The sequence below is a fragment of the Sitophilus oryzae genome, unplaced genomic scaffold, assembly GCF_002938485.1.
Source record: "Sitophilus oryzae breed Bouriz unplaced genomic scaffold, Soryzae_2.0 scaffold_1396_pilon_pilon, whole genome shotgun sequence".
Classification (NCBI taxonomy): Eukaryota; Metazoa; Arthropoda; class Insecta; order Coleoptera; family Curculionidae; genus Sitophilus; species Sitophilus oryzae.
Window position 1 is genome coordinate 14,613,495 of NW_022146055.1, and position 138,282 is coordinate 14,751,776.

A 138,282-nucleotide genomic window follows, 5' to 3' on the forward strand; every position below is an offset into this window, starting at 1 on the left:
TTTTCTTATATGATAGGTCTTTCATCCTAACCAGAGAAATAGAAGGGATAGAGAATGAGCGTCAACATGCGCAGAAGGTCTAATCAAGTTGGGCGCCATATTCCAGGTCTTCCTGTCATTTTGTATATAGGTGGTAATCTATAAGTAATCAAATATCAATTTGCTGTTTTCAACCATACGGGGGGCAATTTAAATTTAGTGAAATTCTTCAAGTGGCTGAAAAATATGTTCTAGATGTAAACTGTTGTGCATTTTTTACACTTCTGTTGCATAGTTATGCAGGGTGTCTCAGAAATAAGCGCAAGTATTTTAAATGGTAGTATAATAGTTCGACCCTAGAAACACCCACCCCACATGTTGAAAATTTTATATTTTTCTTGCCATTTTCCGGAAAATCTTGAAAAACTTTTGGGTGCCACTGTTCATTCTCCGTAAACAAAGCCGGCGGTCCTCAAAATGTTGCCATTTTTTTAGTTTTCAAAGTTACACTGTTATTTTCAATTTATTTCAAAAATGGTAAAGAGAAAATCCTATACCCCCTTACCAACCCCCCACCCCCACCAAAAACTAATGGCCAGATTCTCGGGTGCCTACAGTATTTTTGTGCCAAATTTGGTTAAAATCGGTTCAGCGGTTTTTGAGTTATCGTGTTACAGACGGCAGACAGACAGACAGACAGACAGACACCACGAAAATATTTTGTATTTAGGTCATTTATGACCCAAATAACTCATTTTGAGTGAAATTAAAAAAGCTTTTTTTTGCCGATCCTAATAGCCTACCATATCTATTGGTATGGTCGGCTAATAAAATTTACATTTTGAAGTAAAATGACAAACATATGGCGCTATTATACTTTCTTTCATTGTACAGACTTATTTGGGCAAATAAAAATAAATAATCAAAATAATAATTTTAAAACCATTTAATTGTATACGGTTATTCTACACGATATTACAAGGTTCTATAATAATTTAGGTTTTAGACGAAATATCCGTTTTACCTAAAATCTAAGTACGGTTCTAGACGTTCAAAATAGTATATTCAAAAACAGTCTACTAGTTATACATACAATTAAATCAGATTAACTTATATGGGCTATACTTAAACCACATTTATACTTATTATTTACGTTATTATGAATACATATTTACAAGTATATATATTTAAAAATGTCTATTTACATATATACAAAGTGAGGTACGAGTTAAAACTTAAGACTAAAAATAATATAAAATATAACAAAAATACAACCACAATTATACATACATAAATCAAAATTAACAAGTAACAATAAAAAACACACAAACAGTATTTTCGATAAAAAAGAATAATAAGAGTCTATAAAGTTATGTAGAGGAACTTGTAAAGTTAAAAAAGTCTGTAAAAAATACAGTCACAAGGAAAGTAAAGTCAGTCCATTATTTGTTACCACATTCTTTAGGATTCATTCTTGCTAGTAGCCTTTTCAACGTCCTACCCTTGACTTTTTCTTTCAAAGTCATCCAGTTGACTTTTGTCCAAGGACATTTTGACCGAGTCATCTATTGTTATTGAACTATTAATTAATATTATTAAAACACTGGGATGCTTATCACTTGAATTTTTACTACTTCAATCATCCAAAATATTAGCCTGAATAAAAACTCATTAAGTGATTATTTGAACTGTTTTTTTGGCAACACCATTCTACTTATTTACATATTAAAATAAGACTATTTATACCCATGAAAAAAATACACTTTTAATTATGAGTATTTCAAAGTCTACTAATGCCTTAAGGATATATAATATGTTATATAGAACTGTATTGCACTAAAATTCCTAAAGAACTAGGTAATACAGAACCACTAAATAAGTAGTATCAAACTTTCAGACCTGCATAAAACTGATATCATAAGTTTATGTTGTTTTTTCTCTAAGAGGTAACCATAAATTTTGTGCAATAAAACAAAGTTTTCAGCAATCTAAAAATCTGAGACTTGCAACTTAACAGACCTGAGTAATGTTTCCCCTGACTATTGCTAGGCAGAAAAAAATTAAAATAGTTTGAACAATCAAATTATAGGTTATTAAATAATAACATTTATTTATACATTCAGTCGCGGTCACCTTTCTTAACTACAATGTCTAAAAATATATTTAAAATTTATAATTATCACATATTTTTCAATATTTACAGAGAATTGGAGAAGATATCCGACTCCTACGCGGGTATTTCCTTCTTTTCGATAATGCGTTGGTCCATAATAGCCGGTTTAATGTTTGGAGTTTCTTTTGGCACCGGGCTATTATTAGAGCTCGAACTTACCGTCTGAGTTTGCGGTTTCTGAGGTACGTCTTTCTTTTCTGTACTGTCAGTAGACGTAACATTCTGATTGGCGCTTAATCTATTCTGATTCAATAAGCTAGGATTGATAATAGTTCTGATGTTTTTATTCGGATTAGGCCTCAGACTTCGGATCTGAGTGTTCATAGGCCTGAATTTTTGGATTTCGTTTAAATTTGGCGGCATTCGACTGACACCCGGGTTTCTAATGCCAGCCGAGGATTGTTGTATAAGAGTTTTGTTAATAGTTTGCAAATTGGGTACTTGCGGCCTATTAGGTTTGGACATAGTCGAACTAACTTTGCTAATCGAGGATTGTTCGGTGGCAACTTTAGATAGCATTTGCAAGTTTGATAGTTGTATGTTCTTTGTTTCTGGAGTATTTCGACCTGGAGAATTTCCAGGCCTCGCAATTCCGATCTGCCTATTGAGCCCATTAATGGGTTCAGTTTTGGGTGTGGACCGAGGCGAATTATACGTCGGTGGAGACTTGTTTGATTTGGACAAGTCCAAGACTCCGTTATTATCGCGCCTTTCCGGGATTTTTGATAGAATACTAACCCCAGACTTTAAATGCTCAGCATTTCTTATTTTCTCTAAAGGTATAGTTCCAGGTAGTGGCCTTTTAGCGACGGGTTTTGTTTCTGTTTTAGTTGGAGTCGTGGAAGTAGGTTGGATTAAAGTAATTTCTAAACTGGGACGTTTATCCGAAATTTCATTTTGCTCGGATTTTCGTTTAGCACCACTATCAATCTTTCGAACGGTAAAACTTGAGGGATATTGCGGTGATAATATTTTGGATTTCTCATTTACAAATGTAGCTTTCTTTTCAGATTTTCCATTATCAACGCGAATGTTATTTGCAACGGTATTTTTAGTTTCTATTGTACATCGTTCTTGTAAACTTGCAATTTTTCGGTCCAACGATTCATTATTAGTACTAATACTTCCGATAGGAAGTACTTTACTAGGTGTTATTGTAGAAGTAGTTTTTGCAATTTCATTCTTGTTCTGACCGACCTTCTGGTCGTGGGAGTATTTTTCGGTCGAAGTTGTAGCTGACTTAAGAAATGTCTTTTGAATATGGGAATCGGATTTCTCCATCTGCGTTGCAGTAACTTTTGAGGTCTTTTCTTTCTGAACAATTTTTGTTGATTCTGGTCTAGGAACAGGCCTAGCAATAGTAAGCGTGGGCCTAGAATTCACAGCATCGCTTATTTTAGATACGGGTTTAATGATCATCGGTTCAATCCTCTGTTTAATTTGAGATTCCTTATAATTGTTGTTTTCGATTGTTTTGTTAATTTTTTGAGATTCGTTATTCACTTTAGGATTTTCTCTTTTCTTTTTCGGCACCGGTTCTCCTAAAGAGTATTTATTGTTTTCCGAAACCACTTCCTTTTTATCCGTATACAATTTAGGTATTTTTATAATCGCTTTCATCGGTTGGAATTTCTCGTCTCCTGAACCCGATAGGTGTTTGTGTCGTACTTGCCTCATCTGAAGTAATTTCTCCTTGTTGCTGATCTGAGACTTGTCATTGCTTTCGATTTTATGATGTTTGTGCTTATGGCCGTTTGTTGTGATTTTAACTTTCAGTTTGAGATCGGTTTTATCGTTGTTTGTGATCTCGGCGTGGATTTTGTCCCCGTGAACTTTTCTTCTTTTTTCTTTGTGGCCGTTCGATTCGTTTTTTGAATGCTTGCTCTTTTTTCGTTTCTTGCTCGAGTAGTAATCTTTAGAGTATACTTCTATTTCCGGCCTCGTCTCTTCTTCGAGTTTCTTTTGAAGCGCCCACTCTCTATCTCTCTTTTCGGCAAATCGTTTTATTTCTTCCTGATCGGGTTCTTCGTACTCAAACACGCATTCTTTAATAATCTTTTCAGCTGCTAATGCTTTTTTCAATTCAGCATTCTGCAAAGCTTTAGATTTACTTTGTAGTCGTAAATGCGCAAACAGTCTTTCCTTATCCTCTTGTTCGCTCGCAGTTTCTTTCGGTGGAGACATCGATTCGACTTTTTCTTCTGCTTTCTCAATTTTTGGAGATTTGGCGATGGCTGATGTCGTGTCTGCATTGACGTTATTGACGTTCACAACAGGAACAATTTGAAGTTGTTTTCCTCCAGTAGAAAGTGTAGTGTTCACTATTTTGATTGGTCTCACCTTCATCGGCGTGAAGATGCGGTAGAAGAACCTCATTGGATTTATCTGTAAATAAAAAAAAAGTTACATAAATATCTATTGATTTTTTTATTGTTTTTAATCATTTTTTAAGAGATTCTATTTATCAAGTACATACATAAAAAAATAATTAATTAGAAGAAAATGTGACAGCCGAAGGTGATTAATATCAAATAGTTAGATAGTTAATTAAGAGCTTCCTATGAAACCGTAGTTTCGACAACTAACACCTCTGGTAGATGATTAATTAATTTTTACTGAGGGGCAACTTGTGCCCTGCCTCGCTGGGATGTCAACGTGGTTGACGTATTAATTCCGTAGCAGGTAGAAACGTTTCCATTCATTCTTTTCTTTTACTATGCTACCATTTATGTAACTCTTAAATAATACGAACGTTTATGTTTTGATTTTATGCACTGAAAAAAAGACATATAAAAAAGAAAAACTACAACAATTAGGCTTAGATTTTTGTAAACATAATATGAAACCCAATTGTTGTGGTGGTTATTATTTTTCCCCAACTCAGTTTACAGTAGTGCCTAGTAACAGCAAACTGTGTCAAAAAATGTAGTTAGAACTAGAAGTGCTACAATTTGTAATAATGATTTTCATTTTTTATTTAAATTTTAATAACTACAATCTGAATCTTCTCCGATATTGTGAGAATTACCACCATTACATTATTACAAATTATTTTTTCCGTGTGGTTATCTTTAACCAGAAATGATTTGGATTTAAATTAGAGAAAATATCATTAAAAAGTTGTAGACTATCATTTTTTACATAAAAAATAAGTAAAATGCCTTTTCATCCCTAAATGTATGTATCTACAATAAAGTAAAAAACTTAATTTGATGTAATAAAGAAAAAATGCGGAATCGTATACATGGAGTAATGGCAAATAAACGCCAAACTAAGCAAAACTGTACGTTCAGTCCGACAATAGTGAAGCAAGTTTTAGTTCAACAACCTACGACTGACTATCTCTTCTCTGTTTACAGTCTGTCGGCACTTTGCATTAGAAATGGTTTGACGGTCGTTCTGTCGTTATTGTCTGTCTAGCTTTCTTTTTTTCTTTATATATTTGTTTCATTAGATACAGTTAAGAGTTTTTACTAGGTTTTTACTGTCCATCCCATGAAACATGGTCCTTAAGTAGGTATATGAAGAGGAGATCGTATTTATATTTCAATTTAGCTTTTCTTTACTTATCGATCGTTAAGCAAAATTTAATTGACAAATTATTATTTGACAAAGTATACAGGGTGGTCCGAACTGTATTCCGGAAACTTTAGCAGCATATTCTGCAGATAAAAATAAGTATAAAAGTTTGTATAAATGTATATGTCTTAAAATGCTTAGTTTCAGAGATACAGGGTGTATTATTTCGATTTTTTCCAAATAATTTATGAAGGAACGTCAATATTTGGATGAAAATTGGTTTCTGGGAGTTTTTGACATGAGAAATTTGATTTTGATGTCAATATGACTACTACTTGTAGAGGGCGCCACCTACATAGTTTTAGCTGGTTTGAAGAGTAATAACTTTTCGTCCGTACCTGTATAAAACCACTGAGTAAAAGATATATATTTACGACGTTTTCTTTTTACGTAAAAAAGATCTCCCGGTAAAAATCGCTACCAGTAATTATTTTCGAGATATTTGGAATGGAGATTATCAATAGATATCTGTCATCATTGACATTGACATAAATTAAACATGTTGACTAAATAGTTATTAGACTGAAATCATAAATTTGAAATGTTTTTGTGTCAAAAATTCAACAGGAACTGTTCTATCATAATTTATTCGCAGAAAAATTTATGATTAATTTAAAAGGATAAACATTTCCCAAATTTATTATTTCAGTCAAATAACTATCTATTCAACGTGTTAATTTTTTGTCAATAATAACATGTAGGTATTGACTAATTCCATTCTAAATATCTTGAAAACGGTTGCTCGTAACGATTTTTACCAAGAGGCATTTTTTACGTAAAATGTCACGAAAATGTATATTTTTTCACTCAGTAGTTTTTACAGGTATACGGACGAAAGTTATTACTCTTCAAAACTGTTAAAACACATGTAGGTGGCGCCCCCTACAAATAGGAGTCATATTGACATCTAAAACAAGTTTCTCATATCACAAAAATTCCCAGACACCAATTTTTATTCAAATATTGACGCTACTTCAGAAATTATTTGAAAAATATCGAAATAAAAATGAAACTTCTACACCCTGTATCTCCAAAACTAAGCATTTTAGGACACACATTTATATGAACTTTTTTACTTATTTTTATCTGCAGAATATGCTGCCGAAGTTTTCGGAATACAGTTCGGACCACCCTGTATATTAAAACACTTTTATTACTTATCAACTACAGAGAGTTAATATCTCTCAAAATAACAATTAAGCTTGGAACTTTTAATTTAAGTCCGAAATTATTTTTTTTTCTACCACATTCATAGTAATCAAAATTATTTAAAGTTAAATTGTCTTATTATAGCGTGCTTAGATAAGTTTTGCGCTATTCGTACCGTATGTATATCTACGAGTGCGAACTAATCTAAAAATAGTACGAAAAATGTCCGTATGTCGCGAACTTCTGAGGTCAGCCCGGCCTATTTCCAGAGGCGCGCGCGCTCAAAAAATGTGCCGATATTTTTAGACGTATACTTAGATTATAAAACATTTATGTATGACCAATAACTAAAGCTAGACTATCATCATGAACACACCTATAAAATAGTGCTATTTTTTTGTAATGGCACTGTCATTGAAAAGTCATTTATTACTGTTTGTTGGCAGTTAGGTACTCCAGCAAGGATGGTTTTAAGTCCAGAAGTTGATCTCTTGAAATGAAGCCTGCGAAGAATATATGTATTTAGGGGTAAAAATCGCATGCAAAGGGAGATGCGAAAAGAAAATCGAAGAACGGATTGGTAGAGGCAGAAAGGTGATAAAAGCGCTAAACTTGGTGCTTTGGTCTAGGGATATCTCGGATCACAGAACAAAACTTATCTATAACGCGATTCTGAATAGCGTAATGTTATATGGCTCTGAGGTATAACAGTTAAGCGAAAGACATAAAAAGAAGTTGTTGTCGACCGAAATGGACTTCTGGCGAAGCTCAGCTCGAATCTCCCGTTTAGACAGAATTAGGAACGAGAGAATACGTGAAAAAATGAAGGTACGGCCATGTACAACGAATGGCTGACGACAGAATACCAAAGCAAGTATTATAGTGGACACCTACAGACAGACATAAACGAGATCGACCTAAACTTTCATGGCATGTCGGAGTATACAGTACAATACAGTTGATCTCTATCTCTACCACCGTTGATTGAAAGAATTGGGAAGATACGCAACCTAATGGGCGAATTCGTGGCAAGGCTGATTTTATTTCCCCTTACGTCCCAAGTGCTGTACGGTGGAGACACCAATCGTTCTGCGGTCAACGCTTAAAACACTTATTTTCTCTAATTCGGCTAAATTTATGTATTGAAAATTTATTCGTGTTAAACATAGCATAAACAACAAAAATAAAAATTCTATAACAGACATTTTTTTACTCCAAAAACGGTTAATGTTAGGTTAAGAGTGTTTGATGTCAAAATTCATAAAATTTTACAGGGAATTTAAGTATGTAATAAAACAAGAAAGCTGGCTGTCAACTTCCGGTATTTCCGGAAGTGACGTCATATTGAAAAAATGGCGCCATATTGAAAATATGTCGCCGGCAACTACTCACTCTGTCGACTGAAAGCAGAACTACTGCAGTAAGGATAGGATATGTACAGTAATCCTTATCCGCTGCGCTCTGCGCTGTAAATGATTATCAGGGCGGCGCGGCGCAAAACTAAACTAAATCTCGGAATTTTCGGACAGGCTGACGGTAACGCCAGCTACATCTCGGACAGGTTTAGTACCACAAAATTACCCATAAGGCTGCGCAACTTCTTATTTTTTCAATCAACGCTGTCACGTTCAATTAAAGTTACAATAGCCGATACAATTTATGGACTTAAAACAATCTCTACTAGAATAACTATCAACAAGCAATAGTAATGTGACTTTAATAATAATTTTTATGACATTAAGATAAGTAAAAAATAAACTATCGAGAAAAGATACTTCTTCTTCGGGTTCCATCTCCTAATGGAGGTTTGAAATCATCATGGCAATTCTAACTTTGTTAACGGCTGCTCTGAATAACTGGTTTGAAGTCATTCCAAACCATTCTCTCAAATTTTTGAGCCATGATGTTCTTCTTCTTCCTTGGCTCCGTCTGCCCTTTATCTTTCCTTCTATTATGTTCTGCAGCAGGGCATAAATATGCCTCGGTCCTCTCACTATGTGTCCAAAGAGTCCAAAGTACTCAAGTTTTTTCTTTTTAAGGGTGTTAATCACCTCTTCGTCCTTCTGAATTCTGCGTCGCAGTTCTACATTTGTACCTTGTCAGTCCATGCAATCCTCAGCATACGCCGATAATACCATTTTTCGAATGCCTCAAGCTTCTCCATTTCGGCCTTTTTAAGTGTCCGAGCCTCTGAACCATAGAGTAGAGTTGCAAATATGTAACCCCTTAGCATTCTTAATTTAAGCTTTAAGTTGATGTCTCCACTGCAGATACATTTATTTGAGTTTTACAGGATGCTCTGGCTATTTCTATTCGAGATTTTATTTCTGCTGATTGATCCAAGTTTTCGGTCAACCAACTACCTAGAAAAGATTCTTCTTCTCGTCCGTTAACTCTCGAAAGAGTATGGTGACATCATGTCTCAATTGCTCGGATCGTTGTTCTCCATCCATCTCTATCTTGAGCGGCTATAGAAGCCTCTTGCCGGCCGTGACCAATAATTGTTTTGGTTTGGTCCACCCAGCGCGTCGGAGATCTTCCCCTTGGTCGTTTGCCATTAATCTTCCCTTCGATTATGATTTTTTCTAGTCCATCTGTTCTTCTCGAAATGTGCCCGAAGTACCTAAGGTATGAATGGTTTATTTTGGTTGAGTGTCTTGTGTTAACTTTCAACTGCCTTAGAATTGATACGTTGGTCCGATGTTCTGTGTATGAAATTCGCAGCATTCTTCTGTAGGCCCACATTTCGAAAGTATCTATTTTTCGTCTATTTGTAGTTTTCAGACTCCAGGTCTCTGATGCATAAGTAAAGATACACCAAGAAAAGATACACCTTGATGCAAAAACGGGTTTTAAGTTTATTTTGTTGTTAAACCCTTCAAACTTTTACCAAAACGTCAACATTTTGTTTTCCCTCGTATAATTGACAGATGAGAACTTTCATTTTTAATTTAGAAAGAGATACTAAAAAGTCAAATAATTCAATAAAATTACAAATTCTTTAAAAAATCATCAAAATCGGTTAGGTTAGGTTAGTTAGTTATCGTAAACATTTTTTAATGGACGGAGTTGTGTGTAAAACCCCTGTAAATAAATTTAATCGGCGTTTGCAGTCATAAATCTGACGTTTGGAAACGCCTCTAGAGGGTGATTTACTTTATTCGCAAAACACGAAATCCAATTACTTTGCTTTGAAACGCATATCATCGCAGTTATTATCCCTTCTCACTTCCGAAAGCGATACACTTCGGCGAGTCGAAATCCCTCACATAAATTTTTCATGCTACGAGGGATGCTTCTTTGTATTCTTTTGGTCGAATGTAATGGGCACAAAGGAAAATCAATCTTAACTAAAATCTTGAGTGCAAACAGAGCAAATATCTTCAGACAAATAACGCACACACACATAAATAGGTAAATGTTACTGATTAAAACGAAGGTACCAAGTACTTAAGAATCCATTTCACTATAGTCCGAAAAAGTAGCAAAATAAGCGTTCGGCATTTAACGTTTTATGTAAACCTGGCTAGGTATTTTTACTCAAATTAAGAAGGAAATTAAAGATAAAGGATTATACTATATCCGTATTGTAGCACATTTTTAGACATTTTTTTTATTTTTAATATTTTGATGGTCAAACATCATCAAAATATTCCTTATGTTCGGACTAAATTTTCTCGAAAATAAAGACATCATTTAAAATTCCGTTACAATACGGAAATAGATTGAAGTTTTGTTATTACAGTTATATATAATTTATATGGTTTTGTAACAAATTGCTCGCTATTTTATGGCAAATGCTGAAGCTCTGCAAACCTTAATCAAGCCTTAAACAAAGCACGTGTGTTTGCAATTTTGGGTGTGGTTCACGACAGGTTCGGGCTAAGCTTTAGGACCTGATTTCTGAAATATAATATATTTCCTTCGGCTACGCACCCGCTCTACCCGACTCATGAGGGCGACCCGAACAGTACAGCGTAATAGACTCTTGTTGTAGTTATTTAGAAGTTGCTACTGATTTATTCAAAAAAAAGTTAACAAAGATCATATACCGGTTTTTCAAAAGTGGCTCGTGCCAATAACTCTTTTTTTTCAGACCAAAAAACCGATTTGCCGCGGTAAAATTGCCGGTAATTTTGGTAATATTACGTAATATTACCCCAAGATCAGTAACATTGGAAATATTGCTTTTTTCCCGCTCTGCTCTCTTTCATTTGCCCAGTCTAAAATAAGTATGTTGGCAGTAGACATTTTAAATTTACCATCGTCAAAAGCCCCAACCGAATAAACCTTTAGTACTTATGGATTTGTTTATTACCCAAGAAGAAACAGACTTAGCGCGGATAGGGCCGGAAAACTTACTTATATTGCCCATAATTTTAATTTACTAAATGGAGAAAAAGATCCATAAATAAAATAGAGCAAGAGTTTAATACACCAGCCTCCGTTTCATCGACTTGACTAAAGCATTTAGCTATATCTGACGTTATAAACATATTGAAAGAGAAAAAAGTGCCTGATAATATTGTGAAAAACATCAGAAAGCTAAATATCGATAACGCAACTCAAGTAAAAGCAGGAAATAATCTAACACAAGACATACCAACACCAGGAGGCATTAGACAAGGAGACATCCTTCTTATTCAGTCTTTTAATGGACATCATCATAGAAAACGTGACCTCGATGAATATTGATTATCGAATGGGACACACTCGATGAATATCGGTTATCGAATGGGACACAACAGAGTTAGCATGGTGTGTTACGCTGATGATGTAGCCATTATCGCGGAGACAACGATATGCAGAGACAGCTTCATAAATTCTATCAAGTAAGCCCAGAATTAAATATGATTATCTCTACAGAAAAAACTAAATACTTAACTTAAAGAGCCGGTAAGATGCAAACTGGTAGTAGAAAACAAAATTATTGAGCAAGTATCACAGTTTAGGTACCTAGGAATAGATATATCGTACTAACCATGATTCAGAGAAAAATGCGAGAAGCCGAATAAACAGTGTGGACAAAGCCTTTCCCATGCGAATAGATAGCAAAATTAAAATTTATAAGATCTGCATCAGACACTATATTATACTAATTATGTCTATGTGCAGTTTCTGTAAATTTAACCCAGCTCTCTTAGCAAACACAATCTCCATTATAATTATTTGCATTTTAATTTTAGCGATTTTTTTGCATAGAAATCCGAAAGGAAACAAACAAAACCAAAAGCATGTTAAGAGCCGCTGAAATGAAGAAATAATGATAAGGAACCAACAACTAAGAACCATAATGGGGAAGACCATGCAGAAGAGACAGAATTAGAAACACAAATATCAGACAATGTGGAATACAGGACGTAGTGAGATGGGGTAGGCAAAGAAAAAGACAATGGTTCGCACACGTAAAACGCATGGAAGAAGACAGGCTACTACGCATAGCTCTTGAAAGGAAGCCCATGGGTAAGAGACAACCGAACTTAACCTAACCTCCAAAAAGATGATGACAGTCCAGCATCTCCCAAGAACTCATACAGAGACAACCTTAAAACTAACAGATCGACTAGATCTCAAATAAGTAGAAGAAGAGAAGAACATCCAAGAATTGTATAGAAGCTGAGAAAGAAATGGAAGAAGATATCAATTTCGAAGTAATAGAGTACAGACTCAATTAACGAAAGAGAAAGAAGAATCAGATGACGATATAATAAGCCACTCTGACTCTTCGTACACACGTTCTCGTTTTTTTTTGTAATGTTTTTACAGTTTCGAAATAAAATAATATTATTTATAAAGCCGTTTTTTTTTGTAAATTGCCAATGTTACCGTAATATTACGTAACAAAGTAACAATAGTATATTACATTTGTTGTTTATTAAGAGTCACTGGTAGAAAAAATATTCACTGGAAAAAAGTCGCCCTCGTATAACATACGTTTCTAACTCAACTCTAAAATCTTCCATCCCTAACATCCGTCTCTCTCTACACCGCGGTCCTCTATATCCCAGACCTACTCTTCTCTCTTTTCAACCTGTGGGATCGTCGCAAACGGCCGCACGGAATCATTTGTAAAGGCGATAATTGCCGACACGATCGCATTTGCATTTCAATGGACCACTCTATCTCCCTCTCTCTTTCTCTCTCTCTCTCTCTGCTTCCCTCTGTAAACTGCTTTGCGGGATAAGATTTACTCGGGTTTTATTTAACTTTACTGCCGGTTTAAGACCCTTTAATGTAGTCGATATGCAGAACGAAATCGCGATAACTACGAACGAACTTATTTCCTTCGTGTTTTTGGTTTTGTTCTTTTTTTGGTATATATTATTGGCAATAAAATGGTTTTTAGATAGATTTAGTTAATCTTATTTTGACCAGTGATGTAGCGAGGAAGTCGCAGGCCAGTGTTCAAAAAAATTTTGGGCTCCTTACCCTCTCAGTAAATAATTTTTTTAAATATTTTAATAAAAAGAGAAACATTTTTTTATATTATTGTATCTACTACTTTTTCGATCGTTACCACTTTTCGTGACGCGTGTCGTGGCGCTAGTTCGTGCGTCGCGGCCTTGAAATTTTACTCCCAGCGCGCGTAAAGAAGGTTCACTTCAAAAATAATGATCTGAGGGAGACATACATAAATTTAATAAATCAAAGATTAGTAAAAACGAATATTTCATTATTTAATATCTTTTTTTCCAAAGCAACTGTTAAAATTGCCTTATATCTATCAAAAATAGTAGATAAAATAGTACTTTAACCGCAAGGGTAGATTAAATGATACTTTAACAGCGAGGATAGGTTAAAAACTTTATTTCTTCTCGCACGTTTGTTAATTGGGATTTAAATGGAAGTAGATCACCAAAATACTCGTAATGAATTCCTTAAAATAATAATTTCTGAATATTTTATAAAACGTAACTCGCTATGGAAAAAAATATTGTTTTATACACGACGATAAAACTGCATTATCGTCTCCCGAAATTAATTCACTGGCGATTTCATCGCTCGTGAATTAATTCTTTCGGTCGACGATAAAATACCATTTTATCGTCTTGTATAAAAAATAATTATTATTAAAGATATACAGGGTGGTCCGAATTGTATTCCGGAAACTTCTGCAGCATATTCTGCAGACTAAAATAAGTAAAAAAGTTCGTATAAATGTATATCCTAAAATGCTTAGTTTCGGAGATACAGGGTGTAGAAATTTCATATTTATTTCGATTTTTTCCATATAATTTAGGAAGTAACGTCAATATTTCGATGAAAATTGGTGTTTGGCAGTTTTTGGATATGAGAAATTTGATTTTCATGTCAATATGAATCCTATTTGTAGAGGGCGCCACCTACATATGCTTTAACTGGTTTGAAGTGTAATAATTTTTCATCCATACCTGTATAAAACTACTGAGTAAAAAAATATACATTTACAACTTTTTTTACATAAAAAAGGTCTCTTGGTAAAAATCGCTACGAGTAATGGTTCTCGAGATTGAAACTGAAATTATCAATACCTGTCAACATTGACAAATTAAACATGTTGACCAAATAGTTATTAGACTGAAATCTTACATTTCAAATCTTTTTGTGCCAAAAGTTCAACAGAAACTGTTTAATCATCATTTTTTCGCAGAATAATTGATGATTAATTTAAAAAAATAAGCATTTATTATTTCAGTCAAATAACTCTATACAACGTGTGTTTATTTTTTGTCAATAATGACATGTATTGACTATTTCCATTTTAAATATCTTGAGAACGGTTACTCGTAGCGATTTTTACCCAAAGACATTTTTTACGTAAAAAGCCATGGAAATGTAAATTTTTTTAGTCAGTGGTTTTATACAGGTACCGTCGAAAAGTTATTAGTCTTCAAAACAGTCAAACGGATGTAGGTGGCGCCCCCTACAAATAGGAGTCATTTTGACATCAAAATCAAATTTCTCGTATCACAAAACTCCCAGACACCAATTTTCATCCAGATATTGACGTTACTTCAGAAATTATTTAGAAAAAATCGAAATAAAAATGAAACTTCTACACCCTGTATCTCCGAAACTAAACATTTTAAGACATACATTTATATGAACTTTTTTACTTATTTTTATCTGCAGAATATGGTGCCGAAGTTTCCGTAATACAGTTCGGACCACCCTGTATATTAAATAAAATTCATAGTACACAAATTATATTAATACACAGACATTACCAAGGACACTTGTGGTTTAAGTATTTAAAAATGTAATATTTCTACTTTTTAAAACAAACACATAAAAAGTAATAAATTAATAAAACTTATCTCGTTATAGTTAACATACTTATTGTTGTCAGAAAAGTGTGTCGGACAGAAAAGTTATTTATACAAATTTCGACTGCCGCAGAGTCAGTTGATGAATAATAAGTTGGGCTACATCTATTCAAAGAAAGCCTATCGGCACTAGACACCTTTGTATGCTAATTTTCGACTATGGAGAGAGCAAAGAAACTGAAAATAGATAGTTGTCCTATTGTACTATTTGACGTCATCGGAAACATTTCATGTATAGGGTGTCCCAAATACCAGGACGATCTTTGAGGTCTGGGAAACCATAAGAGCTGGATCAAAGCTGCCCAACTTTATGACTATTACAATACTCTTTTGCAAATTAAAAATATTCGAACAAAATTCCATGGGTATATTGATAAATGGGGTCTAAATTATAAGAAACTGCATTTTCTACGAAAACTTCAAAAGCTTTCAATCGAGCCAGGAAAACTTTTTCTTCTTCTTAAGGTGCCGACTTCTTGCGAAGGTTGGCGACCATCATGACTAATTTTATTTTGTTGACTGCTGCCCTGAACAGGTCGTTTGATGTACAGTTGAACCATTCTCTGAGATTTCGAAGCCACGACATCCGTCTTCTTCCTATGCTTCTCTTCCCTATTATTTTACCCTCGATAATTAGTTGTAGAAGCTTGATCTTGTACCTCTCATTACGTGGCCCATATATTGGAGTTTTCTGATTTTCACCTCTTGGGACAATTCTAGATCTTTTGAGACTCTTCGTAAGACTTCTTCATTGGTAATTCTGTCAACATATGATATCTGGAGTACCCTTCTGTAAAGCCACATCTCGAAGGCATCTATCTTTTTAAGCATTTATTTTGTTAGAGTGGCAGCTTCTATACCATAGAGCATTATTGTAAATATGTAGCATCTTAGCATTCGTATTTTAAGGTGGTTACTTAAAGTTTTGAAACAAAAGAATTGCTTCATTTTAATAAAGGTGTTACTTGCTATTTCAATTCTCGTTTTTAATTCTGATGAGTAATCATTGTTGTCGTTGATCAGGGTTCCTAGATATTTATATTTATAGACTCGCTCTATTATCTGATGGTTTACGATCAGTTGAGTATTTTGATTGGTGTTTTGGTAAATATCATGAATTTTGTTTTATTAAGGTTCATATTCAAGCCATAATGGATACTTGTTTCATACGCTTTCTGGACCATTCGTTGCAGGTCCTGTATACTTTCTGCTGGCAGTACGGTATCATCTGCGTATCGTATATTGTTTATAGGAACTCCGTTTACTACTACTCCAGCTGCTTCATTGTGTAATGCGTCCCTCATGATGACTTCCGAGTACATATTAAACAATACCGGGGAAAGTATACATCCCTGTCGTACACCACGTTTGATGTTGCTGTTTTCCGTGTATTTATCTGTCTATCTTGATGTTTGCTGTTTGGTCGTAATATAAGTTTTCAATAATTTTGGCATCTGTGGTATCTATTTGCTTTTCTCTCAGAATTTTGATAAGTTGTTCATGACGGACTCTGTCAAATGCTTTCTCATAGTCCACAAAGCAGGCGTACACATCCTTGTTAACATCCAAACAGCGCTGAGTCAACACTTTTATACTAAATAATGCTTCTCTCGTGCCAACTCCATTGCGGAAACCGAACTGTGTATCGCTGATGTCATTATCCAGTTTTTTATACACACGGTTGTGAATTATTTTTAAAAATAATTTGAGTGTATGGCTCATTAGGCTTATTGTCCTATGATCTTTACATAATCTTGCGTTGGCTTTCTTAGGAATCACAAAGAAAGTCGACACCAACCAGTCTTTTGGTATCGTTCCTGATCTGTAGATCGCATTGAAGAGCTCAGCAAGTGCATCCAAGCTATGTTCCTTAAGCAGTTTTATCATTTCAATGGGTAGTTCGTCTGGGCCAGTTTGGCCCGTTCTTCATGTTCTTCAGCGCATATTCTATTTCATCTGTTGTTATTTCTGGTCCGGTTTCTATATCATTTTCTGGGGGTAAAGGTCTATTTCTGTCATCTTCTAAAAGCGTTTCGATATATGTTTTCCATGTCTTAAGCTTTGATGTCAGCTCCATTACTATATTCCCATCATCATCCACCAGTATATTTGCGTTCTTCTTTTTATAATTTCCAGTGATCTCCTTAACCTTTTTATGTATATTAAAGGAGTCATGTACTTTTTGCAGTTGTTCAATTTCGGCACTTTTTTCATTCAACCAGTGTTCTTTCGTCTCTTTTACTTTCTTTTGTATTTCCCGATGTATACTTTTGTATCTGTTGTTTTCAGTGGTTTTAGCCTCTCTTCTTAATCTCATTAATTCTATAATTTCATCGGTCATCCATTCGTTTTTCTTTTTCTCATTCTTACAGCCCAACTCTTTGTTTCCTATTTCAAGAATTGTGTCTTTAATTTTCGCCCATTCGATGTTTATGTCTCCCTTATCTCTACTCTGTGATGTTTGCAACTCTTCTGTAAGTCGTTTTTCAACCCTTGATCTAGTTTCGCTGTTTCTTAATCTTGTGACGTCCATTTTGGTACTCTTCTTGGACTGCTTGATACGTTTTAAAGTTAGTTTGAATGTTGCAACTACAGGGTTATGATCCGATGCGATGTCTGCCCCTGGGTATGTCTTGGCTATGAGTATGCTATTTCTGTATCGTTTATTAATCATGACATAGTCAATCTGGTTTCTTACTATTTTATCTTTTGTGTCCTGTGGTGATCTCTACGTGTATAATCTTCTTGGTGGTAGTTTGAATAAGGTGTTTGTCACTACTATATCTTTCTCTTGGACAAATTCAACCAGCCTCTCTCCTCTCTCGTTACGCTGTCCTAGTTCGTGCTCTCCAATGACATCCACAACTCCTCCTCTACCGATTTTGGCATTGAAATCTCCCATTACAATTGTCACTTCGTGTTTCTTAATGTTCTTCCATAATTGTTCTATTTGTCCGTAAAATTCATCAATTTCTCTGTCTTCACTTTGTGCCGTTGGGGCGTACACTTGAATGATATTTGTTCGTATTTTTGATGTTTCTAACTGTATCATCATTACTCTCTCTGAGAGGGGTACAAAACCTGTAACGGATTTATTTGTTTCTTTGTCTACAAAAATTCCAACACCGTTTGGATGCTTTTGTTGAAAATGTTCCTCCATCAGTTATGCATTTGCCACTACCGGGCCATCGGACTTCACTAATTCCAAAGATATTAACTTACAGTCTCTTCATTTCTAGTGTTAAGTTGCCCATTTTGCCAGCCTGGAAAAGGCTTTTTATCGACTATTAAATTATGTTCATTAAAAATATAACGATTTAATAGATAAACAATTTTTGGTAGTGCTATATTTATTTCACTTAAAAGAAAAATGTAAACAAATACTTTAAAATTAAACACATTACCGCTATATACAACGAACGTATAGAAATTAAATGCGATTACTTAATAGCAAAAATGCACAATAACAAATTTGACCTTCTAAAATTGGCATGCCAGTAAATTATTATTTAAGTCGAATGAAAACGTAGTGGCAATTTTCAAGCTCATACTAGACACGTATAATAGGTTGTTAAACTGCAGAATAATAATAATATTATTCCAAGCCCACATTTAAAATTTCTAAAAATAAAGCCAATCGCGCATAAAAACGAGATCTCGGCAAATAGCTTTATTTTCTTAGAAATTTGATGGCTTTGTACAAGGTGGCTCAAGATTATATTCAAGTATGATAGATTAAATATAAATCTATCTAGACATGGAATTAGTTTTAAGAGTGGAATTAAAATTAATTACTGTTTTTTTATGACAGTGGAATGATACTATATTGTTTTATTAGGAGTAAAAATGACACTTTTTGTGGCGAAGCTGTACGTTTGACACAAGCGAGGCACAAAAAGTCATTTTACTCCAAATAGAACATGCTCTTTTTCTTCAAACGCCACAAATTATTTTTTAAACAATTTCAAACGTTCCAAATAATATAAAAAGATTTAAAAGTCATACCTTGTATGTAATTATAATATCGAGAAACTATGGTACGCTCGCTGAATTTGACACTTTATGTCAGTGGCCACTGGCAACGGCCTAGCTACGTTGAAACACCGGTTCCCATTAGACCACCGAAGTTAAGCGACGTAAGGCGATACTAGTGGATGGACGGGTGACCGGTTCGAAACTCTCTATCGTACTGTTGTCCAATAAAGGCAAAAGTGTAAAATCTACCTATACACACTGCTCATTCACGCCGCGCCGCACAATGGAACGGGTCCATGTTAAATGTTGGACATGGGGCTAAATTTTTTTTGGGAAAATGGAAAACTGAATATGGTAGTTTCAAAAACAAATGTCAGGCCTCTCTTAAAAACTAATTTTTAGAAAACAAAAATGTATTTTGTCGTTTTTACAAAGGTTTAAAATTAACTGTTTTCAAAAAGGTTAATTCATGTTGAAAATATTACCACAATTTGTTTTTTTTTATTGCCCAAGCTGTGGTAGGTTTTTTAAAAAATATTATTTTTTTAATTTAACTCGTTCTTTGTTCTTGAATTTTTGCCAAAATGTTGTACATAGATCTCATCAATCACCTACTATATATTTTTGAATTAAAAAGTTTTGAATTTTTATTACAGATCTAATCATCAAGAAATATGAAGTAAGTGCCGCAAGGTACCATAAAAAGAATAGCAGCATATAGTAGACCATAATACCCTTATTATAAACATATATAAAAGAGCTGCCCCAATTTGCCGTTTTTTGAAAAAACAAATTTTGAACTATATGATGGATACTATTTCCAGAGGGCTTTTAAGTAATTTACATAGGTTGAACAAGTCTGGCTTTAAAAATATATGGTTATTCCGATATTATTATTAGGTACTATCCTTCTTAACATTTATGTATAAATATCCAAATCATTGCACCCCCCTCCTTTTAGGATACATCTACGGTTTTTATTATTATAAGCACAACTATTAAAAAAATAATTCTCAAATATGACTTGTTCATGAGAAATTAGTGTTCTACCACTTTACTATAGTTATTTTCCTAACAAATGCGTAAAGTGATACTTTCCCGCACGCCTTATTTGACATTTACCCTGACATTAACAAATAACGCTAGTCGTTCAAATAATTTTCAAATATACAGTAATTTAATATGGTTATCACTTGGCTGAAATATTCAAAAACGAAACGAAAACATGCTAAACCATTATTTTTTAACATTATTTTGTCCAGAAAACATTAACTTTATCTAAAACCGCGTTTATTAAAATGCAATAATTATGCAATTTTCAAAGGCTCATTTTTGTTGACCACCCTATATAATAAATTATTAATCTATTAAAAATATTTTTTCTAATAAAACTCAAAGTTCCTCCTCTCCAAAAAATCTCAAAACGAAAAAAAAATTGATAACAATGAAGCAAAGTTATGGGCTTTAAAAAAATTGGTTTTGGTAAAACACACTATATTTTTGGAGCGCCCTATATATGGTTTAAGTTATGTAAGGCAACAATTTTTTGTTATAATGTAAGACGTCCCTCTTTACATAATATTAAACAGTATATGAAAATAATTTTAAGTTTTCCAGATTGAAAGTATCATGTAAAAAACCTCATGTCCAGCCGCTCCCATAAGCTCGTTCCACTGTGCGCCGCGCCGGTTCGAGGCTGGATGAGATCGGATATCTCGTGAGTAAGCGGCCCATACATTATCAAACAAATTGCGCAACACAGGCTGTTGCGCAACGAGTTGCCAATATATGATAGTGTTCGATGCGTTGCGCAATTGTTTGATAAGTTTCAAGAATGTTTGAATACTTTTGTGCAACAGACGAGGCGTTTGCGCAGCGCGTTGTGTATTGTATGTGTGTGTTGCGCTTCGTTGTGCAATATTTTAGTTCTTTCATCCAAATTCTTTGTTTTCTTTTTCGTTTTTTGGTATCATTGGCATGATCTAGGGTATATACGATAATAATTGACGGAATGGCAATTGAGGACATTCTCAAACAATGCACAACTTTTAAAATAAAAAGTTTGATCAAAATTTTAGTAAGTGAATGGGTGATGCTGTTGTGCAACGGAACGTTGCGCATCGCTTTGTTGCGCAACTTGTTTGATAGTGTATGGACCGCTGAATCAGTTGTGCAACGCAACGTTGCGCATCGCTTTGTTGCGCAATTTGTTTGATAATGTATGGGCCGCTTAAGAGTTGATTTAGATACTTGCCAAGTCGGTAGGCCATTGACCATGATGACCGCTGTTCGGATTTCGCGTAAACAAAGTAGGCCCCGTCCAGATTAGTCCTGGCAGCAAAAAGGAGACGTTAACTGAAATCTTTACTTTACTTTATGTCAGTTTAATAATATATTTTCGTACTTTTATGCTTAGGCGTAAAAGTGCTTTACTTTTATGCCTAGGCGTTAAAATTACTTTTTTATATTGTGAATCACGTCGCAAAAATTAATACTTTTTAAAAACACATTACTCATCAACAACTTTAAAAAACTGACAAAAAAAACAAAATTTAAATAAATAAAATCAATTCATTAGTATAGAATAGTTATACAGAAATGCAATTTTTAAATAAATTAGGTTTGTAAAGTAAATTTTTAGTTAACGTATCTTTTTTGGAGACAAACAAAGGAGACCCCGTTCAGTTTAGAACGGGGTCTCCTTTGTTTACGCGGAATCCGAACCGTGATCCTCGGCCATATCATGGTCAATGATCTACCGACTTCTATCGAATCTAAAATGTCAATATTCCATGGGTAAATGAGGCCTAAATTATAAGAAAATGCATTTTCTACGAAAACTTGAAGAGATGATATAATACAATTTGATAGAAAAATAAATTGTGCATCTGATTCTCGTAAAATATACAGGGTGTTCCATTTAAATTAAACAAGTTATTGCCGTTTAAATCTGATAATTATTTCATATAAATTTTTAGACACTCTGTATAAGGTAGTATTTTGTTTATTATTGCAACACAATATCTGATCAATAAGTAAACTTCAGTAAATAATTAGTATTAAAAACTTTGATACCCTTGGAGAAATGAAGCCTTAAAAGTTTTACTGCACTTTCATAAAATTGAAAATATTTCAAAAACAGTAAGATTTAAGTGTGATAAACCCTAATCAAATTTACCTTTATTTCAATCGTAGAATCTAAAAATGTAATAATATACAGGGTGTTTCATTTAAAAAAATACAACTATAATATTTTTTATTTATTTGGGACACTCTGTATCTTGTAAATATATTTTTAAATTGTAGCTCTAATAGTCCTTCAACGAACCCAAAACTTACAATTTGTAAAAATCTAATGGTTTAGCTACAATACTCCGTGTCGTACGTGGTGAACAACCCTGCGTTCTTCTGATCCACGTTATAACCGCAGCAATTTACATTAAAAAAAAACTTTTGAAAGATAATTACATTTTTCTATCTTTTATTCTTAAAATATGTTTGCTTTTGAAAAAATTTATAATCCAATAATATTGTCATTTGAAAAAAAAATTACGGGCAAGCTAATTTTTTTAGAGTTTGTCAGCGAGTGTCTTCTGAGTGTAAAATAAACAAAATCGGAAATTTTCCCCTTGCGGTTTTTGAGCAATAGGGGTGGTTTTTTTTAAACTGTACTACAACAAAATAATTAGACTCAAATTGTACATAAGAACATTCTCTATAAGTTCGCCTAATGAATTTTTTTAATAAGTTTTTATTTCCGGACTTAGCGGCCGTTTCATGAGTCCTTTGGGGTGGTTTTCAAAAAATTTGTTTTACAGCAAATTGACCCGTATGAACGTTGTTCATAGTAAATGAACAAGCAACTTTTCCTCATGATTTTTTTTGTAGCTTCATTTTTTTGGAGATAGCGTCCAGTTCATGAACAAATTGGGGTAGTTTCATAATTTTTGTTTAGTTCTACAAATTTACCAACTTAAAGGTGTTCATATTAAAATTACATGCAAACTTCCCGATGATATGTATTTATTTCCTCAAAACGAAACATGGAATTCATCAAGTGAATGAATAGTATGACAATATTATGATAATTTCCTGAAAAAAAAGACATTTAAAGCTACCACCACTTGTTCATGATCTGGGCGCTATCTCCAAAAATAGTCAAGTTACAAAAAAAGTTCATAAGGCAAAGGTATATGTACTCTTATTTTGAACGAGTTTCCTAGGGTGAATTTGCTGAAACAAGAGTAACATTGAAAACTACCCTAATTTGTTCATGAACTGGACGCTATCTCCAAAAATAATCAAGCTACAAAAAAAATTCATGAGGAAAAGTTGCTTGTCCATTTATTATGAACAACTTTCATACGGGTCAATTTGCTGTAAAACAAACTTTTTGAAAACCACCCCAAAGCGGCCGCTAAGTCCGGAAATAATAAACTTATAAAAAAAATTCCTTAGGCGAACTTATAGAGAATGTTCTTATGTAAAAAATTGTGTCTAATTATTTTGTTGTAGTACAGTTTAAAAAAAAACACCCCTATTGCTCAAAAACCGCAAAAGGAAAATTTCCGATTTTGTTAATTTTACACTCAGAAGACAGTCGCTGACAAACTCTGAAAAAATCAGCTTGCCCGTATTTTTTTTCGCTCTCTATACGGCGATACAATTTTTACTGGATTATTAATCAATAAACCCATCCATAGTTAATTTAAAAAAATATTAGAAACGTTTTTCTAGTGAAATAAATAGATTGGTATGACCGTCATCTGCCTTTTTTCTGTTATCTTCTATCGAAATCTTCCCCGAATCGTAAAGCAGATTATAGAAATTTTTAAAAGATCGTTGTATGTTTTATAAAAAACAAAAATCGAAATCTGTCCACCCTGTATATACATCAAGATATACTTTTTCCTATACTCACTTTTTCTAAGGGCGTTAAGTCGTAAACTTTGTCGGGTTTCTTTGGGCACACTTTCGTGGTACCGAAGTCTACCCACAAAGTAAACGTTAATATTTGATATAGCTTTTATGACTTAAGCAGCTGCAATGATCCTGAAATGTTACTGGATTAAATATTTGCTTAGCGATAGTTCGTACACTTACACAGGTTTAAAAATATACATATTCGGTTGTGATTGTAGACCTTGGTGAAAATTACATTTTATTTTATCAATATTTTCTATAGAATTGTTCCTATAGACCAAAAAAATTACTAAATTTTCGAAATTTAGCAAGTAAAATTTAATTGACACATATAAAGTTTTAATCTTTGCCATGGTAACGATTTTCTTTAAACGAAACAATTATAATAGAATTATTATCTTTTACTGGAGAAACCAGAAGGTTTAGATATAGGAACATGATATATCGTTGAGAAGCAATTTTATTTTTGTTGTGTCGATTTTTTAAATAATATGCATAGGCTTGAATTTAAAATAACAATGATTTGACGTATTTTATAACAAACGGAAGTAAATATTTTTTTTGATTTCCCTGTTTGATATCCAATCGATTGATTTTGGACAGATCGAACATGTCGACTTTCTTTAACCTATAAACCAAATTTCAGCTTTCAATATGCCGAATTTATGATTTAACATGTAACCCATGCTTATGACGGTGAATCACCCTTTATACTATCCTAGACACTTCAAATGCGTGGTCTTTAATTTAATGCATGCGCCAAAGAATATAGGGTCGCTTTTATGTATGGAAACGGTCGATTATTAGGTGAAATATAGAAGGTACCGCAAAAAGTTAAATACAAAAGTTATAGGATTTTTAAATATCTATTAGCGAGTAATAAATTTAAGTATAGGTCGGTCATAACGTCGTGGCACATAAAAATTTCATTTTTTTAAATAGAACCCCCTGTATATTATTGCATATTTCAATTCTTCCTTCAATTCTAAGCAAAAATCGAAATACACACAATGTACCTCAAACCAACCGTTTCCGAGTTATTGACTTTTGAAAATATCACTTAAACAATTTGATTTAATTAATTTCGATTCATTTAATGATGCCATTCTGCCGAAACTGGGATACTTGATATTAATTTTCAAGTTACCATTTATAGATGTATAAAATAAGATTATATTAAGTCAGGAAATTACAAAATTTTCGTTTAACATTTCAATTCTTCAATTTATGTACATTGTGTATTACGATTATTGCTTATAATTGAAGGAAGAATTGAAATATACAATAATATACAGAGGGTTTCATTTAAAACATAAAATTTGACGTGCCACAACTTTATGACCAACCCTGTATACTTAAAATTACTAGTAGCTAATAGGCTTTTAAAAATCCACTACAACAGTATCACAGTTTCGGCAGAATGGCATCATTAAATGAAATTGAACATATCGAAATGAATTAAATCAAATTGTTTAAGTGATATGTTCAAACGTCGCACATATAGGTATTTTAACATTCTAGGCTGGCTAAAATTATCAAATAGGGTTTATGGGTGTTAAACTTGATGCTAAATTAGGCTAATTTAAAGAAAAAGACTCCTTTATAAAGGGTTTTTGGTCGACAAAATCTAGGGGATGATGGCGTCGGATTTTGCCAAATCACATTTTGGTTCAAGTCACATATAAGCTTGACTGGTACAAAAGAACTTTGAAAGATATTACAGTCAGAATCTTCCTCGCAACTAAACTTTTGTTTAAATTGTGACTACTGGGATCCGTCACATCCCCATTTACATATCAAAACTAGATTTGTACATTCTTGTTCACTTAGCAATTCCAAAATGTCCTCAAGATAAAAGAGTAATCGTAAAACTGTATGATCCATTAGATCTTGTAATCTAATTTCAGCACAAGTTTCGGTTACCTTAAATGCACTTTTATTGGGGGAACAATCTTTCTTGGCGCGCTGCAAAAGACTATAACAGGGATAAAGCCTTTTGTTTGTACTTCTAATAATTTCATATTGACGTCTTGATAGATCTGCTTCCACCAGCATTGACAACGCATTTAAGTGAGAAATCGCCCTTTTTTGCTCTTTTCCAATTATAGCGTTTTTATACTCGGTGCCTTCGTTTTTATGGCCTTCCGATCTTAGCTGCATCTGAGTAGCATAGCCTATAATTTCCGGGCTAAATCTACCCCTCAACTCTTCGGTCTTTTGCCTGTCACTCAAGTGTGAAAAGACTTTTTCTGGTCTTCCTGAAGTGGCCCTCGGCTTAGGAATTCCGAAAACTCCTTGCAACCATAAGTTATTTTTTTCCAAAAATCTTTCTTCTATGTAATGAGCAGTCACCCATCGCCTTCTAAATTCAAATTTTTCATGAGAAAACTTTTGTTTTATAAAAAGCTTTTCTTCACCAGAAAATGATTCAACGGATGGAAGATAATTTTCTAAATAGTTCAATTTATCATTGAAAGTTAATTGGTAAGTTCTGTCTTCTCATTAAGTTATACAGCTTTAATCGGGTAAAAAGTTTTACATTAGAGCAACCTAAAGTAACAGAAAATCTATGTTGTAGACTAAAACAAATTATTTCTGAAAACAAAACTTTTGTAGTTTTTAATTTTTTTTTTAGTTAGTTAATTTTCTTATAAATTTCTTCGAAAAGGGGGAAATATGTGGAATAGTTTTTTTCACTGTCAGAAACTACAATCTTGTAGAATATTTTTGCCACAAAATTAATTCCATAATTGTACCCGGAAATAAACTAATTCTCTTAACGAAAAAAAATAGATGAAAATTTCAAGAGTGAACAAAGATCGGTTTAATGCATAAAAAATATTGAAAATATCTCCAGGATAAATAAAGCTGTGTTATGCTGATAGTCGTTTATCTGCTTCATCACCTTCCATTATTTCCTAGACAATTAATACACTATACGTAGCACTAAACCAATAATAAATTTTAAATTCAAATAAAAATCGCTAAATATACTCGACACAAAGACGAAGTTTAGGCTGATAAGGAGAAACTAAATTTATTTTAACATTAGCAAGTCATAAAACAGTGATCTCTGTTCATTTGTCGAAGCCGTCTGATAATTTTTTTTGGTACATTTTATACTTTTTATAATCGACTTTTGGTCAGCTAGAGTGGTAAAATACCCGTCTGTGCGTCGATAACTCGGAAACGGTTGGTTTGAGGTACATTATGTGTATTTCGATTTTTCCTTAAAAATGAAGGAATGAAAGAATTTCCAGGACGTTCTATTTAAAAAAATAAAACCTTGATGTGCCACGACTTTATGAACGACCCTGTATACATAAATTTATTACTCGCCAATAGACATTTAGAAACCCTATAATTTTTGTATTTAACTTTTTGGGGTACCTTGTATATTTACCTAACAATCGACCGTTTCCATACATAACAGCGACCCTGTATAAATGACCAGTTGATAGACAGAGAGACAAAATAACAAGCGGCACACAGTATTGCCGGTTTTTGAAAATGTATATGAAAATGTGTGTGTAGAAAAAATTAAACTATTTTAAAAACTTCCCAGATATATTTTTAACCGACCATACCAACAGGTATGGTAGGCTATTAAGATCGGCAAAAAATTTTTTTTTTAATTTCACTTAAAATGAGTTATTTGGGTCATAAATGACCTAAATACAAAATATTTTCATGGTGTCCAAGCTCTACAAAATGCTCTCCAACGAATTCCAAAGCACGAACGAATCATTTTGCTGGGTGACTTTAATGCTCGTGTCGGTAGACAACAGGAAATATGGCCTGACGTATTGGGAAAACATGGAATGGAAACCGTAAATAGCAATGGTGAACGCTTATTAACCCCATGCACAGAGTATAATCTATGCATCACCAACACGTGATTTATGTTGAAGGACAAGTTTAAAGGTACCTGGAAACATCCCAGATCAGGTCACTGGCATCAATTGGACCACGTAATCGTTCGAAGGACGCATCTAATAGATGTCAAACTCACAAAAGCCAGAATAGATGTCGAATGCGGCACTGACCACCGACTTTTAATTTCAAAAATGAAAATCCAGTTAAAACCCAAACGTTCACACTGTAAAAAGCAAAACAACATAACCAGATTAAACGTACGGGGTCTAGACACCAAAAATACTGCCGACGCCCTCCGGGAAGCCATCAAAGAATCACTTCCACCGCTAACTTGTCTCAATCTTGGAAGCTGAACAAGGCTGGACACAATTAAGGGATGCGATTCATAAAACTAGCGAAGCAGTATTGGGAAAGTCCACCAAAAAGAAACAACCAGACTCATATACAGACCTTGTTGGAACCAGTCTGTCTGTCTGTCTGTCCGTCTGTAACACAATAACTCAAAAACCGCTAAACCGATTTTAACCAAATTTGGCACAAAAATACTGTGGCACCCGAGAATCTGGCGATTAGTTTTTGGTGGGGGTGGGGTTTGATAAGGGGGATGGAAGGGGGTTAAAACTTTAAAAAAATCGTAACTCCAAAATTACAGTAGCTAGCGAAACGCGGTTTTCAATTTAAGATTAGGAATAATATTTGCAACAAAATTTGTAATAACATCAAAACAGTCAAAGTCGCAGTTTTTGAGATAATTGATTATTAACATATTTTAGTAACGTGCCTCCCGGTGCCAATTTTTTTAAATATATTATCTTCATTGAAAGGAAGATAATATATATATAAGCTAAATATGGTCTATTACAGTTGCAATAAAATGAGTAACTAACTGTGAAAAATAAAGTTCCAATCCTAGATGCAACATTTTTCATAAAAGCATACTTGTGCGATTTGAAATTTTGATGTAAAATCCGGCAATGTATAGAAGAAATGTACCAACCGAACTTTTATCTCTTTTTAATTCATTTGAATTTCCTTTAAGCTGTTTATATCACTGTCAAACACGTTAAATTCTAGATCAAGATAACCTTTATATTCAAAGATAAAAAGCCTCATTTAAAAAATAATTTGTTAAAAAATGTAAGATCAACGTCAAGTTGTAAATATTTATATTTTACCTCTTATCCTTTTCTAAAATTCTCGTTACTCTTGTCCCTTGTGATTCTAATATACTGCTAATTAATTATTATATTAAGATGTAAGTTGATCAGTACCTCACTTAAGACTATTTGAAGCAATGTGTGAGACCCTGACGGGAACATAATACAGTAATTACAAGTTTAATTAAATTAATGAACTAAATTCAATGTCAGTCATAATTCCAAATACAAAAAAGGAAATTATATCGCATTTCTTAAGCCCTTCTTCAAACAACCACAAAAGAAAATGTTCAGCTCAATTCACACGTCAGATGCACACATGCACAGCTAGTGAAAGCAAAGTGAAAAGCTCATCAGGATATTCCAGGTACAATTTTTAATCCAAAGTCTGAATAGTTGGCGGGCCCTAGGGAATGGTTTACATTCAAAGGTCGGTCATCTCTCCGTTCGGATAGTAGTCCAGTCAAAATAGACATTTTTAATTTTAAAAGATTAGCCTAGATTCTTAGAGGTGACTTTCGGCCTGATCCACTGCGACCTTCTCAGATCTATTGTAGTCCTCTTCTGATCCTTAGATTACATTCTCCAGTCCTATCCTTTTCACAAAGTTTAGCAACTTGGAGACTGAACCCTCCATGTAGCTCCCTGGCAATGGCCGATCATTGCCTATTACCGAGAACAGCACATTTGGCAGGCTGTCATACCGACATAAAATGTGTTCTGACGTTTCTTCTTCAGATTGGCAGAACCTTCAGATAGCTTCGTATGTCAGTCCCATCAGCTTTAGATGCCTATTTAGCTTACAATGCCCTGTTAGTAGACCTACTACAGCTTTGACTGTCTTTCTGTCCTTGCTTATCAAATCTACCGTGAATTTTGGCCAATGTTTGGTTTGGTTTGGTTTGGTTCTACAATGAACCTTTTCGCCTGTCTCTGGTCTGGTGAGTTTCTCCACCATTCTAGAGATTTGTTGGCCACCCAGCGTTCCGTGGCCATTCTCGTGACCGCCTTTGCAACCCCGCAGAAGGGTTCTGGGCCTACGACTGGCATTGATGAGCCTTGCTTGGCTCTTTCATCTGCCTTTTCGTTACCCTTGTGACCCTCGTGCCCTGGCACCCAGGCCAACGTAACAGTGTTACATTCGCCTAAAGTATTCAGAGCACGCACACAGTCCCTTAATCTCTTTAAGTCTTAATTTTAATAACTTGCATATTGGCCAAAAGTCCTAACTAATCCTAGGCCTGTCAAAAATTAAAATTTAAAAGACTAAATGTCAAAGTCTTACTTTGTGTGTAATACCTTGTTATCTTGTATGTAAATATATATCGAGAAACTATGGTTACGCTCTTTGAATTTGACACTTTATGTCAGTTTAATAATATATTTTCGTACTTTTATACTTAGGCGTAAAAGTGCTTCACTTTTATGCCTAGGCGTTAAAGTCTTAATATCTATTCGATTTTTTATAATTTTCTTCCAAGGACTTTTAGCGTTTCGAATGAAATTTTGAGGGTAAAAGTTACTATAAATGTAACATATTTTAAAGCTAAAAAAGTGTCGACATATTCACCAGGGACGTGCCTATGGGTTATCACTAGAATATTTTTCTTAAAAAAGCTGTACATTTTTTATTAATGCCGATTAAATGTTGTCTCTTGATATTTTGTCGATTTCGGCCTCCTTGATGAGACAAACGTAATTTTATTAATTTGCCTTGATCCAAGTCTAATAGCAACCTTTAAAAAATGTTAATATTATTAACTTGGGAAACTTTTAAATAAGTACTCATTGATTGCTCATCAAAAAATATGAAAAAAAGTTCCTATAAACATGGGTATGGAAATGCATAGTTTTAGAGTTACAGGATGTTAAAATTTTTAAAATTAGTTTTTTTGTAATTATCTTAATTACCATTATTTTTTTATTTGAAATTGCTGTAGGTTGGACTTAATAATAACTAGTAGTAATAATATTTAATAATAAATTAGGTAAAATATATAATTTATTAATTACATATTTTATTTTTATTTTAATTTTATTAATTGTGATTAATACAATTGCGTTTCTCTCATCAAGGAGGCCGAATTCGACAAAATATCAAGAGATAATTTTTAATTGGCATTAAACGGCCTACACAATTTTGATATCAAAAGAAAAAAAATCCAGTGGCGCACATGTTTTTTTTGAAAAATATTCCAGTGATAACCCATATGCATGTCCCTGGTGAATTTATCGACACTTCTTTAGCATTAAAATATGTAGCACTGATACTGATAGCAACTTTTACCGTAAAAAATTCATTCGAATCACTCAAAGTACTTGGAAGAAAATTATAATAAATCGAAATATTATTAAAACTTTAACACCCTGTAGCTACGAAACAAAGCAGAATCGGACCTATGTTGATATGAAAAATAAATCTTATTTTTTCGTGAACAATCTCCCCACCCTGTATATGGTTCACTAATTGAAATTTCTGATTGCATTAATGAAGGGCTGCTATAGGAAGTCTTCTTGCGTTGAAGGAGTCGGAAAGAGCACCTAAAATGTCTGGTTTAACGGTGAACTAAACACTTTTTAACTTTGTTTACTATTTTGACTGGACTATAGAGCGGATGAAAAAGGTTAGAGGGGTGCAGGAGGAGGACGGAAATGTTCCCAGAGCGAGACAGAGGAAGACGGAAAATGGGGTAACTTGGGACATGAATGGGTAAATTATCGAGCGGGTCGTTTCTCTTTGTTTACGGCTCGAATTGACTCTGTGAGTGGTCGGGATCGGACAAATTGCATGTATGGATCGGTTCGGTTTTTGTTTATGAAGGTAGGAGGCAGGGATAATTTAATGCTAATCTGTCTTTTGAGATACCTTATCTATCTAAAATTAAAATATAATACATATAGATAATACTAGTGACGTAGAGAGGAACTCGCGGGCCCGCGTTCAAACATTTTTTGGGCTCTTTGCTCCCGCATTAAATATATATTTTTTTAATATTTTAATAAAAAAAAACATTTTATATTATTATAATACATATTTTTCTAAAAGAAAAGCAATTGCTACGTTTCTAATATAAACATTGGCGTAACTACCGGGGTGCCCGGGGGTGACGCGCCCCCCCAGGTACTCCTGGGCACCCCCCAGAGAAATGTTGAATTATGACTCTTGGCTATGTATTAATTTTTATTTGCTTGTGATGTAGTAAAAATGACGTTTTCTAGTTTTGTTTAGTTAATATTATTTTGTTGTGTTCAAAAAATGTGTTGTTATTTTTTTAGAAAATTTGTAGGTATTTAAGTAATCTACGGGAAGACGATTTGATAACCAAGCCTATGAAATTTATTGATAGAGAAATTATTCATTGTAAACGTTATATTCAAAAAATGTGTTTTTTAAATTATTCTTCATTTTTTAATAAACAAAAGTCCTAGGCCCCCCTGGGTTCATCCCCCAGCCCCCCCCCCCCCAGGATGAATTGCTAGTTACGCTAATGAATATAAAACAAAAAATAGGTAAAAACAATAATTATTATTAAATATAAACATTATTTTGGAAATTTTTCTGATACCTATGTCTTCAAGATATTTATTCTGAATACGGAGGTTCCTGTGGGAAGTTCTAAAGCAGCTTTGCTTCCTATTCTGTGTATTCTGTTCTTCCTTTGCTGCAATTCTGTATCGACATAGTTGGAAAGTACAGATTTCTCTAAAATTTTAAAGGTACTTTTAAAGGTAATGTTTCACTCAGTTGAAGATTATCAGCTTTACTTTTCAATTGATCGAATTGATTTCAAAGGTTCGTGACGCTTTCAAGTGATGGTTTTTCAGACTTTTGGGAGAGATTTAAAATAGTACTTTCTAAAAATATAAAAAAATATTATTTTGTACATTTCTAATGTTTTTTAGTAGATTTGTCTTCATCTACTTTTGCTACGTGCCTAGATAACCAATGCGTAGGGTTTAATCTTTTTAATGTTCTTTATCTAGATCTAGGTTTTGGAATTCATCAAGCGATTTTTTAAATTTTAATCATATGATTTAAATAAAAAAATCAACTTTTTTAAAACTTTACAATAAATAATATAAAAAGTAATACCTTGTAAGTAATCGAGTAACAATTTGTACACTCGTTGAAATTGACGCTTAATATCAGTTTAATAATATATTTTTGTACTTTTGTGCTTAGGCGTAAAAGTACCTACTTTACTTTTATTCCTAGGGGTTGAAATGACAAAAATTAATACTCTTGTGCAGTTTAAAAAAAATTCTTTTGATCTGAAGCGAGCGACTTTTTTTGCGGAATATATTGATGACCGATGTGGGAAAATGACACGCGCCGTAGAATTGTTAATGTTATCAGTATAGGGCAGAGTTATGAAGGTTTAGCCATTTAGGAACAGCCAATCCATTTTGGATTAGCCAAACCAAATCCAACTCTACCTGAAAATATCCTAATAATAACATATAACCAAAAAAAAAACACGTCAGCGATGGCTATGAAATGAAGATCGCTGCCATTTTATATGTAAAATTATAAGGGGAATGTCATCGATCGTCATTTCCAAGCCAACTGGACGCCGTTTCTTTTTGATCATACGGTATGCAGAATGTACCGACTGCATAAAATAAATGGAAAATAAATAAAAATATTTTTTTGACGATTATCTTTAGTCTTTAGCCTACCAGTTATTAATGAAATCCCATTAGGAATTTTATAATTATGTACTATAGAATATTTGACATTCTCTAAATATCAGAGTAATGCCGTTTAGGATGAGGTTAATATGGAATGGGCACAGTATGACTGGAACAGACCGCAATTCAGGGATTATTCAAGCAAGGGGAAAATTCAGGGAGTCATTACCAGCAGGGGAGATTTAGTGGATAGTGGAATATTATAGCTTAGATTTTAAATTTTGCATTGGATAATGCATAAACTTTCATATCGCCATTATTCCAATATAACTACAAAATTCACTTTTATAAAATATATAACCCTGTTTTTGTTTACTGCGTAATTAATGCTAATTTAACTACACAAATATAACTCGTTCAATGATGTTAATGAATTCCATAAATTATTCGATATTTGTATGCAATGATAGTGAGTAGTGTTAATTGTAATATGATGTTTAGAATAGTAGACTGGCAGTAATTAACATTTGAAAATTAAAATACAAAAACTTAACAAAAAGTTTCTCTTAATTTATAAACTTCAAACATCAAACATTCAAACATTTTTTTATAAAATGGTAGTCGTTAGTACAATAAAAATAATAACAACCTTCTGTTTAAAAATGTAGCTATACTTGTCTTCCTTTCAACAACGCAAAGGAAATGCGTGTGTATCGCTAGTTATAGTCTTTCCACTCTAGTTACTTTTAGTGAAATAGAACGTACAGTTTCTTCTACTGTATTTATAAAAGTTTTGAAAAGAATTGTATGTAATTTAAAAATGCAAAACTATATAACAATAATAATCTTAACACTGGCTTATAAACGCCTAACGCCTAATAATTAAAAACATTACAATAGTGCATTGCACTTATTGCTACTAAATTTACATTTTGTTAATATTAACGTAAAAATTAATAAAACTATGACCCATAGGTCTGCTCAAGGGAAGATTTCGACAGACAAGGGCTAAATATGGACAGACAGTGTTATAACAAAATAAATAAACCTCCAATTAAGGATGTATTCCGTTGCTTACCTTGGTTATGGTTTCATGTTCCATTTCTATTGGTTTCCTGAAAGTTCTCTTATTACGGAACAGGGTTCCTGAAAAATTCGGTTATAACTGTCAGCAAACTAACCAGCGCGAGAAGGCTGTTTTTTTTCTGGTTTTGTTTGTCAATCAATGTCATTTATGCATAACTATATATGAAATTCTCATTTAATTTCTAAAATTTGTAATAATATTTTGTATTTACATCCAAAAGCAATGGAGGTAGGCAGTAAAGGTAAATAAATTTCATTACCTAAATAGAATGACTTTTTAGGACCATTTAAACTTATCATGCAGCGATTGTTTCTTAAAGCCAGGAACATTTAAAGAAAACATAAAAAACAAGACAACAAGTAATCGTGAATGTTTTGTATGTTAGAAAAAAAGATAACAGTTGCATATACGGTTTTCGGCTATTTTTGGACTATATAAGAAAATTTTTACATACTCACGTTCTATTGACCTTAGAGATTGTAAATATGCTGGGGGAGAAGAGAAATTGTTTCTTTAAGTATTTTTTCAACCAAACAAACTTACGGGACCGGGGAGCGAATAGGGGTGCTGGGCGGGGTAAAAGCGTACAAAATGGTAAAACATGACATACAAATATAGAAAAATCACATTTTCCATTTAAAAAAATTGAGAAAATATAGATTATGCACGGAATTTCAAAATATTTTAATTTAATATTTGACATATATTTGACGTTATGAGAATTTTAACACTTGATTTGACATGACACCGACAGAAGGGAAAGCAATGTTGCCAGTCCCACTGAATTTTCTTTAAAATTTTTATATCTGTAGCAAAAATCAAACATAAAGAGCTTGAGTTGACGAAAAATGTAATTTTGGTAAAATAAGACAAAATATTTTCTAACGTACGAAAAAAAAAACAAAAAATCAAACCAAACGAGACCAACCGAATCTAAACCAAACCAACCAAAACCAAACTAAGCAATTCTCTATACCGCTGGTGGCAATTTAAAAAATAAATAAAAACATTTTAAAACCTATGATGTCATTTTTCCCTTTGAAAAAAAAGGATGCATGAAATTCCGGACAATTTACTAGCTGATTTGGCAACTATGCATCAATTCACAATGTTTGTCAAAATTCAACCTTCACTACTGTCAGCATATACTTCAATGTAACCATGATGTAACCTGCCAATGATTTCTGAATAAAACAGTTCTTCATAGTTTTTTTGAAGAAATTTTACATAAAAAGCTTAATTAAAGAATTGTAAAATGGTTGTGTTATAAGTATCTTTAATCAGAATATTGATTTTACCCCGCCCAGCACCCCTATTCACTTCCCGATCCCGTAAGTTTGTTTGGTTGAAAAAATACTTAAAGAAACACAATTTCTCTTCTCCCCCAGCATATTTGCAATCTCTAAGGACAATAGAATGTGAGTATATAAATTTTTCTTATACAGGGTGGCGCACCTCATTCGCCTCGGTTGATTATAGGAAAACGGAAAGATGTAGAAACAAAATATTTTATGGATATATGTGGGGAGTCAATGTGCACAATTTAAAATTATTTTGAAATATACAGGGTGTCTCAGAACTAAGATCCATACCAAAGTTATATTTTTTCTTATGGAACACCCGGTATTTTATTTCATTTTTGGATTCTTGGGCTCAAAAAAAGATATTTATTATAAGGGTTAAATATGTTTAAACTCATTGGTTTATGAGATATTTAAAGATATTTAAATATGCATGCTACAAGAGAATTGATTATCAATACCCTGTGCATTACTTTTCAGAATTAATTCTTGAGCTGAGTTTAAAGGCAAAGAAATAAACTTGACTGAAAAATGTTATTGCTTCATTAAATTTATACAGGGGTACCAAAAATTAGTTATTTATTTTAAGGATTTATTTTACATAAAAACTTTGTTATTTCAAATGCAATACCCTGTATTTTTTTAAATAAATCGAAGCAGATTAAAATGCTCTTTCAAACTATATTAGGGTTTTCTATACCTATCTATCTCAGATTTTGAATAAAAAGCGATTTTTAAATAAAATGGCAATCAAGATGGCTGGTATCGCTATGGCAATTTTCTAGTGACAGTTAGTAACTATTTTCAAAATCGATATTAGTTTATAGACTTTATTTAAATCTATACCAGTTTACTTTTATTTAATTGACCTACAATATAGTTTTGATAAATAATATTTATTAATACGTATTTATTATTCTATCAAGAAAAAAGAAGAAGTAGTTCTTTGTTTTATTTTACGATAACTTGTAGATATATATGATTTTTTTATAAAAGAGCCAATTACGGCAAATTCAATTTCTTCAGTTCCAACGACAGGTTTCTGCCTAATAGGTTTTTTTATAAACTACACTACCAATTCTGCGAAATAGGAAATAGAACATGTAGTTTTTCAAAGGAACGCTTATCAAGAAGATTCCTATCTGGATATCTTTAAGCATTAGCTCTTGAGACCAATAAATAACCTCACAAAACAAAATCACTAGTAACATATCCATTCGTTCCACCAGCAGATATGGCTTTATTTTTCTTCATGAAATAAAGAATACTTACTTATTAAACTATTGTGGGTAAATTTTAATAAACTGTTTAAATAATAATGTCCACACACTAATGTCGATTTTGAAAATAGTTACTAACTGTGACTAGAAAACTGCCATGGCGATACCAGCCATCTTGATTGCCATTTTAATTAAAAATCGCTTTTTATTCAAAATCTGAGATAGATAGGTATAGGAAACCCTAATATAGTTTGAAAGAGCATTTTAATCTGCTTTGATTTATTTAAAAAAATACAGGGTGTTGCATTTGAAATAATAAAGATTTTTAGTAAAATATATCCGTAAAATAGATCACCACTTTTTGGTACCCCTGTATAAATTTAAGAAAACAATAACATTTTTCAGTAAAGTTTATTTCTTTACCTTTAAACTCAGCACAAGAATTAATTCTGTAAAGTAATGTACAGGGTGTTGATAATCAATTCTCTTGTAGCATGCATATTTAAATATCTTTAAATATCTCAAAAACCAATGATTTTAAACATATTTAACCCTTATAACAAATGGCATTTTTGGACCCAAGAATCCAAAAATGAAATTAAATACCGGGTATTCCATAAGAAAAAATATAACTTTGGTATGAATCTTAGTTCTGAGACACCCTGTATATTTCAAAATAATTTTAAATTGTGCAAATTGCCTCCCCACATATACCCATAAAATATTTTGTTTCTACATCTTTCCGCTTTCGTATAATCAACCGAGGCGAATGAGGTGCACCACCCTGTATATGTCGAAAAATAGCCGAAAACCGTATATATGCAACAATTACCTAAAAATATAAATATTGATTAGATTTGTTTATTTATTATTGATCTGTTTTAATATTGGACCTGAAATCTTCACTTGAGCTGTCTAACGAGCTTAACAGTTTATTAATAAAGTACTTTTCAATATTAAACTCTATTGAAAAGAAGAAGCAAACGTAAAAGCAGATAATAGGTACATTAAAATGCATAAAATATAAATTTTATAATAGAGGTATTGCAATTTAGAAAACGTCAATATTTGACATTTCCAGTATTTTACCAAATCGTTGCGCATCAAACCGATGTTTTTCAGGAACCGTAGTTTACCGGTCTGGTTCGCCTGGTTTTGCAACGGAATACAGCCTTAATAACCATAAAACTTGTGTGTGTGTGCGATTCTCTTACTCTTTATTAATAACATTTAGACATTGTTTACTTTGAGGTTAGCTAACAAAATATTCTTTAATTAGTGCAAAATATAAGATGTCCCGATGTTGTTTGTGCGATACAATCTAACTGCTAATTATGTATTTCAAATAATATACTAAATAGAGAAAAACTAAATATTACTAATTCATATCTCTAAGTTATTTACCATAATATTAATATCTATGTTTATTTTGTTTTTCGCACTATTTTTTAATTTGTAATTTTCTTCCATCCATTTTAGAATTTTAAATAAATATATTATTGTTTTGAGGATGTACCTTAATAAGTATTTTTGAGTTGAGTCTTTTTTGTTACTGCTGTATAAGGTTTGCTGGTTTATTTCCGTCACTGTCCATTATTTAGGATGTTATTTATAAAACCGTAGGTATGAGGCAATTAAATGTTAATGCATCGTATAACGTATACAGGAATGTAGTTGTAGTTATAATCTTTAAACCTGTTAATTATTTTCTAAAACAAAATATTTTGACGCTACAGATTAAAAAGTAAAATGACTACGTGTTTATCTAGAGTTAAAATCCTTCGTTCTTAACAACCTGAAAAACATAAAACGCCCCGTAAACGGAGCATAGTTAACTGAAATTAGAAGCAATAAAAGCTATAGTATTACTGGAGAAACGCGTTCATAAAATAATACATTAAACTGGTAAAAAAGCAAACAGCAACAGCGAAAAATACATTAAGTATATAGATATGTTATTCCGACCGATTAATGCGAGAACATCTATTTATTTCTGCAATTGGTACTTTTGAAACAAAACCACTTATAAACACAAATATTCAAAAATTTACTTGCAATGGAATTCGCAAACAAATAGAATTTTGTTGTCATCAAATAATCCTGAAAACAAGAAGACCATATTTGAATATTGTTTTCTTAGCATACATTTTATGCAATATTTGTTCATTGCCAGATTTTTATTTTTGCTCTAAACAATTTTATTGCAGTTTTTGTGCCGTCAGCGTTCCAACCAAACGATAACGCATGCAAACTTGAAGACGTTGCAGCTTTAATTCCTTTGAAACGTGAATGGAAAATGCATTAAAATGCACTAAAAGTGTATACAGGGTGGTCTGAACTGTATTCCGGAAACTTAAGCAGAATATTCTGCAGATAAAAATAAGTAAAATGTTCGTATAAAGGTATGTCCTAAATGCTTAGTTTTGGAGGTACAGGGTGTAGAAATTTCATTTTTATTTCCATTTTTTCCAAACAATTTCTGAAGTAACGTCAATATTTAGATGAAAATTGGTGTCTGTGAGTTTTTTGACATGAGAAATTTGATTTTGATATCAATATGACTCCTACTTGTAGAGGGCGCCACCTACATATTTTTAACTGATTTAAAGTGTAATAACTTTTCGTCGGTACCTGTATAAAATTACTAGGTAAAGAAATATACATTTACGACTTTTTTTACGTAAAAAAGGTCTCTTGGTAAAAATTGCTACGAATAATGGTTCTCGAGATATTTGGAATTGAAATTATCAATACCTATTAACATTGACATAAATTAAATATGTCGATAAATTTGAATTTTTTTGTACCAAAAGTTCCAAATTTATTATTTCAGTCAAATATAAATTATCTACTCAACGTGTTTATTTTTTGTCAATAATGACATGTATAGACTATTTTCATTTTAAATATCTGGAGAACGGTTGTTCGTAGGAGACATTTTTTACGTAGAAAGTCACGGAAATGTATATTTTTTCACCCAGTAGTTTTATACAGGTACGGACGAAAAGTTATTACTCTTCAAAATAGTTAAAACACATGTAGGTGACGCCCCTCCACAAATAGAAGTCATATTGACATCAAAATCATATTTATCATGTCAAAAAACTCCCAGACACCAATTTTCATCCAACTATTGACGTTACTTCAGAAATTATTTGGAAAAAATGGAAATAAAAATGAAACATCTACACCCTGTATCTCCGAAACTAAGCATTTTAGGACATACATTTATACGAACTTTTCATTATCTATACAACATTAGACACTACCTATATTATTATAATTTTTTTTATTTAGTTGAAATTTTGAATGCGCGTATAAGTAATTTAAAAAAAAATGAAGAAACACATTACTAAAAATTGTATTAATCAATAATAAATATCTAAAAAGTAAAAATAAATATGTAACAATATGTAAAAATTAAAAAAAAACGATTAAAAAAACGTCGCCTTGACTAGGATTCGAACCTGCCTTACTACGGCTCCAACGTCATAGCAGCGTAAAGTCCTAACGCTTTAACCACGCGGCCACCGAGGACTTGAAATATTCTATGTAATATTCTTACTTAAAAGATAATGTTTAGTGAAAGTACTTTTTTATTTATAAACATTTATTTAATTCTGTTTTTAGTATTTGTTCTTATAGCGGCAACATAGATACAATATCTGTGAAAATTTCACACTGTCTAGCTATAACGGTTCATGAGATAGACCTTTGTGACAGACGGACAGACGGACAGCGAAGTCTTAGTAGTAGGGTTCCCGTTTTTACCCTTTGGGTACGGAACCCTAAAAACGCAACTATTTTGCCGATAACGACTGCACTGTTTTCCAAACTAGACGGAACTCCCGTTTTCATCGATGTTTCTCGAAAAAAAAATAGACGACGCTTTTTTGGATAAGAAGATGCGTCCCGTCAATAAAAAATTCGACAAATTTGCAAGTAGGCAATGTAATGTGTAATGTAATGAGCGGGCGGAATGTATTTCGTGGTGACATACTCGCAAGTCCATGTGGACTCCCTGCCGCGTTTATACAGCAAGCTAAGTTTAGTGAAAAACTCTGAATCAATGTTACTGTAAATATAGAATTATCAGTACGTGACGCAATCCGCATTACAATATCTTTTATTGGAATTCCACGCGTAACCTTGATGAGGTGCATTATGAATGAACAACTCGGAATTATTGCCCGACCGGGTCAAAACATTATAGCATATCAATTGCTCCATTCATTTTATTTAATGCCGATATGCTTCCGTTTATAAATGAAATTTGTGCCGATTATGACATTATGAGATAATAATGGCTGTTGTGTATTACAATTATAATCCAGTAAAATTGTATCGCCGTATAGAGAGTGAAAATAAAAAAATTACGGGCAAGCTGGTCTTCTGAGTGTAAAATTACCAAAATCGGAAATTTTCCCCTTGCGGTTTTTGAGCAATAGGGGTGTTTTTTTTAAAACTATTACAACAAAATAATTAGACGCAAATTGTACATAAGAACATTCTCTATAAGTTTGCCTAATGAATTTTTTTTATAAGTTTATTATTTCCGGACTTAGCGGTCGTTTCATGAGCCCTTTCGGGTGGTTTTCAAAAAGTTTGTTTTACAGCAAATTGACCCGTATATGAAAGTTGTTCATAATAAATGGACAAGCAACTTTTCCTCGTGAATTTTTTTGTAGCTTGATTATTTTTGGAGATAGCGTCCAGTTCATGAACAAATTAGGGTAGTTTTAAATGTTACTCTTTTTTCAGCAAATTCACCCTAGGAAACTCGTTCAAAATAAGAGGTACATATATGTACACCTTTGACTTATGAACTATATTTTGACGACGATGACTTTACTTCATACGAAGCAACAAAAGAAACCAACAATAAATCTGAGGAGCCAACGCCAGGTCCATCACACAAAATAAGACGATACAAATAAAAAAAATAATAATATTCATTCACTTGATGAATTCCCTGTTTCGTTTTGAGGAAATAAATACATATCACAGAGAAATTAGCATGTAATTTTAATATGAACACCTTTAAGTTGGTAAATTTGTAGAACTAAACAAAAATTATAAAACTACCACAATTTGTTCATGCACTGGACGTTATCTCCAAAAATAATAAAGCTACAAAAAAATCATGAGGAAAAGTTGCTTGTCCATTTATTATGAACAACTTTCATACGGGTCAATTTGCTGTAAAACAAACTTTTTGAAAACCACCCCAAAAGGCTCATGAAACGGCCGCTAAGTGCGGAAATAATAAACTTATAAAAAATTCATTAGGCGAACTTATAGAGAATGTTCTTCTGTACAATTTGCGTCTAATTATTTTGTTGTAGTACAGTTAAAAAAAACACCCCTATTGCTCAAAAACCTCAAGGGGAAAATTTCCGATTTTGTTAATTTTACACTCAGAAGACAGTCGCTGACAAACTCTGAAAAAATCAGCTTGCCCGTAATTTTTTTATTTTCAAATGACAATTTTATTGAACTATTATTGGTTGTTTTCAATTATATTTACTATAGCGATTACGCATTAAAGTTATGAATAAATATTTAGAGCGCACGTTATAAATACAGGGTGCTACAAATTCGAGATACGCGCATTGGTGTCTCGGAAACCGTAATAGATACGAAGATGGTTAAATTGGGGCAAACTTGCTCCCTTTGGATGTTCACCAAGATGCTATCAAAAAAGTTTTAAAAATTTCAAGGACTGCTGAGTTTTTTGAAAAAAAAACGGATTTTTTTGAAAATCAATTTTATTTTTTCCTGCCGTTAGTGTTTAGAAAATCAAAAAACTAATTGCACATTCTCATAGCCACTTTATAAGGGATATCTGATAGATAGTATTTTTATATTTTCAAATTAGCTGATAATTTGTGAGGTACAGAAGCCAATATATTTTTCTTAAATACAAATCTGCATTTTTTATTTGAAGTTTTGAAAGAACTGGATCTCCCGAGTATAATGATATGCCACACTTTATACTTTTTTTGTTTTGGGTACCTTAATATGCATAGTATTAATCGTAGTTATTATAAATAAATCAACTTCTACAAACTAGTTTCTAATGCTACATGTTCGAAAGGGTTACCACCCTCCCTAATGCACAAATTTATTTTTCGTTCAATCTTATTTATAGCTCTTTGAACATATCTTCTTCTTATACTTCCGAATGCATTTTGTACTCTTTATTGTAAATGTTGAAATATATTGATCTCACTTTTACAAATGACGTCAAGTCATACCATCAATCCCCCAAGAAGATCTCAAAAACATAACAGGGGATCGAAGAGAGAAGTAAAATCATGCAAAATGAGGTAATTTTTGATTACCCTGCTTCGCCCATTAGAACCTGACCTAACCTAACCTCAACTTTTATTTTACACGAACCAAGTACAAGACATCGTTGAAAAATATCAGCTATTGTTTAGTTTCATGATAGTAAAGATTATTTTGCATGTTCTAAATCGTGAAAAAAACGGAGTCTTCCAAAATTGATATAAAAAATATTTAAATAACTATTATAAGAATGATCACTTATATATTTAAAGAATGTATGTACTTGTATAAATATTACCTCTAATTTAATTTTAAGCAAAATATAAAATTCTTATAAAAATTGTAAATCTCTAAAAAGTAACAGATCTAGAATCCCTATAGGGGAATAGTATCTAATACAGGTACTAAATACCAAAAAATAAAATAATGTATAAAATTCCTACCTTTTCATATTTATAGATGTATGCTACATCCATCAGGCTAAAATCGTTTGGAAGTACTTCTCCTTTGTAAATTATATCGACCTGTAAGAAATACCCTAATTAGTCTAAAATAAAATATAACAGCAAGACAGGGAAAGTTTTTGATAAATGACATTAAAAAATTACCAAGCATATATACAGACTATAGTTGTCCCTGTCATATTTTTATCTTTGGACAGCCTATACTTAATTCTTTGAATAAGAAGACTAAGGAAGGAGCATAATGCTATCCATGTATTCATGCATGGTGGGCGGAAAAAGCACTCTAGGGTGGGGATCCTTGACAGTTCTGTTTGACGATTCATTTGACACATTTGAATTTGATTTGAAATTTTGTGGATTTGTCAGTCTTTACGGAGCTTATTTTATGTTATTTATTATATATTCTACTACTGATAGTTGTATAAAGGTAGTAAATCTAGATGGAAATTGTGGCAGAACTTAAATTAACAGTGACACTATCGCGATTTATCGAAAAAGACTCTAAAATAGTTGGTTGTGTAGCGTGCGGTAGATCTCGACAAAAATTGAGTGAAATAATGGAACAACTTTTCGCTAGTAAGTGACTATATAATATACATACGTGTAGTAAACCGATTATTTATGAAATTCACTTAAATTACCTAAATAATATATTTTTCTTGCATTTTAGCTTTTATTTATTACTTGCCAAAGATTAGATGTCAAAGAATTTAGATACGTTAATTTGACTTACCTGCTTCAGTAGCGTATCGGATGTTTGTGTTAATAAATACTTATTATAACTTATCTATTTTTATTAGAATTATATATTTTTATAACAATTTTAATAACTACCAACATTTATTCACAACGTAAAATAAAAACAACAAATTATTGAGTCTACCTCACGTCTACTCTACATCATAGTTTTACATTTTTTAAATAAAATTAGAACGACACTGATAAACCGGAATTTAAGTCGGCCATATTTGAGGCCTATCGCGGTGTACCTATGATTTTTGATATGCTCCTTCCTTAGTCTTCTTATTCAAAGACTTAATTTAATATTCTTAGCCTTAATTTAAAACAGAGACGAAATATTTTTTAAACAGATTTTACTAAAATAAATCTACGATAAAAGATTGAGGAGAAGCAAGTGGAGAATTTTTTTATCATTGTAAAAGCATGTACCTATAATTACTTTTGATATTCTGCAGTAAATTCGACGATATATGTAATTTTTCTTATTAATAAAAAAACTTACCCGATGATCTCCGGTTAAGCCATACTTCATCCTCACGAATTTCTGCAAGTGTTTCATATTAACACCGGCAGGACACTGTAAGTACCTTTTGTCACCAAGTTCACTTCTAATTTGTCCGTTACTTTTGGCAACCGTCGTATCACTCTCACTAATATTTATGTCTTTTGTCACAATCGTATTTGGATCTTCGGCAGTTGGAGTTACAGGTTTGGCCTCAATTGTAGTATTGGTGTCTTGCATTGAACTGTTGGCGGGATTGGCAGAGTTGGTTTCTTTATTTTTGTGGTTTATGTCTGTGGTGTCGAGATGATCTTGATAGTATTCTAACGAAAGCGATATTAGGTCTTCGGGACTGAAGTACTGATTCCTGTCACCGATGTATTGAGAGATCTATAATAAGAAAAGAACTCATTCAGATATGCCTTCATTAGGGTATCTAAGATATTTAAATAAATCAAAGGCAAAAAGTTATTTGGCACAAATTTGTAGTTTATATCGGTAGTGCGTTGCTGTTATAATATATATATAGTGTGATATTTATAGGAGTGGTATATTTCGACCCCATCAGTGAAACATGAATATTTTTTGTCAATTTTGAATTTCTTATAAGATCCTTCGAATTTGACAGCCAACATGTTTTCAGAAAGTGACGATAATGAAATAGCTATTTATGTAACACGTTGCGAAATGAATGTGTTTTAAGCACGGGACGCAAACTTGGACACTTTATTGGACGCAAAATTGGACACGGGGCGCACTGGACAATGCGTCGAGTGCTTAAAACACTCTTTTCGCAACGAATTTCATACAAGATTTTTTGTGAAAGCGGATAATTTGAGATTTTCATGCTATTATTATTATTTATTTTTAAACATATTTTATAATGTTCTTGTAATCGGTTTCTAAGGCATTGTTTATATATTGTTTAATGACAAACAAAGTTCTGTCAGGTTCAAACGTCTCCGTATTTCCTACAAAGTTTTGTGAAAAAATTAGTGATAATGACGAATCTTTGGATATTCAACAAGCTGCTGAAACTGTGCTATCCACGTTAGTGCCCGAGAAGTCGAAAAATTTATACGAGACCACCTCCAACAACTTTGAAACCTGGGTCAAAGAAAAACATGTTGAGAATTTCACAGAAAAGGTAATGCTAGCCTACTTCCTAAAGTTACCCACTACCTTAAAGCCGTCAACTCTGTAGAGTAAATATTCGATGCTCTGCACCATGATTTACCTGAACAGAATCGTAGATATTAGCAAATTCACAAACCTTATTGCATTTTTAAAAACAAAAGCTTCCGGATATCAGGCAAAGAAATCAAAAAAGTATTTACAAAACTGGAAATAGAACGCTTTATGAAAGAAGCCGATGACAAAGAATTCCTGTTGGCTAAAGTTGTCTTAATCGTTGGAGTATTTGGAGCATGTAGGAGGGAAGAAATCACGCGTTTGACCGTAGATGCTATTAAAGATTGTCAGTCATTTATTAGTGTGAAGATTCAGAATACAAAATCTCATTTTCCAAGAGTGTTTACGATTACTGAGGGTCCACTAGATGGACCACTCAATTTCTTACATCTATTTCGTAAGTTCGCAAAACTTCGACCACTCAATGTGACACATCAGCGATTTTTCTTGACGTATTGAAAAAATCAATGCTGTACCCTGCCAGTTGGAATCAATACAATTGGAGGTATGCCAAAAAAGATAGCAGAATTTCTTGGACTCTCCAACGCCATTGAATGCACTGGTCATTGTTTCCTGCGCAGCTCTGCAACAATGCTGGCAGATTCAGGAGCGGACATAACAGTTTTAAAGCGACATGGAGGTTGGCGATCAAGCTCGGTTGCTGAAGGTTACATTGAAAATTCAATTGAACAGAAAACCGAAATAGCAAAAAGAATCATGGGACAGAAAGATACGCCAAATAAGAAATTAAAAGCAGTTCACGTAGAAGCAGAAGCTACCAGCATTGCCAGTACAAGAAATTTACTTATTCCGACTCCTACAACTTGCATTTCTCTGATAGAGACGAAAAGTTGGATGCCTCTTGTATTCACTTTAATAATTTAAATAATTGTACCTTTAAGATTTATAATAAATAAATATTTTCGTTGTTTCTAACGTTTCATTTTTTACTTTTAGGCACTAGTGCCTAAACAAGTGTCACTTTTAGATACTAGTGCCTAAAAGAATGTCATTTCGAATCTCAAATAAATATCAAAAACTGTCAATTTCGAAACGCTTTCAAAAAACTAATTTACACGTTTGTACTTCATCAGATCTTTAAAAAGCTGCAGAAAGAGAAGCAAGAGAAATGAGAAAAGAAAACGTGAGGGAAATGGACGAAATAAATGAAAGAGGGAAATAATGGTAGATAATGTCACACTTTGTGAAATTTTAAAAAATCATCAACAATACATATTATTATATTATGACATTAAAGACATTATTAATAAAACTCCTCCATCAATATCAACGCTATAGCTTACCATTTCCTCCGACTCGTTAAGCATGTCGCGTTCCCTATCTATGACGCTGTCATCGCTGCACGAGCTGCCAGTCCTTACGCCCGTACTTCGATAAAATTCTTCCCTACGTTGCATTTCCTTCACAAACAGGGACGGCACCAGTTTATAAACCAGAGCCTGAATCTGCGAATCCGATCTTTAAAGAGAACAACGAGAAAGAAAGTATTAAAAATCTGCAAACTTTTTTATCTTACTTTTTGTATATTTTGTTATCTCAATGAAAATAAACAATCGGCGAATGATCAAAAATTATGAGTTGGTATAAGCGATGCCCATTAAACTTTTAGTTATGTAATCAAGGGCGCGATTTTTAAATTCATTGCTGCCAACCATAGACATATTTGGCACCAGGCTGACTAAATGAAATTTAAATTTCCCGCTCGGGATTCAGGTGATAGCCCTGCTGTATAAAATGCCAAGTTGCCACATTTATTTATTTATTTACTGACATTGTTATTCGTTTTGACACTTTAGTTTTATATTACGAGTTTTTGGTTTAAATAAATAATGTTGTGATACTTTAAGCTTAATTTTTTTACTGACAGACCTTGCAGTAGAAGATTGCTCTTTTTAGAATCTCTTTTAGTGCGAAGTAGAACCTCTTCTTAGAATCTCTTTTAGTGCGGAACAGCTTAATAACCGTCGCAAAAAACTCATCGCAACCTTATTAGAATATTTTGAACGGGAAAGCGGTAGTAATGGTCCTTTACGTCCCTTAACTGCTGTTATGGAGGTGAGTTTTGTTGATGTAAATAATAACTGTTTATATATTTATAATTTATTTTGGTTTCCTAAAATGCTTTGATTGAAAGAAAATATGTAAAAGTGGGCAACGCCGTGCTGGTCAAGCTTAATCGCATGACTAAAAGTTTATTTGGTATGATCTATAGTCATTGCATAATATATTATATTTTGTCTGAATTTTTATGAATCAGAAGAATTCATGAATTTAAAAAACTTGATTGACTTGATGATTTATTCGTGGGTTTTTATTTTTTATGAAGTAAATAGATCAGTAGGTATAACTAGGCCTGTTTCAAACACCGGTGTTGGGCTGACACCGGTGGCGAAATATGGGCTATTCGCGGTGTTCCGGTGTCGACACCGACACAGATGTTGGCACCGACACCGGTGCTGACACCGACACCGGTGCTGACACCGACACTGGTGCTGACACCGACACCGGTGTTGATACCGACACCGGTGTTTATTTCGATACCGATGTTCATCTACGACACTGGTGTTCATCTCGAAACCGGTGTTGGTCTAGATACCGGTGTTCATCTCGATACCGGTTTTGACTACAACACCGGGGTTTGGTAAACGGGTTAAAGAAGAAATAATGTTAATTAATAAGTTCAAAATAAACCCTGATAATAATAATGTCTTATCGGTGATTATTTTTATCGTTTATCGAAAGCGCACAGACTTAAATTTAAAGCATTCAAATTTAAATATATTTTTTGCCAGACTAATAACTAAAATAAAGTGGAAGCGTCAGATAAACAACTATAAATTTAAAAATTGTTTAATCAAAAACACACAGAAAACAAAACAAAACATAAAGAAACATAAATTAGTAGCTGTAAAATAAACTAAAAATATTACATTAAAAAAACTAAAAAAAAACAAACGACACCGAGACCGGTGTTGATCGCGACACCGGTGTTCATCGCGATACCAGTGTTCATCGCGATACCGGTGTTGCGATAAACATCGGTGTTCAGATAAACACCGGTGTCGTGATAAACACCGGGGTTGAGATAAACACCGGTGTTGGGATAAACACCGGTGTTGGGATAAACACCGGTGTTGTAGATGAACACCAGTGCTGAAATGAACACCGGTGTTGAGATAAACACCGGTGTCGGTGTTGACGCCGGTACATCGACTGAAACACCGGTGGTCATCAATACCTAACACCGGTGTTCAAATCTCAACACCGAACAGGTCTAGGTATAATCGTTTAAATTTAAAAGCTTTAGCTACTAGTCTCTAAACTGAGGTTTCAATTCTGCTGCATAAGACATCACTCTTATATATATATATATATATATATATATATATATATATATATATATATATATATATATATATATATATATATATATATATATATATATATATATATATATATAATATATATAACTTACCGAAAGCATTGAGTCTTCTTTTTGTATACAGCTGGACAAACAGGACATTGTGTCTTGTTGTTCTCAAAATACCGCAGAATGCAACCACGACAAACTGGAAGGAAACATTCGTTAAAGTTAGAAACTACTCTTAATCTAAAAAATGGCTTCACATTTTAACATAAAGAATATTTTTGCTTTAATTCCTTATAGCTAACTTATACTGCTAAATAAGAAAATTATGAATAAATTACTTACAAGTATGCAAACATTCAACCAAGGCAGTTGCATCAATAAGGTATCCTTCACACAGTCTACAAACCAATACGGAATTGAGATCTTTAACTTGGTGCTTTTGGAGTTCAGCCATATTTACAGGATTAGTCTGCAACAAAAAAAAATGTGATGTAAGTAAAAAGAATGGTTCAATATTAAAGGGCATCGGTTATAATTTTAGAAATACCAGGAGAAATACGCTAAGAGAAATTGCTCAAAATTGAATATGACAATTTTTTCTCTTATCTGACAAATCAAATCGATGGTCTGTCTAGTACGCATAAATGTTGTAAGCGCATTTTTCAGTAAACAAATGATTTAGTCAACAGCTTTCTGAGGCACACCAATGGTTAAGTAAAATATTTAAATTTGTTGGTGCAAAATCCATCGTCCATTTGTGGCATTTGTGTTAAGTACTTAAGTATAGTCAAGAAGTGAATTTTGGCGAACTTATAAACTTTAAAATTCATATAGCTTAAAACTAGACATTTTTGTACTTACATTATTTGTGAACCAGACCGATCGAAATGTACTTCTTATTTTTTCAGTGTGTATGTTACGACTAAAATAGATACTTGGCTAGTTTTAAAACTAACTAATAACTAAAATAAATAATGAATGTTAAAACAATAGTATAGGTATAAAATCATGACATCACAAACCACAACCAAAACGAATACAGCTTGCAAACTAATCAGCTAGTTTGTAAACTAGCTCTAAACTATAAACTAGCTTTATAGTCTCTATAAACTAGCTCTTAAAGTTTGCCCATCTTCCAAGATGAAAAATGGTTGAAATGATAGGTGTGCCGATATTCCAAGATGGAAAAGGGTTTAAATAAAAAGTTTGTCGGTCTTCCAAGATGGAAAAAGGCTAAAGTAAAAACTTTGCCGGTCTTCTAAGATTGAAAATGGAATACCTAACCCTTATTAATAATATTCGTTTTACGGATGATATGGTCAAACTATCTGGCAACATTCTGCAACTTTAAAAACATCGAATATATCTTGTATATCGTTGAATATAGCATGTATCAGTTGCGGGATTGCACATCAATGTCGACAAAAATAAAATTGTTGTATTCTTCAAAACAGGAAAGGGCAGTCCTCAGAATTGACAACAAAAGGCGATAGTACAAATATCGCCGTAAAATATCTAAGAGTCACTTGTCACTGAAGGTAAAATTGAGGGCGGCAGATTAGAGGGAAGAAGACAGATCTTCTTGATTAAATTTTTGTTGGACTAATCTGGTTGTTTATTTTTTTTTGGATGTTGCCATTACTGCCTGCCAGGTTGCCAGTTGTGCCCAGTGCCCAGGCATGTGTAACTTCTGAGATTAAGGTTATCGGTGGAAGTGCCTCTTTGACTGTTTCCCGGAGGCATATTTGTAAACGACGTCCATGATCGCGATTCGGTTCTAGGCCGAACGATGCCGCGTAAACAGCATACGATATCGCAAATCCGTCTAGTAAATAGCATCCGTGATTCCAAATTTTAACTACCTAAAGAGCGCTTGCACACACACCGGCAAAATCGGTGCCGGAGTCGGCGCCGGCTTTGCACCCGTTACGACAGTTGTATTTAATTCTATTGTATTTGCCGGACCCGACTATTTTACCGGATCGGAGTATATGTGAAAGATCTAATTTATTTATAGGTATTGCAATCGACTTCAGGTCCGGCACCGGCACGGATTTTGCCGGCGTGTGTGTAAACGCCCTAACTCCTCTTATAAACAGCAGACGATATCGTGAAAATTTGTTGATTGGTTGCTCGTAACCAGCATTCAAGATCGCAAAATTCGCAAGTGCAACATGTCTACCAAAGTACCTACTAAATAATATTTTACAAAAAAAAAAATTGCCCCCAAACCACGAGTAGGTACCTATATATAAGTTAAAAGATAAAGAAATTATTAGAACACGTTTCGTTAAAAAGGAAGAAATTGAGGTAAGTTACAGAAATTAACCAGAGTAATTAATCAAAACAAATTAACTTTATAAAGAAAAAACTTGTGACATTTTCGCATATATGTAGTTTATTTGAAATTCTAACATGCGGTTCATTTCCAATTTGACTCGAAATACCAATTGTGTGGTATCAAATAATTCGTAAAAAAATGCTAATGAGCCACCTCGTTCCATTTGAAAAAATTGAAATATGATTAAAATACGATTTGGGCATCTTTTAACTGGCCAGGACAAGACACTAAAAACATTAGACGATCAAATCTATTTTCCAAGGCTGCCAAAATTTTCCTTGCTTAAAAATTAGTGTTTTTAACACGACCATGGCACTCTAGATTTAAAATTTAAAATACAATTTGTTTTTGAGCGAATATGTCAAAAGTTGACATATGATAATGTTATTCGATTCAGAGTGTCATTTTCTATCGAAAAAAGTAAAAAAAATACTGAGGGTGCCATTTAAAAATCAAAAGTTGTAGTCATTTCCCGTAAAACAGGAAGTGGCGGAAAACAATTGAATACGTCAATCAATCCTAATTTATATCATATACTAACACACGAAATCTCATTTTTTTATCTGAAAAAATAAAAAAGTTATAAGGGTGAGCCACTTTTGAGGCGCACCCGGTATAATAATGCTCGAGTCTCCACTTAATATTCAGTCCCCTTCAATCTCTAAAAACTCTGCTCATTACATTGCCATCGAGTGCTCATTGACGCGAATTATCCCCCTCGAGGGTCGTAGAGGGCGTCGGACGGCGGCGTCGGCGACGGCCGCATCGGCGGCTGAGCGGCCGCATGCATATCGTGACTCGGGCGGCCGCACGGCCCCTCCCAACTCTACGCCCACTTCCTACTGACCCTTGCACGGCCACGAGAAGAACAAGAAGGCGACGGACGAAGGCGAAGAAGAGCGGCCAACAGACAAAGAATCGGATCGATAACGGTCTCGCCTGTTCCTATGCTACAGCTTCCGCACAAACGTTCTTTTTTAGCTGTTTTCGCTATAGATGCCACGAATATCCGTCCAGAGCTGCAAGCTCACAGAAAACTTAGGTAGTATCAGACACAGCTACTTTTGTTGCGCAATTTTTTTGCAGCCGCTGCAAGAGTTGCATACAGTGTTCATACACCAACAGAAAGTAGCCCAAATCGCGCAGTTTTTATCCAGCAGCTGCCTAAAAAAGTTGCAGATCGACACTACATGCTTTTCATATGTTCACACCAAAGCGCTACTTTTGCAACAAATTTTGGTAGCCGCAGCCTTGGAGGGGCAACATTCAACAGTACACCACCCACAGCTCAAGGTATCGTGTGTGTACCTTTTGGGAGGCGGTTGTAGTTATAGTTAAGTAAAATTCCCATTTTTTTTGGTGGGTTTAGTAGGAAATAATTCCCATTTGCTATGTAGGTTTCGTCTGCTCCGCAACCAGATTTGGAACTTTTCATTTTTGAACGTTCTTTCGAATATTGTATACGCATTATACGCAACGTGTGAATTTTCTTTTTTATGTCTTCATCGGGCATGTGTAATTCAGAAGAAATTTCCGAAATAGCGGCTCGTCTTTTCGTTTGGTTGTGATAGAATGGCCTTTTTTTACGTTCCATAAACATTCCTTTGCTTCTACCGCTTCTATTAAACATTTTACTTGATCTCTGTTCCAAATCGCTTGTTTTGACTTCGACGACATCGCAATTTGTCGGTTAATTCTTTACTAAATACCTACATATAAATCCTGGAGTTATCTGAAAAAAGTGTATACATTTCGGGCATACCAACAGAATACTGTACCGATATTCGCTGTAAAAGTTTCAACTGATTAGTAATCTTTTGCTGATGCACTTGCAATCTTCCTCAACAACTGTTCAGACACGGCTATTTCTTATAAAGTGCGCGCAACAAAAAAGTACCCAACCAAGCTGTGATCGCAACGTTGCAGGTTGCCTATAGGTATTCACACTTGCAGCAGATCAAGTTGCGCAGTTTTATAATGTGCTGCGCAACAAAAGTAGCTATGTGTCTGATACTCTGATACTACCTTTAAGTCTTTTTTTTTACTCAGCATTTCATTTCATTTCATTAATTCATCATTTTCATGACTCATTTTAATGACTTAAATCATTTGATTTTAAGTCATATTTCAAAAGCTGACTTTAGACTTAAAATTTAAGTCATTTTCAAAATTACTTGTGATTTAACACCTTTATTCCGAAATAGAAAAAGATTAGTCATAGAAGTCATTAAAAAAAGATTTAAGCCTTTTGAAAGATTTAAGTGTTTTTAGAAAAGATTTAATTAATTAAAAAAGACTTAAATCTTTTTTTAATGACCGAAGTCATTTTACATTATACTTTTAAAAGATTTAAGTCTTTTATGAGATTTAAGTCTTTTTAGAAGAGATTCAAGTATTTTTTTTCATATATTTTATCATACATTTTTAATAGCGACATCAACGTTGCCATAAGCTACACAATTGTGTACTTTGCTACACATTTACTTTAACGATTGCACAGCTACACCACATTCGCCTGTGCTACACATTTTGAGAATCCGATGTTTAATCATATTTTTTTATTATGATTAATTATTCTTCGTAAAATTTTATGACATCCGCATTTTTTTCATTTTCTCCAATTTTATCAAATTTTCTAAAAAAAATTATTCACAATCTAAAAATGGTGATTTAATTAAAATTAAACTCGACCAACAACGTATACCGTTCAATCTAAGTATACATCATTGCGCCTTCCGCTTCTCACAAATTCACCCTAACCCAAATAGGCATCGCATCCCTCGGGCCACAAACGTCATTCGACGACCCTCGTCACTCAGATTGCGTCCCTTTAACCCCCGCCCTCTGCCCTTCCTTTCCCCCGCCTCGTTTCGCCGCATCGACTAGTCAAAATGTCGTCCTGTCATTGTCCAACCAACGGGGTTGAAAGAAGACGCGTGCTGCTCCACTCCGATAACGCCGACCCGAAATGACGAACGAGTAGACAGAAAATGGATCCGTCTCTTTCCGATCGACCGGATTGGACAGAGAGAGAACGTGATACGGTTGCGGTGACGTAGTGACTTCGTAATTCGTCCTCTGCCGACCTTGTAGCTCGTCCTTGCCACGTGGTTTCGAAGGGTCTTTGAACAGGAGACTAGAGGGGTTGAAGAGATGGGTGGAGCGAGCAGAGCAACCCTCGCATATTCGGCCGGTGGAGGCCTATCCGCCAAAAGGTTTCGGGATCCCTTTGGGAACGAGAAGGGTCGTCGGAGTCGGGAGGCGAACAACAAGAGGGTGAGGGTGGAACGCTTTGTGTTTGAAAAGAGTGGGGTGGTTATTGGAGTTTTGTTGTTGGGACATAATATAATTTTCGTTTCAGTTTAAATTTAGCCTCGAATTTAGCAGAGATTTTGAAAATTTACAGTATAGTTTTTTTTTAAATAAATATCATTGAAATTTTTTATTTGCCATAAACAGTAGGGTATCCGTTATTTACAAAGTTGATGGTCATTTCTCTCACGGCACCCTCTAAATTTTTAGTCTATTATCTAAAAAACAATAACAGACCATTGTAAACCCTTAATATTCACAATAAACCCTGCCCCAAAGACGATTAATTTCCCATTTAAATTACATGGGAATTTGCCACTTTTTGCAAATATTTTTTTCTCTCGATCTTGTTCTCTCTCAGCCATGACAATCTTATACAATATTCTTGTACAAAACTGAACGCTCTATAAAAAAGGTCTCTTACAATTTTTCGATAAACCTACTTCTTCAAAAGTTATTCGTACCATTTAAGTATATAAGCTGATTTATTTTAATAAACAATGTTTATTAAAATCAGCTATACTTAAATCAGCTTAAATGGTTAGGTTAAACTTCATTAGACTTGAAGATTTCTTAATTTCCAACCTTAACACCATCAGAATTGTATATTTTTACAACAATGGGTTAAATGTTTCAAAAATAATCATAATTTTGTCAAAAAAGTTCAAGTATTTAGGAATTTACGGAGTGGTTAACTTTAACCGTGAATAACTTTTGAAGAGGTAGGTTTATCGAAAAATTGTCAGAGACCTTTTTTGTAGAGCGTTCTATTCTATATAAGAATATGTAATGGCTGCGAGAGAACAAAATCGAGAGAAAAAAAAATTTCAAAACATTTCTAAGGTAAAAATTTCTCTAGGTATCGCTTCTTTCGTTATAATTTTGGCGTTATTAAAATTTATTCTGTGCCCTCTGTGTCTCATTAATGCTGACAAATCTAAAAACTATAGCCTCTAAAAGAAAAATTAAAGAGGTTTTTTAATACAATCTAATAAAAATAAATAATGTATTGCTCATGCATCTGTAGATGTTAGTAATGTATGGCAAATGGCAATCGCTTCTTTGATTTTAAAGAACATAACATAAATAAACATAACATATTACCTACGTAAAAATTAAAAATAATCATACAGAAAGTTTGGGGCTTTTTGGTTTTACCTTATTAAGTAATTGTTATATATATTAAGTAAATGTTTTGGTTTTTACCTTATATATATATATATATATAGAACAGGTTTAAAGCTGCTTATCGGTCCATAGGGACAAGACAAGGTGCTATTGTTAATCACCTAGAAAAGAACGAATAATGTTAGTAGCATCAAGCAGCACAGATTTCTGCATTAGGCGGTAAGTATTTTCAGGTATTCCAATTACTTTTAATTGTTCTTTCAGGTTGACCGGGATAATTCCAAAGGCTGAAACAATCCAGGGGACTACCGATTCCATTTGTCATATATTTTTTATTTCTATTCTCAAATCTTGATACTTATTGTATATTGTTGTTGTTAGGAATAGAAATATCAATTAGTAAAACTGTTTTTTAATTTTATTTATATGCGTGATGTCCGGTCTGTTACTTCTAACGGTTTAATTTGTTAAGATTTTTTTATCCCAGTATATTTTGAAACTATTATTTTCGACTATACGGGTGGTGGTTGATATTTGTAGTAGGGCTCTTGGATTTCTCGGTCAATGTTGAAGTGTTTGAGGATCTCCAAGTAGATGATCGATGCGACTCTGTTGTGTCTTTTCAGATACTTTGTACTCGCCAGATTACTGCACCCTGATAAAATGTGTTCTAGGTTTTCACTTCCAGAATCACATTTATACGGCACTTGTCTGATATATTCTCCTTTAGGATGAGTTTCCGGTAGTTGCGTGTTGGAGTCACTTGGTCTTGCATAGCCACTATGAATCCCTCGGTTTCTGGGTAGAGATAACCCGATGTTAACTAATGCAATGACGCCGCCTTTTCAATGTGATGTTGATCTAGCTCATTTGGGTACCGTCCGTGTAACTCCTTGGCTCCCCAAGCAGCTATTTCATTAGTGATTGATGTGGGAGTTGGAAAAGCATCATATTGTTTACTACTGAGGTTCAAGGGGGTGTATTTGACATCAGCTGAAGACACCGTGACGTAAAGATTGCTGTTCTTGGTATAAAAGTATTCTCTGAGGATTTTTATTTGCTTCCGAGAGATATTAACAACATCCAGTAAACCTTTACCTCCAAGATTTCGAGGGAGTGTCACCTGTTCCGTAGCGCTTCTTGGGCGGTGATTTCTAAATTTGGTTAAGGTTGTTCGTACCAGGCGATTTAGGGATTCCAAATCTGTCCATTTGACTATTCCAAAAGAATATGTAAGAACCGGTAGGGCGTAAGTGTTTATTGCTTTAAAGAGGTTCTTAGAATTCAAACCTGTCTTTAGTAGGGAGCCGCAGTCGGATGGCGGTCGATAGGCGGTTTTTAATAATTCCATGTTATATTTTGTGTGTTTGTAGCATTCCAAGGTATTTATACAGGTCAGTCGACATTGAGGAGATAATTGTTTTCTCTTCTAAATTCAATTCTGGTGAAACAGTCTAACATTTGTTCGTACCAAAGATCATTCCAATATCTGCGCTGATTTTATGAACGGTACGCAGAAGATTTTCAAGTTGGTGTTTTGTGTTGCAGCTTATATCTTCAAGTCATTCATGTATAGTAGGTGTGTAATGAGATGACGTCTGTTTCTCGTTCGTAGTGAGAATCCATAACCTGCTTCATTAATTATCCGCGATAGGGGATTTAAGGCTAAACAAAACCAAAGGGCGCTAAAAGAATCCCCTTGAAATATCCCTCTACGAATTGGAATTTTTGGCGATGTTATGTCAAAGGGAGCAGACCTGAGGTTGAGGGAAAAAACCTAACTTCTGACAAGTAGTTTCCGTTTGGGATTAACGCAGAAGTGTTTAAAAAAAATAACTATTTTATTTTGTAGATTATCTTGCAGTGGCGAAATACCCATATAGGATTTTTTGGAGAGATGAATCCGCCACATATAGACATTTTTTATAATTATTATTGTTATTATATATATTATTTTTTCATTAGTTTCTTATTTATTTTTAAAACTAATAACAAATCCTTAAATTTGCGTCACCCCTCCGCAATAACGACTAATTCGCCCCACAACAGATGCCGATCCACAAATACCACCCTCACTTCCACCCCCAAAACTACGTCCGCTTTAACCGCCCTTGCCACGTGGTATCGAAGGGCCTGGGGACAGGAGGCCAGAACGCGGCAAGAGGTGGGTGGAGCCCTTAGGCCCATTCTCCACTGTGACTCGTCAAGAAACGCGGCGCCCTCCACCCTGCGCCGCCGGCAGCCAGCCACTTCCGGTGGTGCGATCGAAAGAGATGCGATTAAAGGGCCGTCAGGGTGTGCAGGGCAAGCAGATACGGAAAAGAGAGGGGTGAGATTAAATCGGATCGAAGGGATGTTTGATGTAGGTAGGAGGATGTTTTTACAGTGTATATGGAATTTTTGATTTGGTGTTATAAAACGTTATACAGGATGGACCGAATTGTGTTCGGGAAACTTCGGCAGTATATTCTGCCTATAAAAAATACATTCAGATGTAAAAAAAACGCAACAGAAAAAATGTTCGTCAAATAAAGTGTGATTATTTTTTATTTTTAGTCCGATTTTTTTAGTTCAAGTAAAAAAGTGAAATAGCAAAAAAGTCAAACTGCCAGAGTCAATCAAATTTACATCAAACTATACACATGACGTTGTAATTTAGATATATTATTTTATTTCCTCAATATCTATACTGCCATTCAGTTTTGCTGTTATTATGATTAATTGTAATGATAAGAACCAAAACATTACGTATATAAATAAATCGACTGCAACGTGAACTACTTAAGTATCAACAATAATTGACGGCTACTAACACAGACTTTGATAAGCGCTCTCTAGTATAAACTCACAATAATAACGAGTAATTATTGCCAATTATTTCGTTGATTTTTCGATTGCGAACCTTAATGTTAGTAGTTGGCTGACCTAATAATGTGCGTTTAATAGAATGCGAATCTCAAATTTCCAAGGTTAGACTATTATATTATATTCGCATGGTTTGTTTACTGATTAGAAAAAAATAAAGATTTTTTAAGTATTTACCATGTGTGTGTGCCAAGAGTATACATTTCTATTTGTCTTTGTTGTAGTATTTAGATATTGAATTAAAATTGAATGGAATATTTTTTGAATATTTTCGTGCTATAAAATAGCGCAAATATTCATTAGAATGAATATATATGCCTGAAAATCTAACAAATAACACAAAACTGGAAATTGTAGAAGAATACATATATTGGGGACAACTAATACACAGCTCGGGATCTCTACTACCAGAAATCAACCGAAGAATTCGGTTAGCATAGAGTACCTACTTATGGAAGAAACTCAATCATATTCAAATCTAGAATCCCACTTTATCTAAAGAAGAAAACATTCGACCAATGTGTGCTACCAGTCATGACCTATGCATGCGAAACCTGACTCTTAGAAAGGATATTATAAAAAAAATTGCAGGTCACACAACGCTGAATGGAACGAAATATGCTAGGAATAACCAAGAAAGACCGTAAAAGAATAGAGTGAATATGACAAAAGACCTTGGTAATAGATGTCATATGTCATCCCATCCCAGAATCAAATCCCTCAAGTGGCAATGGGCAGGACGCCTGGCAAGAAGGACGGACAACATAAATTGGCAATGGTACCCACGCGGTATTAAGATAATAAGAGGAAGACCAAACTCTGAGATGGGACCATGATATTAGGAAATTAGCAGGGATAACTTGGGCCCGCAGAGTCAACAATAGACAACATTGGGCCAACTACAAAGAGAGAATATAAACACACTGATAAAAAAGATAGACTTGAACTAAAGTCGTCATCGTTCTTGAAAAAAAAATTTAGTGGCAAGAAAGTTAGCGCAAAAGAAAATATTTTGCCTGAAGAAAAACTCTCTTAACTCAAGAAAACTGGTTCTCTTGAAAAATTCGAAAATTTCTCTTGAATCTATTTTCATGCAACCAAGTGCAAGTTACTTTGTTTTAAGATAATAAGAAAAATACGCTAGGAAGTACTTCATTCAAGGAACATGGTCATTTTTCCAATAGCTAAATACTCGTTTGATGAAAAATAATAACGACAGGCCAAGACGATCACGAAGGACGGTATAGCTTATAATTTTAATAATTTATTTGCATTATACAATCAGTCGGCAGTCCGATCAGTCGTACGTCGCATTTCATAGATCGCATATCATAGTACGTACGGGTTTTGTTGCTTAGAATTTTGTAACATGCATTTGTCATTTTTTATGGACAAATTTTGGGATATATGGATTCTTTAAAGAAGTTTCTGAAAAAATGGAAATTAGAGCATTTATTTGCTATATTTGAAGGTAAGAGACATTTACTTAATGCACCTGTTTAGATAATGCATGTGTGACTATAGATAGAATAAGAATATAGGTATCGATTATTTATGCAAATAATTACAAAAATTTTAGAATTTCAAGTCGTCGTATTAAAAAATTCAGAATGTGACCAAAACTTATAATTTTAATAATTTATTTGCTTTACTATGATTAATCGTGATGTAACATTTTTTTTGTAATTTGTAGAGTGATGAACCACCCCAAAAAATACCAAGGAGTGAAGAACCAGAAATAACTACTATCGAGGATAATAATATCACTTTACTTACTACAGACCAGGAAAACCTAAATTTATCAGAAAATAATATACCTCGTAATATGCCTGTATATGATGTATAGACTTCTCTTAGATCAAAATAAATTTTAGTTGAGTCAATAGTATTCGCTATTGGTTTAAGAAAAGTGTCTCTTTAATCAAGAAATGGTCCCTTTTCAATCCAGAATTTTTGCATGAATCAAAGAGACTATTGTTCTTGTAGCAAGAACTTCTTTGCATATTCATTTTGAGTCAAGAGTGAAATACTTTGGACAGATAGATTCCTCTATTCTCTAAAGTAATTTTTTAAAGCTTGTGAAAAGATAGTTAATGCTTTGGGCCAAGAACGAAGTTTCTTTGAAAAGCGCCAATCTTTTGGGTCAAAGTCATATTCATTTCGACTGAGAGATCCTTTTTTTCGGTGCATGTGAGGGAGGCTACACCATAATTGGAAATGGTTGAATAAGCTGACAATGATCATGATGATGATGCCTGGAATGTTACTGATTTAAAATAACACATATATATATGAAAAACTTAACCTCATTGCACATGCGAAATAGTTAATATATTTTATTCAGATGGGGCATTTATTTTGCAAAACGGTATAAGTATATTATAAATGGTGGTAAGGTAAGTAAACTAAAGAAACCCTTACTTAATGTTATAATAATAATTCCTGTTGAATAGTTAAATTTAAATATCTTAAATAGTTTTTTTCTTTATTCTTTTTTTGCTTCCGCCGACGGAAAGAGATAAACTTTCCGAAACGTTAAACATTTTTTTCTTTGTTAGGCAAATTTGTATAACTGTAAACATAACTTCTGACAAGCAGGGTCCGTTTAGGTTTAATGCCAGAAGTGTTTACAAAAAATAACTATTTTATTTTGTAGATTTTCTTGCAGTGCAGTGGCGAAATACCCATAAAGGATTTTTTTGGAAAGATGAATCCGCCACATAGGTATAGACATTTTTTATAATAAATAATATATTAAATTTTAAAATTGTAGCAGAATTATTATTAATAAATGTTGAGATTGATTCCAAAATGCAAAAGAAAAGCAAGCAAAATTTTCTTTGTAAGTTGCCAGAAAATTTTGAAGTAAAATTCTTTAAGAAGTACAAATAAAAATAAAAAAATATCTAATATTCTCAGGAACTACATTCTAAAAATTAGTACTTGAGGAAATATATATTTTTTAAAGTACGGAATTTTTTCGATGTCTTTTCTAATAGGATAAGTTAATGATAATGCCTTGTTTTTATTATTATTATTAGACAAAAAAATAAAATAAATACGAGTAGAAGTATGGCGATATATCATAGTTTCACACAGTTTAACCATTAAAATAGTTAGCGTGTAACAAAATATAAGGCCACTTTCCATTTGCTATATAAAGTTATAAATTACTCTGCGTAATTGCTGAATATCAAATAGATACGGTGAATATTTCTATACAGGGTAAGTCTTAAATAAGTGCAAATATTTTCAGGGCTGAAAGATCTCGATAAAAGAAACATATTTTCTCTTTGCTGTTTTTCAAGTAAGTCCAAAATAATCGAATTATTTTACTTTGAAAATTAAAAAAAATTATTTTTTGTTTAAATTTTGAGAACAACTGGATCTTTTCTGGATTTTCTTTCTTATAAATTTAATATAGAACTATGTTGCTATATTATACTAATTACTAATTATTTATTATTAATTTATTAAATTACAATTGGGGGTTGGAACCTTTGGTGTTACACAGCAAAATAAAACACTAAATCACCACAATACGAGTACACCAAGACACTTTTACTTTTACACTGGACGCGCGTTTCGCTAACCATGCTAACCAAACTGATTAGCAGACGATTAAAAACTCAGTTTTTTGGTGTATTGTGGTAATTTAGTGTTTTATTTTGCAATTTATTATATACTAAAAACAAATCCAAATGTTTTTTCAAAAAATTCCAATTTTCCAATTTTTTTTTCGCAAAAAAACTCATCATTTCTCTGAGGTCGAAATTAAAATATTTGCACTTATTTAAGACCAACCCTGTATTGTAAAAAATGTGGTTAAAGTGTTTTACTCACATTGAAGAAACAAATGATGTTTGATTGTTATAGGTATCGTGTTCTAAATTCTCTTGAAAAATAAAATATTAAGTACTTATATAAATAAATAACTATTTTCTACTATATGTTATAAGGGTTTTATTGATATTTTAAGCGGTATAATAATGTTCTGTCGTTTTAAATAATATTTAAAAAGTATAATGAACAAATTGAAATAAGTACATGTTATTTCCCTATTCAGCATCGTTGCCCGTTCAAGTGTATCAATTTTAAATATGGGAGAGAAGACAGCTGCAAAAATAAGTGTATATCGCTTGGTTTTAGGGAGAGGCTCGCCTAAAAATATGGTGTGGATCTAGCAGTTGAGTGACAGTTGATACCGAAATAGGCTTTAATCTTTAAATACCTTTACTGTGATTTGAAGAATTAGTACCAGACTTTCAAAAAAAAATCTATTTTTAAAATTTACAATCTTTACATAATAAAATAACTTTTGGAATTTCTAAGTTAATTAATAATAGTTGAAAGAGTTAAAAATAGTTGAATCCCTATCTTTAATTAAAAGGACTAAGGAAGGATGCTAATATTATTTATACAGGGTGGTCCGATTTGTATTCGGGAAACTTTGGCAGCATATTCTGCAGATAAAATTAAGTGAAAAATTTGTATAATGTGTCCTAAAATGTTTAGTTTCGGAGATACAGAACTAATGTCGATATTTGGATGAAAACTGATGTCTGGGAGTTTTTGAGATTGTAGAGGGCGTCACTTACATATTTTTAACTGGTGTTTGAAGATAACTTTTCGTCCGTACCTGTATAAAACTACTAAGTAAAAAAATATACATTTATGCCATTTTTTACTAAAATAATAATGGTTTTTGAGCTATTTGGAATCGAAATTATCAACTATCATCACTGACATAAATTGAAAATGTAATAAGATCTATTAAAATGTAAACTGGGGGGAAATAATAAACTTGAAATGTTTTTGTGCCAAAAGTTCAACAGAAACTGTTTTATTATATTTTTTTCGAAGAAACATTTATAATTAATTTAAAGAAAGAAAAAGCTCTCAAATTTATAATTTCAGTCAAATAACTATCCACTCTCAACTTAACTATTTCCACTTTAAATATCTTGAGAACTGTTGTATTATATTATATTATAATTTATATAGGTACGGACGAAAAGTTATTACTTTTCAAAACAGTTAAAACACCTGTAGCTGGCGCCTCCTACAAGTAGGAGTCAAGTTGACATCGAAATCAAATTTCTTATGCAAAAAAATACCCAGATACCCATTTATATCCAAATATCCACTATATTTCGAAAATTATTTGGCAAAAAACCGAAATAAAAATGAAACTTCTACATCCTGTATCTCCGAAACGAAGCCATTTTAGGATATATACGAACTTTATTACTTATTCTTATGTGTAGAATATGCTCTGCCGAAGTTTCTCTAATACAATTCGGACAACCCTGTATATTCATGTACTAGAGGCGGAATCAAGATCATGATCCCCCCTTTTTGATAGTTACTATTAGCATAACGGAGGTTGTTAATACCTATGTGAGTAATCCCTGCCAGCCCTCAGTAACCTTCCTTTTATCCCTGGAATTTAAGTCACAAATTTTGATTTTTTCGTTTTGAAATAATCGAGCAACTTCCAAATTGCAATTCTTGTGTTATCTTCATCTTCATAACGACTCATTTCTAGAATTGATATTTTGTGTATTTCTATTAAATATATAATTTTTCTGATATAAAATCTAACGTTATTTTTCAAACATGCTGTATTTATTATCAAATTTATTCCATCTCACTGATTCACACTGTATGTATGTAATATTAGATAATGGTATTAAGCTCATATGCTTTTTCTCCAATTACTGGTTTATCCGCCCACTTAAAATTATCTAAATAAAAGCAAATCTCGCAAAGTGATAAACATGTCGATTTGTGAGTGACAGGTCGGCATCATCAAACGAAACTAATTTTGTGAGATAAGTGCCACCGCTTGTTCGATATGGCTGATTTGAATCAATAACGTAACATTATCGTTATATTTGTTTTTTTTAATGCATGGATTCACGAAAACTAGGGTATTTTGGCGAAATAACAATCTGGAGGCATCAAATTTTTAAAAAGATAAAAAAAATTTGACGGTTAAGTATAGGAATTTTGGACGTTAAATAAAAACGTTTCAAAATCTCTGAAGTATTTTTTTGCAAATAACGACAGAAATTCGGATTAATAAAAACTAGGCTTAAAAATAAAGAACAAAGAGTGAATATACAGGGTGAGTCTTAAATAAGCGCAAATATTTTCAGGGCTTGTAGATCTCGATAAAAGAAACATATTTTCTCTTTACCCTTTTTCAGATAAGTCCAAAATAACCGAGTTAATTAAGTTTGAAATTAAAAAAAAAAATCGATTTTTTTTGAAAAAATGTTGAGAGCCACCGGATTTTTTTTTGTATTTGCATCCCTTTTATTGCCGTAATCATAGAATAAAGCCGTAACTATTGTAATATCTGAGATTAAGGAATTATACCGTGGGAAAATTTGTGGTAAACAGGCAGTTCTAAAAAGTTTTCGAAAAATATATAGGGAAATTAAAAGAAAATGCACCATTTTCAACATCTTTTTTTAACGAAAGAAATCTCATAGACGTGTTCCTGTGAGTCTTGCTCATCATTTTTGTTAATATGCTCCTTCGTTAATTTTCTTATTCATATAGGTCACAAAAAACTTTTTTTCATAAAACTTTCCCTTAAAAAGTCCCATTGTATTTTCCATTCTATTAAACGAAATCACGCAGTATATTTCGTTCTTTTTATGCTTAAAATGTCGATGTCACTAAACTCTTCTTGCCCTCCTTGTAAATCAATAAAACAATGGCCGTAGGCTAAATTTCCTGTCTAATTTAACACTTAAGCGACCTCAGACAAAAAAGGACGAGATTAGACAAGGCGATCAAGCATAAATAGAGTCGAAAAAACATCAAACGCCGGTCGACCGGTATATAAATGTTATGCGCCTCGCACACAAACTCAGCCACAAACGCGAGCATTTATTAAGAGGCTGAAAGGCGATCTGTATCTCGAGACCTTTCTGCATGTATAAATAAATAGAGATGCATTTTTAATTGGAGAACAGAGGCGGAGAGAAACTGGGAGGAGCGAGTGAATGAGGATAGTGATGATCGTGAGATTGTCATAATTATTATGAATCAGAAGGAATTTTGTTCTTTTTGCTGTAAATACCGGGTGTTGCATCGTCGAGCGGGACATAGGAAATCCCATGTAAATTTTAATGGGGGCAATTATTGGCTTCCCTAATTATTTTAGAGAATAATTCTATTTAGGTTTATTCAAGAGCACTAAAACCCACATTCAAAAGAATAACTTTAGATATTTTTGATTAACCCGTTTACGAGTTATCGCCGATTTCATTTTAAATATTTCTCCTTTCTTATGGCCCTGTATTTACTTATGAGCACCAGTCAAGGTCTTTGAATAAGAAGACTAAGGAAGGAGCATAATGCTATCCATGTATTCATGCATGGTGGGCGGAAAAAGCACTCTAGGGTAGGGATCCTTGACAGTTCTGTTTGACGATTCATTTGACACATTGGAATTTGATTTGAAATTTTGTGGATTTGTCAGTCTTTACGGAGCTTATTTTATGTTATTTATTATTTATTCTATTACTGATAGTTGTATAAAGGTAGTAAATCTAGATGGAAATTGTGGCAGAACTTAAATTAACAGTGACACTATCGCGATTTATCGAAAAAGACTCTAAAATAGTTGGTTGTGTAGCGTGCGGTAGATCTCGGCAAAAATCGAGTGAAATAATGGAACAACTTTTCGCTAGTAAGTGACTATATGATATACATACGTGTAGTAAACCGATCATTTATGAAATTCACTTAAATTAACTAATTATATATTTTTTCCTGCATTTTTGCTTTTATTTACTACATGTCAAAGATTAGATGTCAAAGAATTTAGATACGTTAATTTGACTTACCTGCTTCAGTAGTGTATCGAATGTTTGTGTTAATAAATACTTATTATAACTTATCTATTTTTATTAGAATTATATATTTTTATAACAATTTTAATAACTACCAACATTTATTCACAACGTAAAATAAAACAACAAATTATTGAGTCTACCCCACGTCTACCCTACATCATAGTTTTACATATTTTAAATAAAATTAGAACGACATTGAAACCAAACCGGAATTTAAGTCGGCCATATTTGAGGCCCATCGTGGTGTACCTAAGATTTTTGATATGCTCCTTCCTTAGTCTTCTTATTCAAAGGTCAAGGTAAAAGATAACTGTCAAATGAAGTTGTCATTTCAGAAATTTACCTATTTAGTGCTTTATTATTATTGAAAACTAATTCCTAATACATCGGAAATCTTAAAGATGTATTTATAAATACAAATTAACATGAATTAAAGTAAAATAAAGTAATCAATTACAAGGTTAATCATAGTATTATTACAATATGCAATAACTTATTAATTTAGGTACTATTAAATTGTTAGAACTTTAGGATTTCAGAAGATGTTCAAATATTCCTCCATCGACTGCTAGACAATAACCCAGGCGATCATAAAATTCTCTTCGGAACTGAAGAATCTGGAAGACTCCATTCGTAACTTGGAATGGGTGTCCTCCAAGACACTCGAAAAAGTTCCTCAGAACTTACGACCGAGAAAAATCAAAGGTTTTCCTCGATTTAAGTAAAAACAATCTTCGGATTGTTACGGGGTTTCTAACAGGATACTGTCTCCTCAACGAACACCTCAGTACGCTTAAGCTGAGAAACAACGGCGAATGCAGATTTTGTGGGGAAAATGGGGAAACACCAGAACACCTTACCACTGAGTGCGCCGAGACGACGACCATTCGTGCCATGAACTTCGGTACGTCTGATGTCGAGGATGGAGAGCTGGCCTCTGTGGAGCCGTCTCAGATACTGGCTTTTGTTAAAGCCCTGACACTCTCTCTGATGAGTTATAACTCGTTGTAACTCAAGAAAGGGGAACACACAATAGATCTATAAGGTCGCGATGATTAATTCCCCTCCTAAACATTCTACATTCTACATGTCCTAAAATGCTTGCATGGTGTCGGAGATACAGGGTGTAGAAGTTTCATTTTTATTTCGATTTTTTTCCAAATAATTTCTGAAGCAACGTCAATATTTGGATGAAAATTGGTGTCTGTAGGAGTTTTTTGACACGAGGAATTTGATTTTGATGTCAATATGACTCCTATTTGTAGGGGGCGCGACCTACATGTGTTTTAAGTTTTTAAAGATTAAAAAACTTTTCGTCCGTACCTGTATAAAACTACTGAGCGAAAAAATATACATTTCCGTAACTTTTTACGTAAAAATATCTCTTGGTTAAAATCGCTACGACCAACTGTTCCCAACATATTTAGAATGGGAATAGTCAATACATGTCATTATTGCCAAAAAATAAATACGTTAAGTTTTTTTATTTTTTTAAAGTAATCATAAATTTTCCCGCGAAAAAATGAGATAAAACAGTTTCAGTGGAACTTTTGACATAAAACATTTCAAATTTTTGATTTCAGTCTAATAACTATTTAGTCAACATGTTTAATTTGTCAGTGATGACAGGAAACTATTACTCGTAGCGATTTTAACCAAGAGACCTTTTTTACGTAAAAAATGTCGTAAATGTATATTTTTTACTCAGTAGTTTTATACAGGTACGGACGAAAAGTTATTACTATTCGAACCAGTTAAAAAACATGTAGGTGGCGCCCTCTACAAGTATAGGAGTCATAGTGACATCAAAATGAAATTTCTCATGTCAAAAAATTCCCAAACGCCAATTTTCATCGAAATATTGACGTTACTTCATAAATTATTTGGAAAAAATCGAAATAAAAATGAAACTTCTACACCCTGTATCTCCGAAACCAAGCATTTTAGGACATAGATACATTAATACGAACTTTTTTACTTAATTTTTCAAACATGTCCTTCAAATCCTTCAATTTAATAGCTGTTAGTAAGAAGTTTCAATTCAAATATGCACACACAATTTCTAGATTTCTGTTTCATTGGCTAAATATCCAAACTTTCTTTCAGCAAAGATAAATTTATAATTGAATGAAATGTAAAAGAGAAAATATACTAAAATTGTAGCATAAGAAAAGTATATATTTAAAGATATTATTATTAAAAGTGCATGGACAATAATAACTAACCATATACATTAATAAAAATACATTCTTTTAAATCCACCAATAAACGAAATGAAACAATTCGATAGTCCTCTTCGAGGTCCTCTTGCAGTTCGCTAAATATTCCATCCTATTTTCTGCAATTTTTGCAATCGAATCTTTCAATGCCAAATTTAATAAAGCACAACCTTGACCCTATCGAAAATACCCCAAAATTCTGGAATAACCCGTTTTTTGGACCCTTTTAGGATAATGCGTTAACACAGAAAAACATAAAATCCATCAGTTCTGTTGACGAGCAGAACATCCGGTTTTTATGTTTGAGTATTCAATTCATGTTCGACAAATAAGTTGAAAAGCTACTGGAGAAGCAGGGATATACAAGGTCAGTCTTAAATAAGTGCAAATATTTTTATAATCGATTATGAGTTTTTTTTTTTAAAAATTGGGAAAATTTGGAATTTAAAAAAAAAATATTGGAAATGTTTTTCGTTTTTAGTACAAAAACCTAATTTGTTGATAATATGGCAACATAGGTAGTAGATTAAATTTACAAGAAAGAAAATTCAGAAGATCCATTGGTTCTCAAAATTTTAGCAAAAAATCATATTTTTTGGAAATTTTGAAAGTAAAATAACTCGATTATTTTGGATTTATTTGAAAAACGGCAAAGAGAAAATATGTTTCTTTTATCAAGATCTACTAGCCCTGAAAATATTTGCACTTATTTACGACTCACCCTGTATAACTCTCAATTTTTAATTTTTTCTTCAACTAAATACTTTCCAAACTTTTAATTTATATATATACCCGGTGTTTTCAAAAGTGGCTTAACTTTTTTAATTTTCAGATAAAAAAATGAGATTAGGTATGTTATTAAGTACACGACATAAATGAGGATTGATTGACATATATATTCAATTATTAGTTCCTTCACTTCCTCTTTTACCGGAAATAACTACCTACAACTTTTAAATGGTATACTCGGTATTTTTTCCTTTAATGGATTTATTGGATAAATTATATTCTGAATAAAGTAACATTATCATATGTCAACTTTTGACATTTTTAATTAAAAAAATAGCATTTAAAATTTCAATCTAGAGTGCCATGCAAATAATATATCAGCAATAAAAAGTTCAAGATTTAGACGAACATTTTATTAAATGTGCACTTAATGATGTTAAGGATAAATACAAAAAATATTAGTATATCCATACCTATCGTCTTAAATAATAAATATCCCCGACGTACCCATAAAAAGGATGTGCATTCTAAAATATTTTATTTCTTATTCATAGAATGTCTTTTGGTTGGTTGAAATTTTATGGTGTTTATGATACAAAAGATGGTCCTAATATGAGGAAATAATAAATTATATATGGGTATGGGTAGATTTTCTTGAATACTTAATATATGTATATCTTTTAACTTTCAGAATGTTGTTTGAAACCGGTCATTGGTGGTAGTTAATCTTTCAAATAATTTCTGACGTTTTCAGAAAATGAGCAACAAAGATTATTTTTATTTTACTTAAGAACCTATATGAGATACTATTGAAATTAACAGGAACATTACCAATTAATAATTTACATTAGAATTTTATTAAATGTTAAAGTAGTCCAAACGAGTCAAAAAAGTCCAACGAGTCAGGAGGGATTTCGACAGACGATACCCAAAAAATGACAGAAAGTGCAATTTGCCTGTGAATTAAGATGACAGACACAATTGTTACTGTCAGGAATTCTCTCGTCAGACAGGCCAATTTTGACAGGTGATATATGAATTACTATAATACTGGACAAACCTTATTTAGATATCTACTTGTTTTTTACGTTGGTCTGGGTACCAGGACACGAGGATCACAAGGGTAACGAAAAGACAAATGAAATGGTTAAGTAAGGCTAACCAATGCCATTCATAGGCCCAGAACCTTCCAGTGGCGTTGCAAAAGCAGCCACGAGAATGGCCACAAAACGATGTATGGCCAACAAATCTCTAGAATGGTGGAGAAACTCACCAGGACCAGGGCAGAGACAGGCGAAAAGTTCATAGTAGAACATTCGCCAAAATTCACTGCAGATCTCATAAGCAAAGACGGAAAGACAGTCAAAGGTGTAGTGGGTCTACTAAGAGGGCATTGTAAGCTGAATATAGGCATCTAAAGCTAATGGGATTGACGGATGAAGCCATGTGCAGGTTCGGTCAAATCTGAAGAAGAAACGAAGGACACATTCTATGACGGTGCGACAGCCTGGCAAATGTGTGGTTCTCGGTAATAGGCAATGATAGGGCATCGCCAGAGCTACATGGAGGGTTCAGTCTCCAAGATGCTAGACTTTGTGAAAAGGATAGGACTAGAGAATGTAACCTAAGGATCAGAAGAGGATCAAAATACACACATGGCCAAAATTATTGCATATATAGTTTAAAAATTATACGGAAAGGAATTTAAAGAATCTTTTTTTATACATATAGCTTTGATAATCTGTAATAAACATTTTTTTGTTAAAATGGTAAAACATGTTTGGTAAACAATGTTTATCGTTCAGACCCAATATTATATGGAAATGGTAAACAATGTTTATCGTTCAGACCCAATATTATTACAAATTCTTGCACGTTTCGATTTGTGGTCTCTTGGGTGAAGCTTCTCTACAGAAGAAATTTGGCCATTGTTTTGGCCTTAAAATGCCTATAGAAACATTATTTCACAGTTTAATAGAGTCAGAATAGTAACACTGTCTCAACAGGGCTACCGGCAAGTTGCAATAGCTGAAAGTGTAGTAATTAACCCAAGCGATGTTTCGCGAATATTAAAAAAATTCAGGGAGACAAACGAGGTTACAGACCGGCCTGGAAGAGGTAGAAAGAGAATTACTACTGCTGTGCAAGACCGTCAAACGTCAAATATCCCTAATTGCACGACGCAATCCCCTGCTTTCTAGTACTGCTCTTAAAAATGAGTAAGCTCGCCTTGAAGGAGTAAATGTAATAAGAAAGACGGGAAAGACCATAGTAAGAAGATTCCATGACAGAGGATTACATACGTGTTCCAAAGCTTAATTTACAGCACAAAATTACGCGACTACAATGGGCTGAGGAGATGAGAGCAAATGGACCTAACTGGAATTTCGTCATGTTTAGTGGTGAAATAAGTATAGGCCTAGTGTCAAACTCGCGACGAATTTTGGTCTGGAGAGCATCTGGAAGACGAGCAAGCTTGAATGCAGCTCAACCCCCGTGTCCCGTTTCAAGGGGGAAGCATTATGGTATTGGCAGGTATAACGCACGGAACTTGAACTCCTCTTGCTTTTATTGATGGCACAATGACAGGTGCCCCATATCTTAGAGACGTTTTAGAGCCTATTGTGCGTCCATTTCGAGGGGCAGTGGGGGATAAATTTGTTTACATGGACGATAATGCTCCTCCCCATCGCACTTTAGCGATTCGCTATTTTGTGAGGAAGAGGGTATAAGAAAACTGTGGTGGCTACCGATGTCTCTAGATATGAATGTGATCGAGCATGCTTGCGGGACATGCTAAAACGAAATATTGTCAAAAGGAATGATCTCCCCCGTATCCTAAATAAATTGAAAATTGCTGCGCGCGAAACATGGGAAGCCATTCCTCAACATCTTCTGGACAACTTAATTCAGAGCATGCCACGTCGTCTCACAGCTTGCATTGAGGCTCGAGGAGGCAATACAGACTATTAGTTGTGAGAAATAATTAAAATTGTTTTCAATATTTTCTGTTTAAAATGAAATTTGTTTTTGTTGATTTTCACTCATTATGAAATAAAATTATAATAACAGACTAGTTGCACTTAGATTTTTAATTTAATATTAGTTAGTCGTGTTTATAGTAAGCCAATATGTCCAAAAATATAAAAAGAATCATATTAGGTCCAAAATCAAATAAAAATATCGTTATATGCAATAATTTTGCCCAAGTGTGTAGATCTGAATAAATCGCAGTGGATCAGGCCCATAGCAACCTCGAAGAATCTAATCTATCTACTGATCAACTATCTATCAAAGTGTCTAATAAAATCATTTTACAATGAAAAAATAGTAAAAAAGTACCACCTATTATACTCGTAGATATTGAAAATCGTTAAAATATTTTTGAATCATATTAAGCCATACATAATTACCTACCAAGAAACTTTGGGCACAATGAATTGTTTTTTGTTATATAAAACTAAAAATAGTCATTCGCAATACGTATGTATGTGTTTAATAATTAAGCACATAAATTTTGTGTAACTCGACACTAATATGTCGTGTAACAAGACAAATTTCCAATTACATAATCGAACCTAACCTATTTATAAATATCATAAAACTGAATACGATTATTTTAATCACAAATTTAAATAATTGTTAATACTTACCTTTAACTCACCTTGCAAATTGAAAATACTTGTAGATCTTATCTGAAGCCTATTATATCAATATTTGCGAAGTATTAAAACGAAAACAATTGATTTGTTATTTATTTAAATAAGTAAATCAAGTTCAATATGTATACAAGGTGTCCCAGGCTGAGTGTGCATTAGAAATTTCTAGAGAACTACAATATCTATAGATCGGAGATTTTTTGCACATCATGGTTTCACAACGAGATCTATCGATTAAAAATGTTTTCAATGCAACTTTCTTATTTTAAATGGGTACTCGCATTTTTTATTACACATTTACATTCTCTGTAAAATTTTATGAATTTTAATATTGAACACTCTATACCTAACATTAACCCTTTTTGAGAAAAAAAAATTAAACTTTTGGAGGAAAAAAACTGCCTGTCAAAAAATTTTTTATCTATAGCCTAAACGTCAAATTTAGTGATTACCACAGCCACTGGGACATAAAGAGGAGACATTTGGCTATCTATTTCAAAAATTAAATTGTTTCAATGTCATATAATATTGGCCGTAGCTGTAATGGAATTAAGCGATTAAAAAATTATTATAAATCATTTTAACCAGGCAGTTTTTTTCCTCCAAAATTTTAAGAGTTTTTTTTTTCTCAAAAAGGGTTTATGTTAGGTATAGCGTGTTTGATATTAAAATTCATAAAATTTTACAGAGAATGTAAGTATGTAGGTGCCCAGTGGAGTAGAGGTACAGGCTCTCGTCTACCAATCTCAAGGTAGTGGGTTCGAATCCCACACCCGGCATTTCACCAGCCGACTATTTTTATTAAAATAAAAATAGTTTGGGTACCTAGGTCGACTCAGCCTTAAGTGAGTACTTGGGATTCACAATGCTGAGGTAATAATAGGCGGTTGAAGCGTAGTGCTAGCCACATTACCTTCCTTGTATACCGAACGGCTCTAGTATGACAAGCTGTACCTTGCTACTCCCAAGGCGCCAAACGCTATATACGGGAGCTATTATTATTACTATATGTAAGTATGTAATAAAAAATGGGAGTATCCATTTAAAATAAGAAAGTCGCTGTCAACTTCCGGTATTTCCGGAAGTGCCGCCATATTGAAAATATTTTAATCGATAGATCTCGTTGTGAAACACTCCTGTGCAAAAAATCTCCGATCTAGATATTGTAGTTCTCTAGAAACTTCTAATGAACTGGGACACCCTGTATACCTAATTAAAATACTTATCACTTACAAATATTCATATCTTATAAAGTAGTAAATGAAAATATTTCTACTGTAAACAGTCAAAAACTGTGACACGAGAATTTTATATATTAGATGTATATCATTATTCACTTAAAAATTTCTAAATCCGCTCCTGGCGTGACCCCCACCAAAGGAACCCAGATCGGAAAAACAGGCAGCCTTCGCGCATTATAAAATAGAGCATTTGTTACCTCTTTCTCTTCTAACCTCTTTGACCAAACAGAATTAATAACAGTCAAGACCCAGCAAAAACAAACATCCAAAGTTATTTATCGAAAACACTTGGCGACTCCGCATCTTACTAATTAGAGAGGAACTGTTCGTTAGTACGGGTGCCAAGGCCAGCGCAATAAATTTATTCGAAAATAATTGGGTTAGATACAAAATGAAATATGCACGTGTTAAATATTTATCAGTAGACTGTTTTAAAATTGTATTACATTTATAAATAAGTAAATAGTATAGAGAGAACAATTTATTATTTAAGTCTTGATAAGAACAATATTTTTTAACAAAGTTTATAAAATTATTAGCTATAAACAGTTTACATTACATTTTTCCCTCTTCCTATAACCTTGTAACCTTAGAACATCCAGACAGCGGCAATGTATACAGAATGTCCCAGAAATAAGTGCAAGTATTTTAAGGGGTGGTAGATCTCGATAAAAGAAACATATTTTCTCTTTATCGTTTTTCAAATAAGTCCAAAATAACGGAGTTATTTTACTTTGAACATTTCAAAAAAAAAATATTTTTTGCTAAAATACTGGATCTTTTCTGGATTTTCTTTCTTGTAAATTTAATCTAACACCTATGTTGCCATATTATCAAGCAATTATGTTTTTTAACTAAAAACTAAAAAAAATTCCAAAATTTTTTTCAATTATTACGATTTTGAATGAGGATATATGGTATGATAGTCTAGTTGCGTATCGCGTTCAGTTGTTCCCATATAATATTACATACAAAATGACAGCTATCTTCATTTCCAACCCTTCTTTAACGCTGTTTATTTTTTATCTTATGGTGCAGAGAATGAGAGAAAAACAATCTACACTTGAATTGATGAACAGACGATAATTGTTATAGGAAAATTAAAACTTCTTTTTGCTCAAGTGGGCTGCAAATAACTTGATAAGTAAAATTTGATTGTTGCAAACAAATTGGCACCTGCACTTGCTTCGACTTTTGACATGGCGGAGGTAATTTTTTGTATATATTAGATTAAAAGATCAGATTCCTCGAGGTTGCTCTCGGCCTGATCCATTGCGACCTTTACAGATTTCGACGTTGTTTTTAGATCTATTGTGGTCCGCTTCTGATTCTTAGGTACCATTCTCCAGTCCTATACTTTTCAAAAGGTCTAGCAACTTAAAAACTGAATCCTCCATATAACTCTCTGTCAATTGCCAATCATTGCATATTACAGAGAACTGCACGTTCGCCAAGCACACAAAATGCAGATATAAAAAATGTTCTGACGATTCTTCTTCAGATTTACAGAACCTGGTAGTGACAGAAAGGTACAGTAAAATATGTTTGAGACTTTATCCGTCAATCCTATTAGATTTAGATGCCTATTCAGCTTACAATGCCATGTTAGTAGACCTACTACGCTTTTACTGTCTTCCTGTCTTTGCTAGTTAGTATAGTTAATCTTTCGTAGCCATCCTTGTTTTTGCAAAGCCACAAAAGGGTTCTGGGTCTATAAATGGCATTGATGAGCTTTGTTTGGCCTTTTCGCGACCCTCGTGCGTAGTCTAAATAATGTTGAAGTATTTCATAAGTATATCATACTTTGTGTATAGTTTAGCGTTGATTCCGCATTTTGATGGTAATGGTATCCTATGGTAGCGGATAAGTAGTCCTCTACGCTCCCGATGGAGGACAAGTCTACTTCAAGGGTGCGAAGCTACCCACACGAGCTTGCATGGGACCATCTCCTAATTCCAGAGGAATCACTCCCCAACATTCATTCCCTCAACCTTACCATTCGTTTAATACCCTGTTGATCATCAACTTCCCACTTGTTTAACCAACGTAGAGGGTTTTGACTAAAAACCTTGCAATTTGGAATGATGCAAGGTTATGCAATATGGCCCAGCAGTGTACAAGTACAGTAAAATATAAGTCGTAATTTAAATTTGAGCTGAACTAGTTGGATGAAATAAGGAATAACTTTCCCAATAATCCACCCCAAGGATGTTACAATTTTCCAGACAGGAAGGGTGGCAATCTACAGAAATACTGAGGCAGAAGAATACACAGAGAAATTAATTCTAGACTAATACGGGATCCTCCAAGGGTTACAAGAGTAAAACGAAAAAGTTGATAAAATGACCCAACAAGTATTGCAAAACCAATAAAAGAATGCTTCAAAACAGTGACTGGTTGAAAATATATAGAATAGCTCATAGTAGACCATTCGCAAAAATTTACGCCAGACCTGATAACAAACAGGAAAACTATAAAAAAAGTGTTATGAGTCTATTACAGGCATGGAAAGTTCAATAGAAATTTCAAGCTGAACCAATCGAAGACTTGTGCGGATGTGTTAGTGGAAAGGATACGATTGTAGAAAATGTAACCTACTGTTTAGAAGACCACAATAGATCTGAAAATGTCAAGCAAAACGAGAAGAGAAGATTGGAATAAACTAAAACCATCCCATAATATCTAGTTTAATCAAATTAATTCAAATTTGGGCCCTGATGCTTTCAGCTAAACAAATAAATATAATGAAGTACATTATAGTTTTATCATCCATGTAGTGTCAGCGCTTGGCATCTTCTACAAATCCTATTCTTTGCAAGTAATAAGTAGTGACCACTTGCAGTCTGCAGCCTGCAGTGGCTTGTGTATACCGCATACGTTGAAGTACCAGTATTAATCACATTTTTATTTCGAGGAGACAAAAAATATTTGGACAAAGTTAAAATTGATTTTGTTTATCTTCCAAAAGCAGGTAAAAAATTGGTAGGTAATTTTTAAAGATCTAGGGACATGTTAGAAAATGGGGACAATATTTTTACTCTGAAGTACTTTTCGTTAAGTGTAGGTAATCTAACTTCATCAACTTCAAGATTCGATTTCAAAGCCATTTCTTTGCTCTCATGATAGTTGTCACATAACATATGAACTTATTGGTCTGTTATTTTATTATTGATGTTCAACCTAAATTGATTTCAGGTAATTTTTTTAGATACCTCAATAATCCTGCATTTTTCAAATTGTTACAGTCTTGCTCTAACTTGTCACCGTAGATTTAGTTCATGATTCATTTTCGTCAACGGATCATAAAAACGTGAGGAACAATAACTTTTACAAATATTAGTTTTCTAGTTCTATAATGATATATTTCATTGAAAATTGTATTGTTCAAGTCAATTCTTCAAATTTCAATTCTTCTCATTAGGGTGTCATGCTCTATAACAGAGCATGAGAGCATGTATGAGTGTTAACCAGTTTTTGTTCTAGTTATCGTTGAATCCCATCGGCACTATCTGAGAAGTCATACTAGACAAATTTTACGAAGAATAGGTTTGTCGTGGGCGGCATTCGGTAAACTAAACCATATATTGAAATCTGATTTTCAATTTTCAATTCAAATATGTTTAAAAGGAAAGGCCTTTAATTAGTGTGTCTTGCCTGTCCTCATGTATGGAGCTGAAACACTTACTTTGACAAAAAAGAACATACATAGAATACAGGTCAAGCAACGGATAATGGAAAGGTCCATGTTGGGAGTTACACTTAGAGATAAAATACCCAATCATACCACACGAAATCGAACAGGAGTAAGAGATGCGGTCATATACCTGTCGGCCGTGGACAAAGAGACTTGTGGAATGGAGACCAAGACACGATGAGGCCTATAGAAGCAGAGGACGATCTCCTAGTCGATGGACAGATAATATTAAGAGAGTGGCTGGAAAGTGGATTCAAGTGGCACAAAATAGAAAGAAATAGCTAGAGGTATGGAAGGCTTTTGTTCAGCAGTGGACGGAATAAGCTAAATGATTATGACTAGACAAATATAAACAAGGTGGCAATGCAATCAGCCCTTGCTTTCCTTGAGATGACTTGCTGATGGCTCTGTGTAACTACATAAATAAATACTTTTATTTAAATAAATAAAGCAACTGTACCGGCTAGACATCGAACCTGTTCTTTTCGGGTCACAAGCAAATACACTTGCCATTGAGCCATGGCCCTAATTACCCACAAATCGTAAATGTATTTAATCCTATTACCACCTTAAAACACGATTCAATAAAAAATGGACATTAACACACGTACTAAAATGCATTATGACGAATCCGACCCTCGGCTCTCTCCCTCGACGATATTATTTTTTACGTTTTGCACCCCTCCGGCGAGCAACAAACGCATACCGTCGTTCCAGAAAGGGTCGCAGCCCGTTACCGGCAACGTAATCTCATAGAAAGATCCCCGAACGAAGCCCTCTCGAACGGAAAACATTCCGGCTCCGAGGCCCCGAATTTAATCAAATCGACGACGAGGACGGAGAATGGCCCGTCCTCATACGCGAGACAAAGAGCGTAACAGCGGCACGAGCCGGCAACGCCGCTCGCCGCCGAAAGAAAGAGGATCGAGCGGTAATTTGCGAGAGAGACGGCGAGCGTGTCATTACGTCTGCCTGGAGAGTAGAAAAAAGGAAAAGCGGAGAACGACTGCGATACTCGTGACTAGCGAGCACTGGAACGAAGATAGAGCGAGTGAGAGCGGACTACGTGACGTATTTATTGCGATGCTCGCTTGTTATTTCGTGCAGCGGCGCTGGCAATTGTTTATTTCGTATGCACGCGATGAGAGGGCTCAAAAGAGAGGGAAAGATATAGCAGCTCGCCGACCTGAGGACGTGTATCGGCTTGTGTAGCTGGATGATATATGGCTGGGGGGACAGCGATGAGGTGACGGGTGGTCCGCCGCGTTCGAAACGTCCATTTCGACCTGTGGTCTCTATCTTGGACCCGATTCCGAGCCTAGATTAGGTCGAGATTTATTTTGAAATCGCCGCGGTCGAAGATAGAGACATTATTTGCCTAATGTCTTCCTTTTCGGATACTCTATTATTGATTGCACTGCTATAACAACTACATGTAATTTTCAATCCAATATAGATTTTAAATTACGGCCATTTGATTTTTTTATCTGTTCTCTACTGGTATCCAGAAATTGACAAAACAAGAAGCAATCTAGTAATTTGTTAGAATTCTATTATTGATCAGATTAATAGATATGTCTATAGTATAATATTTAGGATAGTGATTTGGAAGACGACATTCAAAAAATGACAGAAAGAGAAGTATCTTCGAACTACAAAATCAACATTCACCTAAAATGACAGTGTGATATATATTCTTGAAAATCCTCTTTTAAGTTCGTTACTTCTTACTATTTGACCAACAAAAATGTTGACTTTTTGAAAAATACCAATATGGAGAACAGGGTAGTCTTAGACAGTAACAATATTTGTACCTATATCAATATTAGTCTCAGTGCATTAAAATATAAATCTGAAACTTTTCACTGAAGACATTAGTACCTACTGAATCTGACGAACCAGAGAAGAGATGATTTTAACAAATAACATCTAAAGAATGACAGAAATATATAAATAATATAACTATCAAATAATTAAATTGATCCACTGAATCATCAAAATCAGAATAACACCACCAGATGATATTGAACTCCAAAACAATAAAATCCTACAATGGAAGGCTTCCTTATCCTTTACTTCAATCATCTTTAATTGTTGTATATATTTTAGTAAAATCAAAACATTTCATTTCATACTCTATACCTAATTATCTAACTCATCTGCAGAAACAAATCTGATTTGTGATTATTATCTGAAATTGTCGACAAGGCCGCATTTTTCCATATTTGTTACAGAGTTCCAAGAATACAGGCGCCTCTTAACTTTTTTGGGTACCTTCCTAAATCTAAAACAGATTTCTTTTCTAAAACGTCAATAGGAAATAATGGTTATTCATTCAAGGTGACCATTTTCTAAATCTCCGTTAAGAAAGCCATTATACCCATTTTCGCTAAGGTCTGATTTCTTATTTCGAACAATGTCGGTCCCGAACTCTGGTTCACAGCTGGGTAGAAGAAAGTTTTGTTTGTCTGGCAGTGGGACACGACTAGTATTTCGTCAGTTATTGTTAAAGGCATGCTTAGCTTTAAATTACCAAAGCTACGTTATACAAGATTTACTAAATCTACAATATAAAAAACATTAAGAATACTAATTAGTAATTAAAACTAGGTAAAAACGTCAGCGAAAGTCTAATTACAGTTAGCGGTGGCAACGAAACGAACGAAAGCCACGCTTTAACAAGGTAAAAACAGTGCATTGACACAAAAAATAACATTACCTCCAAGTTGCGCATTCAACTGTCTCCGCTTCACTCGGTACGGTCGCGGCGGCCCCGGCATGTAAAATTAAAAAATCTCATCGGCAACGCTTGCGTAGCACCGGCAACGTCGCATCGCCTACATACACAGATATAATGTTAAAATATTCCAGGATTCACCTCGTGATTTCACCGCTTAAAAATACTCGGATTTTCGCGAAACTTTCACAGTGGACTTCGAGAACGTTTTCCGACCCGGTACCACAAAAAAACCGCCGGAAAAGTGAAAATTTAAGGTAAAAATCGCGAAATCGACGACAGCGTGTTGGCATTTAAAGCATTTGGGCTATACTAGCTGATCTAAAGAAGCGAGCTTCGGCTTCGACCCGCCTGACTCTAACCCCGCCCCTGACCAATGGAGTTGCCGGATCTGGTATCGACGTCACACGGCGAAGCCCGAACACGGCCGAACGACGGCTTCGGCCTAGCAGGGAACTCGCATACCATTTTGTTGTGTATGCTGGATGTGTGTTCGATTTCGTTTTCGGATTTTATTTTCGAAGCAAGCGGCTGTAGTTTGTTTGTTGCTGAGGGAACGCCGGCTTAGGGGGCCGAGGGGTAGGGATGGGAAGGGACCGTGGCAGCAGCCGGGCGGAGGCGTTGATGAATGAAGGCTGCAGTCGGATTCTCTCATTTTTATGACGGCTGTAAAACTTGCCTTATTAAAAGGTGATCGTTTCTGGTTGGGGCTATATTTGGTTTTATTGCTGTGCTATATAGGTACGCTCCATTTTGATATTGTTGCTGGGTCCATCTGTGCAGGTAGTATAAAATGGACGATAGTGATTACTGACTATAATTGACAGTTAATATCAGTGCGTATACTAGGGGAGACCGGTATCAATTGTAACAGGGGATAATTGTAACACTCGTATTTGCAGATCCACCTGTTATCGAAAGAAACAACTAATTGCACCGTCGTGTTCGTTTAGACACCCGACTGAATAGGCAACAGTGCAACAGTCATTTAATTTTCACTGTTCGTGTATGGTCGTGAATTTGTGCTTTCAATACTAATTTGTAAGTATTTTACCTATTATCAAAATGTAAATTGTTCGTTTATGATTACGTACAGGTCCTAATTGTTTAATATGCTAAAATTAGTGTTTCAGAGTTAAAAAATAATACCATACCGACAATTGGTTATAAACCTCATAATAAAGTCTTCACGCAAGAGAACAAGAGGAGCAGTAATGCGAGGATTCTGCAAAGCTTTATTTTGGATTATCACCAAAGGAGTTACGCAAATTGGCATATCAGTTTGCCAAACAGATTGACTGCAAATTTCCCACTGGGTAGGAACTAAAGCAAATGGCCACCGAAGACTGGCTTACGGCGTTTTTAAAACGAAATAATAAACTGTCAATACGTACGCCAGAATCAACTAGTCTTGCTCGCGCAATGAATTTTAACCGGGAAAATGTAAAGAAGTTTTTCGACAATTTAGCAATGGTAATGGATAGGCATCAGTTTACTCCAAACAATATCTACAATGTGGATGAAACTGGCTGCACTACAGTGCAAAAACCTGGTAAAGTAATTTCAAAAAAAGGTATAAAAGAAGTTGGCGGTATTGTATCTCAGGAAAGAGGTTCCTTGGTAACAATGTGCATAGCCATAAATGCACTTGGGCAGAGCATTCCACCAATGTTCATATTTCCGTTAAAGCGATACCATGAACATTTTGTAAGGGATGGTTCTCAGGGTAGTATTGGTGGAGGGAACAAAAGTGGTTGGATGCAGGAGGAAAATTTTCTTCAGTTCATCAAACATTTTGCAAAATATGCAAAACCCAGTGAAGAAAATAGAGTCTTACTAATTCTAGACAATCATACTTCTCACCTATTTATTCCAGTAATAGATTTTTGTAAATCAAATTTCATCACTCTCTTATCATTCCCTCCCCATACTTCCCACAAGCTTCAGCCGCTTGACCGAGGAGTTTTTGGACCATTTAAGAGATTTTTTAATAATGAATGCGATCAGTGGGTAAGATCAAATCCAGGAAAACGAATGACGATCTATAACATACCCGCTCTAGCAAAAGACGCCTATCTACTAGCAATGACTCCAAAGAATATCACAGCTGGATTTCAATGTACTGGAATCTGGCCCTTCAACAGATATGTTTTCTCTGACGCTGAATTTGATCCTAGTAGTGTTACAGACAGACCCCTGGAGGACCGCATAGCGGCAGACATTGTCCAAGAAGAGAGAAGTGGCAATAATACCAACCCTAGCGCCTGCGAAGCTGGTTTGCGATCAAAACTGGATACAATTCTTGACGGTGAGCAATATAAATTATTAACACTAGCTGACTTAGTTAATAATCTAAAATAATTCATAAAGTTTTAAGCATATTTAATTTGTTTCAGACGCAATTGAAGCCAAGCCCAGCACTTAAAAAGCTAATTTATCATTAGAGCTGTTAAAATAAGCTTTTACGCTTATTAATTATCAATTTTGATTCCCTTTAGTCTCAAACACGACGATTGAAGCCAAGCCTAGCACCTCAAAAGCTAACTTATCATCAGGAGTGGTCACGATTCTTGAGGGTAAGCAATGCAAACTGTCTAACTTTTACGTAAATTTATCAATTTTAACATCCTTTAATTGGTTTTAGATATAATAATCAAAGGACCGTCTTCCACATCAACAAGCAGTGTCAATAATAAACAGCATACAATAGGTTGTTCAACGCCACCACTGCCCATTTTAAAACAATCGGTGTCCCAGCCGCCTTCAAACCAGACCAGAGTGCATTCGCCCATTACCAAAGTTTTGTGTTTTCACACAGAACATATGCGTCTAGAGCGTTACATTCGAAAGCCGATAAAAAAGGGATTTTGAAATTTTGGAGTTGACCCTTTTCCCAAATGACCGATTCAATTATGGTCGACAAAAAACTGCAGAAAAATGGGCATTACATACAGATACGACGGCGGTGTGTTCAACATTGATACGGTACCGTTGATTCCATATTCACAGTCCGCCAACTACAGGAAAAAGTAAAGGAGCAGGAGATTAAACTTTTGTAAAGAGTTGAAATTCATGAACCTAATAAAAGTGTTCGACTCTGTAAACAGAGATGCAGTTTGCGCAATTTTGCAAATGTTCGCAGTAGGTACCCAACAAATTTCTTACAGTGCGTAAAAGCGTCCATATAACAACCATCAGCCGAGAGTGTCACATCATGGATCACTGAGCGATCCCTTCCTGACAAATACAGGAGTTAGGCAGGAATGTGTCTTCTAGTGAGTTCCTCTCCTATCCAACATATTCACGGCAGCGCTCTCTATTATAGTAGACAGCAAACTGCATCAGGAGGAATGGGTGTTAGATACATATGACAGCGGTCTGTTCAACATAAAAAGACTCATGGCAATAACATGTACAAAATTTATCACAGAACTTCAATACGCTGATGACTGCGCTCTAGTTACAAAAACGATACAGCAATAATTACAAGAAATTCTAAAGACATATACTTGGGCATACGAGGCTTTGGGTCTAGCTGAACATCGACAAAATTAAAATAATGTGCACTCCTCCGGAAAATCATTGCAATGTTATAAACGTTACAGCAATTACAGGAAATGCTGAACGCATATATCTGGGCATACGAGGTTTTGGACCTTAAGCTGAACATAGATAAAAAAACACCATGTGCACTCCCTAGGAATATAATAACAGCGTTATAAAAATCGGAGAAGAGCTATTGGAATATGTCGCGGAATTCAATTACCTCGACAGTTTGATTTCGGAAAATGCAAATATCGACGCTGAAATTTAGCACAGAATTAGCAGCGCCTCAAGAACATTGTGGAAATTAAAACACAGGATTTTCTACAATCCTGACTTGAATACAAAAACGAAACTTGCAGTGTACCGAGCAATAATAATCTCCATCATGTTATATGGAAGCGAAACCTGGGCTCCGTAGGCCGTAGGTATACCGCTGGCACTCGAACGCATTAAACAAGTTGCAACAGAGACATCGTAGACAAGTGTTAAGAATAAAATGGTATCATAGGTCCGTGAAAAAAGCCAGCTGCGAGATCGCCGAATTCATAATTACTAAATCCTGCTTAAAATGGGCTGGTCATATATGCAGGAAGATCGCCTGTCAAAATATCTTCTTTACGGTGAGCTTCTGAGCTTGGAGACAAAAAGAGGAGAGTTCAAAAGGCCTTGGAGAGTTCAAAAGGAACAAGGATATTTTGCATGAAAACTTAAAGGGGATAAGCATGCAGAATCAGTGGGCACAATAGAACGAAATGGAGAAGGATTGTAAACTCAGTTAATAACGGCAACTAAAAAGTAAAGTGCCAACAAAGTCAAAGTAATAAGATTTTTGAATGTCCGGAGTGCGGAAGAGAGATAACATCACGTATCGGGCTTTTCAGTCACAGAAAAGCATTTTCTGATGCGTGTCGCTTGTCAGATGCGTCTGATGCGTCTCGCTTGTCAGCGAGTATAATGGCAATGATGATGATAATGTCTTTTTTCAATTACTGTAGATATCTAAGTCCGCGGTGGTACCCAGCGCGTTTTTGCAGCTGCAGTAAAAAGGCAGAGATCGCGACAATACACGACGTTATAGGAGACATGTTATAGACTATGCATTTTTACTGCAGTACTACTATACCACGACAGAGATTCGTCTAACGTCGCTTATGTTAGACAGATATTTAATCTTCTTCTTTCATTCTTGACAGAGGAAAGAGTAGTAACCACTTAGACGACTTATAGCAGTGATGCAGTTTTTCTTACTACTTCTCTCCACTTATTCCTGCGTTTACTGCATGGCGGGCAGCTTCTCTGAAACTTGTTTTTGGTGTATTATTTTATTTGTTTGGACCATTTTTTTGGCTTCTAGGTCTCCTTCCTTATTCAGTATCCGACTGTGATTCGACAATGCTTTAAACTAACTTCATAAATCGTCTAAATTCTGTCTATGATCGAACGAATAATGCGCAATTCTCACTATACGTAACGTTACCATCACGTCGCCGTGCCGCCAACGTCACGGTAGGTAAATATTCTTAAATTGCCAACAATGAACATATTCACACAATCCGTAACGTCCATCTCCCATTTTCTTCATGTTTTCTGTGGAGACGATGTGGTGACGTGACGGTGACGTTACGTTATAGTTTACGCCTTATACGCGTCGGGGCGTCGCTTGGCACTCATTATTATATGCGCAGGCAGCTAACTGCTTTGCGTTGCGAGTAACAAACGACGCGACGGCAGAAACCCGTATGTTTAAATAGGAGCAAAATTTAAATTTAACTGAAGAAAATTTTAAAAAGGGGACATGAATATCATAATCTGATATGTTATGCACAATCAAGTTAGCTAATATCGAATACAAAATATCATCTTGATCTTGATAATTTTTTTGAAACTAATGATAAAATGGGATATAAAATTGTGTAAAAAACGTTATTAAAGTTTGAGCTTAAAGTTTCTGAAGGTCAGAAGTCAAAAACAAAACGCATGAAATAACATCTGTTTTACGAAACTGATGATAAAATTTTATTATTTCCAATTTCATTACTCCAAAATACTCCATTCAGACAGCCAATTCTTCTTCTAGCTTTTGATATTCGTGTTTTTATTTCTTTGTAATTTCTTCATGTAAATCTCTTCATTTTCTAGATTACTATTAGTCCTGCCGATTCGAATTTTAATTTCCTCCTCGTAGTCTCATTTGTTATTAACAACAGAGCCGAGATACTTTAACCTATTCACCTGACCACAGATCTCGCCGCTTACAGTGAGGTTAACATTTTGGATTTGTCTACTAATCATCATTGACCATGGTTTTTGTTTTTGAAGTATTAATGAGTATCCCGTACTCACACTATTTATCTTATTTAGCATCAGTTCTTGAAGAGCTTCCATAGTGGAGGCCAATAAAATAGTATCGTCCGCATATCTGATATTATTAATTGACTTTACACTGGCTTTTTCCTGGACTCGTTTTCGAAAGCCAAGTTGGAATATTTTTTCGGCATAGATGTTAAAAAGTATCGGTGACAGAATGCATCCTTTTCGCACTCCTTTGCTTACTTCAGAGGCGTCGGTCGAGTCTGTGTCATTTACAGGGGTGGATGGGCCATATGGGAAAATTGGAAAATTCCCGGTGGGCCGGTGGAAAGATGGGCCGGTGGGCCGGTCCCAATCAGAGCTCAAAAAAGATTGGATTAGCAAAAATTAAATGGTTAATCTTCTAACTAAAGTGACGTAAGATCCTTAGTGACTCCATAACTAACTAATCAATTTGCGTCAGTATAATCGTCAGTTGCTTTTAAACATAAACACCAATTTGTAAAATAACCATTGTAAAATGTCTTTCTCTGGGACACTCATAATTTTAATAATCATCTGTTGTTTGTACGGTTTGAAAATTTTTATTATACAAGGTGAGTCTATAAGTGCAAATATTTTCAGGGCTGGTAGATCTCAATAAAATAAACATAATATATTCTCTTTATCGAGTTTCAAATAAGTCCAATTATCAATAGGTTATTAAAATTTGGAAATTTAAAAAAAAGATTTATTTTTAAAAAAATTTGAGCCACCTCAATTTTTCGGTATTTGCATCTCTTTTAGTGCCGTAATATCAGATATTAAGACACTGTACCGTGGGAAAATTTGCGGTGAACAGGAAGTTCTAAAAAGTTTTCTAAAATATACAGGAAAATTTAAAAGAAAATGCTCCATTTTTATCTTTTTTTGCAAAAAAAACTCATAGACGTGTTCCTGGGGTCGAAATATACCACCCCTGAAAATATTTGCACTTATTTAAGACTCACCCTGTATAGTTTTACCCATTCTATACTATTACCCCCTATTCTTTTATTAATAACTAGTAAATATGACTGACTGGCAGCAAAAAAAAATGAATAGCATTAGGTAAATTTAAATAGTATCGATCCAAACTGTATACTAAGAATACGGTAGCGTAGATTGACAACTGGGGGCCTCGGTGCAATATTTTTCGAGGTCCCCTTTGTAAAAAGGTAGACGAATTTGGCGCAAACTCTGCGGTTGACGGAGAAAACATATCTATGTTTGGCTTGAATTGGGGACGGACTAAAAGCCAAGTCTGAGAACTACAAGCCAAGTCTAAATTGTTGTTTAAAATGTTGCTAAAATGAATTTGCTAAAAGTTACTGAGACAGCAGAGAAGAGTTAAATAAGGTTTAAACTAGATTAGATAATAAAATATTAATATGTTTCGAAAATCCAAATATTCTTATTATGGACTGTGGACTGTAACATAGCATTACATCAGCATCAGAACACATTTATATCCACTGCCTAGGTTTTTTCGTTTGAGTCATGGCATTATCATACAAAATGCCAAATGTAGAAAGTATAGAGGAAAAGTTCTGTGATAGAACTATATAATAACCTAAAAAATGCTGCAGTTTTAATGGCGACCGCGGTTCATTCAGTTAAAAACACGTGTAAACGAGGAGGCTGCTGCTGTAGCAGAAAAGAGAGAATTTCTTTCTACAATGTGTCAGAAAGTATATACCTGAAAAGCTAAAAGTAATGTATTTTACAGAGGATTGGGTCAGCTGAACTGAATGAAACAGGAAGTCTTAAAATTTTTCAAAATCGTAGGCTATTCAAGATCAAATTACCGTTATCGATAATGGAAATAAAGCCGTAGAACCCTGTAAAACCGAGCCATTTTGTAGTAAAAATTCAGCTATCCGACCCAATATTGGTCTTTACGAAAATTTTGATCAAGATAATTTATTTTTTTTTAACCGGAGGGAAAAAAGCTTTATCGCAGGAGCTAAAAACACCCTTACTTAATTAATAAATAAAATATGTTTCTTCGTTATGGTCATTTTGTTTTTGTGGATTTGGGCCGGTTGCTTATTTTTCCCGGGCCGGTTTCCACTTCCCCATCCACCCCTGGTCATTTATCTTCACTTCGGCTGTCTGGTTTCAATATTGTTGTTTATCTACGTCAGTGAGTTAAAAAGCTCTTAACTCACGCATTTTCATTACCGCACTCTTTGTTTAGATGACTACCAAAGAGAAAAAAATATTTTGTAAAACATTTATTTTGCATTAAATACCTACTAAATACAAATAAACTATTCTATTGATAATAATTATAAAAACATGAAAACTTATTTATTATAAATGTTAATGATACAGTTTGAACAATCTTTCAAGTAAAGGCCTGATGAAGCATACCTACACTGAACCAAAAGTCGACATAAATATAATGAAAAAGTTCATTAACATAATGAATTAAATCATTAATTTTGAGCCGATGAACGATTTTATTGGCACAATGAAAAGTAATTCATTAACTCTATGAACTTTAAGTTCATTAAATCAATGAACAGTGTTCATTAATTTGAAGAACACATTCATTGGTACAATGAACAGATTTCATTAATATAATGTACCTAAATACGTACAATGAAATTTATTAAGCGTCAAGTTTATGTATATGAAGATGTTTTTATACTTTAGCATATATGTCATATGTTTTACGAATAAAAAGCCAAAAAAATTGTCTATTTCGTTTCTCTTTCAGTGGCAAAATACCCAGGCTTTTTCGAGAACTGAACCCTCGACAACATTATATTGAAATTATCTGCATCATTTTAATTTTAACAAATAAACACAACCAATCTTTAATTCATCTTTATTAATAATCTCGGTATCTCGGGCCTCGTGCAATTGAAACGTTGAAGCGTAGCTGTCGTGTCTGGTTATGATTTATCGTCTGAATAAGCCCCAGCTTCCTGCTTACAAACAATTAGAGGGCCCCAACCTGGGCAACCCTCCATCATTTCGGCGTAAACCGGTTCTCGTCGCGACGATTCAACATGTCAGCCTTTTTTCCGCTCATCTGCCATTGAAACATTTGCCAGAGATGAAGCCTGTTATTTGTTTAAATAATATTAACGGTAAACTAACAATACATATTTATAAAAATAAATCAAGAGTCATTTTTATAACAATAAATCGTTACAACAAAGAAGTACTAAAAAGTTTCAGAATTACAGGTTTTTGTCTTAATCATTATTAATGGTAGGTATAGGTAGTTCTTTTTAATAAAATAATGCTTAATTTTTTTATGGATGTCTTATAAAATTATAACTATTGTATAACTAAACTATAAAGAAAATAGAAAGCTAAAATATTACCACTGGCTCATAAATAAAATACATTTGTACAACGATTGATTGGTTAGAAAATATATTTGGACAATAGAACTAGTGAACACATTTGAAGCGCTACTCCCAGCCACTTTAGGGGAGTTAAATCTGTGGGCAGGCATTTACGGTGATCGATTTATTAGGACCTCATACAATGAATGGAGCATCATACAGGACCGCGTTAAGGTAAATTGGTACCCTAGGCATCATTTTTTTACCGCCCCCTCTCACTAATACAAATTCCAGTAAGTTTTTTATACCTAATATACAGGGTGGTCCGAACTGTATTCCGGAAACTTCGGCAGCATATTCTGCAGATAAAAATAAGTAGAAAAGTTCGTATAAATGTATGTCCTAAAATGCTTAGTTTCGGAGATGCGGGGTGTGTAAGTTTCATTTTTATTTAGATTTTTTCCAAATAATTTCTGAAATAACGTCAATATTTGGATGAAAATTATATTATATAACTCTTTCTCTATAATATATTATAGAGATATAATTTTCATATTGCATGTTGCAAATTTTGAGTAGTTGTTTAGTAATTGTTGAATAGTTAATCCGCTCTGTTTATAGTAATTTATCCTAAAAATAGACTCATCTCTCTTTTCTTTAGCAAATTTTGAGTAGTTTAGCCGCTCTGTTATTGGTAATTTAGCCTTCTCTTATTTTAATGCAAAAAAACTTATTTTAACATACCTATTATGCGTTCGTTTTTCCGACCTGAAATCGAAAATTCGATGAGCTCGGGACTTCTCAGGTGACAGTGACAAAAATCTAATGGTGCCAATAGGTATCGGCGATTGTAAAAATTGAGCTTTAAATTTAATGCTTGCATGGACGTTTAATATCAGTAGATTATATTATGTACCTACAATACATTATTTTGGAGTTAGTAACTATCTAGAGAATACCACTAAATTTGGTTAAAACATTGCATGGTATTTTGGGTCATATAGAGGATATAGTTTCAGCCTTTTTGTATAAACATACTTTTTTTCTGCAGCATCCATGTATATTCCAGTTTCTGTAAAAAACTACCTATTTCTTGTCATTGGTTAAAGCAAACTAGTATTTATTTTATCCGTTCTCACCTATAAATATTTTATCTGCTACGCATATCATGTGTCAAATAGTATGCTAAATATGTTCCGTTTGTAACCTTGAGCCCGCCTGAATGTATAATACTACAGGAACCTGATTACAAATTATAATTATCTAGCGACAGACAACATTTTATCTTCTGTGTATAAGATAATGTTAAGTTTTATTTCCAATTACATGACAATAAATTCAGTATAAAACAAATTCGTAAGTACCTATATAAATTTTTTTTAATGTAGTTTTTATGAAGGTCTTTTCTGTACCACGTTAAATAAGTTTTTATTCTTAACTTTTCGAGCAATAATTGTCTAACATGTATTTCCATTTTAGTGTCCTGAGAAAGGAATGAATAAATTCCGAAAGCTTGACAATTAACAAAGTGTATTAATTCTTTGTCAAACCCTTCCGACTGCAACCCCACTAGTTCGTAGATTTTTTTTCTCACTAGTCAGTCGAGACTACTTTCTGCTTATATAAATTTATGTATCTGTTATGCAATTCATGACACTATGAAGGTTTGAAAATAGAATATATTACGGGCAAGTGCTTTTAAACTCTCTCTCCAGAAAGGTTTCCTGCTAATTATTCGACAAAACAGTATTATTATTTAAAAAAAGTAGCTTACCTTATAATGCGGCTTACACCCAACTTGGTTTTAGCCCAACTAGTACAGTAGTTCTAACAACTACATCAGTGGTTTCCATTTAAAAAACATATGTCAAAAATGACAGGCTTTAGGAAAAAACGGAGAACACTATCTCATTTAGGATGTGATTATCTACAATTTTTATCTGAAAACATTTTGTCTAAAATAGATTCCCAAGTAGCAAAAAGAAATTGTAAAAGGATTGAATTATTTTATAACAGTCGAATAGCGTTCGTTTTCGAACCATTCTGTTTTTTAATAAAAGTTGTCATATTAAACTATTTTCTAGTGGATTTTACAACGTATCCTATAACGCATTAAACGATAATTTCTTTTAGTATGATATAACACTTAATAAGACAATGCTATATGATAACAAACATATTATTTTATTAGACTCTTATACCCACCATGTAAGAGTTCTATAGTATTCATATAACTAGTAGTCACAAGCTCATATAATAGTTACTTAAACTTGTCTTATTAGATGAAGATGCATTACGTTGTATGATAGAATGTTTTATTGCGTTAAACTACGGTGCTGTATACAACACCAGTTATATAGACTTATATGATAAAATTGTGATTAACAAAATAAATTCGTTGTAATATCTGCATTATAAAACTGGTAATGTATAATATAACCTCATATTAAATTAAATGGTATACCTAGTTATTTATTTTGTTATTGTTGTTGTTGCAAAAGTAAAATCTACGTACGAGTATAACCAATCACAGCTATTATGAATTTTGGACAAAGTTGGAAAAAAGTTAACAAACGCAGTGGTAGTTATAAAGAGCATGTAAGAAAAAACTCCTCGAAATTACGGCAAATTATCCCGAGATTCCCTGTTTTGTCAAAAGCCAAAATCTCTCGGGTTGTCTGGCTTCTTCAAAGCATTGTTGCCACGTTGATGTAAAATTTTTACTGTAGTAATGTTTGTATTGTTTTATTGTTGTTTTTCCAAGTCCTTAGGTTGCCGCTCACTCGTCGGGCACGCGTGAAATGCATTGCATGCATGAATCCATGAAAATCTGATCATGTTTGTTAGTTTAAATACTAATCAAATGAGATTTGGCAACATCTATTTGTCACAAATCTCAATATGTCCAAAATAGTTCTATAGTGCCTGGAAATTCTGCGTAATGATAGATATTTATCCTAGATATTTATCCTATACCGTTTTATTTTACAACAAAAGCTTATTTAAGGGATCCATTTATAATAAAATGGTTGCATTATAATTCGCCATGTTTAAGGCAGAATTTTTGTATGGCCTATGGCCGCCATTATATGAAGCAAAATTAAAAACATCAAAATAAATTGTAAAATGTTATTTTTGAGAACTATTTTGCGATAAGATTCCCACATAACAGTAATAAAGTGTTTAATTAAATTAAAAACAAGAATTTTTGAAAATTTTATTTTATTTTATTGTTTAAACTTATATGTAAACCTTAATCGAAATTAAAGCGCTTTAATTTTTTGCCAAATACATACCTATAATCTACCAGTAAAATTTTCGGCGCAACAAAAATTGTCCCTACTTTTCAAACCCTATTAATGATTTTTTATATTACATATTTGTTGTACCTTCTGGCTCTACCTGCCATTTTCATTGTCGAGTAAAGTCTCCTTTATAACAATCCACATCCTCTAGATTCATTTTACGACACGCTTAAAATATAATTTGCTCCTAATATTCTTCGGTAAAAAATAAAATACTATTGTATCTCGCTAAATGATCAAATGTTTTTATTGTTCTGTTTCTTAGATGTGACCACGTAATACACAATAAAGCTAGTTTTATAATAGTCAAATAACGCTGTCTAAGATAGTTGCATAAGAGTTGTATACCTTTTTTATAGAACTTCTGTACTACTAAACGGTTGTATAAAAATGGGCCTTTTTTGGTTGTAAAGCTATCATATTACGGTCATATAGCACGTTATATGAATTGAGGTATCCTATAAAAATTATCACATAGCTGTTTATACAGCCTTTATAAAATAAAATTTGCTACTTGGGTTATAATGGAATTGGGGAGTATTTTTAAAATAGCCGATTTTTTTTTTCAAATATTTAGTAAGTCATAAACTTTTTCAAGATTCCGAAAGGTGCATAGGTATATGTTTGTCCTCACAAAACTGCAATTCTTTCCCCATTTGTAGGCAGTATACGAGATACCCATAGAGGACATCGTAGAAAGCTCACCCTGTATAAAAAATCTTTAAATAAGAGCAACAACCCAGCTACGTCGAATCACCTGTTCCTGATAGATTACCGAAGTTAAGTGACGTTAGGCCATACGACTTGATCGACTGGTGACCGTCTGGAAACTCTGTGGTTCTGCGTTGTTCCATGGCAAGAGTGTAATGTCTATATTTGCACATACTACTTATTCACGCCGCGCCGGTTCGAGGCTGGATATGATCAAATATCTCGTGAGGGACTCGTAAGTAAGAGCTGATTTGGATACTCACCAAGTCAATGACACATTGACAATGATATGGCCGAGGAGCGTGCATGGTTCGGATTGTGCGTAAACACAGTAACTCCCGTTCACATTAGCCTTAGCAGCAAAAATGAGACGTTAATTTAAAATACTTCTACTTTTCTTTAAATATTATACTAAGTTTTTCTACGAAAAATATATTTTTGAAAATATGAACTAAAGTTATGTTTTTTCAAATGGAACACCCCGTATATTTATAAATCATATGATCCGCCTTGCTATGAGCTTCTCAAAAATATATATCACTCTATATTTATTTTCACTATTTATTGCAATATTTAAAATATATCATTTTCTTATTAGTATAGGCCGTGATAAATAACAAAATAGTATTTACTAAATTAGTCATACACATATTAAAATTTTATTTGGAATTGATATATTTTACTTTTGAACTGTTACCACTGAATCTCTGAATATATTTTTCTTTTTTTATAACGAAATTTATTATAACGGGATGTGTTTGCAAATATCTAAATGCTTGCATTAATAAAGCATTTTCCAGGTGTTCGACATTTTGTTAGTTGCCACGATATATTTCACATTTCAAATATCTTCAAAATCAGAAATCGAGAACGGACAAATCCAGGAATCAGGGAGGCCATCATATGTGTCCATTGATTCCAATTCATTGATTTGAGAAATAATAATTTAACAAAATTCTAATATTTCCAAAGTTGTGAGAGGGCTTTTTGCCATTTTGCTGAAAGTATATTTCACGTAAATTTGCTAAAGGAATATTTAAAAGCTCCGATACGATAGCTTCCAAGATTTACAAATAGCGCGGTAGCCAGTTAAGTTTCCCTAATATATAAACAATTTATTAGTGGCTTTCAAAATAGAACAAGAGACAGATTGCAGTATATACTTTTAATAATTCTTTAGTTTCTTTTATTATCAATCATGACCTATAGGTACTAATAAATATGATCTTTTAATATTTTTTTTAAATACCTATTGCGGTAAATAGTGAAAATAAATATAGAGTGATATATATTTTTCAGAAGCTGATGGGAGAGCCAGATCATAGAATTTATAAATATACAGGGTGTTCCATTTAAGAAAACCTAACTTTAGGTCATATCTTTAAAAATATTCTTTTAGAATAACAGACTACGCCACTGTATTCTACGTAAAAAATTCTACATTAAACAGTTTTCACCTTCTCGATACCTTTAACAATAACAGAGACACAGGGGGTGTCCCAAATTGCAAAATTTTCAAAAAGACCCTGTAGCTCAGAAGAGGGCTATGAAAATTTTGTTTACGGCATCTTCCGTTTGACAAAAAAGTGGCACAGGCTTGTGCAAATCGCACCCTTCTATCTTCACTAATAACGAAGATACAGTATGATTTCAACCAAAATGGGACACCCTGTACAACGACGTAGCAGGCAGAAAAGACATTCTAAAAAATAACATAACAATGGAAATAGCAGAAGAATATATATATTTGTGACAACTAATACACAGTTCGGGATCTCTACTACCTCCAGAAATCAACAGAAGAGTTGAGTTAGCATGGATATGAAAGAAACTCATTCATATCCAAATCTAGAATGCCACTTTATCTAAAGAAGAAACATTCGACCAACGTGTATATCTACCTACTACCAATCATGACCTATTCACGCGAAACCTATATATAGACACTTAAAGCATTATTACGGACATTATAAGGAAACTGCAAGTCACACAATGCTCAATGGAACGAAATATGCTGGGAATAACCAAGAGAGACCGTAAAAGAATAGAGTGCATACGTCAAAAGACCCAGGTAATAGATATGTCATCCACAAAGTCAAATTCCTCAAGTGGCAATGGACAAAACACCTGAGATGGGACCATGATATTTGGATGATTAGGGATGCAATAATTATTGGAAATTGATGAATAAGCTGAAAATAATGATGATGACAACTAGAACAGACTACAGGTCATTTTCAATGTTTTTGTATGAATTTTGTTTTTCTTTCTAATTTTTTTCCGTTTTTGCACAACTGTACTTGTTGAGGAACCGCCACTGACATCAACCGATCGCTTGTTTTTATACGTGCATTTCTGTACTCTTCGTTCCGACTAACCAAATATTTGGACGTATTTAGCGGTTAGCAAATAGCCGGCCGGCTTCTCTATGGCTTTTAAAATCTCCGAACCGAAATACGCCGATTAACATTCCATTTTAACACGAAAACAAAGTCTAAGGTCATTCCCGAACATTAAAATCAGCTCGGCTGCCGACCGATTTAAAAATATACTTTAGATTCATGCATATACGCATACGCCGAGATGCTGAACTCCGATGTTTACTAAATACGTTATTCACGTCGGCCCCGCATTAGAATTGTTAAGGTTTTGGGGAGTTATTCTGATTGATGTTGGTAGTTAAAAATTTAAATATTTACTCGAAATTTAACGTATCTGGTGTCATAGATGTTTTCTAAAAGTATAATCCGACTATAATGAGAGAATATATGACAATAATGCTCTCCGTCAAAAATTACAAGCAAAAATTAATGAATGGTATTTTTGGTATTTGTACTACTTACATTAATATAGTTTATTATTTCAGAATGTACAATGTATTGGAGGGGAGGTTATCACCGCGACCTTATACAGATCTATTGTGTGTCCCCCTTTATCGAGCTATAATGAGTTATAACCACAGCCCGACTCTACTTAACAAGCCATGAACAACCATTTGGCAACGCCGCAACCGGCAAGAAATTCAGATCGGTTTTTAGGAAGAGCGAATGCGTGACAGGTCGTTTTACCGGCTATCGAGGCGCATATTTTTAAATTAATTTAAAGTTTGCTCAAATTTGCCACATAAAACTAAAAAAAAACAATTGCCACATTACTTGTTAAAAACAGTCCCTGTTCCCCAAAAAAGTCCTGCTGAAAGAACCAAAAAAATGCTTAAATTGCTCACTTCGATCTTGCATTTTTTTGGTTCTTTCAGCAGGCCTTTTTCGGGGAACAAGGACTGTTTTTGACAAGTAATGTGGCAAATTTGGAAAGATACTAGGCACTGTATTTAACTTTAGTCTAGTTTTAGTAGGTACCTTTTGCATTGATCCACCTGGCAAGCGATAATACCCCTCCCTAATAATGTCACTTTCTACAAAATGCTTAGCACAAACCACAGAATATTTTGAGGGTGACCATGCCTCCCTAGGAATATTCGTAAGCCATTGGGCTTTAAGGTTTTCATCCTTTGAAAAGGTAAAAACAGATACTGATGGTTCTTCTGCATCAGGACAAGTTTTGTAATTGGATTTGTACCCAAACACACAACAAGGACTTGGCATGGTAATTTTTGATTACAACAACAACTAACTTTCAACAAACTTTCTGTTTTAAAAAGTACCACAGAATGTTCATTCGCCGCCGAATTTGCCGCTATTCTTTGAAGAAAGCACTTAACCTCGCTTGTAACCGGCGAATTTTTTACCCACGGATATTTGTTTTTACGCAATGTCTACGGAAAAAAATATCCCGGTATCTTACAAATCTCACACAGTAAGACTTTTCACAACTTTAGTCTTTAACTAAACAATATTTTCTTTCAAAAAAGCGGATTTATTTTCAAAAACATAACAGAGCAACAGGTCAATGTACGTAAATCATATGGCTAAACGTGTATCGATTGTTCTGAAACCAGGATTGCCAGATTTCCTTGTTCACGGCTTGTTAAGTAGAGTCGGGCTGTGGTTTAACCCTGATTATAACTCATCATACAGTCTTAGGGCTTTGACAAAATCCAGTATCTGAGACGATTTTACAGCGGTTAGCTCTCCATCTCCGTTATCAGTCGTACTAAACTTCATGGCACGAATGGTTGTCGTCTCGGCGCACTCAGTGATTAGGTGTTCTGGTGTTTCCCCATTTTCCCCACAGAATCTGCATTAGCCGTTGTTTCTTAGTTTCAATCCACTGACATCTTAGTTGAGGAGACAGTGTCCTGTTAAAAAACCCATGACAATCCGAAGATTGTTCTTACTTAAATCAAGGAAAATCTTTGATTTTTCTCGGCCGTAAGTTCTGAGAAATTTCTTCGAGTGGCTTAAACCGTTGGATGATCCAGATTATTGAGTTCCGCTTTAAGTTGGTTATTACTACTTAGGAAGCAGAACGGTTCTGGTCCAGTTAGTGGAGTATTCGCTTCTTTTCTAGCTAGATCGATTACTTTTTCATTGTCTTCTATCCCTTGGTGGGCCGACACCCAGAGTATAATAGGAGGACTTTACTATTACTTACGATATTATTATTTAGGGCTCCATGGACATCTCTCAGGTGCCGGTACTGATGAATGTACCGGCGCATGCATCGCGGAACTGCATCAATAATCATAACGAGGCAGCGAACACTGAAAAATAGACTTTGACCCAAAAGATTGGCGCTTTTCAATAGGGCCAAGAACGACGTTTCTTTGCCCAAAACATTAACTATCTTTTCATAAGCTTTAAAAAATTACTTTAGAGAATAGAAGAATCTATCTGTCCAAAGTATTTTACTCTTGACCCAAAATGAATATGCAAAGAAGTTCTTGCTACAAGAACAATAGTCTCTTTGATTCATGCAAAAATTCTTGATTGAAAAGGGACATTATTTCTTGATTAAAGAGACACTTTTCTTAAACAAATAGCGAATACTATTGACTCAACTAAAATTTATTTTGATCTAAGATAAGTCTATACATCATATACAGGCATATTACGAGGTATATTATTTTCTGATAAATTTAGGTTTTCCTTATTTTCCTCAATAGTAGTTATTTCTGCTTTTTCACTCCTTGGTATTTATGGGGTGGTTTATCACTCTACAAATTACAAAGAAATGTTACATCACGATTAATGAAAGTAAAGCAAATAAATTATTAAAATTATAAGCTTTGGTCATATTTTGAATTTTTTAATACGACGACTTGAAATTCTAAAATTTTTGTAATTATTTGCATTAAAAAAAATCGATACCTATATTCTTATTCTATCTATAGTCACACATGCATTATCTAAACAGGTACATTAGGTAAATGTCTCTTACCTTCAAATATAGCAAATAAATGCTCTAATTTCCATTTTCAGAAACTCCTTTAAAGAATCCATATATCTTAAAATTTGTCCATAAAAAATGGCAAATGCATGTTAATAACGATCACTAATTTGTTATACGATATGCGTTTAAAAAGCAAATTATGCAAAATTCCAAGTGGAAAATTCCAAGCAACAAACCCCGTGCGTACTATGATGTACGACTGATCGGACTGCCGACTGATTGTATATACCGTCCTTCGTCATCGTCTTTGCGTGTTGTTATTATTTTTCATCAAAAGAGTATTTAGCTATTGAAAAAATGACCATGTTTCTTGAATGAAGTACTTCCTAGTGTATTTTTCTTATTATCTTAAAACAAAGTAACTTGCACTTGGTTGAATGAAAATAGATTCAAGAGAAATTTTCGAATTTTTTAAGAGAACCAGTTTTCTTAAGTTGAGAGAGTTTTTCTTCAGGCAAAATATTTTCTTTTACGCTAAAATAAATTCTCTTGCCACTAATTTTTTTTTCAAGAACGATGACGACTTTAGTTCAAGTCTATATTTTTTATCAGTGTATTGATGAGTATTGGCGGCACTATAACTGCCTATATTAACATTTATTGGCTATCGGAGGAAAAATTCTTCCAAAAATTATGTCAAACCGCCTGCACCCACAGTCGATTCCATAATCTCCATTCCGCCAACTACATCAGGAAAAAAGAGCAACAGTGTAACTTTTATGTTACATTCATCAACGTAACAAAAGCCTTCGACTCTGTAAACAGAGATGCATTTTGGACACAAATTTATTACAGTGTGTAGCGATCCCTTCCTAACAAATACAGGACTTAGGCAGGGATGTGTCTTAGCGCCTCTTACAACATATTTATGGCAGCGCTCTCCATTATAGTGAACAGTAAACTGCAGGAAAGAGGAATGGGCATTAGATACAGATACGACGGCGGTCTGTTCAACATAAAATGATTCAGGGCAAAAACACGTACAAAATTCATCACAGAACTTCAATACGCTGATGACTGCGCTTAGTTGTAAAAACGTTACGGTAATTACAAGAAATGTTGAACACATATACCTGGGCATACGAGGCTTTGGATCTTAAGCTGAACATCGACAAAACTAAAATCATGTGCACTCTCCCGGAAGATCACAACAATGCTATAAAAATCGGAGAAAATTGGAATATGTAAGCGGAATTCAATTACCTCGGCAGTTTGATTTCGGAAAAGACCATCAATATCGATTCTGAAAGTCAGCACAGGATTAGCAGCGCCTTAAGAGCATTCTGGAAATTAAAAGACAGGGTTTTCTACAATCATGACTTGAGCACAAAAACGAAACTTGCAGTGTACCGAGCAATAATAATCCCCACCATGTTATATATGGAAGCGAAACCTGTGTGCCGTACCGCCGACACATGAACGCATTAAACAAGTTGCAACAGAGACACCTTAGACAACACTCTTAAGAATCAAATGGTTCATGGTTCCACCATGTCTTAAACGAATCTGTTCTTGAAACAGCTGGTTGCGAAAGCGCTGAAGTCATTACAAAATTTCGCTTAAGACAAGCTGGTTGGGTTAGGTTGTGTAGTTGGTTAGGTTACGTATGCAGGATGCAAGAAAACCGCCTAGCAAAATATCTTCTTCAAGCTGTGGCCGCAGTGAAAGCAAGTTACCTGGAGGTTAGTGAGTATCGAGGCGCCAAGCGACCCTCCAAGTAACCCGCGAGGTATGTTTCCGTAACATGCAATTTTAACCAAACCAGCCGCGCGCGCGCGCAGTGCAATCCCCCACCAACTTAAGCCACAAAGCAACTCGCCAAGCGAGCCACTTGAGGATCAGTCGTGTTCGATATTATCAGCCAGGCGTAAAGTAGTTTTGGTCTAAAAATGGAAGAAAATTTGTAATGCACAAGCGTTGTTCTGCAGAAATTGCTCCTCTGAAGTTTGTAGACGTCCTTTCTAATTTGTCTTGAACTTTATTAAGTAGATAATCAAACGATTTTATACTCATACGTGCATACCTAATTAAAAAATGTGTCAGGGTAATTTCGCATTTTCTTGTAAACTCTAATTGTCTCTAAACTCTAAATTCTTCATCATGGTCTCTATGCAAGTTATACTTCTGGCAAAGTTAGCCTTCTGGCAAATTTTGGCAAATTTTGAAAGGGGCATATGATACTAAAGAGACACACGGGAGCTACAATTTGCAACTGAACTTGATTAGATTGGTTATTGTTTTAATAATTTTCCGTCCACTACTGCGTACAAGGTATATTTACCCTCTACCCATTAACCTTCACCCTCTACCCGACAAGCTTCCCTCCACCCGTCTATAGTACGGGCTTGACTTTACGCTGAGCTTGTAGACGGTAAGAGGAAACCGGGTGGACAACTCAAAAGGCATAAGGCATAAGGATATTTTCCACGAAAACTTAAAGGGGATAAGAAGCAGCACACAATAGAACGCAGTGGAGAAGAATTGTAAACTCAGTTAACAGTGACAACCAAAAAGTAAAGAGATGGTAAAGAGACAACAGAGCAATGAGATTTTTGAATGCCCGGAGTGCGTTATGGGATAACATCACGTATCGGGCTTTTCAGTCACAGAAAAGCTTATAAAAGAAAACGCCTTGCCTAATTATTTTCTGATGCGTGTCAAGTACTCGTCAGCGAGTAATGGCAGTAGTATTAACATTGATTTTCAACTAGTTTAAAATAAAAAAAATGGCTACCACAAATTCTGATGTAAAATTTAACTGCAAAAATCAACATTATTAAGATTATCTAATCATTATTTAACAATATAATTAGTCACGGTTTTTTATTACAACGACTTATCTAGTACGTTGTATTATCAAGAAAAAAACTGAATAGAAAATTCCGGGAACCTACTTTCTATTTTTAATTATCTGCTGTTTATCTTTATAGTAGCTGTCTAATTGGGTTTAATTTCACAATAATTGCGAAAGTAGAATATACACGCATTTGTAAATTAATAATTACATTTATTATATAAATTATATGTTGCCCTAGATTTTTTGACATGAAATTATCTTTTTTTATATTTATATCGCAAATAAACATTAAATGACATTTAATAACAAACTGTTTTTAGCCGACCATACCAATAGGTATGGTATGCTATTAGATCGGCAAAAAAAGTTTTTTTAATTTCACCCAAAATGAGTTATTTGGATCATAAATGACCTAAATACAAAATATTTTCATGGTGTCTGTCTCTCCGTCTGTGCGTCTGTAACACGATAAACTCAAAAACCGCGTTCAACCGATTTTAACCAAATTTGGCATAAAAATACTGTGGCACCCGAGAATCTGTCCATTAGTTTTTGGTGAGGGTGGTGGGTTGGTAAGAGGATATGGGAGGGGGTTAAAAATTTAAAAAAACCGTAACTCCAAAATTACAGTAGCTAACGAAACGCGGTTTTCAATTTAAGATTAGGAACAATATTTGCATCAAAATCAGTCAAAATCGCAATTTTTGAGATAAAAAAAATTGAAAAAATTCCTTTACTTTGGAACTAAAAGAACTGCCGACCAACTTTTTATTAACATATTTTAGTATGGGCGGCTATACGTGCCTCCCGGCGGCATTTTTTTTTACTAATTTACACTCACCGGCACGAGAAGCGAGCACCTTAAAATATTGATGTATTTTAAAGTTTAATAGGTATATTTTGTTCTAGTCGGCCGATTTTGATTATTTTTTAAGCAATTTATAGCTAAACTATTTGACTTTTTAGTATTTTTTTTTATTACAAATTAAAGTTTCCATCTTTTAATTTTACGGAGGAAAACAAAATGTTGATATTTTGGTGAAAGTTTGAAAACACCCTGTGGAGTACGATAACAAAGCAAGGAGTTTAATTTTTTTTTCATTTTTAATTCAGGAAGTGATATTAAAAAGTCAAATAATTATATTTATATTATTTATGAATTTTGTGTCCGTTTTTCTTGCCGATGAGTGTAAACTATTTATTTATTTATAAAAACTTAAAACTTAAACTTTTTTTATTAATAGATAATAAATAAAGATTAATAGATTGGTTTTGATTATTTTGCAGTATATTGTATTCCTAAATGTGTAGTTTACAAAACTTTTTATTTCTTGAGATTTACAAGTTTTGTTCCAGAGATTCCTTGTTAAAAGCTGCAAAAAAGTAAAAATATTGCCTTTGTAGGTTTTCTCACGTTCGTCGAGATCTATTAGAGACATGAGATTATGAGATATCATTTAACGGTTTGATTTAATGGATCACAAAATTAGCTATCAGTAGGAATATTTTAGTTGAGACATTTCGATTTTTGACAAAATTTGCTTGTCCCGCTTGTCGATTTTTTTACCGAAAAATATTGAAAAACCAATTTTGTCCTTTTACAATATGTATACAAAAACAGTTTGTGTATAAGTAATAAAAGAATTACATACCTATGTAGAATGTAGAATGCATTCTAAAAGAAGTATGTATCCACAATAATATTTTAGTAGCAATCTAAGATATTTTGATTTTTGGCAAAATTGGCTTATTATCATTTATGAGCCTTTGATTCTCATGTTTTTCATTAATTTGTTATCAAATTTTTTGTATTACAAAAGATTTAAAACATAGAGGTCTGCCGGTTTACTTTTTATTTTTATTTTTGACTTGTTACTGCTCGTGCATTTTAATTTCATTTTAACATTTCTTCTTCATTTATTTTCCGCGTTGTTTCGTGTATTGCTACAGTCCAAACATTTTTACCTTTAACTAAACTATTAAAAATACCATATGATCGAAAAAACAGCGTCAAGAAATAACGATCAACAATATAATTTTACATACCTCATATAATTTTACATACCTCAAAACAGTGAAACTAAAAAACAAAAATTACCGATACCTACTAGAAGATTTTCGACTTCATTGTTTTTATCGAAGTTTTATTTTTTGCACACGCTATAGAGGCATGCAAGGTAAGCAAGTAGAATGCAACAAAACGCTTGACATATCAAATTTAAAAGGAAAATAGGTATTGGTAGAAAAAAAATAACCGAGAGCTATGTGAATGTAGCTATACACACGGTGTCCCAGAACTATAAGTGCGTTAAGTGGTAGATCTCGATAAAAGAAACATAATTTCTCTTTACCGTTTTTCAAATAAGTACAAAATAACGAAGTTATTTTACTTTGAAAATTTCCAAAAAAATGATTTTTTGCTAAAATTTTGAGAACCACTGGATCTTTTCTGGATTTTCTTTCTTGTAAATTTAATCTAATACCTATGTTGTTATATTATCAAGAAATTATGTTTTTTAACTAAAAATTTCGAATTTTCAAATTTTTTTTTTGGCAAGAAAATCTCATAGGTGTGTCTCTGAGGCCGAACTATACTACCAGTTAAAATACTTGCACTTATCTCTGTGACACCCTGTATAATTCTTAGAATCGTCTTGGATAATGCAGGATAAAGAAGAGAAAGATAAAAATAGAAGAACAGTTGAGTTAGGTCGAATCCCAAACAAATTAATAAAATATAGCCAGTCCAAAACTCCAGTGAGTTATAAAAAACTCTGAAAAATGTATCAATGGCCAACAAATACCACAGAAATGAATTGCAGAATGGATGTTTCCCAGGTATAAAGTGACGGAAAAACCAGATGAAAATCTAAATTCGCAAATAAGACAAAAAAAAAGAAATAAAAAGAATTACAAAGAAAAGAGAAGTAAGTAATAAAAAATAATTTACAAGTACCTACGTAAATAGAATGGGATAAGAATGACTATCAAAACAAAAACATAATAGAAACCATTTTGAAAATATAACTGTAATATAAACGTATATCAAAGGTATTATGAAATATACAAACACTACTACTACTACTGCCATTACTCGCTGACGAGTATTCGACACACATCAGGAGATGGTCACGCAAGGCGTTTTCTTTCATGAGCTTTTCTGTGACTGAAAAGCCCGATACGTGATGTTATCTGCCTACAGCACTCCGAACATTCAAAAATCTCATTGCTTTGTTGCCTCTTTACTATTTGGTTGTCGCTGTTAACTGAGTTTACAATTCTTCTCCATTGAGCTCTATTGTGAGCTGCTTCTTCCCACTCATTCTGCACGTTAATCCCCTTTAAGTTTTCGTGGAAAATGTCCTTGTACCTTTTCAGTTGTCCACCAGGTATCCTCTTACCGTCTATATAAGCTCACCGTAAAGCAGAGATTTTGGTATGCGGTTTTCTTGCATTCTGCATACGTGACCAGTCCATCTTAAGCGAAATTTTGTAACCATGACTCCAATACTCTCGCAGTTAGCTTTTTCAAGGACCGATACGTTTGAGACATGCTGGAACCACCGGATTCTTAAGAGTTGTCTAAGGTGTCTCTGTTACAACTTGTTTAATGCGTTTATGTGTCGGCGGTACGGCACCCAGGTTCCAGGTTTCGCTCCCATATAACATGATGGGGACATGCAAACAAGTTGGTGACTGACTGACACTTGACACGGTTATTTATATTTTTATCAAACAGATGAACCATATGATGGCGTGACGCACGGCCTTGAATGACGGCCGTGAGATGGCCGTGACGCACGAGCTAGAGAGAGGAAAAGTGGTACAGGCAGTGTTGCTACAGCTACCCCATCCTTTTTGAAACAATTTAACCCCATTGAGTAATGATCTGTGCCACACCGCGGCTAAGAAAATAACTAGAATAAACTTGATACTGTACCTCACGGGGGTGTCACTTGTATGGGAAAACAGGCAACAGTCAAATTTAAACGTGCCAGGACCAACGACAAAGAAAGCAACATCTGCCAGGCATTGGCTTTCTTTGTCACTCACATTGCTTAAATCATGATACCGCGGCCATTTTGTCAACAAAGAAGCTGGCCGGGCTGTCCTGGCAAGTGATTTCAAACAATTTTGCTTTTTTACAATATTAAATTACCATTTGGATGTATTTAATGCGATTATTCAGTTAACCGGTAAGTCAGAAATTACACAAAAATACTTTATTCGTAAATACAACTAAGATGTAAACGTATTTTTGTATTTTTAGATTTCAACTCTTGCAAAGACCCGCCGATAGAACTTGCCTGGCAGCGTACCTGTTTAACTAAACGTATTATTTCCTGATAATAATATCAAAACACGTAAGTACCTCTATAATTTATGATGAAAAATGATTTTGATTATGTTTTATATTATTTAAATACTTTATAACCTCAAATAATAGTAAGATCCTTGTTTATATCGCACAGCCCGTTCAAAACTGTATTGTCTTCAAAAAATGTTTACAGAACAAACAATTATTACAAAAACAATGTCCTTTTAATCTGATTTATACCTCAGAAGGATGCCAGTTAAATTTTTATTAAATCAACATTACATTATTTGGCCATTAATATGCAAAAAGGAGCATATTGCGTTAACTTAAATTTTCTTTTACTTCTCCTGACAATGTTCTCTATATTCTCTATTTTGAGTTAGTAAACTTTTGAACGGGATGTGCGATATATAAAATACATAATATATCCAAGGGCATGATCTGATAAAAGTATTTTTTGATGCATTTTTTGGTTGTTTATGCACATTGGCTTGGTTTATGTTTTATTCAGCTTATATTTATTTGGTATAACAGTTTTTTTTGCCTTTGGAATGGCATGCATTGAGGCTAGATAGTGTTTCATTAGACCATTAAAGAAATTTAAATTAGCATATATTTTTTGTGATGTTAGTGTGTTATCATGATACAGGTAGTTGTATCATAGTGCCTTATGCATGTTATTTACCTATTATATACTTATGTATTATCAGTAAATAGATGATAATATACTACTAAAATGTCTTTTTAATAGTATGTTTATCTGTCCAATTCACTAGTTATTTGCAAAATGTATTTTGAACTAATTTAAGTCATTAATTGATCATCTTTCTTTTTCAGGTTCCGGGATATTCTTTTTCATTGTTAAAAAATATATATATTTCAATATTATTGTAATATAAATCGCAGCTCTAAAAAATAATGATATTGTTTACTAAATTGTAATTTATTTACTATGAATTTCTCTGAAAATAATAAGTCTTTAATAATATCATTGATTTGCTGTGTAAAAGAGTTAATAGACATATTTTTAATGCATTAAATTATATTAAAGTAATAAAAAATATGTTTATTAACTCTAAACAGTAAGTCAGTGATACTTATAAAAATATTTTTTTTTAATTTCCCCTCTTTTAAGCCCCGCCCCTCCAATTCCCCTCAATTTAGCTAGTACTGCCAGGCGACACCAGGTGGCGTCTGTTTCTATTTTTTAACATGAAGTTAGCATTTCTTTAATGTACCTATTCTCTGCTGTACCTGTGTACTAATCTTCTATGGTTGTATCATCTAACTCATTTATCAGCTCAGACCATAGACAAACAAATAAAAAGAGACTGGCAAATTAAATTACAAAGAGAAGGACAACGTTCCCGTAGCGCAACTCAGAACGCAAAATTTGGTTCTATTTTATGTTGATCTGCGCATTGCATCTATTAGGCCCACTATCCCATTCTAATATAACAAGAGAGAAAGAAGCAGCCATATAAAACGTAATTTCTAAATAGAAATTAGAACAATCGCCTTTCGTCGTCGTCGTCATGACAACCAAGATGACACCATCATGACAATTCGCCATGTTTGTTAATTTTTCTTTTGATGATTTACCTTTTCTTTCTAAACTCTCCATTTTATTGACTTATGGATATGGATAAAGGATAGGGAACAAATTCCGGTGTTTCAGATAGGTATTTATATTTTGTTACTTATAATTTTAGGTTATACTATTTTTTACTTTATTTGCTGCAGGAGCCAGTATCATCTATTTTTTATATGTATTGGTACCCCCTTTCTCTGATAGATATGTTAAAGACACCCGGTAAAATAAAAGTAAGTATGTTATATTTATCAACTTATTAAGAAAAAAGTAGAAGTAGTAGTGTCAAAAATATTTCGAACCTCTCTTAACATAACAAATAAATAAATTTCATTTTTTTCATTTTTTGGGTAGTTTATAGCTGGTTTATAGTAACCAGATAGAAACTTAATTAATATACCTATACCTATTTTACTTTTGTTTTAGGATTAAAACTGGACTTGAAAATGGTTCAGGGTCATGATTCTAGTAAAGTCTTCTTTGCTTGGATCTTCACTTTGTTATTGCAATTAGACAGAGATTGAGATTTTTAATGCCCTTTAAAAAAATTGGCTGATCGTTTCCTATAACAGTCAGTTCTTCTGCATTTAAAATTGGTAGGTGGGTGGAATAAACACTGTTATTTTTTATTATATTATAAAAAAATTATTTATTTTTATGTATAAATAAATATGTTTATAAAACAGTACAATTTTTGCTTTTTGTATAATTTCCCTTATAATACCTAGTAGTACTCTTTCGTTCTGAAAGAAACTGAAAATATTCACTTAAACTGATTTATTCCCTACGCCACGTTCCCTTTACGTGGTATAGAGAATAAATCAGTTTAAGTGAAAATTTTCAGTTCACTCAGAACGAAAGAATACTACTAATAATGGCTAATCTAAATTTCCTGCCAGCCAGAATGTCCGATAATGTCTTACGATACGTTTTATACCTATCTGTTTCTTTTTTATATGAAGCACACATAATAAAGAAAGAGCAATAAAGACGTACGTCCTGCCATGGTCCTGCCAATTGGTTTGAAAATTGTTATTCTAAAGCCGGAGTCTCATGCATCCGAAATCCGATGACACGACGATCCGACGGTGCTCCTATATTGGTCGAAATATTTTGACAACAATTTTTATCCGATAATTTTAACTAATCATCCGACGTCGTATAAAGTTAAATTTTGTTTAACTTTTGTACGATATCGTGTGTTTTTTAACCTCACTTTTTTTGAAAACATTTGTTTTTTAAAACAAGTTTAGTGGGAAGTGGGCAATTTCGGGATATTTGGCGAGGAAGTTATTTTTATAAGTGTTTCTTAATATGACATGAATCTCTATTCAGCGCAGCAGAAAAATGTTAAAACCACAAAACACATACACAAGGAGAAGTGCGAGCGCCTTGCTAAATATTGGAAAGTGAAATTGGCGTTTAAATTTGACACTGTTGACAAGTCTACTGCTACTAGCGCCCCCAATATCGCTTGTAGGAACTACGGACTAGATTGTCACGCATGGCGGGAAGTTTAAAAAAATAAAAAATTTTAATTCTTCATTTATTTTTAATTATGACATAGATAAAAACACAAAAAATACACCATTTTTTAAAACGACAATATGAATAATGTATATTAAGATTTAACTCGAGTTTCAGTGAAAAAACTATATTGATATTAAAATATTTTAATACCTTCAGAATACTAATTACATACCATAAAATAGGAGTTTTTACGATGCGGGAAGCCTATCTAGAAAAAGAATTTTAGAAATCAGCAATGGGATTCTGTAAGCTCTGTAGCAAGAAATTTCCTATCGAGCCTATGCTATTTGTATACGATTGATGAGTCACTAGACAGGGAAATGTTTACAGAATCGCACTGCAGATACCTATTACGCTACTAGGAGCCCCCCATTGTGAGACAGATATAAAATAATTTTTATATACCTATTCCATAGCCTATTTTTTTAAATGTCTGTAATATTTATAATAAACTTATTTTAACGAGTACACTGTAAAAAATCAGCCTGAGTGAACACATATTTCTCAGGGAGTGAATTTTTTGAGTGAAATAATTGAGTACATTTTCATCTAAATAGAGTAAATTCATCATTTTACTCAAATATGATCTCTATTTAATAAATAGCGATTGAATAAGCTCATGTTCGAGTTATAGCTCCTATCTTTGAGTAATGGAATAGAAAAATTAACTTAAAAACTCATATTATAGTTTAACACATTAAAAATTTGAGTGTACTAATCATACGTCATACGCGTTTCTTCGATACCGAATAGGCTATTCCCCTGTTCCTCAGTTTGTAATTATCGGTTCGAGTCGTAGGTTGTCTTGTCCCTTCGAAGGTGCCAAGGTCACAAGCCCATAGTGTGTGTATAAAGTGTGATGTAAAGTGTGACTGTGGCGGCGTGGAGTGGTAAAATAAATATATTTTATGTTAAGAACATTTTTTTCACATCGCAGAAATTCGCCCAACATAGCATAGATTCAAATTCGACTGCGCCAATGCCGCAATGCTGATGTTTCCTTGACTAATTAGCGTAGCGAAAATCTAGGTACTTTCTCTCAATCATGAATTGGGAACTGGAACATTTGGCAGAATAACATTTTTTTTTTAATTTTCAGGAGCAAAAGTATCTGGATTTTCCGAGGGATTTTCGTTATTAAAAGTTAGTTTAGAAATTAGAAATATTCGAGAAGGTGGCCGAGCTGACGAATGCTCTTAATAAAGCAGATTTTTGCAATGTGATGCAACTTTTCTAGACGTCTAGCTTAAAAAAGTTCCTGTATAAAGAGTTAAAAAAATATTTTTGATATTATAATAATAGTGTTATATTTGGTTTTATTTGTTTTTTTCAAATAAAAATGACAAATAAAAATATTTTTGAAGGTTTTACAGTTTTTCATTTGGGTTTGTTAAAAAACGAAATATTCTAAATTATTTTTTTAAAAGCTATATGTAAGCTAACTTGTTATTTTATTACAAGTGAACAGATGCCTCCCAAAATGAATTTTAGGAAATGGACATGTTCGAGACCATGTCCTAAACTGAAACTTACCTTTGAAAGGCACCTGCCCACCTGTTTTAAAATAACAAGTTAGCTTATATAACTTTAAAAAATCATTTAGAATATATTTCTCAATACTGAGTGAAATTAATACTCAGATATGAGTACTAATCGAGTTAAGTGTAACACAAATTTGAGTAAAAGTCACTCAATAAAAGGTGTACTTGAACTCAACACTTAGTGAGTTCACTCATTTTAAAGTGAATAAATTATCAAAATCGAGTCTTTCGTCTAATCTCGATTGAGTGAAAACACTCAGTGCTTTTCACTCTGTGAATTGAAGATTCACTCAGTTCTGTAGAGTAGACATTTCACTCAATCGGGTGTGGACAGAAATTGAGAAAGTATTGAGTGAATACTGTTGCTCCTTGAGTTTGTAATAGATATAAACAAAATAAACATTCGAAAATAACTAAATCGAAGATATCTGAAAACTTTTGGTTGAAAAAAAGTGTTTTGCCATAACATGTTGGATACGATTAAAATCAATCATCAAATTTATCAATCTCAATTGATAAATATGCGCATAATGTTACATTATCAAACTTATTTGATTTCAGAATATTTAACAAAAAACTTCCAATTTTTTCGAAAGATTTTAATTCAATTATTAGAACTCCTTTCAACGCACACTTTAGAAAGAAAAAGAGCTGAACAGTTATACTGAAAGAATGTCAAGGTTTTATCTGTCACTCTTGTCAATAATTTATCGGTAAAGAAGATTCCTAGAAAATCGCTTGTAGTCAAGTTTTCAACCATTTCCAGTTCTCCCATAAGAAGTGTCATCCACCTGGTTAAAACTGTCAAATTTCGGAACGAACTTTCGGATGTATGTGACAGGCTTTTTTTATTTCACACGATAACTTCAAATTTCGGATGTCGTACCATCGGATTTCGGATGCATGAGACTCCGGCTTAAGTTGCGCTACGGGAACGCGGTCCCACTCTTTACCATGAGATTTGTCAGTCTCTTTTTATTTATTTGTCTATGGCTCAGACTTAGAATTATTAGAGTTATATAGTAACTCGCATTTTCATTGGAGGACACTGTCATATTTATTTCAAACCAATAATCAACGCAAATTATTCGTATATATGATTTAATAAAATTTCTGTAAATCACTATAAATGATGAATAACGAATAAAACATTTAAATAAAAACAGACCACAGACTACCCAAATAATTGTTGGTTTTTAGTATTCAGAGATATAGATGTAGTAGTTGTATTTTGATCTAATGGCCGCAGCTGCCAGGGCTATCCGGCCGGGCGATAGACGAGGATCGTCATAGAAGTGAGTCTGGGAAATGGGAAATCCCATACCCCTACTGTTGAACTGGAAATATATTGCATTCAAATAAAAAATACGGTTTAACGTCCCAATTTCTCCACAATCGCAAAAAGAATCTGCATTTCCACCTATACGATGTAAATGGGACGGAATTAGACAATCTCTACTTCTTAACCTGAAGAAGGATGTTATCTTTTTCTGGGAAAATCTTTTAATGGTCTAAACCATATATATGCTTTTCTAAGAAGTAACAATTTCTGCATAATTTTTTCCTTTTATACGATATAATAACACCTTCCATCTGCCTTTCCATGGTGAACAAAACCAGACCAAAACTTTTCCTTAATAATCGGTTATAACTGTCAACAAAATAACCAGCGCGAGAAGGCTGGTTTTTCTGGTTTTGTTTGTCAATCAATGTTATTTATGTGACAGAAATCAAGCAAATATTGGAAGTTCGAGTGAAATTCTCATTTAATTATTAAAATTTGTAATAATATTTTGTATTTACAGCCAAAAGCAATGGAGGTATGCAGTAAAGGTAAATAAATATCATTAACTAAATAGAATGACTTTTTAGGACCATTTAAACTTATCACGCCGCCATTGTTTCTTAAAGTCAGGAACATTTAAAGAAAACATGAAAAACAAGACAACAAGTAATCGTAAATATTTTGTAAGCTATAAAAATATAAGTATTGATTAGATTTGTTTATTTATTATTGATCTGTTTCAATATTGGACCTGCAAATCTTCACTTGATCTGTCTAACGAGTTTAACAGTTTATTAATAAAGTCCTTTTCAGTATTAAACTCCATTGAAAAGAAGAAGCAAACGTAAAAGCAGAGAATAGGTACATTAAAAAAAATGCATAAAAGATAAATTTTATAATAGAGGTAGGTATTGAAATTTAGAAAACGTCAACCCCCATTTTATGTTTCCAGTATTTTACTAAACCGTTCCCGAGACCGTTCCGTATCAAACCGATGCTTTTCAGGAACCGCTCTTTACCGTAGTTTACCGGTCGAGTTCGCCTGGTTTTGCAACGGAATACAGCCAAAATGAGTAAACCAAGATTTAAGTTGTGTGTCTCGACCAGGGATGGATGGGGAAGTGGAAACCGGCCAGGGAAAAACAGGCAACCGGCCCAAATCCACAAAAACAAAATGACCATAACGAAGAAACATATTTTATTTATTAATATATAATAAGTAAGGGTGCTTTTCGCTCGTGCGAAAAAGCCCTTTTGCCTCCGGTTTTTGAAAAAAAAATTGTCTTGATCAAAATTTTCGTAGAGACCAATATTGGGTCAGACATCTGAATTTTTACTACACAGTGGCTCAGTTTTACAGGGTTCTACTGCTTTATTTCCATTATCGTTATTTATTTATATAGTATATTTCACGATTTTGAGAAAATGTAAGACATCCTGATTCATTCAGTTCAGCTGACAAAATACATTGCTTTTAGCTTTTCGGGTATATACTTTTTTACACATTGTAGAAAGAAATTCTCTCTTTTCTGCTACAGCAGCAGCCTCGTCGGCGTCGTGTATACATGTTTTTAACTGAATGAACCGCGGTCGCCATTAAAACTGCAGCATTTTTTAGGTTATTATATAGTTCTTATCACGGAACTTTTCCTTTATAGGTCCTTTCCTACATTTGGAATCTTGTATGATAATATCATGACTAAAACGAAAAAAACCGAGGCAATACCTAGGTAGTGGATATAAATGTGTTCTAATGTAATGCTATGTTACAGTCTATAATAAGATTATTTGGATTTTCGAGACATATTAATATTTTATTATCTAATCTAGTTTAAACCTTATTTAACTCTTCTCTGGTGTCTCAGTAATTTTTAGCAAATTAATTTTAGCAACATTTTAAACAACAATTTGGCTATTAGTTCTCAGACTTGGCTTTTAGTCCGTCCCCAATTCAAACCAAACATAGATGTGTTTTCTCCGTCAACCACAGAGTTCGCGTCAAATTCGTCTACCTTTTTACAAAGGGGAGCTCGAAAAATATTGCACCGAGGCCCCCAGTTGTCAATCTACGTTCTACGTTACCGTATTCTTAGTATAGATTTAGATCGAGACTATTTAAATTTACCTAATGCTATTCATTCTTTTTTCTGCTGCCAGTCAGTCATATTTATTAGTTATTAATAAAAGAATAGTGAGTAAAACTATACAGGGTGAGAGAGCACTACAATAAGTGCAAATATTTTCAGGGGTAGTATATTTCGACCCCAGGAACACGTCTATGAGGTTTTTTGCAAAAAAAATATGTTAAAAATCGAGCATTTTCTTTTACATTTTACTGTATATTTTCGAAAACTTTTTAGAACTTCCTGTTCACGGCAAATTTTCCTACGGTATAGTTTCTTAATCTCTGATATTACGGTACTAAAAGAGATGCAAATACCGAAAAATTGAGGTGGCTCAAATTTTTTTAAAAATAAATCTATTTTTTTAAATTTCCAAACTTTAATAACGCGATTCGACTTATTTGAAACTCGGTAAAGAGAATATATTATGTTTATTTTATTGAGATCTACAAGCCCTGAAAAATATTTGCACTTATACTCACCTTGTATAATAAAAATTTTCAAACCCAACAAACAACAGATGATTATAAAAATTATAAGTGTACTAGAGAAAGACATTTTACAATAGTTATTTTACAAATTGGTGCTTATGTTTAAAAGCAACTGACGATATACTGATGCAAATTGATTAGTTAGTTATGGAGTCACTAAGGATCTTACGTCACTTTAGTTAGAAGACTAACCATTTAATTTTTGCTAATCCAATCTTTTTTGAGCTCTAATCGGGACCGGCCCACCGGGAATTTTCCCGTTTTCCCATATGGCCCATCCACCCCTGGTCTCGACCACAAATAACATATAAATGTCTCGACCATGTTCAAAATTTCTTCTCTTAAATAGGTACCGCACACAAAAAAAGACTAAATAAGAAATGATGCAAGGGCATGTAATGAGGTAAGGGAGCAGGGAAGCGAGGGGCATGTTGAAATTTGTTTGTTTAGGCTTTAAAATGTGTGGTCGCCGCACGGAGAAAAGGGAACTACATTGTACTTATTTATGGAGACGAGACCTATATAATAAAAATTTTCAAACACAACAAACAATAGATGACATAAAAAATATACACATATATCCTTCAAATCTTGTAAAGCTGGTTTATTATTTATCAAGATACATAATATAATATTCAATCAAATCATAGTTATTAAAACGTTACGAAAACGTTGATTACGAAAAATATTCACTCAAATATTCCGATTAGCGCAATATCGCGATATCTCCTATATTTTTAAACAACTGTAGATATCTATTGAATCTTAAATATTGCAATGTTTATATAGAGAAATTGAAAGATGCCACTGATTTTGCCAACGTTTCTAAGAAAACGCACTGCATTTCTATTTTTATTTGAAAATATTTCCAGATATATGAACCGACTGAGACCGGGCTGTCACAAACAATTCAATCGTTTTATCACGAGGACTTGACGTGATATCCTTGAGCCAAACAAATCCTACAATTTCGATTATATTGTTGTTTCCGATAATAAATTGAATAAATTTGCAGTTATAAAATCGTTAGTTTCATGGCTATCGGCGGTTCATGCTAATTTACTAGAAGGTTCAAACCGCAAAATTTATTTCTACAGTGGCGGGCGCGTGGGTTTTCAAATAAATTCCAGCTGTGTTAAGAATTGGTTTTAATAGATATTTTTCTTAAGTATTTTTGCGGCGATTAATTAAAATTAATACAAAAATACAATTTAAAGAAATAATTGTTAAATAAAAATGTATTTATTTAACAAAAAATGGCGGATTGTTACTAATCTTAGATGTACTTATTATATCTTATACAGTGTGTCCCAGGCTGAGCGTGCATTAAAAGTACTCTGAAGAAATACAATATCTAGATCGGAGATTTTTTGCAAATCTGTTTTACAACGGGATCTATCGATTGAAAATATTTTCAATATGGCGGTATTTCCGGAAATACCGGAAGTCGACAGTAACTTTCTTATTTTAAATCGGTGCCCCAGTTTTTTATTACATACTTAAATTCTCTGTAAAATTCTACGAATTATGATGTAAAACACTCTATACCTAACATTAACCGCTTTTGAAAAAAAATTAAAATTTTCGCACGAAAAAAACTGCCTGTAAAAAAAATTGTATAGTCTAAAAATCAAATTTAGTGATTACCACAGCCACTGTGACATAAAGAGAAGACATGTGGCTATCTATTTCAAAAATTAAATTGTTTGAATATCATATAATAATCGCGGTAGCTGTCATAGAATAATTGAGCAATTAAAAAATAATCATAAATCATTTTTTTCAAATGGGAACCCCCTTTTTTATTTCACTTGTGAAAAGGTTTTTCAATTCGTTACTTTTTGACTATACATGTTCCTAGACCTAAAACGAATGGTTTTTAAGTTATTTTAGATTTAGTTTTAAAAAGTATATTTTTCATGATTTTATCTAGCCTCCTTTGACATTAAAGGCGGAATTACATTACTGTCACCATAGACTAATGTCATGTACTAGAGATAGATTGGACACTGATATAAAACAAATGGGTTCGTCATTTAGAGCCACCTGGTGATCCGGAAGAAACTAATGGAGAGTTTTGGCATAACATAATTTTAGTGTTCCGTTACTTATTAACGCTAACTAAAACGGTAACGTTATTCAAGCTCAAAATTACTCCTTATAAAATATAAAATAATAAATATAGACTTTTTTGTTGCCATTTTATGTTTTATTAAACCATTAGAAGTGTAACATAATTAAAACAAAATTAAAATATATACATACATTTTAAACACCAACAATAGAGCACATAGCGCCTATTTTTTGATTTAACAAATAAATTATATAGCAAAAATATTATACAGGGTCCGGCAATAGTGCGTCGGGCATCTGTAGCTCCTAAAATAAAAAACTTGGAAATTTTCTTTAAGTGCAAACCTAAAGTATGTACTAGAATGTATTTCAGGAAAATATTTTAACTTCTACAGGGTGGCTCAAAAAAGTGTGAGTGGATCGGGATGATTTTTTCAAATGGAACACCCTGTATATTATTGAATTTTTGGCTTCCTTTCAGATCACTTTATATAATCCTAAGACATGAGTAAATATATTTCGATAAATTAAGAGATATTAATAAATAAATAAAAATTAAATATTTTTCAGCCTTTCTTAAAAAAATTATTAATAATACAAGAACTGTCCTGAAATCAAAACTATATTAGATATCTACTTTAGATAGTCTGTACTTACTTGGCTATAAATATAGAAATCGTAAATCATACAGGATGTTCAAAATTCTACGCCAAACTTTCTAAAATATAAAATAATTTTTCTTTGTTTTTTTAAATGGTACACCCTGTATATTATTTTTTCAATAGATGGAGAATTAAAAAATGAACATTTCTTGCATTTAGAGTATTTCAAAATTTTTACCGGTTTCGCAGATATTCCCGGTTTTGTATTTCATATTAGTAGTGGGAACTATCGAATGAATACTATCGAAACATTCGATAGTTGCAATTCATTCGAATAATTCGATAGCTAGTAAAAAAACATTCGTTGAAAACTATTCGAATAAAAATTATCGAATAGATGCGTCATCTGCCTTGAAATATTGTATTCTAGTAATTCGGCAGCAAAAACCAAAACGGTATGTGTTAATACAAAACAAACAAGAACAAGACACTACATACCAAAAAATATAAAAAAAACTATTATTTACTTTCAAGCTTTATGAAACTACCCGCATTTATGATTATATTTATCAATATAACTTATGTACAAATACAAATTTGTAATATTCCACAAGAATAAATAAAACAACATAGGTAAATAAAATAAACTATTTTATTAATAATAACACCTTCCAACTTTTATACCTTAAAGGTTGATTAATTAACTTTAATCTTAATTTTTTTAAACCAGTACCTTTTGACATTATTTTTCTGCAGTACTAAAATCCATTATTTACCTATCGTGTGATGTCGATATTTTACAGCTGCTCCAGTTTTTAGTATGTGTTTAATTTGATCCTTCTACCATATACGAGATACACTTATCTACGACGAAATGGTATACAAACTTTATCGATGGCAACTTCATTGGTGTATAAAACTTTCTGTCTGGGCAGCAGTATAAACCATAAACTGTGCAGTACAGTTAATTTTCACTCGATTTTTCCTCCACTTGACTTCAAAAGACACAAAACACAGTAATAATACGAATCAACATGCATCATCTTCCAAAACGCAGGGTATTTAACAAAAGTTGACACAAAATTCTAACCTATAATTTGGCAAGACTTTGACAAGCGTCAAAAATGACAAAAATCTAAAGGCGAGTTCATACGCATCGGCGTCCGTTTGTCGTTCATCGTTCCGTCAAACCAATAAAATTGAAATACGATCTGTCATTTTTAAATAAACCAATAAAACTGGTTAAAAACAACAAGACACGACGCATGACGGATTTATATTTAAACCCATCCACAGATAACTTAAAATTATTAGAAACTTTTTTAGTAAAATAAATAGATTGGTATGGGACGTCATCTGCTTTTCTTCTGTCATCGTCTGTCGAAATCATACCTGAGAAAAAAAAACAGAGTATAGTTGATATTATTAATAATATACCGTATAATCGAAAAAAGGCGCAAAGTTGCATTGGAATATTGTTGATGACATACTGCTTTCTGAACAAAATGTCACAATATGACATGGCCAGATCCCAGATCTATTGATTACATCATTAGACGCTTGACGTTTAATGTCATAGGCTACTGGTTTAAATCAAGAAAAATGACTCTTTAAAACTAAATCTTAAATAACTTTTAAACGATTTATTTTAGGTATAGGAACATGTATAGTCAAAAAGTATCGAATTGAAAAACCTTTTCACTAGTGAAATAAAAAAGGGAGTTTTACCATTTGAAAAAAATGATTTATGATAATTTTTTAATCGCCCAATTCCATGACAGCTATACCGCCCTTATTATATGACATTCGAACAATTTAATTTTTGAAATAGATAGCCATATGTCTTCTCCTTATGTCACAGTAGCTGTGGTAATCACTAAATTTGACGTTTAAGCTATACACATTTTTTTGACAGGTAGTTTTCTTTCTCGAAAAATTTAAAATATTTTTCTTCTCAAAAACGGTTAATGTAGATATAGAGTGTTTAATATCAAAATTCATGAAATTTTTACAGAGAATTTAATTGTGTAATAAAAAATGAGGGTATTAAAAATGGGGGATGTTTAAAATAAGAAAGTTGTTGTCAACTTCCAGTATTCCGGATGTGCCGCCATTCTGAAAATATTTTTAATCGATAGATCTCGTTGTGAAACAATGATGTGCAAAAAATCTCCGATCTAGATATTGTAATTCTCTAGAAACTTCTAATGCACGCTCAGCCTGGGACACGCTGTATACTGGGTGCGTCTCAAAAGTGGCCCACCCCTATTTTTCAGATAAAACAACGAGATTTGGTATGTTAGTATATATGACATAAATTAGGATTGATTGACATATTCAATTGTTTTCGGTCAGTTCCGGTTTAACCGGAAATGACTACAACTTTTGATTTTTAAATGGCACCCTCAGTATTTTTTTACTTTATTCGATAGAAAATGTCACTCTGAATAGAATGACATATCGTATGTCAACTTTTCACATTTTCACATATGGTTTATTTGAAATTATAACATGCGGTTCGTAACGACAATTTCGATATGATTAAAAATTCGAATTGGGCATCTTTCAACATGATGTCAATTAGACAAAAACTAGACCACAGACAATAGTCAACATAGGGACTGTCATGTCATCTTCATATATAAATTAGAAACCTGTACTTTAATGTCTTTTGCGCCGTCTGGCGATGCGGAAGAAACTAAATTTGGAGTTCTATAAAATTACCATTGAGTGTCTAGGGCATGACTGTCACGTCACGTGAGTTCACATGCTATCACAGTAAAACTGAGTTCACGTGTGGTTTAAAGGAAACACATGCGCATTTTATTATGAACCGAAAGCCATTTCTCGTTATTCGTTCAGCGTTCTTCTCAAGTTTAACAACTTTGGTCCTATACTTAACGTAATAATGAATCAGATAAATAGTTCTTCATCTTCATCTTCTGAGTTTGAAGAAGATTTAGAAAACGCATGGAGTTTTATTTTAATATTTTATATTGAATTTTAATATTATAGGTACATAGTATTGTTGAAATATGCAGTTATATTTGAGAAACATCTAGTAAATACCCATTTTATGTTTTTCAATTAATTTTTTATCATCATCATCATGTTGGTTTGTTGAACTGACACAGAATATTTTATTGTCATCAGTTATTAAATAATTTTATATTTTTTCAAGTCAAACAAGCTAGCTTCCATTTGAATTCTATCAGAGTAATACCTATTTAAAAAATATTTTTTTATTTTTGAAATTATTTCTGTTTCAGTGGTGAAATAGGTAGGTTATTCAGTATCCAGCCTTTTTCTAGAAAAGAATCCGCCACAAAATTTTAAACGTTATTTTACTTACTCTACAGGAGTGTTTTATGATAGATAGATCCCTATGCAGTGCAGGTATGATACCTATCTTTTATTTTTTGAAATGATGTACTATAAAATTTGTTAATAGAGGAACTAAATAATAGTCTAATTTAAATTTTATCAAAGTAAATTTAAAATTTTTGTGAATCGTTACTTATATAACCGTAAAGTAATTTTCCTCTCTATGTCAGGATGGCCGAGCGGTCTAAGGCGCCAGACTCAAGGTTTCCTTGCCTGTGAAAGCGGGTTCGAGCGTTCTGGTCCTCTCTGAGGGCGTGGGTTCGAATCCCACTTCTGACAAACTTTTTTATTTTTTTTTTCATGAATAAATAAATTAGTATTATCACTAGTTATCTTTTTATAATTAAAATTATATGATGAATGCCGTATATTTTCATTTTCTAGGAAATTTGGGGGTGTTTTTTTCAATTATTTGGTACCTATATTAAGGCAAAAGGTTTTTGAAACTTGAAATTTGGAAACTTGAAATTTGAAATAATAAAAATATTTTTCCTGAAAGTTTAAAGTTAAGAGACGACCAAGATACGAGGGGTGTCCCAAAACTGCCATATTTCAATTTCACTTTGTAGTAGGGTTACCAGATGAAAACTTGTCCACCAGTAGCGTGTCGTGGATAAAAGGGCGGAGGGGCGAAGACCTTAAGGGGCGTAATGATCAATAAAGGATCAAATAAATTACAAACTTTTTAAAATAATGAGACTACAGCAGAAAGCTTTTTACATTGCAGGTGTTCTAAAAAGTTGAGTACTAAAACAGTTATTTTAAACTTTTTGGCTTATCTCTGGACTCGGTTGTTTTTAATTTAACTTAATAAAATTAGCCCATCTCTAACGCTAACTATGCCTCTCTCTGTATACTGTAATTAAATATATCAATGTAATTAGTACCTGAGCATGCGCTTACAGCGAAAGTGTGCAATACGGTTGGTTCTTGAAGATTTGACCCCATTTATCTATCTATCGTTCAAGTTTTGAATGCGAAAAATTACTAATAGAAAATACGTGCAATTTAAAATGTTAACTGATCTCGTATATGGTTAGCGGTTTTTTGGTATTAATGGTTTATTTATATGTATTGCAATATGTTTAATTCTCGATTTAATTGGGTTTAGGTTTGATATTAATATGTAGGTACCGAATTCTAGTAATTGTCTAGTTTTTTGCTGTCCTAGGGGATTTTTCAATTCTTTTTGCCATATATCTAGCATGCAACTCAAACTTTCTATAAATCGGTAATGGATTATTTCAATTCTAGAAAATGATACCATTTAAAAGCAATTGAGTTGTAAAATCGGAGGTATGAAAAAAAAAAGGAATAAAGCAAATATAAAAAAGGTATAAATCAGTATATATTTTAATAGGAAATACGACACAAAATATTAACCAAATTTCTTTCGAAAGAGTTGAGTACACAATTTCCCACCACTCCTCTCGGTCCTGTACTACTTGGATCCAGTTTTCTCTAAATCTCTTTAAGTCATCTGACCATCTTGTCGGAGGTCTGCCTCTGTTTCTGAGAGCATCCTGTCTTGGCCGCCATTCTAGTATTAGCTTGGTCCATCTATCATCCGTTCTTCTGGCGATATGCCCAGCCCAGTTCCATTTGAGTTTTTTAAACAGATATATAGCATCTGCTATTCGTGTATGCTGTTTAAAAACTGTACTGGGTATCTTGTCTCTTAGAGATACACCAAGCATTGCTCTTTCCATATGCTCGTTGGGCTACACGGATTTTTTCTATGGACTTTTTCGTCAGTGTAAGTGTCTCTGCGCCATATGTAAGTACTGGCATAACGCACTGATGGAACACCTTCCTCTTTAATCACATTGGTAGATCTGATTTTAACACATATCTTAGTTTGCCGAATGCTGCTCATGTTAGTCCTATTCTTTGTATCTCGTGCGTCTGGTTATCGCGACCAATTGTTATTTTGTGCCCCAGATATTTATATGAATATACTTGTTCTATATTTGCTTCGTCTACCGAGACATTTCCACTAATAACAAGATTGGTCATTAGTTTGGTTTTTGAATAATTTATGCGTAGTCCAATTTGATCTGACGCCTCACTGTATTTGACACAGATAGTTGATCGAAAATTTTTTATGTAGACCTTATATAAATTATTGCTATTTTCAATTAAAGAGGAAATAATATGAACAAAATAAAGGATAATTCGTCGATTCTAAAAAAAGAAAGAAAAATCACTGTTCCAGTGTTTCCACGGTCAATGCCACTAATGCCAGTAGTAATATCGCAACTAATACTACTAATGCTACGACTGATCCGCGAGCAATGCCCATACCACTAAAGTCGCTACTAATGCCAAATTGTGCTATACTGCTAATAGCACTAATGCGATCGCTTTGTACACAACAATGCCATCGCGGTTTACACCTCGCATTAGTATATCACTGATTGGCATATTAGAGGAAACCAAGAATGTTTTTCTCATTTTATCAGCAAAGTCGCAAAAAGTCGCAGTATTTTATTTTACTGTATGAAAGCCTAATGTTTACTAAGTAAAACGTATATACACAATATGCCGAATTCTTCGAAATGCGCAACTAAATCTCAAAGTAATAATAAAAATGTCACAAATTTAATCAAATTTTCTGAACGCCTAACTTTTAGTTGCAAAAAAAATCGGTAGTATAGAGAATATCAAAATAAATAATACGTTTTTGTAGAATACATACCTGCAGCTTGCTGAGCCATTTTCAATCAAAACAATAATATAAACGTAAAAAGAGCACAAGAACAACAATTTATAATTTTAAACATAAAATTTAGCCATTTACCTCTTATCTGTGTAAAGTAACAACTTTGACGTTTCGTTGAAACAAATGAATGCAACTAAACGCACCCATAGCAACGTAATTCATGGCAGAGATGATTTAACTTATCTTTTTTTGGGAAATCTTAAACACATTTGCTTTTTCAAATTTTGATCACCTTTTTCATGCTAATACCCCACCGTGCGCCTGTTTAAGTGTTTCTAGCATATTTTGTGTTTCGTGTATTTTGTCTGTAATCAGCACCAAGTCATCAGCAAAACGCAGGTTATTGAGCATTGCCCCGTTAACATTAATGCCCATTTCCTCCCAGTTTAGTCTTTTGTCACATATTATTCTAATAGTGCTATGAACAATTTGGGGGAAATGGTATCGCCTTGCCGTACTCCTCTTTTAATACGGAATTTATTTGTGTTTTCATGTAGCGATACAGATGCTGTTGCATGGGTGTCTATACGACATTCGGCTAGGGCCTTGAATAATTTGTGTTGAACGATAGAGGTTGTATATTGGGATGATCTTGTACATGATTTCTTCCTGTAGGTACAGTTAACATAAGTGTATATTTAATATTTACGTATCTGCACGTGTCTCACATACTATTGAAGATATGGATTATTGTTATTGAACTGTTATAAAAATAAACTAATAAATTCCAAAAAAATTATCATTTATTACTCAATCTATCGATACTTGTACGAGACAACCTACGTACCAGGGTAAAATGTTTCAAATTGGGCAACCGTTAAGATTTCTTGCCGCAGAAAATTTCGCAATCCATTTCAAACGCGAATTGTTTTGTAGATTATTAGTACAGTGAAAGTCACCAAGTTAGATATTTTAATTTTTCGATCGACATGTACGGTACTGTTTCTTTTGCCTCAGATCAATAAAAACAATAATTATTATTCAGTATATTGGTGTGTGTATGACAGTGGCGCATCTAGAAATTGAATCTGGGAGGGGTGGTGACAATATTTAAATAAAATAAAAATTTAAATTAAATTTATGCTGTGAAAGGAAAAATATACTTTGATTGGTGTGAATTTTCTATATCAATTGGTATGGTTAACATTTTGTGACAATTTTATTTTGGGTAGAATGTAGAATAAGTGAGAGAGGGGTTAATCATCACGTTCTTAATCGATCTATTGTGTTCCCCTTCCTTCGTGTTCTTTATGTTCTTTTCCTGGTGTATCATTATAAGTTCAGAGTATTCCGGAGCACAGCGAGCCGAACATTCGAAACGAGACTTTCGCGTTTCGACTCCGGATGAAATGCTCGTCGCCAGCAGCGAACAAGAGTTACATTACAGAGCTCGCCTCAAGTCAATCTTCGCCTTAAGATGTCCGTTTTTAGCCGACCATACCAACAGGTTTGGTAGGCTACTAAGATCGGCAAAATTGTTTTTTTAATTTCACTCAAAATGAGTTATTTGGGTCATAAATGACATAAGTACAAAATATTTTTATGGTGTCTGTCTGTTTGTCGGTCCGTCTGTCTGTAACACGATAACTCAAAAACCGCTAAACCGATTTTAACCAAATTTGGCACAGAAATACTGTGGCACACGAAAATCTGGCCATTAGTTTTTGGTGGGGGTGTGGGGTTGGTAAGGGGGTATGAGAGGGGGTTCAAAATTTTAAAAAATCGTAACTCCAAAATGACAGTAGCTAGCGAAACGCGGTTTTCAATTTAAGATTAGGAATAATATTTGCAACAAAATTTGTAATAACATCGGAATCAGTCAATGCCGCAGTTTTTGAGATAAAACAAATTGGAAAAATTCCTTTACTTTGAAACTAAAAGAACTGCCTACCAACTTTTTATTAACATATTTTAGTAGGGGCGGTTATACGTGCCTCCCGGCGCCAATTTTTTTCGTTCGCTTACACACAATGTTTTATTAGGACTTTTTTTCATAAATCTCAGTGAAATAAGTGAACCTAGACCTTCGGGTGTAGTGTACAGACTGTTTAAGAGTCTATTACGCTGTACTCTGTACCGTTGGGGTCGCTCTCAGGGGTCGCGTAAAGCGGGTGTGTAGCCGCGCGGGTGTATGTATACCTCAAATATATATTTCAGAAATCTGCCTAAAGCTTAGCCCGATCCTGTCGTGTTAAGCCATATCCAAAATTCCAAACACGTGCTTTGATTCAAGTTTGCAGAGCTTCCGCATTTGCCATAAAATAGCGAGCAATTTGTTACAAAACCATATAAATTATATATCACTGTAATCACAAAACTTCAATCTATTTCCATATTGTAACAGAGTTTTAAATTATGTCTTTAATTTCGAGAAAATTAAGTCCAAACATAAGGGATATTTTATTGATGTTTGACCATCAAAATCTTAAAACTAAAGTTATCTAAAAATATGCTACAATACGGATATAGTATAATCCTTTATCTTTAATTTTCTTCTTCATTTGTGTAAAAATACCTAGCCAGTAAAACGTTAAATGCCGAACCCTTATTTTGCTACTTTTTCGGGCTAGTGAAATCGACTCTTAAGACGTAAGATAAAACATTTTGCGCAGACGGAGTTTAAAGGTACGCGCACCCTGACCCGCGCCGCATTATTCGCTATTTTGTTTCTTTTTGCCCCTACTACAACCGGATTTGCCAATCAAATTTCTCATCAGTCGCTTCCGGAGTCCTGTCTGCGGTGATAAGCGTGTTTTTTTAATCTTTCTCGACAATGAATGACAACGAACAAGAAATAATTATAAGCTCCTTGCTAATAGAAGAAGAAGAAATTACGAGAAAGAATCGAAAGTTATGGGTTCACAATATTTGCAAAAATCCACATTATTTCCATATTTAATTGAGGATGAACTAAAAATGTTTCAATATGAGCCATGAAAACTTTGCGAACTTTCTTAGCATATTGAATTTCTAATCTCCTCTTCGGCTACCTACGTAGAGTGGAAGGAATTGCGTGTGACGTCAGCAGCACTAGCCGCATTTATCGAAAATCATTCTGGCCCAACAATGCTGGCCGCATTTTCGTCGATGCGATTCGTGCGGCTCTGGCTAGTGTGCGCACCTTCATTGAAAGTAATGGTGCGCTTAGACTTGAGCACGCACGAGCTGAGCGTGCGCGCACGGCATTCGTTCGCGCTCTCGGCTCCGTTCAAATTAAAAACTTATTTTTCGAATGAAGTGATCCATTTGTGCGCGCACAGCAGAGTTGTGTTGGCGAAAATAATGGACGACCAAGAAATAGTCGAGATTAAAAAGGAGAAAAATCGAAAACATCGTCGCTGGTGGCAAACCCAAATTTTTAGAAATCGATATAATTTACTGCAACAACTTAGTGTCTGAGGAGGGCTATGAGATCAGTTCAAAAACTTTACAGGAATGACCAGACCCGACTTTGAATATTTACAAAATTTAATAACACCAGAAATTACGAACAAAAGATACAAATTTTAGAATAGCAATTTCATTAATATCGGCATATTCAATATTCATTTTTCACTTTAACATCCTATAATATTGGTATATATATATATATATATATATATATATATATATATATATATATATATATATATAAACGGGATTTGGTTTATTTAATACTCATTTCCAACTACAGCCTATTGCTGCCTTCCGTTACCCTACGCCACACATCTCGATTTAGAGCGTCATCAGCTTCTAGGTTACAAGCTTCCATTGCTTCCGTAACCGTTCCGTTCCAGGATTTTCTAGGTCTACCTCTCTTTCTTCTGCCCTGGGGAGCCCATTGAAAAACTCTTTTTGGCCACCTGTTCTCCGGCATACGCAGAACGTGTCCAAACCATTTTAAGCTGGATTTTTCGATTCGATCCAGTACTGTCTCCTCCGATGCATTCATGATACGCCTGACCTCGATGTTTGTCTTTTTTTCCATTGGCTTGATATACCTGCGCTTCTTCTAAGGTAGTCCATTTCAACAACTTCGATTTTGCGTTTCGCGTCTGCACTCAGAGTCCATAGCTCTGAACCATAGCAAAGAACTGACTCCACCAATGTTCTTCCAAGTCTCTTTTTAGTTGTTGCAGATAAGTTTCGGTCCCACCAGAGGCTGTTAAGACATCCAATAACTTGTTTGCTCTTCTGATTCGGGTTTGTATTTCTACTTTGCCCAAACCCTCGTTGTTGATAGTAGCACCCAGGTATTTAAATTTGTCTACTTGTTGAGTCTGGACGTTATCATTAATGAAGACTTCAAAACAAGCATTGGAATTGACAGCTAAGTATTCGGTCTTCTTTAGACTAACCTGAAGTCCCCATTTGTTGTATTCTTGATAAAGCCTCTTAGTCATGAACTCTAGATCGTATGAGTACTGCGCAATCACGACCTGATCGTCTGCAAAGCTCAGGGTAAATAGTGTGTTGTCCTCAATGGGTATTCCCATACCTTGACATTTCGTCTTCCATTCCCTAAGGACTACTTCGACGTAAGCGTTGAAGACAGAGGAGATAAGCTGCATCCTTGTCGCAACCCTTTTGTGGTGTTAATTGGATTAGATAGCCTGTGTCATAACTTAACGTACGATTCATTTTCTTTATATAGCTCTTTTATTATCTTAAGCAAAGGTCTATCTACTTCTAAGATATTCAAGACTTCCCATATCTTGCTGCGGGGAATAGAGTCGTACGCTTGCTCAAAATCAATAAATGCTAGATGGACTTCTTGATCTACTGCTATCTTTTTTTCCATCACCTGCTGCAGGACAAAAAGGTTATCTATGCAAGATTTCCCCGGTGCGAATCCGCTTTGGTCTTCCGAGATTTTGTCACCAATACTGTCCCTGAGCCTACCCTGTAGCACCTTTCCAAAAAGTCTGCTGACCGAACTGTTAATGCTTAGGCCTCTATAACAAGCGGGGTCGTTACGATTTCCCTTTTTAAAGATGGACACTATGGAGCCACTCGCCATTCTCAGGGTAGTTTACTTTGCAGGCAGCACTGGTTAAATAGCTCTGCCAGACGCCAGCGCAGTCTTTGGGTTCCACACTTTAACAATTCCGCTACAATATTACCAGGACCTGGTGACCGTCCATTTTTCAGTTATAATATTGGTAACTTTTCATATTCTTCAATTAATAATAACGAAGATTCATTGATCCACTTCATAATTTTAATAAAGAAAACGAAAAAAAATCACACACGCACGCACGAACGCAGACAAAACAAATTGTCGGTGCAAACTGAGCGTTCGCGCACACAAAATCCCTTTGAGCACGGATCAAAAACCGACACCAGACGGCTCACGTTCGCGGCTGCTCGCGCACAGACAGATTCAGAGTGAGCGTGCGCGCACAACCGTTTACACTTCACCATTCGCGTAGGATCAGTGCGTGCGTGCTCAAGTCTAAACGCACCATAACACAAACAATATTTTTCTTCGGCCGATGCGGCGCGTGCGGCTCTGGTCAGTGTGCGCGTACCTTAAAAGAACTACAAGTAATGCTAATTTAAATATGGCATTATTGTATGATTTGTATTGAATGAGTGGTTTTATCTTTTATGGCTTATTTTATCATTCAAACAGAACAATTTTTATGAACGATCGAGAACAAAATAAAATAAGACTGCAATCAAACATCGGTTCCATGGTTGACTTAATTATATTTATTTATGATTATATGGTATTAATTGTAGTGTAATTCTTAACTGGAACACGCTATATAACAGCACATTTCATCATTGATTATAGCTGAAAAATTGTTATTGAATGCATACATTTTGCGTGATAAAATTATTTCTCCGATAAAACTCAACAAAACCTCAATTTTTTTGGCAGTGCACAAAAAACGCAAAAAATATGTAAACTATCTGAGTAGTTATTTTTATTCAATAAAAATTTACAGTATTATATAAGAAAAGACAATAACCGAGCACATTTTTGTAGTTAGAGTAGATTTGAGTTATAATTCATTAATCGTTGGTGATGACAGAAAATTTATAATTCTACTAGCATTGTTGTTAATAATTGCCCCAGATTTGGATTTTTTCTAGTATGCAATTAAATAGTGCTTCAGGTAAATGCATATTTAAATATTATGATAAGGCTTTAGGGTTTCATTGATTTAATCTGATCTATATTGAAAGTTATTCAACATAACAGGCAATTTATTCAGCGTTTACTTTGTTAAAAGAAATAAATTAATACATATATTACATAGTATGTTATTTATTAATGAAATATCATATTACAAAAAGATGAAATCTAGTTAAAATTATCTTTCTTGTTACTATAGTATTTGTTATAAAATATTTCCGTATGAGATTTTATCTCTCAAATGAAATAGGGCCTCAGGTTCTCAAGTATGGGGTATAGGTTTATTCATATTTTATACATAAGATTTGGAATCCTGGCCTTTATAAATAATATCAATTGATTATTTACTGTAGTATGTATTATGTATCACTCTGAGTAAGAATTAGAGTTTAAAGAAAACAAAAGTATCTTACGATATTCTCTGTGACTACTCTGACAGTCTAGTCATCTATTTTGCACCTTTGTTGTATTGAAAATCCTGTCAAAATCTATGTAGTCGTTAAAGAAGATTTAATTATAACTTTTGTGTTTATTCATATTCGATTCTATCTTACAAAGGTAGGCAAAATATTTTATAGAGTATCTTTAGGTTTGTTAATTACCAAAATATACGATTTTGAGAAAAAAAAAATGTTTTTTTGTGTTCTTCTTTTGAACAAATTAATTTTTATTAAGAAACTATTTGAGACAGAGTTTACCAAACATGTTTGTACCTACTACTGGGTAAATGAATTTGTAGATATAGTATGACTTTTTTTGAAGCTTTAGTTTTGGAGATATAAATTTAATCGGACCTTTTAAAAAAAAAATATTTTTTATTAAAAAAACTATTTGAGACAGAGTTTTTTTACCAAAAATGTGTTTTATACCTACTACTGGGTAAATGAATTTGTAGATATAGTATGACTTTTCTTGAAACTTTAGTTTCGGAGATATAAATTTAATCGGATCGACCATATCTGTTGGTATCGTCGGCTATTAAGATCGACAATTTTTTTTTTAATTTCACTCAAAATGAGTTATTTGGGTCATAAATGACCTAAATACAAAATATTTTCATGGTGTCTGTCCGTCTGTAACACGATAACTCAAAAACCGCTAAACCGATTTTAACCAAATTTGGGACCCGAGAATCTGGCCATTAGTTTTTGGTTGTGAGGGGGGTGGGGGGTTGGTAAGGGGGTATGGGAATGGGTTAAACATTTTAAAAAATCGTAACTCGAAAATTACAATAGCTAGCGAAACGCGGTTTTCAATTTAAGATTAGGAATAATATTTGCAAAAAAATTTGTAATAACATCAAAATCAGTCAAAGTCGCAGTTTTTGAGATACTAAAAAAAATATCAAGTATGGGCGGCTGGCTGTACGTGCCTCCCGGCGCCAATTTTTTTTTCTCAAGAAAGTTGTTCATTTTTTTGGAGAAAAAAAATCAGAGACGCATCGTGCAATGTAATATCTTTATAATTAAGTGGGCTTTGAATTTAATGTTAAAGATTTTTTTTTTCAATTTTGACAAATCACATTTGATTGAACTATTTTATCAAACAACATAAACAACATAATATATATTATATTATCAACCAGTGGCAGATACAGAGGGGGGGGCCATGGGGTCTGTAGTATTTTGATTCCAATCTGGAGTGCCATCACGACTGTTTTTTATCTTTAGGGATGAGACACTTGCGAAAAATACCCGGTATATAATTTGTGTAGATTATGTTCGGTTTGGTTTGCGCAAACATTTTAAATATCCATTTGTTTATAATGTGGCACAAAATAACTATTAAAAAATATTATTTACACTTATTTTATAGTCGCTGAACGGCACCTTAATTTTATTTACATGTGCAGAATATTTTCTGATTTGTGTCCCATATTATGTATGAACATCAATAAACATTACAGTTCTTTTTGCGTCAAAATAAAATACACGTTCACGTTTATAACTTTTTTATGTTTAGATTTAAAATTAAGTTAATTTTAATACGATTATTTCAACCATCAGCGGTGTGCTCCCGAAATTTGGCTGGAGTGGGGGATGACCATGACACGCTTACCATTACATTTTTTGGTGGGGGTTGTTTTAGAAATCCTTATTGTTTATGTCTTTTTGTCGTTTTTTTTGGGGGGGAGAGGGTGTGCTATATCTTCGGAATTAATTAATCGCCACAAAATTGGTATTTTTTAAAGAAATACTTGAGTTGAATATGATTTTTGAAACTATCCCCAAATAACAGCAATGTATTTCAACAATGCCAACTAAATAATAAAATAAAACTGTTACCGACATCTTGTTTGCCGACGGTGATACACAAATATAGTACCTACCGGGTCGTTAATTCGAAGGCTGCTTCGTACAGATGGAAAGAGATCAACCGATTGTAACAATCGTGTAAGGAAGAGAGACGGGTGAATCGTTTTAAATAAAACTTGAAGGTGTACTAGAGATGTCTTAATAATATCGGCACAGACAAAAAGTGGGAAGTTAGTTTCCTTGAGAAGTTTTAGTAGAGAAGAAATTACTAGAGATGGGTAGCTATTTATCGATCTATTAAAATTTTATTACTGACATTTTATTTTAACGTTCGATGTGAATAGGAAACAATAAATTATAACGATAATATTTTGAGCAGTTTTGTTCACAATGTTTAAAATTTGTGCTGAAAAATATTAGGTATTAATGTAGTTTTTATGATACAGGTTTAATATTTTCTTTTTTAACGGAATTCTTTAAATTTTTGTTATTTACTCGTTAATCTGAATTTATGGACAATATTTTGAATAAAAAAATCATAGAATGAGTTATCACTGTCAAGAATGCGTTTAGAAATTTAATAAAATTTTATTGGTCTTACTTTAAAATTATCTTTTTATGAACCTATTTAAAATATGATCAACAAGTTTATGATGGAGTATGCTATGTATGATGACAGGTAAGCAATTCTTATTAGAAATTATATTTGAACTGTCATTATCAAAGCCTACTTAGCCATGTAACTTTTTGATCGCACAATAGTAGAAATAGAAATAAATAGAAACTGTATATTAATTAGCTGCTAGGTAGAGGTTTTACAGGGTGTTTCAAAAAATATTGCCACATGTGCCACATCTCTCGTAGGCAGATTCCTCGCGTAAAAATAAGATTTATTTTTTATATCTACAGGGGGTTAGTCTTATTTCATTTTCCATTTATTATAATTTTCTTTCAAGTGCTTACGTGAGGTATTTTCCCACGAGAGTAGGCACATGTTTTTTTAAACACCCTGTAAATTATATTTTTATATACAGGGTCGCTTTTATGTATGGAAACGGTCGATTATTAGGTAAAGTATAGGAGGTACCGCAAAAAGTTAAATACAAAAGTTATAGGATTTTTAAGTATCTATTAGCGAGTAATAAATCTAAGTGTACAGGATGGGTCATTAAGTCGTGGCACATAAAAGTGTTATTTTTTAAACGGAACTCCCTGTAGATTATTGCATATTTCAGTTCTTCCTTCAATTCTAAGCAAAAATCGAAATACACACAATGTACCTCAAACCAACCGTTTCCGAATTATTGACTTTTGAAAATATGACTTAAACAATTTGATTTAATTAATTTCGATGTGTTCAGTTTCATTTAACGATGCCATTCTGCCGAAACTGCGATACTTAATAATATTTAACATTAGTTCTCAAGTTAGCATTTATAGATGTATAAAATGAGATTATATCAAGTCTGGAAATTACAAAATTTTCGTTTAACATTTCAATTCTTCAATTTATATTATGTATTACGATTATTGCTTAAAACTGAAGGAAGATTAATTGAAATATGCAATAATACACAGGGGATTTCATTTAAAAAAAATAAAGTTTGATGGGCCACAACTTTATGACCGACCCTGTATACTTAAATTTACTAGTAGCTAATAGGCATTTAAAGACCCATTACAACAGTATCACAGTTTCGGCAGAATGACATCATTAAATGAAACTGAACATATCGAAATTAATTAAATCAAATTGTTTAAGTGATATGTTGAAAAGTCAATACCTCGGAAACGGTTGGTTTGAGGTACATTGTGTGTATTTCGATTTTTCTTTAGAATTGAAGGAAGAACTGAAATATGCAATAACATACAGGAGGTTCTATTTAAAAAAATGAAACTTTGATGTGCCACAACTTTATGACCAACCCTGTATACATAAATTTATTACTCGCCAATAGACATTTAAAACCCCTATAATTTTTGTATTTAACTTTTTGCGGTACCTTGTATATTTTACCTAATAGTCGACAGTTTCCACACAACAGAGACCCTGTATAAAATTTATGAACAGTGTAACAACAACCATGAAACCATAAGATATCAGTACGGCTCTAATTCTTTTTGACTCAGTAAATACAAGGTTGTAAAAAAATTCACCCACCGATCCCGACTCAGGTCTCCATCCACCAAAGCGAACCAGTCTTCGAAACGACCTCACACAAGACGAGACAGACATAAATACAAACTCATACACGAGATACTAGGGATGTTGATATTCAAAAAAATATCGATATTAAAAAATACATTTTTGAAATGAATAAAACCCATCCGTTCACCGTTGAATAAAAAGACTAAGGAACTAGTATATGAACAAAATTGGGCAAACTTCGGAGGGAAATCAATGGCGTTCTATTTTTTTAACATATTTAAAATAGCGTGGATTCAATTATTTGCTTGTTTTATTTTAATATATTTAATATCTATACGGGGTGGCTCCACTCATATGACGCGGAGACTCCAAGGAAAAAGACAGTTTGTATTGAAACGAAATTGTGTGAACGTATGTAGGTTAATTTAGAGCATTTTTTAAAAACATAGAGACAGGGTGTTTATTATTTGATAAAATCTAGGTGGCTGTGATATGTCTGACGTTACTTCAACATGCTCTCAAATTAGTTCAACTAGTTATCATTTTGTGTCAACAAAAAAAAATCTCAGAAATTCGCAGAAAGTGGAAATATGCTACATCAGAAAAAATTATATGATGCAGTGTGCAGTGTGCATTTACCAATTAATATAAACAATAGTTGGAGTTTTATAAATACAGGGTGGTCCGAACTGTATTCCGGAAACTTCGGCAGCATATTCTGCAGATACAAATAAGTAAAAAAGTTCGTATAAATGTATGTCCTAAAATGTTTAGTTTCAGAGATAGAGGGTGTAGAAGTTTCATTTTTATTTCGATTTTTTCCGAATAATTTCTGAAGTCAATATTTGGATCAAAATTGGTGTCTAGGAGTTTTTTGATATGAGAAATTTGATTTTGATGTCAAAATGACTCCTACTAGTAGAGAGCGCCACCAACATCTATTTTAACAGTTTTGAAGCCTAATAACTTTTTGTCCGTACCTGTATAAAACTAATGAGGAAAACAATATACATCTCTGTGACTCTTTACATCAAAAATATATCTTTGTAAAAATCGCTACGAGCAACCGTTCTCAAGAACATATTTAGAATGGAAATAGTCAGTACATGTCATTATTGACGAAAAATAAAGACGTTAAGTAGATGGTTATTTCAATGAAATAATAAATTTGGGAAATTTTTATTTCTTTTTAAATTAATCATAAATTTTTCTTTGAAAAAATGATGATAAAACAGTTTCTGTTTGACTTTTGGCACAAAACCATTTCAAATTTATGATTTTCGTCTAATAACTAGTTTAATTTATGTCAATGATGACAGGTATGGATAATTTCGATTCCAAATATCTCGAAAACCACTACTCGTAGCAATTTTTACCAAGAGACCTTTTTTACATAAAAAACATCGGGTAAATGTATATTTTTTTACTCAGTAGTTTTATACCGGTACGGACGAAAAGTTATTACTCTTCAAACAAGTTAAAAAATATGTAGGTGGCGCCCTCTATCAGTAGGAGTCATATTGACATCAAAATCAAATTTCTCATGTCAAAAAACTCCCAGACACCAATTTTCATCCAAATATTGACGTTACTTCAGAAATTATATGGAAAAAATCGAAATAAAAATGAAACTTCAACACCCTGTATCTCCGAAACTAAGCATTTTAGAGCATACATTTATAGGAACTTTTTTACTTATTTCTATCTGCAGAATATGCTGACGAAGTTTCTGTAATACAGTTCGGACCACCCTGTACATACTGTTCTGTAACATATCCCCATTAAAAAACAGACTAGATAAATCAGGAGTATTTAAGCATTCTATTAATTGGTGAATACAGTCACCAATTAGAGAATGCTTAAATGCTGTTGATTTATTTAGTCTGAATGTTTTCATGGGGATATGGTTAAAGACAGTATTGACAAAACTCAACCAACTATTGTCGACAACGTGAAAGAAATGATTGTAGCTGATTTTCAAAGTATAACTCCACATGCTCCTCTTAACATGAACAGATCTTTTGAAAAGAGAATCGTTGTATGCAGTGAACAGGAATGGGAGCATTCTCGGGAGCATTTTAAGCATTTGATTTCATCTAGTTAATTTTTGTCACATAATTATAGGTTTATATCTAGTTTTAATTCTGTAATAATTAAAATATGTTTTAAACGTGTATCTTTTTATTACCTTTGAATATTTTACTCTACATCCTATAATTTTTGTTCAGTTAACAAAAAGTATATCACAGTCACCGTAGATTTTGTTAAATAATAAAGATCTACTGGCGCAAAATCATAAAAATTAAAATCTCTAGGAAAATATTTGTCTAAGGGGTAAGCAACCTTAATAGTATTTTATAGAGATATAAATTCTCCATTGAATGTCGGTATAATATACTGGGTCTTCATTGAAAAAGTCAAAAGTGACCAATATTCAATATTAATTTTGTCTCACTCTGTATAACTTTTCGGGTCAAATGTTAATTTGGTTTAACATACTATGGTTATTAATACATTAAGTAAATCATTACAAAAAAAACAACTTTGATGTGTAACTTTTTTGGGGACACCCTGTAGAACTCTATATATTTTTATAAATGCCTTTCATTAACCTACATATTAAGGTTGATTCTCACTATACCTTCCGTTTCCATTCCATATCCGTTCCGTATTTTTTATTGTATTGACGCTATACGTAAGCTTCCGTTCCGTATCAGTTCCATACTTTTTATGGTACAAATATACCATTACGAAAGTTTTATTTTAAATATGTGTATCTTTTAAAAAACGTAATAGATTTAATTACGAGGTTAAAGAATAAATAAAATCAGCAAAATGTTAACAGAGCTGGTACAAATGTAAGAACTTGACAACGCTGTTTCCGATATGCTTCAGTCCGTCCGCCAAAAAAATGTATTGTATGTAAATGAAGGAAAGGATATGGAACGGAAGGGAAACGGAACGGATAGTGTGCATTGGCCTATTCATTTACATGTTATAATATTTTATGTAAA

The 138,282-nt window shown here is 33.5% G+C and overlaps 2 protein-coding genes and 1 non-coding gene across 3 annotated transcripts; 2 read left to right on the forward strand and 1 right to left on the reverse strand.

Annotated features, from left to right (window-relative positions):
- Positions 1-907: 907 nt before the first annotated feature.
- LOC115876086 lies at positions 908-82,053 on the reverse strand. Its single transcript, XM_030891783.1, has 7 exons — positions 81,719-82,053; positions 50,280-50,406; positions 50,043-50,136; positions 47,851-48,025; positions 45,356-45,745; positions 44,092-44,172; positions 908-4,537 (listed from the first exon to the last, which is right to left on the reverse strand). Exons 1-7 carry the CDS (start codon positions 81,731-81,733, stop codon positions 2,207-2,209), a joined length of 3,213 nt encoding a protein of 1,070 aa, XP_030747643.1. The 5' UTR covers positions 81,734-82,053; the 3' UTR covers positions 908-2,206.
- Positions 82,054-83,206: 1,153 nt separating this feature from the next.
- On the forward strand, positions 83,207-84,607 carry LOC115875789. Its single transcript, XM_030891292.1, has 3 exons — positions 83,207-84,044; positions 84,235-84,312; positions 84,381-84,607. The coding sequence occupies exons 1-3, from the start codon at positions 83,207-83,209 to the stop codon at positions 84,605-84,607; spliced, it is 1,143 nt and encodes a 380-aa protein (XP_030747152.1).
- Positions 84,608-122,183: 37,576 nt separating this feature from the next.
- Trnal-caa lies at positions 122,184-122,297 on the forward strand. Its single transcript has 2 exons — positions 122,184-122,221; positions 122,253-122,297. It is a non-coding gene; the product is annotated as a tRNA-Leu (tRNA).
- Positions 122,298-138,282: the final 15,985 nt, after the last annotated feature.

What these genes read in the sequence shown, in the direction of transcription:
- LOC115876086 (XM_030891783.1), bottom strand. An exon ending in AAGAAGACTCAATGCTTTCG is followed by an intron (nt 48,026 to 50,042) that starts GTAAGTTATATA and finishes TTCTCTTTAAAG; the next exon opens with ATCGGATTCGCAGATTCAGG. An exon ending in GCTTAACCGGAGATCATCGG is followed by an intron (nt 44,173 to 45,355) that starts GTAAGTTTTTTT and finishes TATTTCTTACAG; the next exon opens with GTCGATATAATTTACAAAGG.
- LOC115875789 (XM_030891292.1), top strand. Translation starts at nt 83,207, where the DNA reads ATGGTAATGGATAGGCATCAGTTTACTCCAAACAATATCTACAATGTG. An exon ending in ACTGGATACAATTCTTGACG is followed by an intron (nt 84,045 to 84,234) that starts GTGAGCAATATA and finishes GATTCCCTTTAG; the next exon opens with TCTCAAACACGACGATTGAA. An exon ending in AGTGGTCACGATTCTTGAGG is followed by an intron (nt 84,313 to 84,380) that starts GTAAGCAATGCA and finishes AATTGGTTTTAG; the next exon opens with ATATAATAATCAAAGGACCG.